The 144,179-nt window shown below is 39.0% G+C and overlaps 2 protein-coding genes across 3 annotated transcripts in view; one reads left to right on the top strand and one right to left on the bottom strand.

Moving 5' to 3' along the window:
• Positions 1 to 55,647: 55,647 nt before the first annotated feature.
• On the bottom strand, positions 55,648 to 107,802 carry LOC126351562 (probable ATP-dependent DNA helicase HFM1). Its single transcript, XM_050002619.1, has 7 exons — positions 107,701 to 107,802; positions 103,887 to 103,955; positions 101,502 to 101,520; positions 101,157 to 101,240; positions 78,825 to 78,950; positions 78,462 to 78,694; positions 55,648 to 58,722 (listed from the first exon to the last, which is right to left on the bottom strand). The coding sequence occupies exons 1-7, from the start codon at positions 107,800 to 107,802 to the stop codon at positions 55,648 to 55,650; spliced, it is 3,708 nt and encodes a 1,235-aa protein (XP_049858576.1).
• Positions 107,803 to 140,925: 33,123 nt separating this feature from the next.
• LOC126350104 (rotatin) overlaps positions 140,926 to 144,179 on the top strand; it is a 372,299-nt gene continuing 369,045 nt past the window's right edge. For both annotated transcript variants that reach the window (XM_050002488.1, XM_050002487.1), the window contains exon 1: positions 140,926 to 141,125. In XM_050002488.1, coding sequence (XP_049858445.1) covers positions 141,083 to 141,125 — 43 coding nt within the window. In that variant the 5' untranslated portion in view covers positions 140,926 to 141,082. The remainder of the gene's footprint in view (positions 141,126 to 144,179) is intronic.

Below are 144,179 nucleotides of genomic sequence, written 5' to 3'. Positions count from 1 at the left end.
ACATCAAAAAAAAGTTTTGCATCACCTTGGTTCTGTGAATTATGGAACCTGGACAGAAAATGGGAATATAGATCAACAGAAACATCATTTCCGCCCTGTTTACTGCTCATGAAAACCGCACATTGCTTGCTGTACTACCATACAGCGAGACCTTCAGATGTGGTGGCCCAGATTGCTGAACACACTGGTACCTCTAATACCCAGTAGCATGTCCTCTTGCATTGATGAATGCCTTTATTCATCATGACATACTATCCACAACTTCATCAATTGGTCCAGATTGTTTCAGTCCTCAATGGCGATTCGGTGTAGATCCCTCAGAGTGCTTGGTGGGTCACATCGTCCATAAACATCCCTTTTCAATCTATCCAAGGCATCATTGATAGGGTCCATGATTGGAGAAAATGCTGGCCATTCTAGCCGAGCAGTGTTGTTATCCTGAAGGAAGTCATTCAAAAGAAGTGCATGATGGGGACATGAATTGTCCTCCATAAAGATGAATGCCTTGCCAATATGCTGCTGATAAGGTTGCACTATCGGTCGGAGGATGGCATTCATGCATCGTACAGCCATTATGGCACCTTCCGTGATGACTAGCGGTATACATCAGCCTCACAAATGTCACCCCAAAACAGCAGGGAACCTGCATCTTGCTGGGCAGTGTGTCTAAGGCATTCAGGCTGACAGGGTTTGCTTCCAAACACATCTCCAACAATTGTCTGGTTGAAGGCATATGCGACACTCAACAGTGAAGAGAACGTGATGCCAGTCCTGAGCGTTCTATTTGGCATGTTGTTGGGGCCCATCTGCACCATGCTGCATGGTGCCGTGGTTGCGAAGATGGACTTCGCCATGGATGTCGGGAGTGATGTTGCACATCATGCAGCCTATTGCTCATAGTTTGAGCTGTAACACAATGTCCTGTGGCTGCATAAAAAGCACTATTCAACATGGTGGCGTTGCTGTCAGGGTACCTCCGAGCCATGACATAGTGGTAATCCACTCCAGTAGTACCCCTTTGGCGGCCTGAGCGAGGTATGTCATTGACAGTTCCTGTCTCTCTGTATCTCCTCTATGTCCGAACAACATCGCTTTGGTTCACTCCAAGATGCCTGGACACTTCCCTTGTTGATAGCCCTTCCTGGCACGAAGTAACAATGCGGACACGATTGACCACGGTATTGACCGTCTAGGCATGGTTGAACTACAAGGTGCACCGTGTACCTTCTTCTTTGTGCAATGATTGATGCTGATTGGCTGTCAGACCCCGAGGGTTGACAATCCTGACTGGTATGGGCATAGCCTTTATTTTCGGTGATAGGAGGTGTCCTTTATGGTTACCCATTTATATGGACACGTCAGATTCTTTTAAAACATTCATACATACATTTTCTTTCCTAAAAAATGTGCTTGCTGTAACCATATAGTCCCATTGTTATCATTTTGCCTTCACGGTGTTTGGCTTGCAAAGCACAACATCCGTTACTGTACCAGATCCTGCTCACATGTTTAGTACAAATCCAGAGTGTCCTGTAACGCTTTTACACTAGCTTTCACTACACATATTTGTGAAGCTCGCATTTAGTGGTGTGATCCTTTGTGAAATCTTCAATGCAGTGACAACTGGTTATCATATCAGCAGACTGAGGAATTGATTTCACCTTGTCGCTCTGACTTATTCTGTTGGAACACCAGCCGTACATATGACATCCTTTGACAAGCTAGGTGTCTTGCAGCTTTGACTACATTGCTGAGCACAGAAATTTCATGTTATACAAAGTATTGCCATCTTTAATTTATCACACAGACACCCATGTATATCACATGCACACTTACCACTTTGCAGCTGGGTTTTGTATGTTGCTGCATGGGGTAGCCACGCGGTCTGTGGCGACGTGTCACAGTTCCCACACCTCTCTCCTCAGAGGCTCAAGTCTTCCCTTGGGCATGAGTGTGTGCATTGTCCTCAGCATAAGTTAGTTTTAAGTCAGAGTAAGTAGTGTGTAAGTCTAGGGACTGATGACCTCAGCTGTTTGGTCCCAAAGAAACTTACCACAAATTTTAAAAAAAAGTATATTTTTGCTCTTTGTTTTTGAGCATCATTCATACAGTTGCAATACATAAAGTTTCTATAGTGACATTTCCACATATTATACACATAACATTAAAAAACTACAAATACAATTACAAAATACACATTTCCTATTCATTTGCTGATATGTCATTCTCTTCGGTTATATAAATTATTTCTTGTTGCTTTCTTTTAGTACATTTTCTTAAATTACGATATTACACACCACTCAGATAATTACACATGGCATCACCTCTCTAGCTTTCTTCAGGAAGGATCTACACACTACAGGGTTGAGGAAACTTCATGGAAAAGCATTTATGTGCTGTTACATCCTGTTACTAGACTTAACTGTGATTCCAAGAACAAAATAGTTTGTTGTTTATAAACGCAACTCAAATCTGATGATACCAATTGTATCAAATACTTATTCTGTGTTTAAAAGTGCAGCTCAGTATTTACTTGTTATGTTCATTGTATGAAGTATAATCATTTCATACGCTGAGGTATACAGAGTTGTATCACCAATATGACATGTTACGTACAATGAGCATAAAAGAGTGTTTACATAACTAACAATTTCAATGTAAATGAGGCGTTTGACACTTTCATGGGTAGTTGACACTCACAGTAGTTATGTTTCAACCCCTTGATTATTTGGTAGTGCTCAAACTTAGTTTAGCATCGTGGTATGTGGCACAGTACATCTATTTTCTTCTTCACATACTTACACACTATCACATTCATGCCTATCATAAACTTATAACTATATTTATCTTGTGGTGCAGTTCTTTCTTATTTTCATATAGTACCTAACATTGTACAAGCATTTGTCTTTTTTAACTTTAGGGTGTCTTGATGCATTGTTTCCTGGAAGGAAAACTTAATATTAACTTAAAAATAAATCTTCATAGATGAGTGTATAGTGGCTTGATGGCTACAAATGCCTTTTTCATATTTTCAATCATTTATTCATTTATTCATTCCATACCAACCATTTGTTCATTCACTTCAGTGTGCAGTAGTGTTATCACAAAACTTATGTCATGTTTGTGTCTCTACTTACTTTATAAATCTGAAAGATAGAGACTATTATAGGTGTGGTGTGACCTCTTCTTCAATTTGCCACTTATTCTGTACTTGCTTGTTTCTCTTCACCAAGAATTTTCTGGTCCATCAAATATGATCAGTGCACGTACTTTTAATACTTAAATTTCTCTCTCTCTCTCTCTCTCTCTCTCTCTCTCTCTCTCTCTCTCTCTCTCTCTCTCTCTCTATATATATATATATATATATATATATATATATATATTAAAAACAAAGATTCCAAGACTTACCAAGCGGGAAAGCGCCGGCAGACAGGCACATGAACAAAACACACAAACACACACACAGAATTACGAGCTTTCGCAACTGGCAGTTGCTTCGTCAGGAAGGAAGGAAGGAGAGGGAAAAATGAAAGGATGTGGGTTTTAAGGGAGAGGGTAAGGAGTCATTCCAATCCCGGGAGCGGAAAGACTTCCCTTAGGGGAAAAAAAGGACAGGTGTACACTCGCACACACACACACACACACACATATCCATCCGCACATACACAGACACAAATATGTCTGCTTGTGTCTGTGTATGTGCGGATGGATATGTGTATGTGTGTGTGTGTGTGTGTGTGTGAGTGTACACCTGTCCTTTTTTTCCCCTAAGGGAAGTCTTTCCGCTCCCGGGATTGGAATGACTCCTTACCCTCTCCCTTAAAACCCACATCCTTTCATTTTTCCCTCTCCTTCCTTCCTTCCTGACGAAGCAACTGCCAGTTGCGAAAGCTCGTAATTCTGTGTGTGTGTTTGTGTGTTTTGTTCATGTGCCTGTCTGCCGGCGCTTTCCCGCTTGGTAAGTCTTGGAATCTTTGTTTTTAATATATTTTTCCCATGTGGAAGTTTCTTTCTGTGAACAAAACACACACAAAGAATTACGAGCTTTCGCAACTGGCAGTTGCTTCATCAGGAAAGAGGGAAGGAGAGGGAAAAATGAAAGGATGTGGGTTTTAAGGGAGAGGGTAAGGAGTCATTCCAATCCTGGGAGCGGAAAGACTTCCCTTAGGGGAAAAAAAGGACAGGTGTACACTCGCACACACACACCCACACACATATCCATCCGCACATACACAGACACAAGCAGTTTTGCTATTTGGGGAGCAAAATAACTGATGATGGTCAAAGTAGAGAGGATATAAAATGTAGACTGGCAATGGCAAGAAAAAGCGTTTATGAAGAAGAGAAATTTGTTAACATCGAATATAGATTTAAGTGCCAGGAAGTCGTTTCTGAAAGTATTTGTATGGAGTGAAGCCATGTATGGAAGTGAAACATGGACGATAACTAGTTTGGACAAGAAGAGAATAGAAGCTTTCGAAATGTGGAGCTACAGAAGAATGCTGAAGATTAGATGGGTAGATCACATAACTAATGAGGAGGTGTTGAATAGAATTGGGGAGAAGAGAAGTTTGTGGCTCAACTTGACTAGAAGAAGGGATCGGTTGGTAGGACATGTCCTGAGGCATCAGGGGATCACCAATTTAGTATTGGAGGGCAGCGTGGATGGTAAAAATCATAGAGGGAGACCAAGAGATGAATACAGTAAGCAGATTCAGAAGGATGTAGGTTGCAGTAGGTACTGGGAGATGAAGAGGCTTGCACAGGATAGAGTGGCATGGAGAGCTGCATCAAACCAGTCTCAGGACTGAAGACAACATGGGAAAAATATATTAAAACAAAGATACCAAGACTTACTAAGCGGGAAAGACAGGCACATTAAAATAACACACAAACACACACACACAAAATTTCGAGCTTTCGCAACCGGTGGCTGCTTCGTCAGGAAAGAGGGAGGGAAAAGGAAAGATAAAAGGATGTGGGTTTTAAGGGAGAGGGTAAGGAGTCATTCCAATCGCGGGAGTGGAAAGACTTAAGTCCGGGATTGGAATGACTCATTACCCTCTCCCTTAAAACCCACATCCTTTTATCTTTCCTTTTCCTTCCCTCTTTCCTGACAAAGCATCCGCCGGTTGCGAAAGCTCAAAATTTTGTGTCTGTGTATATAGATTCAATGTATACAGCAGCAGCTGGCCTGTGTGGCCAAGCAGTTCTAGGCGCTTCAGTCTGGAACCGCGCGACCACTATGGTCGCAGGTTCGGATCCTGCCTCGGGCATGGATGTCTGTGTTGTCCTTAGGTTAGTTAGGTTTAAGTATTTCTAAGTTCTAGGGGACTGATGACCTCAGATGTTAAATCTCATAGTGCTCAGAGCCATTTGAACCATATACAGTAGCATAACTTAAGTAAATATATTGTAGTTTAGGGTCTCTTTCCATGTATATAATCCCTTAGCTTTTCTTTGTATGTGTGTATTGTGTAGATATTGTAGTATAGATGTTTCCTTAATTTTCTGTGTCCCTATTTAAGCAACAGGCTTTACAAATGCCAGTGCAGGCTGTAGCTCATAGGGTTAGTTTGTTTTGGGTGCTCCAACACTCCCAGTTTTGTCTGTCTGGCACACATGCGGCTGCAGTTTGACTAGCTTGCTCCCCAATGCACATGCACTATGCCACTCTTGATGCCACTTACATTGTGGTGAGTTGTGTATTGCATTGCATACTACTGTGCGTTTCACAGGTTCGTTTTTTGTTTACAACTGGGCCACACGCAAGGCAAAGTGCTGTATTTAGAGTATCATCATCTCTAGACATATAAAAGTAGAATTCTTCTTTGTTACATCCACTATATCTTACCGTTTACTCATTTGACATATAAGTAAAAACACACACACACACACACACACACACACACACACACACACAATAAACAACTAACAGCATAAATTCTAGAATATGATTTTCCAGCATCCTAAATCTAATATTATTATACACATATGCAACTTAGAGGATATACCACTCTTCTTCAATATATAAATGTTCTAAAGTCTTTGTGTGGTTAAGGCCATTGTCTTTACCAATGTTCGTGTGTACAATCTGTATGCTCCCGGGTAGGGGATTTTAGTAATTATGTATGGTCCGGTGTATAGTAGCTGCCACTTATGCCTCAGTTTTCCAATTTTTGTGATTTTGGCTGTGTGCTAAGTGACACCTTTTGTCCTATATAGAACTGTATTGTACATTCCAGCTTTCTGTCATAAATTCCTTTAGCCCAGGTTTCAAAGTTGATTACTGCTTGTCGTAATTTATCATCCAGTGATAATTTCGGTATTGGTATCTTGGACAAAGGTTTTTCCCGCTCGTCTACTTGTTTGCACTTGAACATCAGCTAATTTGGTGTAAATACAGCTGATGTATGGGGAAGGTTGTTAACTACCTGTAAGAAGGGAGAGAGATATTCAATCCACTTGGTATGTTTACGAGGTATAAAGGTCCTCACAAACCTGTTGAATACCTTAAACACCCTCTCTGTAGGGGATGCTTCTGATGAAATTTGAAAACTGGAATGTGTTTGATTTGGTTGGAATCTACAAATTCTTTCCATTTACATCCAACAAAATATGAGACATTATTTGTCAATATGACTTCTGGTTTTCCTACTCTTGCAAAATAATCCTCTTTGATTTGTCTTATAATTGAACTGGCTGTGATATTCTGTGCAGCATGCAATATTATGTACTTGATGAAAATATCATAACAGTAAATTTTATTACCCCCTTCCCTCTGGGATAGGGTCCAGCCACATCTAACAATACCTTTTCTTGGCGTTTTTTTTTTTTTTTTTTTTTTTTTTAGCCACAATGGGATGTAGTTCTGTCTGTTTGGAGATATTGGAATGTTTTAATTTCTGGCAAACAATACACTTTCTTACCACCTGTAGCACTCTTCACCTGAGGTTGGGGAAATAACAGTATTTACCTATTATGTCAGTGCATTTTGCAGTGCCATAATGGCTCCAAGAATAGTGTGTGTAAAAGATAAAATTGTCCAATATTCCTATGGCAAACACAAGTGCCATTGTTCTTGTTCAGGATGGTCCTCATGGAACAGAATGCTTTTTCAAACAGTGATAAACCATTTTAACTTTTCATCACTGTCTTGCATAAGTTTCGCTCTTACTTTACTCTAGCGTGTGCCTTCCTGCTGTAATTGTTCCATGTTTTTACACATGTGACTAGTATGGTCGGAGTGTTTTGTCCTCCATCAACATAGCTCTTATTTCACTTTACTGCTCTAAAAGATCGTTGAATTCCTCTAAGCCTTGTAGTAATCGAGAAAGAGCATAGGCTATTATGTTTTGATGTCTTTTTTATGTACACTATTTCAAAACCGAATTCTTGAAGGTACATACATGACCTGGCTATCCATTGGTGCAGTAATACACATGTGAACAAAAAGGTAGGGACTGATGGTCACAGTATACTTTTGTGTGTAATATATTCAAACTTTTGAAAGGACCAAATTACAGGCAAACTCTCCAGCCTCATAACTGAATAAAAAATGTTCAGCTTTGGATAAGATGCATCTGGTGAAGCTAATTACTTTAGGGATGAGATTTCCCTCTTATACCATTTGAGTAGACATGTTGGTGCATAAACAAAAATCCTTCTTCATGTTTGATTGAGGCAAAATATTAGCATTTAATAAGGCATGCTTGATGTTCTCCAAATCAGTTTGACATTGCTTGTCCCATAAACCAGGTCTGTTTTTCCAGAGAAGATTGAGTAAAGCATCACTGTTCATAAACTGGTTAGGGATGAATTTCCTGAAAAATGAGACTAGGCCAAGTATGCCTTTACTTATCTCTTGTTTTAGGAACAGGGTAATTCCTAATGGCATCGAGTATTTTAGGATCATGCAGTATGGTTTATGAAGAGATTATGTGTTCTAAAAATTTAACCTTTTCTTGTACAAAATAAGATTTCTTGAGATGTGCTGTTACTCCACATTTTGAAAAGTGGCTCAATATTTATCCAATTAATCGTAAGTGGGTGTAGTGACTAAAAGGTTATCCACGTATACTGTTCCTTACTCAAAAGTTCGGGCACTAGCACTCTGTCCAGTGCAAAGATAAACTCACCTGCACTTACATTTAATCCAAATGGTAATACTTGAAATTTGAAGCTCCTGCCCCCACATACAAAGGCAGTATAGTTCCAACTTTCTTCATGCAGTTTTATTTGCCAATATGAAGACCGGAGTTTGATTATAGTAAGAAATGTAGCATCATGGAATTTCATAAGCTGTTCCTCTATATTGTCTGGATGTCTTTGGACTGGTAGAATAATCTTATTAATGTTATGTGCATTGAGGACCAAGCACACTTTACCATCTGGCTTACCCACAGCCAAAATAGGACTACAATAAGGGGAAAATGATGGTTGTATTATGACCCATTCAAGCATCCTGTTAATGACTTTGCTTACTTCTTCCCTCTTTGTTCATGATATAGGGTATGAGATAGGACAAGAAGTTTCATGAGGTTGTACGTCAATCTTGTACACAAAATCCTCAATGATAGCTGGTCTTTTTGATTCACTTACCTTTGTGCTTATTGTGTCAAAATTTACTTCTTCTGCTGCCAGTTGTTCGTTATTGTATGTGTTGGCAAACAAAACTATTGGATTTACCAACTGAACTTCAAAGTCATGAGTAACTTCAGTTTTATGTCTATTAGTACTTCCCCTGATTAAGTCTATTACAAATAATTGGTTATTCACAGTGAAATGATACTGGCCTTTTCCTATATCAATTTATACTTGATATGTCCTAAATGTACCCATACTAATTAAACAATCAACTTTTAATTTCTCTACTATCAACATATGGTATCATGCAGAAAACTGTTCTAATTGTACAGAAATTAAGACTTGTATTTTGCCTCCTTTCAATTTCTGACCAATGGCACTTTGTACCTTGCAATTTTGCACTGGCAGTATGTGTATACGTTCACATTTCTTCAGCTCTTGAAAGAATCCCTGTGACATCAAATTAGTCATAGCACCTGTGTGAAGCACCAGGGATACCTCAAGATCAAATATTTTGGCTTTAATTGTAGCTTGTACCTTGCTCTCTGTCAAGCTTTTCTGTGTACCCTCATTACTTTGATACAGATCATCTTTCACATCACTACCATGATCATATCTGATAAAGCAACTGTCAACCAAGCTTGTGCCCCTACTCTCATCCACAGTCACAGAATGTGGGCTGACTGTGAATGGTTCAAGTTTTCCAGTATTACAGTGGCATTGGTCTATGGCTTAGGTGCAACTTCTACTATATTGATTATGTCACTGCCTGTGTGGCTCTTAGCTGAAATTCTCTTTGTCTTTGCGCAGTATTCAGCATATGTGTGTTATTTTGCTCTCTGAATCCTGTTTCTGTGGGTTCCTTGGCTGTCTGCTATTGTTTTGTGTTTGCCAAGCGATCGGCTGATTATTGGCAGTAGCTTGTGTCTGTACATATTGTACAGGGTGGTCATACACTACTTGCCCGTTGTAGATGTTATTGTTAAATTTTTACCCATTTCTTTTATATCCACCCATGAATTTGTGGCTTTGTCCATTGCCATTGTGATTATCATTACCATTACCATAGGTCTGTGTAGGGTAAGGTTGCCATCCATGTTGTACTACGAATACATTGTCTACTTGTTGGTCCATAAATCTATGTGGCACTATCTGTGTATTAATAGGCATGGGTTGTACTGGCCTCTCTTTGTATATAAGATCTATTGAATCCAATACAGATACAAAGTATTCAGTGCATGTTCTGGAAGGGTATTTAATTTTTCCCCTTATGTGGGCAGGAAGACGACTTTAAAATTTTCAACACATCTACTTGAGATACCAGGTTGGTCCAGTATCTGGTTTTATTCAAATATGTTTCAAAATAGCCCCTTAAGCTTCCATATTTGCTATTGAATGGAGCTGGGTTGAATTCTTCATGTCTTAGCCTCTCATGTATGGCATCAGACTAATAATTATCAAGAAAGGCTATCTCAAACTATTCATAGCAGTGGCAATGTTCCGCCATGTCCATAGCCCATAGCAGAAGTCACCTTGGGTGCATCTAACCACAAATCTAATTTTGTGGGCTTCAGTCCAGGTATGAGGTAAAACATTTCGAAATGCTCTGATAAAGACAATGGGATTTGTTCTTTTCCCTTCAGAGGTCAATACAAAAAATTGTTGATGCCTAAGTAATCCCTCATCTGCAAGTAATGTTGACAAATATGCCAAGATGTCAGTGACAGGCATGTTTGTGTTTGCTTGTGGCATAGCCCATGGCAATTATGCTTGCTCGACAGGTATAGCTGCTGGCAAGTGCATTCTGCAACCTTCGCTATTTTCCTTTGATGGCTAGCCCCGTGTTGTGGGTAACCAGTGAAAGTATCTAACCTCTCTAAAAGCATGGATTTGTTTTCTGTCAAATGTTGTTATGGAATGTCAGTAGTTTTAGCAATACTGCCTCATAACATTTCCTCTACTTCCTTTAAACCTGAATGTATCACGGCTTCAACTTGTTCAGTTATATTTTCTTTATATTTGCACATATATTACCTCTTGGTTTTTTGGCAAATTTATGACTCTAACTTAACTGGTCTACTCTTAGACTTAACTTTTGTACTTCTCCAGGTAAGTTTTTGCATATGTCTTGCAGCTCTCTGACTGTGTCCATCACAGTTTTTACCAACGCATCCACTTGGGATTGTGTCTCCTGAGTTTGAGAATATGCTTCACTAGAGTTTTGTAACTCACCTGCAAATTGTTTCTGTTTACTGTCTATGGATGATACATTTTCTGTGAACGTATTTATATTGCAGGATATGTTGGTAATTATTTCCTGTTTTAGTTGTTTACCTAGCTCAGACAACTTTCCAGATAGTTCGTCAGATAATTCAGTGCATATAGTTTAGCTCACCTCTCTGAACCGTTTACTAATACTATTCTTGAAATTGTTAAATGCCAGCTTTTGCTGTGTAAGCTTTTTTCCTATATTTTCCTGATGTTTTGTGAACTGCTGTGTCACACCATTTAGTTGTTGTGTTACACTTTCTTGAAATTCCTGTTGTTCTGTAAACTGTTGTGTTATTAGTTACATGAGTTGTGTCAAATTGTGTGTCTCACTAATATTTACATTGCTTTTATGAACTGTTTCCTGTTTTTGCTTTTGCAACATTGTGAGCAAATAATCAAAGAAAGTTTTGCTGTTGCGCACTTTAGTTTCACTATATGAAAAAATGTTTCCTGGTGAGAAATGAGAAATTGTCTCATCAAGCATCATAAAAGTGACATGATAAGTTATATTACCAGTGTCATCATTTTTTGATAATGGGACACCAACCTCTTTGTTTTGGTAGCTATCAGTCAGTTCATGAGTTGGCGCATTACCTTCAACTGTTGCTATGCTCCGATTTCCATCATGACATATTGCATTTTGTAATGAATTTTCAACTATGGCCATTTCATTTGACTCCATTGTGAATAGTGTTTAACAAAATTATTAAAAAATATTAAAAATTGAAATTTTGTCTGTATCGGTACTTTTCAACTAAAGTATATTTATCTGCATACTCTCTTATTATCTGACATTTCATTACTTACCTTGCACTTTAATTATGACTTTCCACAAGTTTTCATCTTTTCTGTAGAAATGCACTTTCCATATAGGATATTATTTGGAAGGAAAAGAGATTACCTACTGCCAGAAAGATGGCGCCAAGGGTGGCCATATAAGCATACAGAATAGCAGCTATTCCATAGAAACCAGCATTCCCAGCGCATCTCAATGAAGGGTGGAATTTAATTTTAATTTGCTCCTTCAATGTTTTTCTTATTCCGAATCTCACAGAAATGCAACAAATACCCCAAAAGTTTCATTAGTTTCTTGCGACAATAAAATGAATCATTTATCTCAAATTTTTTTATCTCAACAATTGAAAGGTTTGTTCATATTCTGATCACTGCCGTCCTTTTAGCGGTCACCATTGAAATTGAATAGTGGGGACATATGACGGGGGGAGGGGGGGGGGGGGGGGATAATAACTGCTGCTTGAATAACTAAAAAAAAGAATTGGAAGGAATAATTGAAAGAAGTTGTAAGGTAATTTATAAATCTGTACACACATCCTGGGTGAACTTTAACTGGTACTACCAACAGACCTTCAATGTCACTACATTTAAGATCAATATTCAGATTTTCAATTACCTACTGCTTCAAATTAGTTCCATTGTGTGTAGTGCTGATTATGACAATACAGATACAGGATGACTCCGCTGCTTGTGCCAGTTCCTCTTGTCTGCTTTGAACCTGCCAATGTGTGGGATTCTCAGCATGGACGAAATGGTGTACAGATGGGTATCATTGATGTAAATACCGGAATAAACTTGGCCTTCCCAATAACTTTTATAACACTTTTTAATATAGAGTTGGAATACATATTTGTAAACAATGCTGGTACAATGGAGCTAGTCATATGTCTGCCCTCTACCACTTATAGAAACAAACACATGAAGATACTGGAATTAATCAGTTGAAGAGCGTATCTCTTCTCTTTTTCATATCAAAACATCATCTTTGCCACTAAATAACTTGTTACTTTACTGTTGAAAATTGGTAAGCATGCTGTCGTGTCACTGGTCAGCATTGTAAAAAACTGGTAAAACTGCTAAAATTGATTGCACTATCAACTGTGATCCTTGTTACTGTACATCGGTGGGTTTTTTTCCATCCCATCTTTCTGCTGGTATGCTGTTGATTAGCACATAGTGATTGACTGACATCGCTTGTTTGAGACAGAGAAAGAGTCTTGGTGGAGTTGGTCACATCTGCTTCTTCCCATTATTATTTGGTTGAGAGATGGCCAGAAGAGATGTTTGCTGGTCCTCTAGACATGAGAAACACCTTAGTTGACTTTGTAAAATAGAAGGATGATTTTGAATCTGTCGCCAGCGGAACTTCCAGTTGCCTCCATTTCTTCGAGTTTTCACTTAAAGATCTCAACACATGAGGTAAGTTTCTAGTTACTCAGTGGTGAGCAGCACATTCCACTTCCCTGCACTTTGCTAAAGTTTCAGGTTTCTAGAGAAATAGTGTCCACTCTTTATCTTCGGAATTATACTGTGCAAGCGATACTGCTATATGGTTCATATCAAGAACTATCACAGAAATGGTATGATATTCTGGCAAACTGTGTGAAAATATGTCTTCCTGTAATCCCAGAGTACAGAAATGGGTGTGATCAGCAGGCAGTAAGCAAGCATGCAAGCAGGTCAGTGCACTGTGCTGAGGGGAACCAGCCCAACATTTTGGAGGGTGATCACTGTCCATGGAGGGTGCTCTGACCATATGTTTGGTGAGCTTGTGTAGAGGCAGTTGACTCGGGACTGTTCACTGCAGTGTATGACTGACTGACTTCATAGGGAATAACCACTGCTGCAAGGACTATATACGGTGCATGTGCTTATGCTTTTATTTTTGGGATCTGTCTGCCTTCATGGAGTAGGTATGAGTGTCTGGTGGTTGATAGCTATATACAGGATGCACAAGTGATGATTTCATATGGTGCAGGATATGATACGATATGGTATGTAATGATAGAGGCTGGTTGGAGACTGGTTTCACATTGAAAAGAATTCAAGCTTTCCTCGAAAGTAGCAGAGCAGTGTAACTGAGGAAGTATCTTTCCATATTTCATGATCTGTAGACCACCAGGGTTTAACTGTTAGGGCAATATGACTGCTGTATGTTTTGTCAATGAAAATCTCATCTGCAGAAAATGGTGGACAGTGCTCCCACAATGGCAGCAGCAGCAGATTTGTGGGTAGATTCAGTAAGTCAGTAAGAGCTAATCAGAATGTTCCATTCACAAGACATCCTTTGTGCAGGGCATAGGAGCCTCTACAGACTGGTTTGAAAAAGACAGGGAAAGATATTATGGAAAGTTCTGTGACATCTGAGAGTGATGTAATGTTTTCTTTGCTTGATGGTTCAGAGAAAGGTCCAAGCAGACTACCCATCTCTGGTAGGATGCTGTCCCTCATCTGCCACTGTGTCTTTAGAGCGTCTCCAGACCAGCAGCTGTAGGACATCAAAAATTCACCGAAAATTCCAGCCATTTTTCTCGTCAGTAGGACAGTCCTTCGAAATCTGTTTGTGTAATTGTTCTGATTTTCCTGTCTGTGCTTAGACTCTAGTGTGTGCTTTGAGAAATGTGAAAAATAATGTCCTGGCTCCAACAGAAGGAGATATAAAACTAAGCCCAACCCCTGTTTAAAAAAAGTGATGAACACTGCAGCAGCTGTAGGACTCAGAAGTTGTTCTCTCTCTCTGGCGGTGCCTTCAAACAAGCAGATAAAACTCGAAAAGTGGCGAGCGACCTGTTTAGAGTTCCAGAGATATTTATTTAGACTGCCAAATATCATTGTTTTGGTGTGTAAAACAAGATATTGCAGCTGATATAGGTTTCAGGATCTGTTTCTCACAAAAGTATTGAAATGTCTCAGGGAGGTTTCACAAGCGTGCCACTTTCTTTTTTTAGAATCTATGTTAAAGTGTGGAGGTATAAATGCAAAACTGAAGCAAACTGTTGTGTAGTGATCTTTCTGAAAGTGCGTTTAGCGGCATATTCAGTTAGATTTAGAAACTCCTAAAACAACCCATGCTCAAAGTCAAGGGTATTTCCCACAAAACTGCACAAAAGGCGTGTGTGAATTTCTAAGGGACCAAACTGCTGAGATCACTGGACCATAGACTTATGTACTACTTAAACTAACCTAAACTAACTTATGCTAAGAACAACACACACACCCATGCCCAAGGGAGGTCTCGAACCTCTGGCGAGGGGCATGAAGTCTGTGACATGGCACCTCAAACTGCATGGCCACTCTGCATGGCCACGCATAATGCCTCAGTGGCGGTTTCACAAGTGAGTAGCGATCTTTCTAGAGTCTGCGTTCAAGTGTGGCGGTGGTGGTATTCCTAAAAAGAAAAAAACGTGTAATTGTGTAAATTTTCTTGCAACATCTCCAAGGCTGTCTCTCTCTCTCTCTCTCTCTCTCTCTCTCTCTCTCTCTCTCTCTCTCTCTCTCTCTCTCTCTGTGTGTGTGTGTGTGTGTGTGTGTGTGTGTGTGTGTGTGTGTGTGTGTGTATGTGTGTGTTGATACATTTAGTTCCTGTGATACCTTAAACTTATGTCTGTGACAATATTCTGTAACACCAGATGTAATAACTCCGGAAGCAGTTCATGTTCAACAAAAAGGATATCTGTGTGCTGGGGATGAGGAGGGGGAGGAGGACCATGAGTATTTCCAATGTGACAGATGAACTCTGGGTGACCGTCTCGCTTTTTGCAATTTGTAAGACTGACTGGATTTAGGACAAGCATTTATTAATATGATTTGTGAAGTGTAACTCAGCCCATCTTCATTATTTCAAAAAGAGTATTCGTCTTCACCAAATATCATTGCTATTGACACATGGGTGTAACATGTGCAAAATAAAGACCTATGTCCATCCTATTCAGCAGTCCATCACAGACTTGAGTCCTTTACCAATGATTTCGGGATTGGGGAGGGGTGTGTAGGAGAGGGGAGGGGGGGGGGGGGGGGGAGTGGAGGGGGTTTAGTTTAGTGGAGGTAGCTCAATTGACCCATTTTGTTATGAAAATTTGAACTTCCCGCCATGATGTCACTGTGATGTTGCCACATTTATAGCCGCCATTTTGAATAAATTTATCAACAATGAAACATGCAGTGATGTGCAGGTCACCCCACCACTAATCTCATCTTTTTTCAGCATCTGGTTTCGTCAAAGCAAATTAAGACTTATTAAGTAAATGTTCTGTAAGCTTTTCAAAACAGTTCTGTGTTCTGATTTCTACTGTTTTATATTTTGTTTAATTTTTTGCTGTTTGATTCACAATTAACTTTTTCCATCCTTTGATGCCCATAAAATTTTGCCGTCCTAGGCAGCCATCTAGTCTTAGTTAATGGTAGAAACGGCCCTGATATTTATCAAGTAGGTCAGACAGTCCAGAGGCTGCATAGTCATGAGCAGGATAGTTGGGAATCCACTGTACTTTGACTACTGTATATTAAATATGACAGAATCAAATTACATACTCAAATTACTCAAATTGCCACATTACAAATCACTCAAATTACATACTTTATTCTTAAGATAAGAACCATGTAAAACGTTGTGTTGTGTATGACGGTAACCCATGAATGGATGAAGAATTGAACAACATGCCACGCGCAAGAACTTGTAGGCTACATAATTGTGTGGAGCATAAAGCTGTGTGACCTCCTCAACATAGACCAGCAATGATTCTGAAAGCAATGATTGTGTTAAACTCAACTCACACTTTTCTCATAACTCATGAGCTCAGAAAGGTCTGTTAACCGGCATTGTTGCCTGTTGTCAAACAGAGTGCAGGCACTACGCAGTGATACAGTTGCAAAATGGCGCTCATTGGGAGCCAGACAGCTAATGTGAGCAACAGTTCTCACAATGAACAACTGTTGCCTATACTTGCACTAGTTTCGTGGAAATGTAGAAAGAGGGAAATATGAAATTAACACTAAATGACAAGATGACGGGAAATTTCACTGTTTTTGCAAGGAACTGTGGTCGTGTGAAGACAGTTTTTTCACTTATTTTTGGGCGTCTCACAAACAGTTAGATATGTTACACAAGATCATTTAACCCAAAATCTCAAAAACTAGAGACAGCTCATAGGTTTAGAGGAAGGACATTCCAATTTGTTTGAGGTAAGCACATGATGCTAACTGAAGCTGATGTCACTGCTTGGTAGAACATTGTTTATGGTAGAACCATTTAATTTAGTTTGTTATTTACTGTAACTATATATTTTTAAAAACAGTAATAATTGTAAAACTTGGAACTATGCAAGTAAAATACAAACAGAAAGACATTGTCAACAATGTGCACAGACGAGTGTAAGCAACAGGTTAATTTTCTGTGATGTACACTGAAACTTTGGCTATCTCATACATTTCTCTGGTAGTAGAAAAGTCATTGGAAGTTTTTCCTGGCTCCAAAATTGCAATGGTGATTTCGTTTTATGATACAGTATCAGCACTACATTGTGACACCACTGAGCTAGGTGATGCAAAGTCTGTGGGGGATAGATATGGTTGTTTTCCATCATTTAATATCACAAATTCAGTCTCTTCAAATAATATGCCAGCTGCATTTTGAATGAATTTGTGTTTGAGCTATGAATGTCTTGAAAGAGTGTGCATAACTAAAAAATAAGTTTCCATATGGTCGAGCTCGCGATCTCTTTCTCTCTCATTGTCTGTAGTGTGTCGATAATTTGTGACTGCAGCTACATCTTCAGTTTTTTTGGCTTTTTTGCTGGATGAATTGACATTACAGATTCAATTATGCTTCTTCCTTCAATCCCCATTCTCAGGAAATGGTTCTTCTGACTCTTCAATGTTTCATGGTGCTTGAAGCGGCGACAGTGTGTCAGGAAGAAACTCCAAATGTCCTGCCCATGGCCATTTATGATACTTCTTGGCTGAACCTGTGCTTTGCTTTATGAGTATTAAGTATTTGCCTTATGAGTCTCTTAGGTTCTTCCATTTTACTCAATCAGTGTCACATGTTAGTCAAACTGTATGCAAATTATTTTATATCATATGATGCATTTATTACAAACAAATAGCACATTATGTTCCAAATATTTTGCCATTGGTGTTTCACACCATTCCATCACTTTTTAATTCCACATGGGAAGGACAGCTGCCTCCAGCTTAGTCAAATATGTGTGTCAACCACTGGGTTTACCTCAACCATAAGAGGAACTCTGGCAGAAAGTTGACATGGGATTGATGGAATGGTGGTAGTTTCATAACTGCACTGGCAGATAGATGGAAAGCATGTTAGAATGAAGTCTCCTAAAAACAGTGGCTCAAATTATTTTTATTACAAAAACTTATTTTTGATTGTTCTGCTAACAGTTACTGATCATGATTATAACTCTGTGATTATTCATGTGGCCAGCTATGGTATACACCATTACAGCCCAATTTTTGAAAAATCTGCATCTTTCTGCGAATTCAGACAAGGAAAATGTATTCTGCCTGAATAAATGGGTCTGTCACTCATGAGCTGAAAGGTGTTGAAGGGTTTAAATTACAAACATAACTGGTACCCCTTTCTTGGAAGAGCCTTCAAAAGCAGTTTTCAAATATGGAGGTGTCTTCTTGTGGTGTAAAATGCCTTTGGTATACTCAGTCTCTTTGTGCCCTAACATGATATTACAACTGATACTGCAGAGGCTACTATCAAAGTGGTGTATTTGTAGCTTAAATTGTACTACAATGGCACCACTAGTTTGAGTGAGCATATTATTATTTCAATTGATGGGTGTTGTACATTAAAATATTCATCTGGTACTATATCATGTAACTGCTAATTTCTTTATAAACAATGGAAACCAGCTGGATGAATACACATGCATCAACTTTCTTTTTGTAATAACAATGTCATATATTGTACAAAAATACTATTGCATGCCCCCATAGGAAACCCCAACCTGCCAGTTGCAAGCCACAGGAAAGGGCAGTGTACTACAGGTACCCACTTTCTGTTTGATGAGGATGATGCGATAGCATGGAACACAGAGACCATGGCAGATGCCTCTGCAAGTTGCATGCTCCCTGTTTGAGAGAGCCTTAATGCACTTGTTCATGGAAGACACTATACAGGTGGACTAGTTGTAAAACATGAGTTCAATGAGAGGTATAAATACTCCTCAGCACTTTACAAATAAGTTATTGAATGCCTGAATGTTGATGCAGTGAACATTAAAATTATATTTAAACTTTTTTCTTTAATGACAAAATGTTTCCACTCCAAAAAGTTTTCCATCCTGTGCAGTTGCACATTGTGCACTTGCCTAAATACAGCTTTGACATCATCTAGGTCTCAGAGAATGTCACCAAGTCAAAATCACTTATAATCACCAAAGAAATTCACTTATAATCACCAAACAAATTCATTTCTTATGCAATTTGACTTTCGACGACAATGTTTATGTAATATGCCCAAAGCCAAGGCTTATTATGCCATCACTTCAGATGTCTATGAATGTTTTTTTATATTAGAATACCTTACACTCAAAGTGAGATCCTTGCAGTGTGCTCTCTTCCAGAATTTTACCTCTCTCCTAACTCTTAGAATCTATATCATTATACGGCCTTACTTTTCCCTGACTTTTTATGTTACTCTGGATTCGTCCAACTGTTTCAAAAGAAGGGGTCCACTCTCTCAAACTACCCATTATTTTGGGTTTTGAAACCAATTTGTATCCATCCACCCACATTCAAAACTTGCAGTAGTGTTGGCTATGTCTGCGCACCAGTGATGACTTGTATTTTTCAGCCAACATGTGACATTCACCTGCATTATTTTTTCGTTAATGTTCCTCGGTGTCGACGTGCTACATTGTTATACTGGGTGAGAAATGGGGGGTGGAAGTTCTACACTGATACTGTAACTGATGTAACCAACAGTTGCACAGTTGCTTTTTACAGTCCTTTACTTTCACTGTTTACAACCCCCCCCCCCTCCCCCATATTAGTTATACAGCTAGTTCACTATTGATAAATGTAGATAAGCCTCATTAATAGGTTGCAGGCAAATATCAGCATACTGCTACAATGTTTGCTGTTGAACATCTATGAGCTGTAGAAACCTAACTACACAGTTCTTTCAGAATAATAAGGTATGTGTGGCACTATTCCTTAAATGAATTGAACATGCACTGTCATTGTTTTAACCCATGGCCTATTTGTGTTACACTAATTCTACTGTTAAGTTGATGCATTGGTGTTACTTGAGACAGTTCATAATATCCCTCTGAAAATCAGGCGCAGACTGACTGCATAAACACCAAAATTTGGTTCTTTATACATCCTCTCAAGAATAGGTAATGAAACTATGCATTGTTTGATGTTTAAGTTACAGAAATTACAATTAAAACATAACTCATTCAGTTATCTGATTACATCAAAAAATGCTTTCTTTTTTTTAACAGTTTCTTCTACAACAAAAGTTAGGCTGAATTATTTGTTTAAATAATGATATTACAGATATATCTATACAAACAATATTTTTGACAAACCTAGTAATTATTTTGGAATTAATTAAGAGCTGGATTTGTTAATATGTTTTCGAATGGAGCTAAATAAATACTTTAAGAATCCTAGTAGTCCTTCTTCCAACTATTTATAATGGGTACACAATTTACATTTGTTTATAAGTCAACAATTGAATCTAAGTCACGAAACAATTACTGATTTCAGCATATAACAAAAGATTTTAACTGGGAATAGTCAAAATAAATTAGGAAATTAATTACACACACAAAACTAAGTTCAAAATTAGACCTGGTGCTATATTCTTTTCTCTTTTATGGAAGTACAGATTATATGCATGCATGTTAATGATAAGTTAGGCAAAAAAGTGAAAAGGACAAAACGAGAGGAGATGTAAAGAGATCCCAGCTTGCTTTGTCACAAACACTGTCTCACACCAAGCCACTACCTCCATTAATATAATTATACTCTCTATGCAACTATGTATGCTATTACTTACATATTCTTCAATTATTTTAATTTACACAATTGTGGATGAAGAGTACAGTGAGTGTGGAAAACAGACACCAATATCACTGCCAAGTCTCGAACTGATGACGCTGGATAAGCAGCTAGCCCTGCATATTAAGTGTAAAATCTTAACAGGTGTTGCAGTATGCCATGTTACCTTTTCTCTCTCAAGCAGTTTTAGCTTTTTTACCCAGTCTTACTTATTTCCTTACCTATCATTTTTGCACTGGGACCATAGACAAATGTCGGAACTGAGTTATGATCTTCTTTGTTAAAGCAATTTTGAAAGACAGAATTTGTTCTTTTGGTCTTCATTTTATCATCTTCACGGTCAGTGTTTTCATAATGAACGAGCACTTGAACAGACAACTTCATTCCATTAACTGATTTTGTGTAGGATCTTTCTTTTTTTTTCTTATTTTGAGAATTTGCAAATAAACTCTTGCTTTCACATTAATTGAATGCTTCTCACACAGCTGTCACTATGCTTGTTCTGACTTTTTCCAGCTTTTGTTTTGTCAGCAAGAATTAGGCTTTGTTTTGATCTGCATTTTCCTTCCCATCCCTCACTGTCTTTCATAGTACCATCTTGTCCACCACGTGGAATATGTCTGAATTCTGCCAGATATCCTCTACATTTTCTTGCCTAGATCTGACTTTTTTCAGCTGATTGCTTGTGTAGTTTCTAGAAACTAATTTTTATTAAAATTAGTGATCAACAATGTTATAATAGGTCTGTGATCACTGAATCCTCTCTCTACATTCATTGATCCAGTAAGTTCAAGTCTGTTCATTGACAGCAAATTCTGAGCTTACTCCTATTTGAATTTGGTGTCTGTTATTTCATTAACATGCTGACTGAAATGAGGCTACTGTTGGACACAACAGAATTTCATTTATTTCCCCCAACTTTATGGACCATCTGAATCTGAACAGAGTGCAATGTTTGGTTACTGGCAGCCACATGGTGTCAGGTGTCAGATGTAAATCTCAGCTGTGACTTCATAACAGTCAACATGTTGACAAGCTGTTCCAATAAGCCAATTAAAGCTCAGTGTACAGTCCTGCATGGCTTAGCAAATGTTATGCCTGTCCACACAGTACTAATCACTGAGGTCTAGCTGGACATGGAGTATGGCCTTCATGAACCCTCTGATTCCATGTTCGCTTTGTGATAGTGGGATCACAAACAAAACACATGCAGCAATGTTACTGAACAATAAACTGCAGTCTTGATGTGAGATGATCCTGCTGCTTTTTCATTCTAAAATGTGCCGGTATACATTACTTATTCTTATGTGAGGCATATTGTGAATTTCTCATTTACAAACAATATCCAAAAGCAATTTCTCAATGAGGAACTGCTGCACTCTCTGTCCTTATATAGAAAATTTACATAATTCTATTCCTACTTTAGGTAATTGCACTGGAATACTAATCATTGACTTATCCAAGTATATAAGTAAACTTCTTGTCAATTTGACATTTGTTGTGTGCCAATTTCTTGATGTTGACATTTTAATAGGCAACATTGTCGTCTTACTTGCACATCACTTTGGAGAAGTGCATTGGTAGTGGAAAACAAGCAGTGGCTAGAAGTACCTGTGCTTTTGGGGTGTGAGTGTGTGTTCTTGTAGTGCAGTTTGTGTTACACCATGTTTTATACTGCTGGTTTTGAATACTACTGCACTGACCTTCCATTTGAGGTAGAAAAAAGTGAACATGTAAAAATTTGTTTGAAATGAAATGAAAAGTAAAGCAATCATTAATTGAATGAACAAGTATTAAAACCTGTTACACATGAAAAATTAGAGGCTGCTTAGCATGTTGTCTGCCTCTTGGCTACTGGTAGCCACAGCAGAACATTATGGCTAATACTGTGTGCCCATCTGTGGCCTGGCCTGGCAGTGAAACATCCATCACTATGCTGTGGCAGTCAACATGTAGTTTTATTTCAGTAACTGTTGAAATGATTCTCTTAATTTTAGTGAGACAGTAGTTCTGTGTAAACTCAGGAATTTTGTATGGAGGAGAAGTGTGAGTTATGAACAGTACAGGTAAGATGAGAATAGAAACTTTTGAAATATGGTGCTGTAGAAGAATACTGAAGATTATCTGAGTGGATCAAATAACTAATGAGGAGGTACTGAATCAGATGGGGGACAAAATAAATTTAACACTCTGACTGCCATGAGGTCCCCTGTGGTCACAGAAGAACTTCACATCAGACACTCTGTGGCTGCTGATGGTTGCAGCAGAGCCTCACACCTAAAGCCATGTTCTTCACCAGGCCTCAATGTTTGTGCAGCAGTCAACATCAACTAAGAGATATTATTACTTCATAGGACACATTATGAGGCCTCAAAGAAGAGTTAATTTTGTAATTGAGGGAAGTGTGGCAATTAGCAATCACAGAGGAAGACTAATACTTGAACGCAATATGCAGATTCAAATGGATGTAGAGTGGAGAAAGTTGTGGAGATATGAAAAGACTTGCACAGAACAGTTTGGACGGCTACATCAAACCTGTTCTTCAGAGTGGCAACTACAAAATTATAACTCTGGGGTGAATGAGAGGAAGCTGGAAAGATCAGACTACATTTTAACATTTAATGCATTGACTGCCAGAGGCATCGTCAGCCACAGACTACTGATTGGTGCAGCAGTACCTCATGGCTAATACTGTGTCTTTGGCATTGAAGTCTCTATCACTATATCTACAGCAGTCAATATGTTTATCCAGAAGTGCTCCATCAGGATATGCAGTCAGAATTTTGTCATTGAGGGCTAACATGTGATGCATATTGTAGAAAACCTCGTTTCAGCTATTCTCTCTCTCTCTCTTGAGAGGCATAACGAAAAAAAAAAAAAAAAAAAAAAAAAAAAAATGTGTTATGAATTATGAATTTATCAAAATAAACAAATTTCATCAATGTGTGTATGAGTAGGGATATGAAAGTAAACTACACTCCTGGAAATTGAAATAAGAACACCGTGAATTCATTGTCCCAGGAAGGGGAAACTTTATTGACACATTCCTGGGGTCAGATACATCACATGATCACACTGACAGAACCACAGGCACATAGACACAGGCAACAGAGCATGCACAATGTCGGCACTAGTACAGCGTATATCCACCTTTCGCAGCAATGCAGGCTGCTATTCTCCCATGGATACGATCGTAGAGATGCTGGATGTAGTCCTGTGGAACGGCTTGCCATGCCATTTCCACCTGGCGCCTCAGTTGGACCAGCGTTCGTGCTGGACGTGCAGACCGCGTGAGACGACGCTTCATCCAGTCCCAAACATGCTCAATGGGGGACAGATCCGGAGATCTTGCTGGCCAGGGTAGTTGACTTACACCTTCTAGAGCACGTTGGGTGGCACGGGATACATGCGGACGTGCATTGTCCTGTTGGAACAGCAAGTTCCCTTGCCGGTCTAGGAATGGTAGAACGATGGGTTCGATGACGGTTTGGATGTACCGTGCACTATTCAGTGTTGCCTCGACAATCACCAGAGGTGTACGGCCAGTGTAGCAGATCACTCCCCACACCATGATGCCGGGTGTTGGCCCTGTGTGCCTCGGTCGTATGCAGTCCTGATTGTGGCCCTCACCCGCAGAGCGCCAAACACGCATACGACCATCATTGGCACCAAGGCAGAAGCGACTCTCATTGCTGAAGACGACACATCTCCATTCATCCCTCCATTCATGCCTGTCGCGACACCACTGGAGGCGGGCTGCACAATGTTGGGGCGTGAGCAGAAGACGGCCTAACGGTGTGCGGGACCGTAGCCCAGCTTCATGGAGACGGTTGCGAATGCTCCTTGCCGATATCCCAGGAGCAACAGTGTCCCTAATTTGCTGGGAAGTGGTAGTGCGGTCTCCTACGGCACTGCGTAGGATCCTACGGTCTTGGCGTGCATCCGTGCGTTGCTGCGGTCCGGTCCCAGGTCGACGGGCACGTGCACCTTCCACCGACCACTGGCGACAACATCGATGTACTGTGGATACCTCACGCCCCACGTGTTGAGCAATTCGGCGGTACGTCCACCCGGCCCCCCGCATGCCCACTATATGCCCTCGCTCAAAGTCCGTCAACTGCACATACGGTTCACGTCCATGCTGTCGCGGCATGCTACCAGTGTTAAAGACTGCGATGGAGCTCTGTATGCCACGGTAAACTGGCTGACACTGACAGCGGCGGTGCACAAATGCTGCGCAGCTAGCGCCATTCGACGGCCAACACCGCGGTTCCTGGTGTGTCCGCTGTGCCGTGCGTGTGATCATTGCTTGTACAGCTCTCTCACAGTGTCCGGAGCAAGTATGGTGGGTCTGACACACCGGTGTCAATGTGTTCTTTTTTCCATTTCCAGGAGTGTATATGCAAAAAGTGGTTATTATTTGGATGTGTTAGGTAGCTAGAGAACTGTAATCTTCTAATTACCAGCAGCTGTATTGTTCATTCTTCCACTTAGCTTTAGAAAAACAGTAATATGCTTCCAGCCATTTGTGGACATGTCTATTCACATGATGACTACTCAAATATATATCCCTTCCAGGGAAAGACACTCTTAATATACAGGTGGTCATGATGTCAAAGGATAGGTTTGTTATAAAAATTATCTATAAGACTTCATGTATGGATTAATGTTTCTAGAAACTGCCAGAATTATATTCCCCAGATTATAATAGTGCCCTTATCCCTCATTTTCTCAGGCATGACTGCAAAGTATCACTATAATCTTAAATACTTCTTTGGTCAATAATTAAAGACTTCTTATCGTCGGATTGTAGATTATTCAAACTTATTTGTTCATAGACTTTCCATTTGGCGTTTGTTTACTTTCAGGTAACGATTGTTTAAATTCATGTAGCTCGTTAGATTACATCCATTGTAGGTTCATTATCTTACTGATTTAAGAATATAGTTTGTTGTATTAACAGATCATTGTTTAAATTTTATTACTGTACATTGCCATGAGTACTAAGTGTGGAAGCTGCCGTAGGAAGATAGAATCGAGTGTGGTATGTGGGGGATGTGGGGGTGTTTTTCATTGGGGCTCATGTAGCGGGAAATTTGACGATATTATGCTTTTGGCTCTCCCATGGAACTGTAGGTTTTGTAGTATAGAAAAAAGATTCGTAAACAGGAGGAAAAGATGTGTGCCCTTCAGGCTGAACTAGATTCGGTAAAAACTGAATTAGCTAAGTTAAAGGGGGAAAAAGACTGCGGGAAATGGGAATTGGTAACAAGGAAATCGTGAAAAGGGACCAGCCATGTAGATGTTGTCGAAGTTCCAGTTATGAATAAATTCTCCTTGTTACCTGAAGTAGGAAGGGAGGAGCCAAAAACAGGAGTAGTTGAAAGTAGGGTGCATCAGACTACTAAAATTGGTAACAGCATAAGGTCGGGAAAATCTAGTAATAGGAAAAAAAAAAGTCTTGCTGCTAGGTAGCAGTCATGGGAGGGGTGTAGGCCAACTAGTGCAGGAGAAATTAGGAGCAGATTACCAGGTCACGAGTTTGTTTAAGCCAAGTGCTAGGCTTAGCCAGATGATAGAAGACATAGGACCACTCTGTAGGGACTTTGACAAGAATGATGAGGTGATAGTAATAGGTGGGGCAGGAAACAACCTGGCTAAGGATAGGAATTATGATATTAAGAGTGACCTGGATAAAATAGGAGCTGCAACAGGATGTACGAATGTGGGTTTTGTTGAGGTATTGCAGCGTTACGATCAGCCCTCGGTTAACCCTTCTGTGTGGCGAGTTAAAAGAGAGTTGAGCGAGCAGCTGCTGGACGGTGCAAAAACACACATTTATACAGTGCCTGTTGGTAGCATTGGGAGATGGGGATACACTCGACATGGCCTGCACCTAAATAGTCTAGGGAAGGATAGATTAGCTGATTTAATTGTAGGTCGTCTAAAGGGGGCCACTAGCACTCAAGGCAAAACCCCTGCGACCCAAAAGGGCATAGGGGCACCTTTTTTAGGTTGAACAAGATGTCCAGACAGGCAGCTCTTAAAGGTAAAAAAATAAATGGTTTGAATAAAGGTAGAGGAAACAGTTGTGTTAATATATTTCACCAAAATATCAGGGGATTAAGGAACAAAATAGACGAACTAATAATTTGTTTTGAGAATATTAAAAATACAACAGAAGTTGATGTACTGTGCCTGTCTGAACATCATATAACTACACAAATGGAAAATGTAAATATTAATGGGTATAAACTAGCAACTTATTTTTGTAGAGATAATATGGAGAAAGGAGGAGCTGCCATTTATGTTAAGGGGGAACATAGTTTTAAAAACATAGAAACCGCAAAATTCTGTGTAGAACAGCACATTGATGTATGCGCTTGTGAGCTTAAATTGGACAGTGGTAAATTCGTAATTGTGACTGTGTATAGGTCCCCACTATGAAATTTTCAAATGTTTCTTAAAACCCTAGATCTTTTGCTGCGTTATCTGTCAGAAAAGGGAAAACACATTATCATTTGTGGAGATTTCAACGTAAATTTTCTTAAACACTCAAGCAAGAAGAACGACCTTGAACTATTACTTTGCTCTTACAATCTGACATCAGTCATTGATTTTCCTACTCGTATTGTACAAGACAGTAGCACCCTGATAGATAACATTTTCATAGACCAAGATAAATTAAAAGAAGTAAGCACCTATCCTATTAAGAACGGGCTTTCTGATCACGATGCACAGCTACTTTCAATTCATGACTTTGCTCCTTACAGTAATGTGAAAAAAATAAACAAAATAATACGCCCAATTAACCATATAACAATTCAACAATTTAAGGAAAGCTTGAAAAGGGTAGACTGGGAGGATGTTTATCGGGAACCTGATGCAAATGTTAAATTTAACTTATTCCATGATAAACTTGTGGGTATATTTGAAAACAGTTTTCCTAAGAAATTAGTGAATCATAATTCAAATAAACTTGATAAAAAACCATGCTTGACTAAAGGGATTAAAATTTCTTGTAGCCGGAAATGGGAACTATACCAAGACACTAGAATAAGTCGAGATGAAGAAAAGCTCAACCATTATAAGAAATATTGTAATATATTAAGGAAAGTTATAAAAAAATCCAGAAGTATGTGTATCAAGTCTGAGATTAGCACCTCTGATGACAAAGTTAAAACAATATGGAATATAGTTAAAAGGGAAACAGGGCAGCCAAGGTCACAGGACAACAGTATTACTGTTAAGCACAATGAAAAGCTTATAAATGAAAAATCACAGGTTGAAAATATTTTTAATAATCATTTTATAAATGTAGTGGAAAATATAGGCACCAGCTGCTCACCAGATAGGGCAGAACTCTATATGAAAGAGGCATTCCCGGTGCAAACAAATGAAATTGAAATCCTAGCCACCTCACCATCTGAAATTAAGAAAATAATAAATTCACTTAAGAATAAAAACTCACATGGAACTGATGGTATCTCCAATAGAATACTAAAATCTTGTCCACGCCTGATAAGGCGAGTTCTTAGCCACATATGTAATAGCTCATTGAATCAGGGAATATTTCCTGACAGATTGAAGTATGCCATAGTTAAACCCTTGTATAAAAAAGGTGACAAGACAGACGTCAACAATTATCATCCTATTTCACTTCTGACATCCTTCTCAAAAGTGTTTGGAAAAGTAATGTACTCAAGAGTAACTTTACACATTAGTGGGAATAATGTTTTAACAAAATGTCAGTTCGGTTTTCAGAAAGGTGTTTCAACAGATAGTGCTATACACGCTTTCACTGATCAAATTTTAAATGCTCTGGATAGTAGAACATCACCAATTGGGATTTTCTGTGATCTCTCTAAGGCTTTTGATTGTGTGGATCATGTAATCCTCTTAGATAAGCTGAAGTACTATGGAATGAATGGTTCAGTACACAGATGGTTCACTTCATATTTAACTGGTAGAATGCAGAAGGTTGAAACAGTAAATCCACATAGTACACAAAGAGCATCAGATTATTCAGACTGGGGATGTATCAAGAATGGGGTACCACAGGGTTCTGTCTTGGGGCCTTTATTGTTTTTAATATATGTTAATGACTTGCCTAATTATATTCATGAAGATGCAAATCTGGTTCTCTTTGCAGATGACACAAGTATTGTAATCAAGCCTAAAAAGCAAGAATCAGCTGAGGAAAATGCAAATAATGTTTTTCAAAGAGTTATCAGGTGGTTTTCCGCAAATGGACTTTCATTGAACTTTGAAAAAACACTGTACATACAGTTCAGTACAGGGAAAGGCATAACACCGGAAATAAATATAGAGTGTGGGGGAAAATCTTTAGCTAAAGCAGATTGTTCAAAATTTCTGGGTGTCTGTACTGATCAGAATTTAAACTGGAACACACATTGACAATCTACTGAAACGATTGAGCTCAGCTACCTATGCTATTAGTGTCATTGCAAATTTTGGAGACAAGCACATCAGTAAGTTAGCTTACCATGCATATTTTCATTCATTGCTTTCTTACGGAATCATCTTTTGGGGCAATTCATCACTAAGAAAGAAGGTATTTATTGCACAAAAACGTGTTATCAGTATAATGTCTGAGGCTCATCCAAGATCATCTTGTAGACAATTATTTAAAGAATTAGGGATATTGCCAGTAGCTTCACAATATATATACAGCCTAATGAAATTTGTTGTTAGCAACCCAGATCACTTCAGAATTAATAGCACAGTCCACAGCTACAATACTAGGAGACAGGGTGACCTTCACTACCGTTCATTGAATTTGACATTGGCACAAAAGGGGGTGAATTATACTGCCACAGAGATTTTTGGTCAATTGCCAAACAATATCAAAAGTCTGACAGACAACCAATCGACATTCAAAAGTAAGTTAAGGGAATTCCTGAATGACAACTCCTTCTACTCCATAGATGAATTTTTAGACATAGGCAAAACAAATACAGTAAGCATTAACAATTGTACCGTATATAAGACTAACAATGATTATTTGGGATAAATGAATCTTGTGTACTTTGACATGTTCCACATCATTACGAAAGAATCGTGTTCATGATCCATGGAACAAGTAATATAACTAACTAACTAACTAACTAACTTATGTTTCTTCAGGTGCATTGGCCTCTATCTGTTTTGTGAAGCAGAAAACATGACTGATATTTGGCTACATGGTGACTCCCAGATATGGCAAAGTTAAAATTTATTAAAAAAAAAAAAAATAACAATTGACCATAAACATTGGCAAAGACATAATTCACTTTTCTTTACACATGATTTTGTTTCTTTCTTTCATAAGTAGAAGGATGGTTAAGATGTATTGCTCAATGTAGGATGGGCTACGAGTGTTATGTATTATACATGATTCTCAATAAGAGAATACTTAACAATAGTATTAAGTATTATTATTGAAGTGAAATGGAGATAAGTTGGGAAGATTTTCTTCATTTTTGAGTTGGTACTGGTGTCCTTGGAGTGGGCATCTTCAATTGAAATGTAAGAGAGGAAGTCTGAATAGCACAACTTCCTACACATGGAACATTTACTAATAATGCAATTATACTTTACTTCAAATTTTTTTTTCCACGACTTCAGAGCACCGGTTATAAGTACGGTTTGTTAACTGTTGTTATAGTAAGAAATTTCTATGTCATTGTTGTTAGTCATAAAAACTAATTGTGTGTATTTGCTGTTTGCATGAATCATAATGGGGAACAAATAAAGCAAAAAGGCAAAAATTGAGAAGAAATTTCGGAAAGAATTAAGAATTGGGCGCAGTTTACGTAAAATTTGTTTGGTGCAGCAAAGGCAGGACAGCTATGCAAATTGCTTGCATGGTTATGCTTGGTAGCACCTCTTTCGACGTAGATAGAAACCTTTTCCTCATTATTCCCTTCCTTGAATTTTATGGTGGAAAATTTACAGAAATTTTTCACTGAGATATGTGATATGCATTGTCAGCGAAACATCAAGGACTGCGACACTTAAGTTTGCATATCCTTATAGACAGAAAACAGGCTTTGACATCACGTAAATTACAATTATAGAGTGTAATAATTAGCATATGGAATTTTACCATTTTTTATGAAATTTTTATTTTTGCATATTCATGCAACATGGCAGAGGGATATATATGTCCATTGTCGATAGCAATAATGAAAATGCAATCAGCCAAGATGGCATAGAATTGTGTGATTGAACAATTGAAGTTCAGGTGCCATGCATGCCTATTGCAGAAAGTTTAAGTAGGTCAGAGATGAGTGTTGTAGGTGTGACAACTGACAGTGATGCTTCACACCACAATAGCCTTGAAGACACAATGTTAACAATTGATGAGACAATGTCATGCATCTCCCAGAGTGATATACCGCTCATGAATGAAATAATATAGAGTGATACAAATATGAATCTTGATGAGACACTTGTTCAGAACACAAACGTTAACTTCGGAAGTTCTGCTGACAGCAGCCACAGTAGTACAACTGACCCACTGCTTTGATAGTTATTATCTACTATAAACACGAAATTAGATAGCATCAACACAAATTTCAGTGATATGAAACAAAATATGAATACCAAAATTGATAATTTGACACAAGATATGAACATGGTAAAACAGCAACAAAACACTGTTACACAAGATCTAAATACAATGAAACAAGAACAAAAACAAGTATTCAAGGGTTAGCAAACAAGGCCTCACAGAAATTCAATGACTTAGCCAAAAATTTTCACACTGAAATCGACAAAAAATTGAGTGATATGAAAAAGACAAGTTAACATGAAGTGCTTTCTGAAGTTAACATAACATTATGGAGTTAAAACAGAAGATAGATTCTTCTAACAACCATCATTATTTAGTAGAGAAACAGATAAACAAAATCACAGATGAGGGGAACACAAATATTGAAGCTACACAAAACCAGTTGTGTTTGACAGTAAAAAAAGGTAACTGTTGTGCCTCGCCGATCTTTCAAAGTGCCGCCGCGCAGTTACGCGTGTCCTCAACATGCAGCACAGTCTGCCAGCCATGCAGCAGCAGCGCCACCTAAGCAGCCAGCCAGCCAGCGGCTGCTAGACTCAGACTCAGTTATGATTTGACTGTTAAAATGTACACACGCCGTACTCTGTTTACTTGATCTGTGACTTTCATGTATTGCATCTTCCTTGAGAGATATTTGTTCAACTTGAAGTTATAACAATGGGCAACAAGGATGGCATTTTTCTTTTCCATCGTTGACCCACATGTTTCCATGGCTACTTTAGAGCAACTATTGCAAGGTCTCATAGAACAGCAAACGCTTCTCACAAATGCGATTCGTGATTTCGTTGTGGCATCAAATGCGGGGGCATCTCTCATCATTGTCTCTACCTCCTTTTCCTCCTTACGATGAGACGGTGGAAGACTGGTCTGATTACGAAAATTGTCTTCGACAGCACTCCTTGGCATTTCATGTCGCGGATGAACAAACATGTAAGTCTCTGTTCCTTTCATGGATTTCACTTCAAATGTATCGGTTGTTGTTGCAATTGGCTCCTTTGAAAGATCCTGTGTGTTTGTCCTTTGCTGAAATGTGCTCACTTCTGTCCGTCTATTTTCAAAAGCAAATGCATTTGGTAGCCTCTTGTGTTGCCTTTTATTGTTGTCAAAAACAACTGAATCAATCCTAATGTGGTTTGGCTGCTGAACTTCACGGCCTCAGTAGAAAGTGTCAATTTCTTACTGAAGTTCACAAAGAATCCTACGCCGATTCCATGGTACGGGATGCTATTATCCTATCGGTGCCTGACAAAGAAGTTAGGCAACGTGCCCTTCAGTTGGCAAATTCGACTCTAGATGAAGTCCTATCCATAGCTCAGTCTTTTGAAATTTCTCGCACTGCTGGAGTGCAAATAGGGGCATGGGGCGACGTCGGGGAAATAAAACCTCTGTGCGATGTTGATGAAGCGTGTGGTTGTGTCCCCGCCAGCTGACATGGCCTCAGTACACTCCCAAGGGCAACCTCGGCCTAACCGTAAACAAAACTCTAAGAAACTGCAGCAAAACCCACGCCATCTTCCTTCATGTCCGCAGTGTTTTACGAAACATTCATGAGAAGATTGTCCGCAACATTGGGTCGTGTGTCACAAATGCAAAAAACAGGGTCATGTGTCATCCATTTGCAAATACATGATGTTCATGAACATGATGCTGATTCTGATTCTGTGTTGTCTGTCAATTGTACTTCTTGGTCGAGATGTTCACATGCAGGTGGATACTGGTTCTGCTGTCACTATTATCAATTCTCAGACGTATCTTCAGTTGGGTTCTCCAATCCTGTCACCTGTCACTAGGCAATTACAGACCTACAATAAACAGAAGATTTCTCTCTTGGGACAATTTGATGCTGAGGTATCTTACAAATCTGTCATTCGCACTGTTCCCATATTTGTGGTCAACCATAGTAACATGAAGAATCTTTTTGGTTTTGATGCCTTTCATATTTTTGGGTTCTCCATAGATGACTCTGTCAATATCGTGTCTGATGCTATTCCCTATGCTCAATTGGATTCCTTGTTGACGACATTTTCGACCCTTTTTTCTCCTGGGTTGAGGCATGCAAATGACTTTGAAGCTCATACCATGCTCAAACCCACTGCTCGGCCTAAGTTTTTTCGGTCTTGGCCCATTCCTGTGGCCCTTTGTGATCAAGTCAAATGAGAACTGGATTGTCTCACTGCTTCAGGGGTCTCGCTTCCTGTCACTTCCAGTGAGTGGTCCTGTCCTGTCGTTGGCGTTGCTAAGTCAAATGGTGATATTCATCTCTGTGGTGATTTCAAAGCCACTGTAAATGCTCAATGCCTTATCGATACTTAACCTAAGCCTCGACCTGAAGAATTGTTCACTAAACTTGCTGGCGGCCAGTATTTTTCTAAACTTGACCTGTCAGAAGCTTATCATCAACTTCCTCTCGATGCTGCTTCCTGGCAGTTTCTGGTCCTTAACACGCCTTTCGGCCACTATCAGTACCAACGATTGCCATTCGGGGTTGCCAGCACCCCTGCTCTCCTTCAGCGATTCTTGGAACAATTTTTGCTCACTGTCCCTGGGTGTATAAATTACCAGGATAACATTGTTGTCACTGGCTCCACCGCTGACGAACATCTTCAAAATCTCTGCACACTTTTTCATGTCTTACAGACTGCCGGTCTTAAGTGTAATCTTCAGAAATCAAAATTTTTTTCAGGCATGTATCACATACTTGGGGTTTCAACTGTCTCGGGATGGTATTCGACCACTTCAGCAAACTGTCGCTGTGATCAATGCCCTTTCTCGCCCTACATCTTTTCAGGAACTGCAGGCCTTCTTGGGGAAAATAGCATACTATCTATCACAAGTTTTACCGTCTGCTGCTTCGATGGCTCAGCCGTTGCATCACCTGTTACATAAAAACGCACCACCATGGCAACCACCAATGCTCTAGCTCGCACTTTCTCTTTGGAAGGCCTTCTCTCTACTCTTGTTACTGATAATGGTCTGCAATTTGCCTCTTCCGATTTTGAGGATTTTTGTGCCCATCACGGCATCATGCATGTCACTACCCCTCCATTCCATCCACAGTCAAACGGTGAGGCTAAACGACTGGTCTGCACATTTAAGGCTCAGATGAGGAAACTCCTGACTTCTTCTGCTGCTGATGATGTGCTTCTCCAATTTCTGGCTTCTTACCGTTTCACCCCCATAGGCGACCACAGCCACGCATGCTACTTCATCTTCTGCGGCCTTCCACCCCATGGCCGCGGGTGCCTTTGCTTGGCCGTTTCACTGCCAACGACCTTGTAGGAGTACAGGGATATGGCAGGTGGCCAAAATGGAGTCCTGGCCACATCTTGCGACACTGTGGCCAATGCCTGTATGAAATCCAGATGGACACAGGTGTTGCAGTACGTCATTCGGACCAGCTTCGGCCTCGTGTGCCGGCAATGCCTGTTCTGGATGCCGCTACACCACCTTCAGCCCTACCTGACACTCGGGGTACTGGAATCTCTCATTACTCACAATGCAGTCCTCTTACCATCATATTGGTGCCAGCACATGAACTTATGCCACCAGGAGATGTACCCATGCAGGAGCCGGATGACCATCATCTGTCGGAGCAGCTCTACTCGCCTCCTTCTCCTACGGACGTGGACACATCGCCCATGTCTCCTGCTATAACAACCGGACTCACCGCAGTGGGCAGATTGGTGCACGGGGCCCCAGAGATTCGACCCCCATGTCTCCTGTCATCTCGACCCGTTATCATCGGGGACACTTCCGTCTGTACGGGCAGCCTCCTCCTCGAGACTTTACGGCCAGTCAAACAACACCTATGGACATTAGCAATCTACAGACCACCTCCATCAAGACCTGTGCAAAAACTTCAAAGGGGGGAAAAGTGTTGTGACTCACCAATGTTTCAAAGCGCTGCTGCGCAATTACGCGCGTCCTCTACATGCAGCGCTATCTGCCAGCCATGCAGCAGCAGGGGCACCTAAGCGGCCAGCCAGCCAGTGGCCACTAGACTCGGATTCAGTTATGATTTGACTGTTAAAATGTACACACATCTTACTCTGTTTACTTGATCTGTGACTTTCATGTATTGCGTCTTCCTTGAAAGATATTTGTTCAACTTGAAGTTATAACAGTAACCACTGTCGTTAAACTAAAGACTATGAAGGTGAACCTCTAGCTGTAGAAGAGTTTACTTTAAGGGTAGCAACATGAGAAGTTGATTCAGCATGTGCTAAGAAGGAGTGAGAGAAGATCAATGGAAATCTAAGTTATATCATTAGTCAAGCTGAAGCAGGTACATTAGATAAGAGTAATACCATTGCAGAGAAGTTAGTAACCGATTGTAAGTTATACACAGTTGTAGCAGAAAAGGCTATTCAGAAAAAAGAAAATGAAACAGTGAAGAAGATAAACATTAATCTACAAGCCGCGGAAGATAGGATCCGCAATCTTTTAGAAGAAAATATTACCGGATCTTGAAATATGCGTATAAATAATACACAGGCTACAGTGAACAAACCACAACTGTTGGTATGTATCCACAAATTGTTACAAGTCCTACAGCATGTACCAGTGACAGTTGCAGAGTGGAAAATGTAAACTTACTGACAACACCAACACCTGAGCAATTGCCAATCAGGATTACAGGTAACTACAGTAACAACATAAATATGACCAAAAAAGCTATGTGTCTATCAAATATTTTTGCAGACAAAGGTTTGCTGTGACATCAGCAGTTTACTACATTAATTACTGAAGGTAAAAGAGTGAACCCAGTAGTATTTATCAGTGCTCTTCAGCATGTATTTCCACACAACTGGATGGAAGCACAGAAAACAGATTTGTTGTGGGATATATGCAAGGTGACATTCATTTATGGGCAATTGAAGTGGCCAAATGTTGCAGCAATTATATCCACTTTCCTCAACAAATACTGGCCTGAGATAGTACAAGAAAGACTCAGGAGCAAGGTTTTCAACTCAGCACCATTCAATGGCAAATACAGTAGTCTATGCAGATACTTTGAAAAATAACTGAACAAAACACGTTACTGGAAGAACCCAATTTTACAGGTAGAACTGTTAAAAATTTTGAAAAGTCGTTTACCATTGCACATTAGAGAAAAATTAGTCATAACACCAGAGCATGACACTCAATATTTTCTGTCAGTGCTTGATCCTATTGACTTAATCTATGAGAAAGACCAGTGCCGAATAGAACAACAGAAAATCAGGCATAACAACAACATAGTTATGTAAATCAGTCAGTGAAAAGTGATCTAAACACACAGCAGGGATGGTACACACAAAAACAAAGTTACATACCCAGAGGTAATGAGTATGGCAACAGGAATGGAAAAAACAAATGATTCAAAAGAAATTTTTGAAACAACAGGAGTAATTTCTATACACAATCAAATTACAATCCAGCATCACACTGCCAAATGCCAAATATAAACAGAGACAGTCAGGTGCAGCAGCAGCAGCCAACGCATGACAACAATGTCATGCCTTACACTATACTGCAGCCAACCTTTGGGCAGCAAAATAACAGCACAGCAGCCAACAATACAAATTTGTAAAAAAAAAACCACACTGTGCAACTAACTGAAATTACTCCAGGTAATGAATTGAGTCACATTACGCCATCAGAAAACACCAACTGGTTGTAGCTAACCCCCAGGCTATTGACCTCTCTGGGATTGGGGACAAGGGGACAAAGCAAAACTACAAATATGTTTCATAAGATTTGACAAACAAGATGACATCAAGGATGATCTGTATCAGCATGAATTAGATACAACAAATGATATCCAGGAAGAACAAGTATGAGCAAACATTAAAGTGAAAATAGTTAATATTGACACACAGTTAATTTTAGATACAGGTTCCTCTACCAGCCTAATGTCAAGTGCATTTTCTGTTAATTGAAGAAGAGAGGAAAATTTCCAACATTTCCTGTCCAAAAATTCAAGGTGCAAACTGCTACAGGCAGTAAGACTAAACTAGTTTGACATCAGGGACTTATTCCTTTGCAAATTGAACTTTTCTTAGTGATGTGTAATTTTATTATAATTGACAATCTCATGGTTAATTGTCTTATTGGCATAGACACATTTAGAATATACAAAACACAGGTTGACATAGGTAATGATAAATGCCACTTTTGTGTAAAGGATCAGATTTTGTCTATTGATTTAACCAAAACACCTGATGAAAGTAACAAATACATACCAGAGTCAACTGTAATAGTACAATCTTCCTTTCCAACTGTATATTTTACAAACAAATTTGATACTGAACATGAAGAAAAGACGGGTTAGTTACAAAATGGTAGAACAGAAACTAAGTGAATCATAGATATTAAATGATATGCAATTACAAGAACTTTCTATCTTGTTATTTAAGTATGCAAATGTTTTCAGTAAGGAACCAGTAGTAATCAAAGATTATGAATATAATTTTGAAGTTTATCCACATGAAACATTTTGTGTAATGTCATATCCTATTCAATGGAAAAAATGAGAGACAGTAAGGGAAGATATCAATCATATGATTAAAAGGGGAATTATACGACCTTAAATTTTCCCTGTTGTAGTCCTTTATTACCAGTAAGTAAACCAGACAGTTCTGTAAGATTAGTTCTCAATGCTAGAGGTGTTAATAAGATATTGGTACCAGTATGCAAAAGACCAGACAACTTGGATGAACAGCTTTTAAAGTTTTACAATACAAAAAAATGGTTCAAATGGCTCTGAGCACTATGGGACTCAACTTCTGTGGTCATTAGTCCCCTAGAACTTAGAACTACTTAAACCTAACTAACCTAAGGACATCACACACATCCATGCCCGAGGCAGGATTCGAACCTGCGACCGTAGCAGTCGCATGGTTCCAGACTGCGCGCCTAGAACCGAGAGACCACCGCGGCCGGCTTTACAATACAAATTACTTCAGTATACTCGATCTTAAGGCATCCTACTGGCAAATAAAGCTCCATGAAGAGAGTTGAAAATATATTACATTTGTTTGTGATGGCAGAAGTTATGAACTCCATTTTTTACCCTTTGGACTGAACATTAGTGCACTGCACTGGACAAGGTCTTAGGACCAGAATTGCTTAGCAAAGTCACTGTTTATGTAAACGACTGAACTACATGCTAATAGCCACACCCACTTCGTTAGAACACATCATGCTGATTGAACAGGTACTTTAATGATTTGCAGATTACAGAGTAACAGCTAATGTAAAATATAATAAATAACTAAGTAAACCTATAGAAATTTACAATTAGTTAAAATTGAGGTGACTGTTGTCCCATTCCTTTTTTGCATCATTTTTGGACAGAGCAGCGCCCTCTTATCTTTTGTGGTAGGGAGCCCGTCGCCATGGGCGATAGTATATATCAAGCACCCTCTAGCCTGTGTGGTTGGGATGCTGTCGTCATGGTAGCTGCCTTGTATAAGTCGTCTGCTTTATTAGTTCATGACGATACTGCTTATCCTTCTCAGTTATATTAATAGTGTATGATGATGTATATGGATACTACTTTTTACTATAGTGTTTTAATTTTATAATGAAGACCTACAAAGTTTTAAAGATTTCCTTACATAAGTCCTAATTCAGAAACAACTTTTTGGATGAGTATCCATAATACAACTTATGTCGCTCGACAGCAGCATGATGAAGGGAGGATTGTGGTACACCGATGCTACGATATAGAATGCCGTGCTACAGCAGACATGTATGAGGAGGCTACTATGATGACAGAATCCTAGCCAAATAGTCTAAGAGGCACTTGATATACTTCTTTTTCTAATATTAATAATTATTATTAATTAATTATTAATTAATAATTAATAATTAGTTTTATAATGGAGAATACACTGACTTTGAAGTGTTTTACTAATTACTAGGAACAACTTTTATGGATAGCAGCCAGAACACACCACGACAACACAAGCTGTACACAGATACCGCTGCAGCACAAGACCGCATGGATTGACAACAACATGGCGGAAGAATAGTTATGGTATGCCATTACCATAACAACGAACACCACACGAAGATGGTATTACAGCAGACAACTTATACAAAGCGGCTATCATGACAACGACGTCCCAACCTCACAGGCTAGAGGGTGCTTGATGTATACTATTGCCCATGGCAACAGCGTCCCTACCACAAAAGATAGAGGGCTCTGCTCTATCCACAAATGATGTGAAAAATGAATGGAACAACAATCACCTCGATTTTACATAATTGTAAATTTCTCGAGGTTTAATTAGTTATTTGTTATATTTTACATTACAACAGGAACAAACTTTAAAGTTTACGATTTCTTGCTTAAGCATGTAACTACCATTGGCCACCATGGAGGGTGTTACCATCTGCCCACAAGTTATTGGCCATTATTTAAGCTCATGCAGAGAGCCAACCATGTGTAGTTACCAACTTTGCACAGGCAAGGTGATAACTCCAGCGAGCGATCAAATGGGTATAAAAATCTATTTATTTATGTAACTTTGACTAATTGCTTGTAGATTATGTACATGATTACTTACTGATATTATAACTTTACAGTGTTAAATGTCCTGAAGATGACCCCATCGTGGATTGAAACCGGTTGTTGGCAAAATAAACTAATGCAATTTTGACTCTCATTTTGAATAATTGAAAATAGTCCAATGTGTCAAAATATATAAGTACATAACTCCTTTAATGCAAGTTGTCCATAACATTCCACATTCTTCAACAGGTTTCACACCTAATGAATTGATGTTCCAGACAAAACGAATGAGTGGGAGTCGCCCATGCCAAAAGTACACATTACCGAAATGGCACTACAAGAAAAAAATCAAGCAAGCCATAATTACACTAGAAAACAGGGCTGAGTATAGGAAGAAAATTAAAAATAAGAAACTGAAACATGTTACACAATTTTTTGAAGGGCAACAAGTCCTCTTAGGGATGCTCCCTAAACTGACAAACTTTGGCAAACTGAATAAGAAGTAGCAATTACTCTTTCAGGATCATATATAACTTTCAAAATACTATATCCTGGGATGTACTGATTAGCCTTTGAGAAAACAGGGAGAGGGAAGGGTCTCCAACCTCACAAAGATATAACAGCTTTTATAGAAAGATGGAGTTAGGTAGCATTTTTTCTTTCTATCACAAAATAAATGTACATAGTGTACATAACTCTAAGTGTAATTTTTTTCTTCTGGAGGGCATTTTAAGATAAAGTAATGTGTATATGTGTATGTAATTCTTTTGATTTGTAAATGTAAGTATAAAATCAACAGGAATGGGAAGTAATACACTGCTTCATGTGAAGCAAAAGTATAAACAAAATTAACTTATGGTTCAGCTGCGTGTGCTCAACAATATGCGCTGATGTCAGTAGGAGAAGAGGAGGCATTGACCTGTGTATAAGAACTAACGAACCTATTGATATATGTACACAGAGATTTAATTAAATACTTATATTAAAAACAAAGATTCCAAGACTTACCAAGCGGGAAAGCGCCGGCAGACAGGCACATGAACAAAACACACAAACACACACACAGAATTGCTAGCTTTCACAACCGATGGTTGCTTCTTCAGGAAGAAGAGGGAAAGACGAAAGGATGTGGGTTTTAAGGGAGAGGGTAAGGAGTCATTCCAATCCCGGGAGCCGAAAGACTTCCCTTGGGGGAAAAAAAGGACAGATGTACACTCGCACACACACATACACAGATGTATGTGCGGATGGATATGTGTGTGTGTGTGTGTGTGTGCGAGTGTACATCTGTCCTTTTTTTCCTCCAAGGGAAGTCTTTCGGCTCCCGGGATTGGAATGAGTCCTTACCCTCTCCCTTAAAACCCACATCCTTTCGTCTTTCCCTCTCCTTCCTGAAGAAGCAACCATCGGTTGCGAAAGCTAGAAATTCTGTGTGTGTGTTTTGTTCATGTGCCTGTCTGCTGGCGCTTTCCTGCTTGGTAAGTCTTGGAATCTTTGTTTTTAATATATTTTTCCCATCTGGAAGTTTCTTTCTATATTATTTACATCATCATTAATTAAATACTTAGCTATATACAACATATTTACAAGCAAAAGGAAGCATTATAAAAAATATATGTGATGTGTAAGCTAAGAAATAATGACAAAATACCATAAGAAATATCAAATAATTTTCTTTTCAGGGTAAGTAATCATGAGGGTAACAGAATAAATGAATGTCTATAAATTTAAACAGAATATAGAAATATCTGCAGGTGAATGTAAAGACCAGATGTATCAGTGGCCACTGAGCTATGCAATGCAATTAGTTTTAAGTTAGTTTTAAGTTTTTTTCTTTTATAGACCAGTGCATTGTCACTGCACAGAAAAAGAAAATTATGTCAACAGTAGCACATACCAAATAAAGAAATGGCCGTACCTTGAATAAACAATTTAGTTATAAGGATATTTATACAAAGGTCATGAGGCAACTGAAAAATGAAAATATGAACTGTTGCAGTGTATCTCTTTGACATTTACCAGCACCTATTCACTGCGGAGTACACATAAATGTGTGATTTTACAAAAGCCAGTTAATTTTTATCGTGTCACATGAAACCTTAGATAATGACATTTCCAGGTATTTGAGAAAGATAAGTCTACGATGGCTGAAACTTCTTCATACTTAACACTAAGCTACCAGTAACTGAATAAACAGCACTAGCACAGGAAGAAACAACATGAAAGTACATGAATGGTAAGTCAGTGGACATCATGTCCATGAAATAAAAGTTCCTTAGCAACTAGCCCATGATTGTAGGAGTAGCATTTCCTCATAAATCCTTGAACCAGCAGATGAGTACTTCCTTCCTTCCCTCCCTCCCAAACAAAGGAGGCGGTGCCAAGCATAGTTAGGCCACCAATACGTAATGTTTTAGTCCTACTTTGAATGTTTTTTCCCCTCCTCTACCTAAGGAAGAAATGAGCTCCAATAAGTGATAAAAGCCTGTCTATAAAATGAAACAATGGAAAATACAGTATGGAATGTAACAATACCAGAGACGGAAAGTTGCTACCTACCATATAGTGGAGATACTGTGTAGCGATAGGCACAACAAAAAGATTCTATAAAATGAAGTATAAATGTATCATATGCTTGCATTGTATCACAATAGTGTGTTATGTAATTAATTTGTGTATGTGATATGAACAAAGATAAGTTAAAAAAACTAACAAACAAACAGTAGTAACAGAACGCAGCTAATGAAAAATTTATTGTGTTTTAAAATTTAAGAAATTTATGTTAGTAATGTAAGCAATGGATGGAATATAAGCCATAGGTATATAAGTTTTCATGTTATGTATATTGTTGTAATTCAATACTTATATGAATTTTCATTGGAAACCAAACTCCATGTAAAGGGATGAACTTTAAGACAAGCAATTTATACAGTATTTAGATGGCTATATGTGTCTTTCAGCAAAGTGAACGGTGAAGTGTGGTGACGTTAACATACATGTGCAGCAAAGTAATCTCTGAATATTGTGTTTCACAATGCTTGATACATTAATAAGTGAATTACAGTTGTTTGAGACAACACTTACCTCGTCAATGGATGATGTTGGCCATGATTCTCTCTGCTAAAATGCAAGTATGAGGGGTAATAAAGACACCTGGGCTGTAAGAAGGGAGATCTTCTGTCAAAGCATCAGATTTTGAACAATAAACACCCACCCACTGCGCCCAGAATGAAGACAAATGCCATGGCAATTCTTTAACATGCAATACTCAGGTGAAGGTGTGACACTCAATATGAAAACAACATTACAAAACAAGTGCACAGACATGCATCGGTAGCAACTAGAATGTTGACTGTTAGCGACTCATGCTTAGCCATCAAAGCTACTACTCCACAAGTGCAAAATCTGGCAGCAAGGCTGAATTAAACTGAACATTATTGTCAGCATGCTAAATTAAAATATGTAAAGAACTATCATATTATGTATATAATCTTCCAATTTCTTGTAGAACTTTAGCATACATAGGATAAGCTGACATACCCATTCCATTAAATAAAGGAGAAGCCAACAAATAAAGGGCATAGACCCCTATCAGCAAATGCAAATATAAATAGGTACAAGCAAAAACACTGTACGTCTCCATACCATGGTGAAAGACCCCCCCCCCCCCCCCTCTCAAAGATTTGGCAAAGCTAAAATTTATTTTTTTAAAAAAGTTAAGTATCTAGAGAATTTCAATCTTCTAGTTACCTGCAGCAGCTATATTGTATGCATTCATCCCCTTAGCTTTAAAAAAGCAGTAATACACTTCAAGCCATTTGGGGAAATCTCTACTCACATGACAACAACTCAAATATATATCCCTTCCAGGGAAAGACACTCTTAATGTACAGTTGGTCATGTTGTCAGAGGATAGATTTCTAATGAAAATCTATAATACCTCCTGTATGGATTAATGTTTCTATAAACTGCCAGAAGAATATTTCCCAGATTATAATACTGCCCTTATTATGCATGTTCTCAGGCAGTGATTGCAAAGTATCATTTATGTTTCTTGAGATCCATTGACATCTATCTGTTTTTTGAAGCAGAATACATGACTGACTGGAGGAGACAACCCAACATCAATCATCAGCAGCCAACTTTGATATTAATGTACAAATCCAGGTATTTTTCTGCAAAGCCCTGTTTTTAGGATGGGTCATGGCTAAGAAACCATGAATTTCCTGAAGTTCAATCTCTAATAAGGTTCTTTGAACTGTTGTCATTGACATAAGGCTGATATTTTTTTGCATCTTTTGGACAGTGAGCTTGTTCTGTTGTAGCAGTCTGGTTTGCCATTGTAATGCAGCATTGAGAATAACTGAAGTTCTGTGTACCAATAAAACCTGAGACAAAAGTTAATTACAGTGGCAAATCAGACTGCTACAACAGAACAAGCTCACTGTCCAAAAGATGCAGGAGCTATCAGCCTCATGTCTACCGCAACAGTTCAAAGAAGCTTGTTACATATGGAACTTCAGCAAATTCATGGTTTCTTGGATTTGTAGATTAATATCAAAGTTGACTGCTGATGACTGATTCTGGGTTGTTTCCTCCAGTCAGACAATGAAGACACACTAAATGGTTCACAGACTTTGAAAAATTATTCTCCTTTGCAATGACAGTGACCAGTTAATGCATACAGGTAAAAAGAAAGTAATGAACCCATCATCAACTGGAGGGTTGGTCTGAACACCACAGTGCCTTATTAGGCGTTGTCTTGCTGGAGGTGGTACATGCAACATTTTACTTGCTTCCAGTTCACTTAGAAAATACAAAATTATAACTCTGTATGCTCTCCTTTTGCCTAATCAATACAGAGCATATAATGCTGTAAATGAAGTACAGCAGCAGTTAAGTTAGAATAATAAGTAATAACACTTCCCTTTCATCTGTTGTTCAGATATCAACAATAGTGGCGAGTAACTTTTCATGACAGAATAGTATTTTCAGGTTTTTTTTTATGTGAGATGTTTTTTGCAAGAAACTAATGGAATGATAAGCATAGCAATTTAATGTTCACTTGCATTTTAATGAATATTTGGTAATTTTTCCAATACAAAACATACAGTGTTAAATTTAGTCTGAAATAGACTACTTCTGTTGACTTATTTGCTTGACTATTTATATAGTTTTGACAATTATAATTAATACAAACATTGTTGAAGTTATTGTCTTGTCGTTGATGTGGTCTTCAGTCCTGAGACTGGTTTGATGCAGCTCGCCATCCTACTCTATCCTGTGCGAGCTGCTTCATCTTCCAGTATGTACTGCAGCCTACATCCTTCTGAATCCCCCTCTGCAGGTCCAGGGGTTGGAATAGGCCCGAGGTATTCCTGCCTGTCATAAGAGGCGACTAAAAGGAGTCCCTCTTCCTCAAGGGGGTAGTTAGTGCCTGCGTCCGGAGACGGATGGTTCCACAACCTATATTTGCGGTCATTTTGGTTTTTCACTTTTTCTGGTTTCTTCCTTCCTTTGGTTGGTTCCTTTCTTTATTCTTCTCCATCTCACTGTCTTACTTACTCTTTCCCTCGCCTTCTTCTCCTTGCTTTCTCTGGTCTCCGCCTCGGCGTTTGAGACAGTCTGTCCTTTCTTTCCCTCTCTCCTTTCTTTTTCCTCTTTTTCCTTCCTCCCAGTGTGTTCCTGAACACCGACCCATGCATTCGCATGAGTAGCCAGTGATGGGGTAACATGTACAGGTAATTCCGCGCCCTGGGTAGACAAGTAAGGCACGCACGTACCCCTGGTAAAGGCCAGGCCCAGGGAAAGGTCATTGCCTGAGCTGACACCTTCCGATCATGGCGATTGGCCCCTCCGTCCGTTTCTCGGGAGGTGTAACCTGAGGTGTGAACAATCACCTAAGGCGGGAGTGTCCTCTGAGAGGGTCCCCACAAGGAAGGAGCGCGCCATTGGAGATGCTGGCAATCATGGGGGATTCCTCCTCAATCGATTTCTCTTCTTCTTCTCTCTCGACTTCTGCCCACAAATGGAAACTTGACCAGCCACCAGTGACAAAAGTAGTACCACCTGCCCCACAGTTCCTCGTAGTTTCTCGATCTGAGGACGGAAAGGATTTTTCCTCTGTCAACCCTTTCGTTATCCAGAAGGGCGTAGATGCCATAGCCGGATCTGTCAAGTCTTGTACCAGGTTGCGTAACGGTACTTTGTTACTAGAAACTGAGAGCGCCTTTCAGGCACAAAAACTGCTTCAGGCCACACTCCTGTACACGTTCCCTGTCCGGGTGGAGGCTCACCGCACTTTGAATTCGTCTCGCGGTGTGATATATACTAGATCACTTGACGGATCGACTGACGAGGAGATTCAGTCTTTCCTCACTGAGCAGGGCACGACGGCTGTCCATAGGGTCATGAATAAGGTCAACAATGACCTTGTACCGACCCGGACACTTTTCTTGACCTTTGATAGTGTTCAGCTGCCGTTGCACGTCAAAGCAGGCTACGAGGCTATTTCTGTTCGCCCCTATGTCCCGACACCTATGTGCTGCTACCAGTGTCAGCATTTTAATCGCACTTGCCAGTCTTGTTCCAATGCGGCTAAATGTGTCACTTGTGGCAGGGATGCCCATGAGGGTGACTGTCCACCTCCCTCTGCTCATTGTGTGAACTGTCAGGGTGACCATGCAGCGTCCTCCCGCGACTTTCCCATCTACAAGGAAGAACGATGTATACAGGAAATTAGGGTCAAAGAGAAATTTCCACCTCGGCTGCTCACAAGCTATTTGCAAGTAGGAAGCCCACGCTGCTCCCAGCGGGGAAATACAGTACTGTCCTCGCCTCTCCTTGGACTACCATGGAGGTGGTGACGCAGACATGCGATCTGACCTTCAGCACTACGGTCTTCTGTTCGGCCAGTGCTAAGATCACCCGGTTGATATCTCCTCTTCCTCCCGTCACCCCTAAGACACAAGCACCTTCATCAGCTTCAGTCAAGACGAAGACCCAGAAGTCAGATGCACGGGCCTTCAAGAAGGAACTGTCCCATGCAGACTTCCTACATACCTTGAACTTCCAGCCATCAACCAATACTTCCACAAAACGACCTTCCAAGAAGGCTCATAGGAAGCATAGTTCTCCTTCTCTGCAATGGCGCATTTCTTCTCCTGTGCCACCCAGCGGTTGCCGCCCCAGGCCGTCATCCATTTCGCCTGGCCACATTGCTGGTAGCCGAACATCTGACCATTCACCAGCGGAGTAAGCTCCTCCTCCCGGCCTTCTTAACAAGATGGCCGATGAACCTATACAACCAATGGACAATGACTGTCCGCCTACTGCTAGCGGCGGCAGTGCTCGCTCGAAGCCAGGCCCTCAGCGGCCTTCGAGGTGACCCCTTCTTGCATCTTCTTCTTCTCACGATGGCACTTATTCACTGGAATATTCACAGCATTCGATCCAACTGAGAGGACTTAAAGCTGCTGCTCTGCTTGCACCGTCCGCTCGTCGTTGCCCTCCAGGAAACGAAGCTACGCCCATGCGATCAAATTGCCTTGGCACACTACACCTCTGTGCGTTTTGACCTACCACCTATGGCAGGTATTCCGGTTCATGGAGGGGTTATGTTGTTCGTCCGGGATGATATTTACTATGTTCCCATCACATAGCACACAGGCCTGGAGGCAGTTGCCGTCCGCATTACTCTCCCCACTTTTACATTTTCCATTTGTATCGTTTACACTCCATCGTCGTCTCCCATTACCAGGGCAGACATGATGCAAATTATTGCTCAGCTACCTGCACCATTTTTGTTAACTGGAGACTTCAATGCCCACTATCCCCTTTGGGGCTCTCCAGCATCCTGTCCGAGGGGCTCCCTGTTAGCAGACCTTTTCAACCAGCTCAATCTTGTCTGCCTCAATACTGGCGCCCCCACTTTCCTTTCGGACACATCTCACACCTATTCCCATTTAGACCTCTCTATATGTACTACCCAACTTGCACGCCGGTTTGAGTGGTATGCACTTTCTGATACATATTCAAGCGACCATTTCCCGTGTGTTATCCATCTCCTGCATCATACCCCCTCTCTGTGCTCAACTAGTTGGAACATCTCCAAAGCAGACTGGGGGCTCTTCTCTTCCAGGGCGACCTTTCAGGATCCAACCTTCACAAGCTGTGATAGTCAGGTCGCACACCTTATGGAAGTCATTCTTACTGCTGCTGAATATTCCATCCCTCACACTACTTCTTCTCCACGTCACGTACCGGTCCCCTGGTGGACCGCAGCATCTAGAGATGCTTTACATGCTCGTCGATGTGCTTTACGCACCTTTAAACACCACTCTACAGTGGCGAATTGTATAATTTATAAACAATTACGTGCACAGTGTCATCGTATTATTAAAGAAAGCAAGAAAGCCAGCTGGGATGCTTTCACCAGCACATTCAACAGTTTTACTCCTTCTTCTGTTGTCTGGGGTAGCCTGCGCCGGCTATCTGGCACTAAGGTCCACTCACCAGTTTCTGGCTTGATGGTCGCGAATGACGTCCTTGTGGCCCCTGAGGATGTCTCCAATGCCTTCGGCCGCTTTTTCACAGAGGTTTCGAGCTCCGCTCATTACCACCCTGCCTTCCTCCCCCGAAAACAGGCAGAGGAGGCTAGGCCACCTAACTTCCGCTCCTCGAATCGTGAAAGTTACAATGCCCCATTCACCATGCGGGAACTCGAAAATGCACTTGCCTGGTCATGGTCCTCCGCTCCAGGGCCTGATTCTATTGATATTCCGATACTGAAGAACCTTTCTCCTGTGGGTAAAGGTTTCCTTCTTCATACTTATAATCACATCTGGATTGAGGGACATGTTCCCGCATGCTGGGGTGAGTCTATTGTTGTACCGATTCCTAAGCCAGGGAAGGACAAGCACTTGCCTTCCAGTTTTCGACCCATCCCGCTTACCAGCTGTGTCTGTAAGGTGGTGGAGTGAATGGTTAACTCTCGTTTAGTTTGGCTGCTCAAATCTCGATGCCTACTTACCAATGTACAATGTGGATTTCGTAGACGCCGCTCTGCTGTTGACCATCTGGTTACCTTTTGACCTACATTATGAATAAATTCTTGTGGAAGCACCCGACCACAGCTGTGTTCTTTGATTTGGAGAAGGCTTACGACACCTGTTGGAGGGCAAGCATTCTCCGCAACATGCATACATGGGGCCTTCGCGGTCGCCTCCCTCTTTTTATTCGTTCCTTTTTAATGGATCGACAGTTCAGAGTACGTGTGGGTTCTGTCCTGTCAGACACCTTTCGCCAGGAGAATGGGGTGCCACAGGGCTCAGTTTTGAGTGTCGCTCTCTTCGCCATAGCGATCAATCCAATAATGGATTGCCTCCCAGCTGATGTATCAAGCTCCCTTTTCGTGGACGATTTTACCATCTATTGCAGCGCGCAGCGTACATGTTTCCTGGAGCACCGTCTTTAGCGTTCTCTTGACCGTCTTTACTCCTGGGCTGTCGCCAATGGCTGTGTTTCTGCCGAGAAGACAGTCTGTATTAACTTCTGGCGCTACAAAGAGTTTCTCCCGCCGTCCTTACGACACGGTCCCGTTGCTCTCCCATTCGTGGAGACAACAAAATTTTGAGGTCTTACATTTGACAGGAAACTTAGCTGGTCTCCACATGTGTCATATTTGGCAGCCCGTTGTACCCGTTCTCTAAATGTTCTCCGTGTTCTCAGTGATATGTCGAACCGTCCTACTTTGCCTATATCGGTTTATCGTCTGCTCCAAGCTGGATTATGGGAGCTTCGTATATCCCTCTGCACAACTGTCCATGTTACGCCGCCTCAACTCCATACAACATTGGGGTGTACGTCTTGCGATCGGAGCGTTTTATACTAGCCCCTTCGAGAGTCTTCATGCTGAAGCCGATGAATTGCCACTCACCTACCACCGCGATATACTGCTTTGTCGTTATGCCTGTCTGCTACTGTCAATGCCCAACCACCCGTCGTATCGTTCCTTTTTTGACAAGTCTCTCGACCGTCAGTATGGGTTGTATGTCTCTGCACTGCTACCCCCTGGAGTTTGCTTTCGTTGCCTCCTTCAACACCTTGATTTTTCACTCCCTGCAACCTTTAGAGTGGGAGAGAGTCACACGCCACCTAGGCTCCAGGCTCAGGTTCACGTTCACCTTGACCTCAGCTCGCTCCCAAAGGATGTTACCCCCGGTTCGGTATACCACTCCCTTTTTGTCGAACTTCGTTCGAAGTTCATTAAAATGACCTTCATCTATACAGATGGCTCTAAGACCAATGACGGGGTTGGGTGTTCTTTTATTGTAGGGGCACAAAGTTTCTAATACCGGCTACATGGCCATTGTTTGGTCTTCACAGCTGAGCTCTTTGCCTCTACCAGGCTATTCTTTACGTCTGCCGCCACTGACATTCTGCTTATGTCATCTGCTCCAATTCCCTGAACGAAGCTGCAGATGCTGCGGCAAAGGCTGCGGTTCTCCAGCCTCGGACAGTTTCTTGTTGTGTCCCTTCATCAGATTGTAGCAGGGTCATTTGAGGCGCATTTTATCGCTGTGGCATGCCGATTGGGCTGCACTTATGGACAACAAGCTTCGGGCCTTGAAACCTCTTCCCGCAGCTTAGACGTCCTCTTCATGCCCTTCTCGGCAGGAGAAGGTCGTTTTGGCCCGGCTACGAATTGGACACTGCTGGTTCAGCTATCGCCATCTTTCGCAGCAATGCAGGCTGCTATTCTCCCATGGAGACGATCGTAGAGATGCTGGATGTAGTCCTGTGGAACGGCCTGCCATGCCATTTCCACCTGGCGCCTCAGTTGGACCAGCGTTCGTGCTGGACGTGCAGACCGCGTGAGACGATGCTTCATCCAGTCCCAAACATGCTCAATGGGGGACAGATCCGGAGATCTTGCTGGCCAGGGTAGTTGACTTACACCTTCTAGAGCACGTTTGGTGGCACGGGATACATGTGGACGTGCATTGTCCTGTTGGAACAGCAAGTTCCCTTGCCGGTCTAGGAATGGTAGAACGATGGGTTCGATGATGGTTTGGATGTACCGTGCGCTATTCAGTGTCCCCTCGACGATCACCAGAGGTGTACGGCCAGTGTAGGAGATCGCTCCCCACACCATGATGCCGGGTGTTGGCCCTGTGTGAATCGGTCGTATGCAGTCCTGATTGTGGCGTTAACCTGCACGGCGCCAAACATGCATACGACCATCATTGGCACCAAGGCAGAAGCGACTCTCATTGCTGAAGACGACACGTCTCCATTTGTCCCTCCATTCACGCCTGTCGCGACACCACTGGAGGCGGGCTGCACGATGTTGGGGCATGAGCGGAAGACGGCCTAATGGTGTGCGGGACCATAGCCCAGCTTCATGGAGATGGTTGCAAATGGTCCTCGCCGATAGCCCAGGAGCAACAGTGTCCCTAATTTGCTGGAAAGTGGCGGTGCGGTCCCCTACGGCACTGCGTAGGATCCTACGGTCTTGGCGTGCATCCGTGCGTCGCTGCGGTCCAGTCCCAGGTCGACGGGCACGTGCACCTTCCACCGACCACTGGCGACAACATCGATGTACTGTGGAGACCTCACGTCCCAAGTGTTGAGCAATTTGGCAGTACGTCCACCCGGCCTCCCGAATGCCCACTATATGCCCTCGCTCAAAGTCCGTCAACTGCACATACGGTTCACGTCCACGCTGCCAGTGTTAAAGACTGCGATGGAGCTCCGTATGCCATGGCAAACTGGCTGACACTGACGGCGGTGGTGCACAAATGCTGCGTAGCTAGCGCCATTCGAAGGCCAACACCGCGGTTCCTGGTGTGTCCGCTGTGCCGTGCGTGTGATCATTGCTTGTACAGCCCTCTCGCAGTGTCCGGAGCAAGTATGTTGGGTCTGACACACAGGTGTCAATGTGTTCTTTTTTCCATTTCCAGGAGTGTATATTCGATGTTAACAAATTTCTCTTCTTCAGAAACACTTTCCTTGCCATTGCCAGTCTACATTTTATATCCTCTCTACTTCGACCATCATCAGTTATTTTACTTCCTAAATAGCAAAACTCCTTTACTACTTTAAGTGTCTCATTTCCTAATCTAATTCCCTCAGCATCACACGATTTAATTTGATTACATTCCATTATCCTCGTTTTGCTTTTGTTGATGTTCATCTTATATCCTCCTTTCAAGAGACTGTCCATTCCGTTCAACTGCTCTTCCAGGTCCTTTGCTGTCTCTGACAAAATTACAATGTCATCGGCGAACCTCAAAGTTCTTACTTCTTCTCCATGAATTTTAATACCTACTCCGAATTTTTCTTTTGTTTCCTTTACTGCTTGCTCAACATACAGATTGAATAACATCGGGGAGAGGCTACAACCCTGTCTCACTCCTTTCCCAACCACTGCTTCCCTTTCATGCCCCTCGATTCTTATGACTGCCATCTGGTTTCTGTACAAATTGTAAATAGCCTTTCGCTCCCTGTATTTTACCCCTGCCATCTTCAGAATTTGAGAGTATTCCAGTCAACATTGTCAAAAGCTTTCTCCAAGTCTACAAATGCTAGAAACGTAGGTTTGCCTTTTCTTAATCTTTCTTCTAAGATAAGTCGTAAGGTCAGTATTGCCTCACGTGTTCCGACATTTCTACGGAATCCAAACTGATATTTCCCGAGGTCTGCATCTACCAGTTTTTCCATTCGTCTGTAAAGAATTCGCATTAGTATTTTGCAGCTGTGACTTATTAAACTGATAGTTCGGTAATTTTCACATCTGTCAGCACCTGCTTTCTTTGGAATTGGAATTATTATATTCTTCTTGAAGTCTGAGGGTATTTTGCTTGTCTCATACATCTAGCTCACCAGCTGGTACAGTTTTGTCATGACTGGCTCTCCCAAGGCCGTCACTAGTTCTAATGGAATGTTGTCTACTCCAGGGGCCTTGTTTAGACTCAGGTCTTTCAGTGCTTTGTCAAACTCTTCATGCAGTATCTTATCTCCCATTTCGTCTTCATCTACATCCTCCTCCATTTCCATAACATTGTCCTCAAGTACATCGCCCTTGTATAATCCCTCTATATACTCCTTCCACCTTTCTGGTTTCCCTTGTTTGCTTAGAACTGGGTTTCCATCTGAGCTCTTGATATTCATACAAATGGTTCTCTTTTCTCCAAAGGTCTCGTTAATTTTCCTGTAGGCAGTATCTATCTTAACCCTAGTGAGATAAGCCTCTACATCTTTACATTTGTCCTCTAGCGATTCCTGCTTAGCCATTTTGCACTTCCTGTTAATCTCATTTTTGAGACATTTGTATTCCTTTTTGCCTGCTTCATTTTCTGCATTTTTGTATTTTCTCCTTTCATCAATTAAATTCAATATTTCTTCTGTTACCCGAGGATTTCTACTAGCCATCATCTTTCTACCTACTTGATCCTCTGCTGCCTTCACTACTTCATCCCTCAAAGCTACCCATTCTTTTTCTACTGTATTTCTTCCCCCCATTCCTGTCAGTTGTTACCTTATGCTCTTCCTGAAACTCTGTTATTATCTTAACAAATTTGTAATCACACAAAAATTAATTCTGTTTCAATTAGGTCACATTGTGGCACACATGATATAATGCTAACAGTTTGAACCCTAAAAAATAACAAAGCATTTGATAATTATGTCTGAAACTTATAAAATAAGCAGTTTTAACATTGTGTAGACTATAAGTGTTAGTTAATAAAATAAATAATCCATTTCTAGTTTTACTAACATTTACAAGGTGTTACAGCAGTGGCCATTTTTAAGTTGTCTGTCTGTTTTTGTCTGAGATAATGTTTGAACGACAAATATAGTAACATTACACGTCTGATTAAATGAGCTTTTACACATCTGACAAAAGAATTAACTTAGAGAACAGCAAATGGTGATAGGTTTGCTTGTAATCAACAGAAATGAATCAACAAAGTCATGAGTTTGAACAAACATGTTAAGATACAAAATGTGAATTGGGTGGTTTACTGAATATGGTATCCATCACTTCAGTAGTCTTTCTTAGTGTGCCACATTATATTGTCTTCCTTCCAACCTTTGACCTGACTTACCTTGCCAGTTATAGGGGTACATACAGTTCAATGTGGTCTCCAAGCCGTGGTGCAACTAGCTATTTTTTCACATTTACAAACATTCTAGGTCTGACTGAAGATTGAACTTTAGACCTTTGGATTCACCACTGATCCACTAAAGCATACAGATAACGACTTAATTATCTTTGGGAACTACTTCTCCAGATACATGCTGCTAATGAGCTGGTTACTGTAGAGATAACATCTAATAGATAGCCATAAAAAGGTGACTTGATAGTGTGTTTTCCATTCAAATTGTATGGAAAGTATAATAATAGATTACTGTTTCACTCTTTGGAGTTTCTAAAGAACATGTGATGTATGAGAGTGGCACAGACCCAATAACACAGTGAAAGAAGCTTTGCAAAATTACCGCTTGATAAAAATAGTGAGATGTTGATAGAAATGAGTAATTGAATTTGAATTTGGATAGTTTCAGTTTAGGAGAGTGCTCACTGAATTTATCTGGATTATATGTATATATTTTTATATATTTCTGCAGCTTGGAATGTTACCACTGGTATTCATTGCTAGATAGTATGTAAACAGTGCACCAATGCAGTGAATGTGACCTGCAGTGGCATGTTTGTAATTACCTTCACCTTTAAATCATCTCTTTCTTCACTGATGCCTCTCCTTTAACTTGTGGTCCTGCTATGCAGTGCCACTCACAGCTATATTTAATTTATTCACCACCTGCAGGAAAGCACTGTGATAATGAAATCACATAACCATTTCTTTTCAAAATCCTTCTGTATTTAACAGTCCCCATAACACATCAAGTAAACATTCACATTTATGCTCTTAATAAGCAAACTTGTCAACAGACTGCTTGTTAGTTTCCCAAATTTAATAAGTAAGTAAGTAATTAATTCAGTAATTCCATAGCTTCTTTTGTTTAAAGAAACAATCTTTCAGGGCTCAAAAATTTCTGTTATTCTGTTAAGTACAAATTTTACACCAACAAAAGAAGCTACAATATTTCCTAATAAAAGATTTGAAGTATAGCATAGAATATATGTAACTCTTCTATTGGCAGAAGTAAAAATGGCAGTGTTGCCAAAAAATCTGTTTTTAAAATTAATATTATCATTTTTATTTAAAAGAACTGTACAGATGAATCTGTGATAATAGTATTTAATAGGATTCTATTACATTAAATACATACACAACTACTATAAATATGACATCTGTTGGCACATGGAAAGCAGAAACTTGATTTAGTTTCAAAAGATTCTGTAATGAACGAATACTGAAAATGTTTCATATTACTATCATCTGCTTAACTCCCCTGATAATTCAGGTAAAGTATTTTCATAACTGCTCTTTCTACATTGGTGATCTTCAGATGTGCTGTAAAGTAATTCAGAACATCTTGGAAACACCTAGAGTATTCACATTTTCAATTGATTATGTAATGGAACTCTAATCATTTAATAAGTTGCTCTTAATAATCATTCTTGTCAACTTATTCTACATACCTAATTTTTCCCAATGGTTTGCGTAGCTGATGACATTTGTTCATCAATTGATTCTGTACTGTCTGATAAGAAGTACCCTTTTCTGATTTGCTTGGGCATGACTAATTTGCATACAACATGTGTTTCTCTGAGTTTCTTCCTTATATATTCTTGTGATGCACAGGTTTCCAATGCAAACATTATGTAATTCTACCCAGTAGAAAGTGTATTGCTCTTACTCATTGCTAGTTTACATAGGGATATAAGTTAATGCATGTGATTTTATTAATTTTCATTATTGGCAATTGTTTCAGCCATCAAAATTTCAAAATTACTGTCTAGAATCTGTTCAATACCTAAATCAAAAGAAATTTGAAGTGAGCTGTCCACTGAAGAGCAGTATTTGCTAGAATTGCAGTTGTTATTTTTTATTTTGAGAGACTGGTTGTAGACTTCATTCAGGGCAGTTATTTCTTTTGCATCATCTTTTGGTGCTGCTGCAGTTACTTTCTCCTGCAATGACTTTTCATGAGTGTTAATTTGGTTTTGATGTATAATGCAGTGTGAATGTTCTCTTTCTGGTAACTGAAATATTTTTTCCGCTGTTTTGTTTGGTGTATCATCAGTTGAACCACTCCCTCTGTAAAAGCAATTTAGCAATTTAACGTTACTTGTTACAGCAGAAACAATGCTGGAGTCTTCCTTGCAGCTATCTTGACTCACTGAAGAACCTTCGGACATGTTACTGTTTATCAACTGATTACCATACTTCTTGGGATTGATTTTGACTATCATGGGTTCTTGCTGTGCCGTGGAAGAGCAACTGTCTATGGAATGTTGTTGTCCTTGATCAGAAGCATGTAAATATGTATTGTTGTTAAAAAGTATTTCATGGACCATGCGAGCCTTTTTGCTGTAATTAAGTGCAGGTTTCCTGAACGGCTTCTGCAATTGTAAAAATGTTTGATTACAAATTGTTTGACTCAATTTTATTGGTCTACAATATGGCTTATCAGTGTCATAAATCTGTATTGTTTTCTCTGGCTCTTTCTTAGAGTTAGTTGGAAATAGTTGTTTCTCTTTCAGAGGAGTATGAAGAAACAGTTCTAGAGAACAGTTAGGCTTGTCATATTCGAGCCGAAATCTTTTGCCCCCAGTTGTCTGCAAAAAATGATCTGTAGCTGCTTTGAAATCTAAGAATGAAGGATGTCGTTTCTTACTTTCTTGTGCCATGTTTTCTTGTACTGTCTCAGGAATATTTTTAGTGCACTTATAATCACTATTTCTTTCTTTATTAACTGTCAGATCTGGTTCAGCTGATGGAGTTTCTGAAATCTTTAACAGTTGTATGGTTGTACGTACATCTATACCCACCCAGTATTCACTAATAACATGTACAAACACATCTTTAACTTTTTCTTCTATCTTTAACGTCCATCTTTGTTCACTGTCAATGATATGCACATCTTTGAGTCTCCTAAAAATGTGAAGTTTGTTGTTTGAATCGCCTATTATCACACAAGGACCATGATTAGGGCCTGCTGTATTTGCAGTCCTTATTGCTTCACTGTTACAAATTGAAAGCTCTATTTCAATATAATAAGTGTAGTTGAAGACAGTTGATTTTATTTTTATTTGATATTCTGGTAAATGCATTGCAGATTCCTGAAGTTTGTTTCCCATTGGTGGTGGCCGATTTAATATTCTCTCCAAATCTCTTGGATTGGAATCAGCAATATCTTTGAAAGATTTTTTCCCAGTCACCACCAGTAATTCTGATAAAACAGGACCAATTCGATCTAACTGCCTAGAGACATAAGGGGAGTTTTCCCATAAGCGACAGTGGAAACATTTTGCTAAAACTATAGAATTTAGAACACCTCTGTAGCAAGATTTTAACAACATACAATGTACCAGGCATTTAGTTATACGTTGACCAATTCGTATAATATGAATCATTTCTTGGTGCAGAGATGGGTCTTCTACCGTGAGACATCCAAAAGCTGCCTGTACAAGACAATTTACTTTCATTTCTTTTGTCTTTATACGGCCTTTTAGAGGATAGCGTAAACCCACTTTATTGAGGGAATTCAAACATTTTTTGTCACTTGTCCGCAACTGGAACACAGAAAATTCTGAACAGCTTGTCACATGCTGAAGCATCTGTGATAAGTTTTCTTCTCCTGTCATTGTGCTAAAGATCTTCATTGTTTCAAATGCTATGTAATAACGTGCCATTAGGCGTCCTGTTTCTGTTGGTTGTACATCAAAAACATCCATTTTCACCAAGTGATTTGTTGCGAGTGCATTAAGTTCTCGCAGACACATTTCCTGCAGTTTGTTTTCTATGCCTTTTTTTGTAAAGTGTGTAGGGATTCCATAATACTGTGGGTTTCTTATTGCACGTACATAAAGGAAAGTGGAACGCATCCAATTCATAGCAACAGCTGTCTCTGTAATTGTACGAAGAACTACTTCTGAATTAATATGTTCTTTTAAATGTCGGTGTAGGTTGCTTTCTATTAAATCCTTGCCTTCAATAAGTTTTTCATATTTCTGTTTTTCATTTTCTTTTGTCATTATTATTGCTGTTGCTTCTGTATCATACTGAGGCCTTCCAGCACGGCCAATCATTTGAAGTACTTGGCTGTCTGAATAATTTGCATACACTCCTCCCATATAATGCTGTGTTGACTTGACAATCACTAGATGGGCTGGTAAGTTTACGCCAAGTGCTAATGTTGATGTAGCAACTAGTACAGGAAGGTAACCACTTCGAAATAGTGTTTCTATGACATAACGATCATTAAGATCCATGCCTGCATGATGGAAGCCCACTCCACAGTTAACACATTCTTTTAATTTATTTTCTCTTATATTTGAAATTGCTTTAATTATATGCTCTCTTTGACTAACATTAAAATGAAATGTTAACTGCTGACAAAGTGTGTCTGTTGTCTGAATGACTCCTTTCCTTGTGCTACAAAAGATGAGTGTAGGCTTACCATCTGAGTACTGGAGCAGAAGTGGCTTTAACTTGTAGCTTAGTGATATATCGAATCGAAACTGGGACATATTCTGAGGACAGTTATAGCCTAGCACAATTTTATGTAATTTTACTGGACGATGTTCTTCACTTATTTTGAAATATTTTGCAGGATTTTCAAACTTGCCAAGCCATGTAGCAATGTCTTCAATATTAGGGAGCGTAGCAGATACTGCTATGAAACGAACAGAAAATGGGAGACGTTTGTGACTGATCTCAGGTTTCTTATAATTAAGTGTTTCTTCTATTATTTTCATACGGCTTATCACTGCTTCTATGATGGGTCCTCTTCTTTCTTCACTTAGAACATGGACCTAAAATTTGAATTATATACTTTTAGATAAAATTAACATAATCATTACTGTTGATGAATAATGCAAATAGCCACAGTAACAGAATAACAATTTGTGACTCATTGTATATTTCACGAACAATCATTAAGGGGTATGGGGTTCACAATGTCCTCCATGGGTAAAATGATCATTAGTAACTTGAGATATGCACTGACAGTCGAAAAAATTTTAGAGCACAGTCTTGCTGGACAGATTTATCAGTATTGTAAAAACAGTTGTATTTCCTTCTTTTGTTGATAGTATTATACAGCTTCTATAATTTGTAGAAATGACATGAAATAGCACCTTAAACTGCTGTTCAATTTATTTGTCATTCTGTGACCGGTTTTGGCCAAAGAGCTTTACCTAGCACAGATTTTTCTTAACTGAACAATGTCAAAAATATAATATTTAGTATCCCTCCACATATCTACATCTACATATCTTACCATTATTTATAAATATTTTATTTTTGACATTGTATACATAACTCTTGATGTTAACAAAAATCTTTTTTTGATAATGGTCTTTGACCAAAACCATTCGCTCAATAAAGAATAAACTGAGCAGTAGTGTCAAACGATGTCATTTCTAAAAGTTGCATTGTGATTAGATAATAGTGAAAATTCAATAAACAATATAACAACCTTTGCAAAGGTCCCGAGTTCAAGTCTTGGTCTGGCACACAGTTTGAATCTGCCAGGAAGTTTCAACAGCAATATTGTTTATTGAATTTTCACTATTATCTAAAGACAATGCAACTTTGCAAAGGTCCCGAGTTCGAGTCTCGGTCCGGCACACAGTTTTAATCTGCCATGAATTTTCAACAGCAATATTGTTTATTGAATTTTCACTATTATCTAATGACAATGCAACTTTGCAAAGGTCCCGAGTTCGAGTCTCGGTCCAGCACACAGTTTTAATCTGCCAGGAAGTTTCATATCAGCACACACTCCGCTGCAGAGTGAAAATCTCATTCTGGAATATTTCTGTTTTTACAATAATTTTACTATTTTGAATATATGTAAAATGTCTTTATGAGAAGTATTTAAAGGCAGAATAGAATGGCACTTTTAAATTCAATAGTGGTGTCGTTACATTTAGAACTCTGATGTATGTTCAATAATTCAAGGAAGAAAGCATAAAATAATTTAATGGTACTTATTACTAAAAAGATAAGTTAAAAATTGGAAAAGATAGAAACTTTTGTGAGATTTAATTCTGTAGTTCTGCTTGAATATCCTAATTTTGAATCAATCTGTTTTCTGTACCTAGATTTATGCAACATTGTCAGTTATAGCCATTCAACTCCAATGTCATGTAAAGATAAAATGTTTTGTGGAGGGAATGATAAGGCTGGAACTGCATGTTAATCTCCAGATCTCATCTGAAAAACCTTCTGGAAGGAATTAAGAATTTTGTGTCTTCGTAGAGCATGATAATGTGTTGTATATGGGATATCAGAAGCTGAAGGGAAAATAGTCTCTCAAAGCACAACAGTTCAGAACTTTATTTGTTTCTTCTGTTTACGCATCTTTCAAAATGCAATACCTCAAGTAAACTGCACTTTCCTTTATTCTTATACCAGCAATGATAAGTGATAATTCTCATCAGGCCATAAATTACCCACTGAACGGTTTTTCTTTATCCATCCCCTCCTTTTCTGGTCCTTTTTTCACATAAATAAGTACTCATTCAGTAAAAAAATGCAAGTAAGTCATTGAATTCATAATTTGGTATTCCTGTTTTTGACTGATCTGTTGCAAAGTCTGATTATTTCTGCCTGACAGAGAAGCAGTTCCCTTAACTTGTTCATCAGCTGTTCTGGACTTCCTGTAGGTGTAGGAAATTATGGATAAGGAAAACCTGTTTTTAGTTCAGAACATAAATAACTTCATGGTGCACCCAGGGGGGTCTAAATCTCATAATATGAGGGGGGAAGGAGTGCTCTTAATTTATATTTGTTCCAGTGTCACATTTTAAACATTGTGACATCCATTATGAGAAGTTATTTATGCTACAGAGGATATATAATAATGAGAGTTAATTAGGTGAAAGTGTAGGGATAATTGAACTAAAAACATTTAAGTAAACATTGGTCTACAGATGAGCCATTTGCAAGATAATTGCTAATGTGCCATTGCAAGCTCCTACAGACTTAAGTATAAATTTTGCACTAGTTAGTGAAATGTATTTGAAATGTAAATGTTTTGATTAGGTCCCCACCTAATTAGGTACAAATTTCACCCATGACTTACTTTACAAGAAATACAATACTTCTTCAGCACATGATATGTTGCAGTTTACTGTAGACTTGCATCTGTTTAAGAAAGTGTTCCACATGTCCTCCTCACATTTTGATGCAATACTACACTTCTCTATCAGTGAGTTACAGATTCTTTTAAATGGCCTTGGATTATCTCATAAATATTGACAAGACTGTAAAATTCACTGCTCCATTTCTTCAACAGTATCAGCTTGAGTACTGTATCTTTCACTTGTGAGATGACTCCAAGCACAGAACTCTAGTGAATTGTGGTCATGTTACCTTGGAGGCTGAGGTACAGATCCTGCTCACCCTATCAATTTTTGACCATATTGCCATGTTACATGTCATTGTATATCAGCAACAAAATGTGCTGGTGCCCCATCATTAATGAACCTCATACCCACATCTTGGACCATGAGTGAAATTCAATGCTAATTTGATGGGGACTCAACCAAACAATACACATTTCAAATATGTGACTACAAATTATAAATTAAAGTCCCTGCCTTGTCTGTCTGTTTATGAAGGTTAATCCCAGGAACTACTGTAGGGATTTTGATATGATCTTCACTAACAGCTAAACTGTTTCGTTAGAAAGGTTTGTGTATATCACTTATTAATATTTCATGCAAGTTGGCTGAACTATGATGATGATTGTCAATTAAATTATGCTTCCTGAGAACTTTCCTGGCATGTGCTGCTTGAATTATGTAAGCTATACTAAAATTTGGAGTTAATATTCAATAACTTAACATTTTTTTTCTGAACTTTAATCATATGCAGTATCCCACAAACTAATTTAGCACTGTGTGAGCCAAGTTGCCAACACGTAGATATGTGGGGCTACAATGCAAAGTTAGGGGTGTTGCTAGTTTGTTTAGTTAAGACAAGACTTAATACTGCAACGTACCAACCATATATATGCATACTGGCATGAGCCTGAGTGATGAATTGCAGCACCACTGACAACAGGTGAGAGGAGGATGTTCTCATTGTAATAACTCAGAAAGGCCGACACAATGTTTGCAAGGCAGGCTAGCTAGTGCTGCACAGACTTGTGCAGCAAGTGGCAAGGCAGATTCCTCACTAACAGTGGCAGTGATGATTTAGGATACAACATGAATAGTGGTGCTTATACACAACAGGTGCCGACTGAAAGTACTGGATGTTTTGTAATGAAATTATTCTCAGTCTCACAGCCTAACCAGGATGATGGGTTTGTACTGGATGAGGCTGTCACATGGACCTGCCAGCAGAAGTCACAAGTTCAAGGCCATGGCAGGATAACAGCACAACACACTATGTTCCCCCCAGACTTAGTGCTATGATGCAACTGGCCATCCCAGAATGACTACAGCAATGTGGCTGCCTCCTGCCCAGGGGGCAGCAGTTCACTACCTGGGCACCCCAGTCGTCATTCACTATCACAGGATGGATGTCTTATCATGATGGGCATCCACTACTGTGGAGTAGATACACCATCATTTGGTACACACACAGTTGGCATTGGGACCATGCTGCTGAGTTGAGTAACAAGGCGGCCAGTGCTCAGCGGAGAACCTGTGTCAGCATTGAGCGGCATGCAAGCAGCCAGCTTAGTAGATTTCAGTGGGTAGCTGGCCAATGACCTGCTGCACTATGTAGCACAGATGCTTCAATAAAGAACTTGTTCTATTTGTAGCTGTTTTCTCTGGAGCCTCCTGCACTTCCATCTCTTCTCCATCACCCACTCACACCATCCTGGCTCATAGCCACCCCTCCCTGCACTGGGATACCATAATCTGGTTTTAGAATTTTTGTCATCATCTTCACTCAGCACAATGTCTGGGCCACAACCTAAAGTACCAACACAATATGGTAAGTGAGAAAACATTTGGTAGTGTTTTGGAGGTTGTTACAGACATGGAAGGGAGGCATGACTGTCTTCATAATTTAAAGATTACACTTTTTTAGGATTGCCTTATCTGACATTGATGGAAATACAATGAAACTTTGTGCACCTCATGTCTCTTAGATTTATATGTGAATATTTACCAATAACAAGCAAAATGCTTGAAGGTGAATAAATTCTAAATTTTAAGGGTAATTGTAGAGAGCAGTATTTAGTGTCTATAAGGCGTACACACTGTAACTTGTTTGGGCATACTGAGCCATACTGAATCAGTGCCTCTAACCTGTTGTACAGGTCATTTTTATGGTCGTATTGAACGGCACTGTAGAGAGTCTATGTGTTTCAAGAAACAACATACAGAGTAATTTATCATGATTTTTTGGAGTTGTGATTCCTTGTTGTATTATTTTGTGTAATGGAAACTAAGGGTGTTGCATTGGCAGAGTGAGAGACACAAGATGTCCCAGAGCCAGAAGCAGCACAGAAGAATTACATTAGTACAGATATTGTTAGTAAAGGTAGGCAACTGACATCAGATAATATGCAGGAACATGAGCAGTTGACAGCTCAGGATGAATAGTTAGCATTGCTTCAAGTACCACACCATGAGGTGTATCCAGCTTATGCAGGATTAGTTGTTTCCTTTACTGGAACATCATCTGAGGAAGTGTGGCCATTCTTAGAGTTCCTTAAAACATTGTCAGAAATGGGTGATTGGACCAAAAGTCAGTTGTAACAGGTGGGAGAAGTGAAAATGTATGTGAGGCTTACAGACGCATTAAAGAATGCAGCAAACTTGGAATCACTGGAGAAGGGCTTTATAAAGTTGCAAGAAACAGAACAGTTGAACATTACTACGAAAAGGCATGGGGAAATTGTGAAAGATTTTGCAAACAGGGTAAGGAAATGAAATGAACACATGAACAAGTTGGGGCAGAGTAATTCAGCAAATGCAATTTTATTGCAAGAAGCTGAGCAGAGGGTGCTCAATGCTCTTATGAAGGTGCTGCCATTGGACATATCAAGGGTGCACACAGTGCACCAAAAGATCTGCATTCTGCTATTAGGTTAGTGATGGAAAGCAATGAAACTTTTATCCATTATGGCTGGGGAACACTGCAACTGCGATGAATAAAGGTTTCTTGATGACTGTTTGCAGTAATTTCAAGAAGCCTGGAATGCAATGAAATTGACATATCAACATGGATATGAGATAGACGTGGGATATTTTTGGTGAAAATTAAGTGTTACAAGCATGGGTGGAAGGGGCAATTATAGAGGCAGCGTCGCCAGCCACAGGAAAACAGAGGGAATTGAAGGTATCACTAACAGAATTTTGGTAATGAGTGTAGGGGTGGATGAGGAGGTGATGATGAGGTGATACGCAGTCATTAAACAGAAGGGGAAACACAAAGACCATCTACAGGCATTCCATTTACTTAGAGGCAACAAATACTTGAGGTGAGGTGGAGCATGCAGTAACAGCTGTTGTAAGAGGTAAAGAGTACAAGCTTTTATGGGACACAGGGATGTGTGTGTGGGTTGTCAGGAGAGACTTGGTGGGTCAGAGGCAGTGGCACCTGTCATGGGGATAATGATGTGACACTGCTAGGGTTGATGGACGTTGGTCAGTATGTCAGTATGTGCATTAAGCTCGCTCTTTACTCATGAGAATGGCAGCTGCTTGGGAATGGGACAGCAAGTAACTCATGGATCGAGCACAGATACTCATGAGTGAGGCAACTGAGTCATATTGATAGTGGTTGGGGAAATCGGCCAGGTGTGGTAATCAAAGGTCTGCAATGAGAACTGCATGTATGATGTGTACAGATTTGATGAATTCATTATTTCATCTTCATAATATTTTGAGCTTTGCATTTCCATGCTGCCTTGTTCAGAAACATTGCAGAAGCAGGGAATAGTCTTATGAGTTGAGCAAGTGCCAAGAAGTAAAAATTTTGTCTGCTATAATCAAACTCAATTTATGAAGTTATTTCATGGCTGTTTAATGGAAGAAATAACATTGTTTATACTTAGATGAAAAATAAGATTAAACTACTTGAGTAGTAAATGATGAAATGGAATCAGTAAATGAAGTGTAGGTTGAAGATAATGTAATACAGAATACAATATATCTATATGTCTAAAAGCAAAAATCTATTGGTAACAGAAACTTCTGAATACAAACCTGTATGTTATATTTATAGTATACAAGTGGAGATCGTTTACACATATTAGGTGTGTTCCATCTCCTATAATCTGACTGTTTTTATTAAACAGTTTCCTTGTCCCTCTTATTGTTATGAATTAATAAAATGTCCTTGATACATTCTGGATTGATACGAGCAATGCTTGTTTCATACAATTAAGTCTGTACTGCTAAAATTTCTTTTGCTTGCAACACTACTAGTGGGAATGCATAGGATTATTACCCTCTCCCTTAAAACCCACATCCTTTCATCTTTCCTTTTCCTTCCCTCTTTCCTGATGAAGACAGGCACAATAAAATAACACACAAACACACACACAAAATTTCTAGCTTTCGCAACCAACGGTTGCTTCTTCAGGAAGAGGGAAGGAGAGGGAAAGATGAAAGGATGTGGGTTTTAAGGGAGAGAGTAAGGAGTCATTCCAATCCCGGGAGCGGACAGACTTACCTTAGGGGGGGAAAAGGATAGTTATATACTCGCGCACACACACACACACACACACACACACACACATTCATCCATACATATAATATACATATACTTCTTTCCTCTTCTCATCTGTCCCCTGCACTCCATCTAATCTCCCAACTGCACATAGCAGCTCTACCCTCTCTCCAACTTGTCCCTGCACACTCACCAGCAGCACTTCACTGTCAGTCACTACTACCCTACTATTCCTCCCCCTCCCTGCCCAGCCTCCTCCTTACCCCCAACCAGTTGCTACTCCATCATGTACTGGTGCTGCTGCTCACAGTGTGGCTTCAGTTGCCAGAGTCTGCAGTCACGTGTGTGTGAACTGCATTTGCATGTGTGTTTGTGTGTGTATGTCATCTAGTTTTGACGAAGGCCTTACTGACCGAAAGCTTATTTGTGACAGTCCTTTTGTTGTGTCTCTCTATGACTCAGCATCTCCCCATATGATGAGTAGCAACTTTACTTTTTATAAATTTTGGATTGTAATTTTATAATGTGACACTGACAAGAATGAAATTTGGTGCCTGTAATTGTGTTGTATTATTTCATGTGGCATGGCAGTGACCTCACAGGTTAGTTCTTGTGGAGAGTTGTTATGGAGCTAGGCCTTGTGGAAAATTGTTAGAGTTAAGCTGCATTTAGTACAGCAGGATATGTTAAAATCAATATACTTTATTGGATTTTGTCAATATAATGGAAATGATTTTCAAAGTTGTTAGTACACATTGTTAGTATTTAGAGTGGCACTTTTCCTGTTCCTACTTGCATAATGAACCCAATTAAATAATTACATTGCAGTGAAGCAAGATCATCAATACTCATCCCTACAACAATGACAAACATCTAAGATATCAAAAATGTAGGAAAAGATAGACTGCTACTTACCATAAAGGAGACATGTCAAGTTCGAGACAGGCATGATTAAAAGACACTCACATATAGCTTTTGGCCATGGCCTTCATCAGTAAACAGAGACACATACACAACATTCCCACACATACATGACATGCACACAACCACCAACTTCAGAATCTTCTTGGGCCGGTTTCAATCATGCCTGTCTGCATCTTGACATGTCTTCTTTATGGTAAGAAGCAATCTATCTTTTCCTACATTGAGGATCTTCCTATCTGGAGTTTCCTTGTTTGATTAACATCTAAGATAAGCAGCATTCTACTACAAACAGTTATACCGCTGTGCAATACTCTTCAAAGGGCTATTAAAGTCATAAGTCAGAAAGGTATGTTATTTTTTGTAAAATTTAGTTTTAGATGAGTTGTTATTGCACAGAAAATAAAAGTGATGTTTCGTGAAGAACTGAAATAAATTTCTAGACTTTATTAAAATATTTTTGGTTTTGTTGTTTAGCTGATTAATTATTGTGCTCTATTTTTATTATTTCATATGTTTTGCTTGTTGTCTAGTACAATTATATGTTGAGCTTCTGTCTCCTGAATGCTTGTTGCCTTACTTAATATTCAATACTGGAAATATGATTTGAAGTTGCAGAATGCCTTTGACATTACACTGTGTAGTGATTAATGTCATAATTAGGTTGTGTTATGATGATTTTATAATTTAAAAACCAGGCTATGTGACATATTTAGCTAGAATTTGGTATTAACTATTTTGTGTTTTATTCACAGGTTACACTTTTGTGCTAACTGCCAGAGGGACATACGTTCTTTGTATGTCATACGCAGTAGCCTGCACAGAGTCTTGAGGTTTTGTAGTACTGTTTCCACTTTTGTCTTTCGTGCTGCATCCTCTTTTCTTCTGTCAACCTGTTAAAATTATCTTCTACTATCATTCCAGCCATCTGTTCTTAGTTATCAGCCTTGAGTAACTATTCTTCTGATCATATGATTAATATTAATGTGTCCAGACATGAGTTAAAGATGTTTTCAGAACATTGTTTTACTGTTACTCAGGATGCCATTTTGGATGTTCTTTGTGAAATGTGAGGCTAATTACCTGAAGGCTTTGCAGGCAATTTTTCCTGATCTGTGACTATTTCGGAGTTTTCAGACCAACAAGTTGTCAAGAAAGACATACTATGTCTTGTTGAGAAAAGTCTCTTTACTGCTCTGCAGCGTAACATTTACATTTGTATACTGTGAATGCTAATGATTTATTACTAATTTATGCTTTACTGGTTTTCAGTATTTTGTGATGCAAGTAAAGTTGAGATATAAACATTGAGTGCCATGCACTTTTGTTTTACTTGTAAATTATGCTGAGAAAGGTGTAGGATTTTATGTTAGAGAGTATTTTAGATATGCAGTCTGAAAAATTTATTCTTTTAATGTACTTAGTGATTATGGTAGGTGACAGGTAGAGTAAGGGACTCTTTAATGTACATATTGTTGACTTGTTGATTTACTATGATATTAAATTGGTATTAATATTATGATTTGTACAAGACTGTGATACTTGTTACGGTAACATATAGGTGATGATTTTTGCTGCAATTGTTAGTGTTAGGGATTTTATAGCATTATATTGTCACAGTGATGACTTCAGCTATGTGATGATTGACATTTAGGAAAGTGTACTACTATTCACTGATAGTGTCATTGATCAATCAAACTTCCACTAAATCAAGACCAAGTGAAACTTACATTAAAGAAAAATGAAAACGCCAAATTCATTAAAGATAATGACTGTGAAAAGCAAGCTAATGTTACCTGCAGAGGATGTGGATCTGAAGTTAGGAAAGCTTTACACTATTTGTAAATAATTTTCATACTTACAATCATATTTTGTATTTTTATTATTATAATTTATTTGCTGAGTTGATTAGGATATCTGGTTGCTTAAGGAATAGAATAAATCAGAGGAAGGAATAAAATGTGAAAAGCACAAACTAAAATACATCAACAAAATCTTTCCATTTTATGTATTAAGTACATTTGTGTTTTTGTAAATAACTGCCCATACATTGGATATTATACTACATTTTCTGTCACTGAGAAGGGAATGTGTCTTGTGGCAATTATATTGATTTCATATTTAATTTGGGATTCTTTTGAAATTTAATTTGTCATTAACAGTAAAGCTATAATTAATGGTACATGGAAGGATGAACAAGAGGGATGAATATGAAAGCTTCCACTGGTTTGTCTCTAACTGCAACAGCAATTCATTGGTCATATTTCTTACGAATCATATATGTCACTGCCCATAATGCACTTTTTCTTTGCATCTTGTGTTTAAATATTTCACTTTGTCTTTGAAAAAGTTATTGTATATGAAAGAAAGAAGTATGTTCATGTTAATAAAGTTGAAACATTATGAAAGTGTAAAGTTGTTAAGAGCTAATTAGCTTATCAAAAGAACTATTGTGTTAATTTAGTGGAGCTATGATATAATGAATATTCATACTGCTTCCTTTCTATTCCAATTGGGTGAGAGATGATTAAGATGAAATACTGTTACTAATTAGAAAGTAGAGAGGATGCTTTGTGAGTGTGCATTTTGCATAGAAGGAGTCACAGAATTTACTGCAGTATATCTAAAATGGGACAGAGAATATATAGCAATTATTGACGTGTACAGGTCACCTGATGTATGGATACCTTTTTTTAAAATCTGCCAAACTCTTGCTGATTTTATAAATTTTCTGGGTTAAATGGCTATGTAAATATTATAATAAATTGGAATATAAATACAGACTTATTAACCAATGACGCCTACCCCAAAAAGCTACACCACCTACTCGATGAATTCAGTCTGACCCCACTCATCCATGACCCATCTAGAGAAATTGGAAACAGCAAAACATATCTGGACAACAAAATAACAAACATTACCCATCTTTCCTACAGTACAACAAGCCATCTCTAATCACCGTGCACTACAACTTCAGCAGGAGGAGGCAAATGAGATACCCTCTGTCCCTAAAAAGAAACTGTATGTAAGCAGATGAATGATGTATAATGATAACATAAACAAATTGAGAACTGCATCATAGCACACATACCATGGCCTGAGAATGATAGAAACTGTATGTAAGCAGATGAATGCTGTATAATGATAACATCAACAAATTGAGAACTGCATCTTAGCACACATACCATGGCCTGAGAATGATAGTTTTTCCTGTGATAGTGTACTGTTTTTATGTCACACGCCCAGATGTAGCCACAAAAGTTAAACAAACAACAAGTATAAACAAAATTATCTGGAAAAATAATGGTGTCATTGAAGCAAGGTAAAAATTAAAATTACTCCATAGTGCATCTACATCTACATTTATACTCCACAAGCCACCCAATGGTGTGTAGCAGAGGGCACATTACATGCCACTGTCGTTACATCCCTTTCCTTTTCCAATCGCGTATAGTTCATGGGAAGGACTGCCGGAAAGCCTCTGTGTGCACTCGAATCTCTCTAATTTTACGTTGTTGATCTCCTTGGGAGGTATAAGTAGGGGAAAGCAATATATTCGATACCTCATCCAGAAACGCACCTTCTCAAAAGGACAGCAAGCTACAGCACAATGCAGAGCGCCTCTCTTGCAGAGTTTGCCAGCTGAGTTCGCTAAACATCTCCATAACGCTATTATGCTTACCAAATAACCCTGCGACAAAACTTTCCGCTCTTCTTTGGATCTTATCTATCTCCTCTGTCAACCCGACCTGGTATGGATCCCACACTGATGAGCAATACTCAAGTATAAGTCGAACAAGTGTTCTGTAAGCCACCTCCTTCGTTGATGGACTACATTTTCTAAGGACTCTCCCAATGAATCTCAACCTGGCACCCGCCTTACTAACAAATAATTTTATGTGATCATTCCACTTCAAATAGTTCCGCACGCATATTCCCAGATATTTTACAGAAGTAACTGCTACCAGTGTTTGTTCTGATATCATATAATCGTACAATAAAGGATCCTTCTTTCTATGTATTGGCAATGTATTACATATGTCTATGTTAAGGGTCAGTTGCCATTCCCTGCACTAAGTGCCTATCCGCTGCAGATCTTCCTGTATTTTGCTGCAGTTTTCTAATGCTGCAACTTCTCTGTATTCTACAGCATCATCCGTGATAAGCCGCATGGAACTTCTGACACTATCTACTATGTCATTCATATATATTGTGAAAAGCTATGGTCTCATAACACTTCCCTATGGCACACCGGAGGTTACTTTAATGTCTATAGATGTCTCTCCATTGAGAACAACATGCTGTGTTCTGTTTGCTTCAATCCAGCCACACAGCTGGTCTGATATTCCATAGGCTCTTACTTTGTTTATCAGGCAACAGTGCGAAACTGTATCGAATGCCATCCAGAAGTCAAGGAAAATGGCATCTACCTTAGAGCCTGTATCTAATATTTTCTGGGTCTCATGAACAAATAAAGCGAGTTGGGTCTCACACGATCGATGTTTCTGGAATCAATGTAGATTCCTACAGAGTAGGTTCTGGGTTTCCAGAAATGACATGATACATGAGCAAAAAAACATGTTCTAAAATTCAACAACAGATCGATGTCAGAGATATAGGCCTATAGTTTTATGCATCTGCTCGACGACCCTTCTTGAAAACTGGAACTGCCTCTGCTCTTTTCAAATCATTTGGAACCTTCCATTCCTCTAGAGACTTGCGGTACACGGCTGTTAGAAGGGGGAAAGTTCTTTCGTGTACTCTGTGTAGAATTGAAGTGGTATCCCATCAGGTCCAGTGGACTTTCCTGTGTTGAGTGATTTCAGCTGCTTTTCTATTTCTTGGACACTTATTTCAATGTCAGCCATTTTTCTATTTGTGCAAGGATATAGAGAAGGAACAACAGTGTGGTCTTCCTCTGTGAAACAGCAATCTTGAGTAACAAAGACAATATCAAGCTAAAGGAGGCATTCAACATTTTTCAAGAATACTATAAAGATATATTAATATAGACCACAAGCTACTATGTTTCAAACAAGCTTCAGCCTTCACACAATGTAACAACTGGTGTTTGGGAAATAATAAACAATTGTAGAACAGGAAAATACAAATCCCGTATGGACTCTTTTATTGCCCACAGTGGGATTGTCGTAAAAGACCCACTTGAAATTGCAAATATTTTCAATGATCATTTTTCTTCGGCTGTCAGTGACAAACATAATAACTTGCAGCACAATTTTAAAGGCAATCCATCTGAGCATAGCACCTATCTAACCCCTACAAAAAATGAAAAGAAATAATGAACATCATTCACTCTTTGATCTTCCAGTTATTGTATTAAAAGTGTATAGACAAAATGTGTCTGTACTTCTATCTGTAGCAATAAATAAAAAAACAGAATCAGACTGATTCCCAGACAGATTAAAACTAACTCAAGTAACATCGATCTTTAAAAAATGTGACAAATGGAAAATTGAAAAGTAAAGGCCAATCTCAATACTTCTTGTCTTCTCCAAAATAGTTAAAAAAATTACATCAAACAGAATTATAAATTTTCTCAACAAGGACAACTTAATGTTTGAAAATAAAAATGGATTCTAAAATATAAATCAACTAGCACAGCAGCTGCTCAATTAATTGAAGAGGTAATAAGTGGCATCAAGAACAAACAACATGTTGCAGGTATATACTCCTACCTTGAGAAAGCTTTTGACTATGTGAATGCTGTTATCATATTAGATAAGCTGGGGATCATTGACATCAGAGGCACTGCTTATGGCATAATAAAGTCTTACATGAGGGGCTGGAAACAGTTTGAACTGCTTAAATCTGAAAGTGGTATTCATACATCCAAAATCACTAATATAAAATATCAAATGCCCCAATTTTTTTAATTTTTTTATTAATGATATAAAATATTGAACTCAAAGTTCCTAAGTAGTCTTGTATGCAGATGATATAGTCATAATATGGAAAAAGGAATCATATAACAAACTAAAGACTGACTTTAATAGTGTGACAAATGAAACTGTTCAAAGGTTTGATGAAGCTAGCTAAATGTAAACACCAGTAAAACATCTATCAAGGAGTTCCACAACAATAGTTTTAATGATAAAATTGAACTATACATAAGCAATGAATCATTAAACAAAGAGTTTAGTATAAAATTCCTTGGTCTAACAATTCAAAGCAATCTAAAATGGGGCACACATGTTGACACTATTCCATGTAAGTCATATTTGCAGTTAATACAGTTAGTAAATTCTGCAAACACACTGTTGTCCTAAAGACAGCATACCATACTTTATCTTCCACTCATATGAATTACAGAATAGAAATTTGGGGAGCAACAACCAAAGGAAAGCGTCTTTCTGGGGTGCTAACTATAATAAATGTGTAGCTGTATTACTCATTAAAAGACTGCAGCCCAATATTTGTTATGATTTGCCCCAGTAAAATACAAGAAATAAAGCAAAATTTTGCACAGCAGCCACAGAATAGCACTCTGTTGAAAGAGTCTACAATATTCAGATTTAAAATTAGTTAATGCAGTGCCCAGTACAGTTATGATAATTCCCACAATAGAAGCTTAAATAAGCTAAAGAAAGTTCTGTTACAAAATCCCTTTTAGACATTAGAAGAATATCATACTTACATGCAGAACAAGAAGAGCTTTAAAAAAATATGTAAATTGTGTTAAGCAAATCATTTTACTTGTACTCTGACCATTTTGTTAATCAATGACATATTCAGAAGAATGTATTATTGTGTTATGCAGCAAGAATTGTAACCTGTTGTTTTACATATGCAGTGTATCATTTGGTATTGAATAAAATGTTATTATTGTATTATTATTGTAATAATAATATGTTAAGGTTTATTTGTGAATTTATTGTTTTAATACTGAAGTTAATGATGTAAAATGTGATGATGATGTGTTAGCAACAATTTTGTAAGAAGTACTACTATTTTATGAGATATGAGAGGATGAAATTATAGAAATAGCAATGCTGTCTTGAACTGTAGTAAGGTATATTCACGAAATCATTTGGGATTAATAAAGTGTTAAAACTTGATAAAAATGGGAATTACCTGCCATTGAACAAAGTAATTAGCTTCTTATACTGTTAATTTTGAGCAAGGACAAGTGAAATGAAGTTTTTTTAGTCCTCTTTATTGCTTATGGTACAGTAATTAATTGTCAGCAACATGTGCATCAGAGAAAATGTCACATTATGAAGATGCATATTATTGCAGATATAGTTTGTAGTTGCTATTGGGAGAAGAAGTAAGAGACTGCAATTGACAGTCCTGATTCAAAGTGTGTGGCTGAAAGACATGATTTGGAGCCTCATGTTGATTTGATACATACTTGTAATTTATTGTAACAAAAAGTTTTCAAAAATACTTTATATTTTCAAAAAATGATAATTTTTTCGATGTGCTAGTAGCGGAGTTGTTTAGCTTTCAGGATAAATTATACATGAATCTCCTGGTTTTTTTTATTAATTCTTTCAGTATTGAGATCCAGAGAGTGAAGGTGACATTCATACAAATGTACATTTATTGTATAGGAGGTGCCATCCAAAATTTTTCAGACTGGTGCTGCCCTCAGTTGAAAACCTTACCTTTGGTCTAATGGTCACTATCACCCTCGAAGTAGCTCCAATCCGTACCGATCCCAGCACTACTGCCACTCGTCAAACGTTGTCTTTAAGTCCTGTTCTTTGAGGGTGTTTATCACCGCCAGTGATACTTCTTGAACCCCTTCTAGAGTGTTGAACCGACGGCCTTTTAACTTGAGTTTCAGTTTTGGGAATAGTATGATGTCACAAGGTGCCAAATCTGGCTAGTAGCGTGGGTGGGGTACATCAGCCATGTTGTTTTTTGCCAAAAAGGTTCTGGTCAGCAAGAACGTGTGATAGGCTGTGCTGTCGTGATACAGCAGTCAGTTCCCTTGATGCCAAAGTCTGGGCCATTGTCACCGCATGTTTTCACAGAGCTGTCACCAAACATCACAGTAGTACATGGAATTCACTGTTTTGTTGGGTGGGACGAATTCTTTGTAGACAATTCCCTTGGTATCAATTGTGAGTTTTAAATGATCGATGTTTTCAAAATCCATGCTGGCCGGCTTTGAGGAGGTCAAATTGTGCTAGGTACATCATTATGTTTCAGCCGTTTATAAGATTCTACAACAAATTGATGTCAACAATATTGGACAGTAATTTGGGGATCACTTCTACTACCATTCCTGCAGAGAGGTGTGATCTATGCCTTTTTCAAGAACTGGTCATGGTGTTTTGTCTGGGGGTTCAACAACAGATTATAGTTAGAAGAGGGGCTACCTTATCCGCAAATTCAGAATAGAATCTGATAGGGATTCCACTGGGGCCTGGAACTTTGTTCAGTTTTAACAATTTTAGCTGTTTCTCAATACCACTGACACTAATACTTATTTGGTTCATATTTTCAGTGGTTTGAGGATTAAATTGGTGCAATTCCATTGTTTTTCCTTTGAAAAGGAACATTTGAACATGGAGTGGAGCATTTCTACTTTTGCTTTGGTGCCCTTAGTTTCAGTTCTTGTCTCTTTTGCTAAGGACTGGACACTAACTTCGGAGCCAATAATAGCGTTTACATATTAGCAGAATTTCTTTGGGATCTGTGAAAGATCAGTTGATAGTATTCTGCTAAGGTAGTCATTGATAGCATCTTGCATTGCTCTCTTGACAGCCAAATGTGTTCACAAACAAAAGCGCCGTTCAATGTCTCTTGGTTTCAGCTCACGTGGGACCCAAGTTCCTTCTTTCTGAATCATACCCATAGCCTTGAGACATTTTGAAATGGCTTGCTGTATCACTCGCACTAATGATGCCAATTCTTCATGAGTTTGATGTGAGTCTTCACTCAGCAATGTCTCTAATTTTGCATCTTTGAAAACATCCTCTCTTCCTTCGCTATGCCGGTCTACGACATTCAAGCACTGAAACCACCCACAACACATTCTTTCACTAGTAGCATCCTTACCGTATGTACTTAAGAGCATCTGATGTGATTCAACTGCTGTTTTCTTCATATTGAATCAAAACAGTAACACCTCCCACAAATGACAAGAATTAGGCTAGTAAACTGCCATTTTCAATCAAGAACAGCATTACGATGGAGACACAAATCAACCAATGTTTGAGTGAGGTTATGTTGACTGAGGTCCAAACTAACTGCCTGACAACTGCAATCTGTTTTTTTCGACCTCTACTTACCATTCGTTGTCGCCACCTATGGGCAAATGGCAGGAGCAAATGGCAGGAGCAAATGTGAATGGTTTAGATATGAGAAATGGTGACACAAAACTATGCCAATCTACAGATGATATCAGCATATTAATTAAGGAAAGTACCAAACAAATCACACAGAATATAGTAGAGTACTTTGATGCAAACACTTTGATTATAAATCTGGGATGAACTGGTGCAGTGGTCTTGTTGACCACCCAGAGTAGGACACCAACTAATCTTCATACTGAAACAAATGGACAAACATTGGAGAAACAAAGAATACTAAACTACTCAGTATATGGTTCAACAGAAAATAAAAGAGTATACACATGTAGACTGGTGTAATACACATTACACAATGTTTGTGATTCGGGTTCCCTTTGGATTTGGTCAGAGATCATGCATATAAGCATAAGACCTTGAAGGGTGAATTATGAATTTCTGTCATGTTTGGACATGACTTGCTGGTCTCAGAAAAGTATTACAAAAGTGTGTATGGCCATCTTAAATTCTCATTTTACTTCTGTTGTTGGGGAAAGGTACAAGTATGTTCAAAGTAATAAATCATAATTGTGTTAAAAGTTATATGTGCATACTGCATTCTCATACTCTTCCACACTGTGTAACATTTATCAAACAAAGCAAAAGAGTTTGAATATCAAATAACTAAAAATACGTTAAACTATTTATAGTGTGCTTTGTATTGACTTTTATCTGGATTGGCACCTACTTGAGATGATAAATGCTCAGATTGATCACAGTGGAAAAAAATGAATGTGTAGCCTTCAGTTAAGTTATTATCTTTTTTTCAAAAATTTACAAAAGAATTATTTTCCCTGTTTGCTCTGTACCATCAGATAGGGCAGGCATTCATAACATCTGTTGGTTTGCTTTTGTTAAATACATACGCACACTATACTAAATAAACAGAAAACTGAACAAAACATGTTTCATAACACAACTATCAAGTAGTAGTAGTGTATCACATAATAATCTCAGGACCATTGTTTGCATTTTCTTAATATTAAAATTTGGTGGTGTATTTTGGTGAAACCTAGGCAAACTGAAAGGACCAGAGGTTGTAGAGAATTTCATAGAGACATTAGGGAACAACTGACAAGTACAGAAGAAAGAAATACAGTAGAAGAAGAATGGGTAGCTTAGAGACATGAAACAGTGAATGCAGCAGAGGATCAAGTAGGTAAAAAGATGAGGGCTAGTAGAAATCCTTGGGTAACAGAAGAGATATTAAATTTAATTGATGCAAGAAGAGAATAAAAAAAAGCACAACACGGAAATCAAAATTTTTGATCACTTACCCAGTGACATATGTGACAGACAGTGATGTAAAATTTGAAAACAAACTGAAAAGTTTCTCCTAGACGGTACTCTTTATTCCACAGAAGGATTTTATTATTTTAATGTGTAAAAGGTAGTGGGTGGGAATTACTAACTCATATCTGTATGTCTTTTCTATATAAAAAGAACACTTCTAAATGATTAGCATGTAGCCACATTAACAAAATGATTTGTGATATGAATATAAAATGATTTGTTCCACATTATTACAATTTTTAATGCAAGTGGTTCACAAAACATGTAACCAACTAACTAGCAGAGTAAAGTTTATATGCTGATCATATTCATAAATATGCAAAAGTCTTTGATACCATTATTCCCAGTAAATTACTTAGAGAGAGAAAAAATTAACATATTAGTATTACATTGCTCCTTTATGAAAGAAAACATATCATAAAGTTTAAGCAAGCAGAAACCAGAACAGTCAATATCCATCAGTTAGCTTTATTCGTTGTTAAATTTGAGGTCTTTGAAGTTTCCATATTGAGCCAAGTAATGTTTTTATTGTAGGTAAATGAGTTAAACATACATAACAGTAATAGTGAAATGTATCAGCCTGCATGTGATGCTAATGTTTTAGTAGCAGCAAGACGCAAATAAATATTTATGTTCTCACTAAGTAAATAGTAGAGTGCTTTCACACAAACAACTTAATTAAAAATCTATCCATATGAAGTTTGAGAAAGTATTGGCACAACTGAGGGCGCAACTTTTACCTGTATTTGGATACAACTAAATGTGAACTGGGATACACATATAGACTAAATATACAATACATTGAGGACAGCAAGTTTCATAATCAGAATACTAATGAACTGTATCTCATATAATAATATCAGGGCTCATATTTTGCATGTGGTCAGTCTTAATTGAAATGTGATGTAATATTTTATGAGAATTGTGAAGTAAATTATAAATCATTTAGATTGTATAACAAGGTAATCATACTAATTGAAGAAGTAAGTTAAATAACATTGCACAGACATCTATTTAGAGAAAATAAAATTTCACCACATCCACTTTTATGCATGTTAAAATATTTTCTTATTGGAAAACAGAAATTCATGAACAATAATCACTGCACCTTCCATAATGTATCTCTACACAGCGGTATACAAACAAATAATGTACAACAGAGCAGACTAAGGCAGCATTGTTTCTGAAAGGGATACTCCATCTTAGCACCATACCAAATAAAGCACTAATTAGATATAAGAAATAGTAATGTATGAGAACCATTTTAAGACATTGGTTGTTGAATTGGGGACTTAAAGCCACAAATCTGATTTATAAACATGTTTTCTGTCGCTCTATAGTTTGCTAAATTGAAATGAAAATTAAATACCTACCTCATCGATCAAAAATAGTTTAACAACTTCTACAAGCATGTGATTATCTCTCCATTTTCTTGTCAGTGAATCCCATTTCTCTGGTGTTGTAAATAATATATGATAATCTAATAAATGGTATAAATCAGTGGCATCTGAGTCCCCAGTGACTTCTTGACACTTCAGGCCCAGGTAGGAAAACTTTGAGGTCCAGTCTTGAACCCTTTCTCTACATAATGCCTTAATAGGAGCCACTAGAATATGAGATTAAAATTATAGTAAATGATCTTATGAAGAGCGAGTATTAGGAAATAAACTACAATTCTTACATTGTTACACTTTTCTACAGTAATTAAAGGTGAGAATTTTATGAAACATACTTACTGTACACTATCTTGAAATTTGCGTCAAGTGTCTGTTCTTTTATCTTCATTAATAACCATATTATACCTAGCTCAAATATAACTGTTTTTCCAGAGCCAGTAGGAGCTGCAACTACAATAGATCTGTCTGGAAAAAAAAAGTTTGTTATGGTCTTCCTGATGTTGGCATGAGCTATTTTAATGGAACTGTTGACATAGTAACCCACGGAAACACGAGTATGAACCTAATGTGGATAGGATTTGTTCATTTAATTTTAATTCAACTGTTCATGACACAACACTTTGAACACATCATAACATTCAGAGAACTTACTGAAAGAAAACAAAACAGAGTACTGGAATCTGGAAGTATAATTTTAAGGAATGAAACTGAAAACAACAACAACAATAAACACGCAATGTAAGAATTTATTTCATTTAAGAAAACTTAAAGATGATCAAGAAAAGTAGAAATTGTTAGCCATGACCACTTAGCATGGAATTAGTCCACCTCCATAGTAGAGTGATTATAACAACTAACTGCCTTGTGGGAGTGAGGGGTTCAATTCCCAGTGTTAACAAGGATTTTTACTTGCTACAAGGACTGGTATGGGATGCACTAGGTCTCTTGAGGCCAGCTGGGAAGCTAGTTGACTGGTCAGTAAGGATTTCACAGTCAAGAACCCCAACAATAACTAGGATTGTGGTGTGCTTCTCACATGGCCCTGCATACTACACCTAATGATGCCACTGGTAGAAGATGACATGGCAGGCAGTCAGGTCTGATTGGCAGATCGAGGGGTAGAATGTGAACTTTATCTTTCAGTATCTTGAAATTCACTCATAATGATTTGAGGAAAACATGTAAAATCAAATTAAAAGACATCAGGTCAAGTAAACCGATAAGTTTCCATGAACAGCTTTTGTTCATTCCTGTGCAGTTTAAGGACTAACAGGTACCACTGTTGATTAAAGACCTTAAGCACTCATGTGTGAACATTTTTGTCAACTATCCTTCCTTCCTTCCTTCCTTTCTGGTGCCATTTATCTGGCCAAAGCCAGGTTTGGACTGGCATGGTACTGTTCCAGTTTCACAGAGAACTAACTATGCCATATATGGGCTACTATTACAATTGGTTCTCCACTTGCAAAGGCATTTTAAAGCTACTGCCACCTCTCCTCCCACCCCCTCCCCCACCTGCCTTTTGTTTATATCTAGCATAAAATGTCATATCATTTTTTAGACTGTTTCTACATCATATATCTAAAGTAGGACATGGGAACCTGTTGAGTATTTATCTAGATGTATGTGGAAAACCACCTGAAGCCACATCTAAGCTGGCCAGCACACAGGCTCCCAGTATTAATTCACGATGAGTATTTGATCTGTCAGCATTCCTCCCTATGTTTCAGAAATGGGTACTTTAATGTGGTCAGATATTTTATTTGGGCAGGTTGTTGTCAATCATATTATTCATTAACTGTGTGAAAAGTATTCATCCAGACTGGAGTTTTCCAAGAGGAAGGGCTTCAACTCTTCTGGATGCCTGTTAAAAATGTATGTTGCAGAGTGCTATAAACACTTCTACCTACTCTCTCCTATACCTCTTTGAGCACAATAAAATTATTACTCACCATGTGGTAGAGATACTGGGTCACAGATAGGCACATCAAAAAGACAATCAAAAAGTGAGCTTTCAGCCAACAAGGCCTTTGTCTAAACAGATAACACATGCACACATACACATGCAAATGCAACTCACATGCACACAATCACAGTCTCTGGAAGCTGGAGCCAAACTGCAAGCAGCAGTGCATGATGAGAGAGGCAACCTGGGTGATGGTGGTAAGGAGAAGGCTGGGGCATGGAGGGGGAGGGATAGAAGGGTTGGGGTGGGGGACAGTAAAGTGCTGCTTCTGGGAGCATACAGGGATGGGAAGGAGACAGCATAGAGCAGTTGGTGCACTCAGGAGGTTTGACGGAGAGTGAAGTGCAGGGAGGGGTGGGGGGTTGGGGGGGCGGGGGAGGTAGTGGGGAAAAGGAGAGAAGTAAAAGACAGAGGGTGCATTGGTGGAATACAGGGCTGTACAGTGTGGGAATGGGACCATGGAAGAGAATAGGTGGGTAACGGAGGATGAGGCCAGGAGGGTTACAGGAATGTAGGATGTATTATAGGGAGACTTCCCACCTGCGCAGATCAAAAAAGCTGGTGTTGATGGGAAGGATCCACATGGCACAGGCTGTGGACCAGCCATTGAATTGAAGAACTTTGTGTTGGGCAGTGTGCTCAGCAATGGGGTGGTCCAGCTGTTTTGCTTGCCACAGTTTGTCAATGGCTATTCATGTGGACAGACAGCTTGTTGTTTTTCAATGCCACAGAGACTGCAGCTTAGCTTGTAGATCACATGATGGGTTTCACAGGTAGCCCTGCTTTTGATTGCATATATGATGTTTGTGACCAGACTGGTGTATGATTTTCCATTATTTAACTATATTTCTTTGAGCAATGGTTAAGGATGTGTTTGTGACATAAAGATTATTTCTCTCTCTTACGTTCAGTGTAGGGATTCTGTTGTTGCTATAAAACATATTATTATCAGTCACATTCTGTCTGTGCTGACTTATGCCAGACATTACCCCAAATGACACTACAGAATGAAAGTATTTGAAGTGAACTACTTTCAAAATGTACTTACTTTGTGCTGTAACTCATATTATATAGTTACTCACAAGAAACTGGTGTTTCATGTTTCATTAGCTGTACCACCTTTGTATGAAAAATAGAAGCAAGTACAAATACAACTGTGTAAGAAACTGGTTCTTTTGTGTTTCATTTGCAGTAGAGAGGCAGTGTATAAGGTGTAAAACAAGAGCTTAGAAGTGGTTTAAGTAAATAACTTAAATAAATCATTTAAGTAATGTATCAGCATTGCTCATTAGAGGAACGCATCTAAGAAAAACATGTGGTTGTTGGGAGGTATGGTGAAAAATTAATCAATGACAATTGGATTGAGCCAGTACTACTCACTGCACATTGTAAATGGCTTCTGTGAAAATCAGTACATCTAAAAACAGAATACATGGAGCAAGCTGGAAAGATGACTTAAGTCCTTTGTGTATTACATAGTCTTGAGTCTTACATAATTAGAATGGATAATGTTTAAGTTTACTGAAGAAGCAAATGAGGGATAGGCATTTCCAGCTTCAGACAGATTGTTCCTTTTTTACAGAAGGAGATTGTACAAGGAAAAGTTGGTTCACAGCTTAACAGATACCACTGTTGTAAAACTGTCATTTTGAAATGATGACTTTATGCATCTCTCGCACATCAGTCAAGATTACAGGTAAACTTTTTATCAAACATTGATTATTCTGTTCCAGAATAGTATTTGTGACTGAAGAGATGCATGAAGGATATAGCCCATTACTGTTTTGGGCAAAAAGACAAGCACATGCCTAGAGCCTTCATTGATGATATGCCTGAAGAAATGTAGGTGTGTGTCACTCTGGAGGAAAAAGCCCAAGAACAAGTTATTTGCTAGATTTAGTCAAAAAATCTCAAACAGATTCACTGCCCTGGAGACTCTGAAGAAAAATGTGCAGATAACCCAAGGAATTCATACACACTCTAGCAATACAGGCAGTAGGTTCAAAGGTAATTCTAATATTAATCAGAGTGTTAAAAAGCCAAGAAGATTCTTCTGTTAGGGAATAGTCATTGGAGGGGAATGCTTGAACAAATACAGAATTCTATAGCTAGGTAATAAATGGGAACTAATATTTTTAAGCCAAGTGGAGGACTCAATGATGTCAATAGTGATATAAGCTTCTTGGTAAAGACATCATATGGCGATGGGAACAGCTTGGACCACTGTGCAATTGAGGGTTGACATCAGACACATTTTCTGGGAATGCTAATGACACAAATGTGATGATAGTGTCATCTTTGAATGATATGACAAACACTGGATGAAGTTTTCTATTGAACATGTAAATGCAGAGCTTCAGGAGTCACTCAATAGAGAGAGACAACCACACTTGGGTGTGTTTAATGTGTTGATCCTTATACAGTAACATCACACACTCATAGCCTACTGCTGAATGTTTGTAGTAAGACCACAACAAATTTACAGAAACATTCAGTGAAACAGATTACTGTCTGCCCAGTCACTGTTATTTCAAAGATATTCACTAGGACCTTGTTTAGGGTAAATACTTCCAAAAGACAGAGATCCCTAATAACTATGGATATAATTACAATTGGCAATGGAGAAACAAAAATGTCAGCTTGGATAATAAGAAAGGTAACAGTCGTAACGACTTTGGAAATTTCCATCAAAATATAAAAAGCTAGTTAAATAAGAAAGATGGGCTTCTTTTGTCAGTAGAGGCCACAGAAAAACCTAAAGTTATTTCTGCAGATGGCAAACATCTCTTGGAAGCCACAGATATTGAGTAAATGCTCCTAAATGGATAAAGCTAGCACCACATGATAGCCATAACAACAGGATAGGGAGAGTGGCACTGTACATAAAAAGTAGGACAAAGGGTAAGGTCATAGACTTCAGTGGGTACTCCATTGATAGTTCTTTGATTGCTGCACATCATTAAAGGACTGGTAAATACACAAGATAGCAGTTCTGACAGTATACATGCATTCAACAGGAAATTTTATAAACCTCATTAAGGCTCTTAATAACATGTAAAATAAATAACTAAGAACAGACTGTATGTGGAGATTTCAGTACTGATTTCATTACTAAAAGTTATTGTTGAGGCCATCCACAGTTACTGATGTCCATCATTGATTAATTCCCCACAGTAGCATTGAAAGGCAATCTATTCGACCTACTTAGACAGGCATTCCACATTCTGCCACTAGATATCATTTTTGACAAATCATCATAAAAATCATTAGGTAAGTAAACACGAGAAAATCTTTTGGTTATGATGGTATTTCAATCAAAGTACCTAAATCTTGTGCTACTAGGTAGTTCCTCCTTTTAATGCCTTTGTATACAGTTGATGAGTCAAAGTGTATCTCCTGAAATAATGAAGTGTGCAGTTGTAACACCCTTTTACAGAAGTTGTGATAAGCAAATGACCTGTAATTGTAGACTCATCTTTCTCTATACATTATTCTCAAAAAGGTTTGAGGAGGTAACATACAATAAAATTTTGTATCGCATTTATGGGAATAACATTTTAACGGAAGCTGAAGTTGACTTCAGTAAAGATTTTTTAATGATTACAGGACATGGTTCTTTTAGAACTGAAAGAAAAATTACCCTATTGACATCTACTGTTATTTTTCCAAGGTCTTCAGTTGTGTGGATTATTCCCATTGAATGGATGGAAACTTATCTTAGCAGCAGAAAACAGAGGGTCACATTAGCAAATGTTGTGACAGGAAGAAGTGCAAATCGTATATGGGGAAACATTAAATTAGATATTCCACAAGTTTCAATGCTTGGCTTACTCCTGTTCTTGAGCTATATAAATGATTTATCTGGGACTTTGGAGGTTGCTTAAAAAGAAAACTGCAATGTTTGCTGTGACATGTAAATTCATAAACAGTTCCATTATTCTCCTAGCAATGTCTAGTATGGATGTGTTGGGGCTCTTTATGAATTTAAGTCTATCAGAGAATCAGCAGAATATTTTTACTAAACACGTGCACGTAAAAGTTAACTGCTTGCACGTGCATGTGTTTAGTAAAAATATTCTGCTGATTCTATGATAGACATAAATTCATGGTATTAACTGAGTTTTTACATCTGAGCTCCAGTCAGTGCCTTTGGTTCTGTTCTCACCAGATTGCAGAACAGTGATTAGTTTGTAATTACAAGCTCTAAAAATGTAATAACCATACTGCAATTTTTACTCACACACACACAGTAAGCCAGCAACTGTTCTTAAATAATTTGCAGTCTAAAATTTTGGCAGATTTAGCTTATTTATTCCAAATTTCACTAACTATTTCCTATTTTTACATTGTTTTTATAGATATTTCTTTCAATTGTTATTGTGTGAAAGTAGTTATGCAATAACAATTTGGTTATAACTGTACCTGCACTTTTCTGCATATGCATTATTCTTCAGAATAGGGAACTTTCCCAAACAGCAGGCAATATTAGGTACATATGTCATTTAAAAATCTTAATTAATCAGAAGTATAGATCTCTTATAGTATCAGTATAGAAATAAGTCAACCAAAAACCTGAACTCTGACTATTTTGTAATTAACAATCTTTTTAATTGTGTTGGCTTACAGTACTGCCCTATGGCATAATCCTTGGGTACAATGCAGCTAAGTCAAAAAAAGATTTAATTTACAGAAGTCTAAAGTAAGAATTATTTGTGAAGTTGTTAGTTAGTTACATGTTCCATTAACCAAAATCATGGTAACCATTATGATTGGAACATGTCAAGTCATAAGAAATGCACACATGGTTTTTTCTTTTTTAAAGCTTAAAATTTTTATTACCTACCCTATTCCCTTAAATGGCACAAAATTCATATATTTTACCTACAGATTTATTTATTCCTATTGAAGAATTCATCTATGGTATAGAAGGAGTTGTCAAGGACACATGATTTCAGTTTATTTTGAATCTATTACTACTGTCTGTCAGATATTTTATTTCTTATGGTAATTTATCAAAAAGTTTTACATCAGAAAATTTTACCCCCTTTTGGAGCCAAAGATAGGTTAAGTAGAGGATAGTGTAAGCCTTTCTTTCATCTGGTATTGTAATCATGAATGTCACTTTTGTTTTTAAACTGGTCCATGTTGTTGAGGACAAATTTCTTTACTGAGTAAATGTACTGTGTACTGTCGTAAGAATTCCTAATCTTTTAAACAAATGCCTACAAGATGTGGGACTATGAGCCCCACACATTATTCTAACCACTTTATTTTGAGCAGTGAATACTTTTCGCTTAAGAGTTGAGTTACTGCAAAATATTATTCCATATTACATCAGAGAGTGAAAGTATGCAAAGTATGTTAGCTTGGTAATTTCTATATCCTCAAAATTACCAATTATTCTGATTGCAAAAGCTGCTGAACCTAGTCACTTTAGGAGATTCAAAATATGAAATTTCCATTTAAGATTCTCATCTATACATACACCCTAAAACCTAGTATGCTCTACCTAGGCTACTGACTTCTGTTGATGTTTTATATTTATTGAAGGAACTGTAATCCTATCGCTAGAAAATTAGTGATGCATTACAGACGTGACTCAGAACATCTACTGTAACTGCTCCACATTGTTTTAATATCTTGTTATAGATGTCTTGCATTTGTAATCTTACCCTACCACACATCACCATTAAATTTATCTTATTGTCTTCATTAATTTCAAAAGCTTTGAGAGGCATAAGATATACAAAAGAAAAACTTTTTACTTATCTTCATTTTCTCTTGTTGTTGGCTCCAAGACTTAAGTCTAGAGGTACATTCTTGTGGCTGAAATTTTTATTTAAAGTTGTGGATTCCTGATGACTAAATAACTGATGAATGTTTTTTTTGTATATTTCTTGAATTTTGTTCTTTGTTACATTATTAAATATCACACTGACTTCACAATCACCATTTTCATAAAGTCATCAGATACATCGCTGTAGACAAAATTAAAAAATACATGCATTTCCATCAAGGGCATGCCCACTAGTAATAGATTCCGTGGTGATAACAGTATTCCATAGAGTTTTACATAGAAACAGAGTTTACATACATTCTTCACAAAAGAAGAATCTTTATTAAGCCACATCATTATTTTATAAATGAATGCAGAAATATATTTAATAATTAGTGTTAGACTGTGCAATGAATAAGATGAATTTTAAGTATGCCAAAATTTCTAATTCCAAATATTTCTAAAACAAGAATAATTCTAAACATTAGTACACATAGAGTGTAACAAATTAATTTCTTTTTATACATTTTAGCCTGAAATATAATGCATCATATACAAAATCAAATGATATTCTTTCAGTGGAACAGACAAGAATGTTCACCTAAACAAGAATCGACGGTATAAATGGTATTGGTTATTTCTATATAAAAAAAAGGGTACTGGTGAGGAGGGTTTCCCATTTTAATATCCTGATCACAAAATTTGGAAACAGGGTGTTTACAATATTTTGTGTCAGACTATAAGGTTTGCCAAACAGTGAATGAAAGGATGCCCAGGATTGCATATGGATGTATAGAAGTATCTGATACATACCATATTAAAGAAAATATAAGAAAAATATCTACTATACAAATCATAATCTACACATATATCAGGATATGGCATTCACATTTTCAGATCTGTGGAACATACTGTCAAAAGAAAATACTACAAAATCAAAACTACAACATTACACCCCTAAACTATAGAAATAATTACAGACACATGGTTAATTACTAGAATTATAAATTTTAAGTTTAATCCATACAATAAAACCTTCAAAATATCACAACATCAGGTACAAACTAGAAGAACATACTAAACCACGAGTAGGAATCAATCAGCCACATAAACCAGAGTATTCGAGGATATGTTGAATCATGAAAGAACAAAATAATGGAAAAATTTTAGGGCCTAAGTTTATCATGTACGGATCAACCCCTGAACCCAAACCACACCAAGAGCTGCAAAAAAGTTTCGATACAAAAAATGAATAAAGTTCATAATCATATTATAAGGTAATACACACAGATATGCTCACATACTATTCCTAACATTTGCAGTACATATTATGAACATTGTCCACTTCAAACTGCAAAAAGCACTAATTTATTCCCATGACAAATATGTATGAAATTCTAAAGCACAAATCTATTACAGAACACAACTATATTGTGTATCATAGATTTTAATTCAGTCAACAGATAAGACAAAGCTTTATAAATCAATTCATCTTACATACTAAATTCCTCCCCCCATGAACCATGGACCTTGCTGTTGGTGGGGAGGCTTACGTGCCTCAGCGATTCAGAAAGCCGGACCGTAGGTGCAACCACAACGGAGGGGTATCTGTTGAGAGGCCAGACAAACGTGTAGTTCCTGAAGAGGGGCAGCAGCCTTTTCAGTAGTTGCAGGGGCAACAGTCTGGATTATTGACTTATCTGGCCTTGTAACAATAACAAAAACGGCTTTGCTGTGCTGGTACTGCGAACGGGGTAAACTACAGTCGTAATTTTTCCCGAAGGCATGACGCTTTACTGTATGATTAAATGATGATGGCGTCCTCTTGGGTAAAATATTCTGGAGGTAAAATAGTCCCCCATTCGGATCTCCAGGCGGGGACTACTCAAAAGGATGTCGTTATCAGGAGAAATAAAACTGGTGTTCTGTGGATCGGAGTGTGGAATGTCACATCCCTTAATTGGGCATGTAGGTTAGAAAATTTGAAAAGGGAAATGGATAGGGCAAAGTTAGATATAATGGGAATTAGTGAAGTTTGGTGGCAGGAGGAACAAGACTTCTGGTCAGGTGACTACAGGGTTATAAACACAAAATCAAATAGGGGTAATGCAGGAGTAGGTTTAATAATGAATAGGAAAATAGGAATGCGGGTAAGCTACTACAAACAGCATAGTGAACGCATTATTGTGGGCAAGATCGATACGAAGCCCACACCTACTACAGTAGTAGAAGTTTATATGCCAACTAGCTCTGCAGATGATGAAGAAATTGAAGAAATGTATGATGAAATAAATAAAAGAAATTATTCAGATAGTGAAGGGCGATGAAAATTTAATAGTCATGGGTGACTGGAATTCGGTAGTAGAAAAACGGAGAGAAGAAAATGTAGTAGGCGAATAAGGATTGGGGCAAAGAAATGAAAGAGGAAGCCGCCTGGTAGAATTTTGCACAGAGCACAACTTAATCGTAGCTAACACTTGGTTCAAGAATCATAAAAGAAGGCTGTATACATGGAAGAAGCCTGGAGATACTGACAGGTTTCAGATAGATTATATAATGGTAAGACAGAGATTTAGGAACCAGGTTTTAAATTGTAAGACATTTCCAGGGGCAGATGTGGCCTCTGACCACAATCTATTGGTTATGACCTGTAGATTAAAAGTGAAGAAACTGCAAAAAGGTGAGAATTTAAGCAGATGGGACTTGGATAAACTAAAAGAAGCAGAGGTTGTACAAAGTTTCAGGAAGAGCATAAGGAAGCAATTGACAGGAATGGGGGAAAGAAATACAATAGAAGAAGAATGGGTAGCTTTGAGGGATGAAGTAGCGAAGGCAGCAGAGGATCAAGTAGGTAAAAAGACGAGGGCTAGTAGAAATCCTTGGGTTGTTGTTGTTGTTGTTGTTGTGGTCTTCAGTCCTGACACTGGTTTGATGAAGCTCTCCTTGCTACTCTATCCTGTGCAAGTTTCTTCATCTCCCAGTACCTACTGCAACCTACATCCTTCTGAATCTGCTTACTGTATTCATCTCCTGGTCTCCCTCTACGTTTTTTACCCTCCACGCTGCCCTCCAATACTAAACTGGTGATCCCTTGATGCCTCAGAACATGTCCTACCAACCGATCCCTTCTTCTGGTCAAGTTGTGCCACAAACTTCTCTTCTCTCCAATCCTATTCAATACTTCCTCATTAGTTATGTGATCTACCCATTTAATCTTCAGCATTCTTCTGTAGCACCACATTTAGAAAGCTTCTATTCTCTTCTTGTCCAAACTAGTTATTGTCCATGTTTCACTTCCATACATGGCTACACTCCATACAAATACTTTCAGAAATGACTTCCTGACACTTAAATCTATATTTGATGTTAACAAATTTCTCTTCTTCAGAAACACTTTCCTTGCCATTGCCAGTCTACATTTTATATCCTCTCTACTTTGACCATCATCAGTTATTTTGCTCCCCAAATAGCAAAACTCCTTTACTACTTTAAGTGTCTCATTTCCTAATCTAATTACCTCAGCATCACACGATTTAATTTGACTACATTCCATTATCCTCGTTTTGCTTTTGTTGATGTTCATCATATATCCTCCTTTCAAGACACTGTCCATTCCGTTCAACTGCTCTTCCAAGTCCTTTGCTGTCTCTGACAGAATTACGATGTCATCGGTGAACCTCAAAGTTTTTATTTCTTCTCCATGAATTTTAATACCTACTCCAAACTTTTCTTTTGTTTCCTTTACTGCCTGCTCAATATACAGATTGAATAGCATCGGGGAGAGGCTACAACCCTGTCTCACTCCCTTCCCAACCACTGCTTCCCTTTCATGCCCCTCGACTCTTATGACTGCCATCTGGTTTCTGTACAAATTGTAAATAGCCTTTCGCTCCCTGTATTTTACCCCTGCCACCTTCAGAATTTGAAAGAGAGTATTCCAGTCAACATTGTCAAAAGCTTTCTCTAAGTCTACAACTGCTAGAAACGTAGGTTTGCCTTTCCTTAATCTTTCTTCTAAGATAAGTCGTAGAGTCAGTATTGCCTCACGTGTTCCAACATTTCTATGGAATCCAAACTGATCTTCCCCGAGGTCGGCTTCTACTAGTTTTTCGATTTGTCTGTAAAGAATTCGTGTTAGTATTTTGCAGCTGTGACTTATTAAACTGATAGTTCGGTAATTTTCACATCTGTCAACACCTGCTTTCTTTGGGATTGGAATTATTATATTCTTCTTGAAGTCTGAGGGTATTTCGCCTGTCTCATACATCTTGCTCACCAGATGGTAGAGTTTTGTAAGGACCGGCTCTCCCGAGGCCGTCAGTAGTTCCAATGGAATGTTGTCTACTCCGGGGGCCTTGTTGACTCAGGTCTTTCAGTGTTCTGTCAAACTCTTCACGCAGTATCGTATCTCCTATTTCATCTTCATCTACATCCTGTTCCAATTTCATAATATGGTGAAAAACTCACTAAGAATGTTGTAAGGTGTTCATAATATCCTCAAAGTCACCGACATAATCTATCCAACTGATGTGATATTTTCTACAGCCTGTTCTAAACAGTCTTCTAATCTGTCTCATATATCTTTCTGTAGGTTTACTTGAAGGATGGTATGCCAATGTTAGAATATGCCTTATTTTTGTGTGATCAACAAAATATTTCCAAACTTGTGATGTAAACTGAGGATCATTATCAGATAAAGTTGTTTTCTGAATACCTACCCAATGAAAATATGCGTTTTCAAACTTAGAGATGATTTGCTTACTGGTAGCTTTCTTAAAAGGAAACAGCTTCACAAACTCCAAAAATACATCAACCACCACAAAAGCATAACAAAATCCGTTCTTAGACCTAGGTGAAGGTTCATAAACCTCCACAGACACTAGATCAAGGTTACTATTAGGCCGTATGTTTTACATTTGGTATCTCCTTGTTTGGTGACTTACCATCACCTTTAGACATACATCACAGCTGGCAATCTTCTTCTTGACTCTCCTACCTGTGTTATAAAAATAGGTGTTTTCCTGAATCTTTTGTGAGCATTTGGTTGATAAACAATGACCAAAACTCTCATGTGAATAAGTAACTAAAGAATCAATACACTGTTTTGGCTAACATAGTTTGCAATCCTCTGAGTCAGTCTTATATCTCCTAAATAAAATACCCTTGTGTACCTTATAATACTGTTCTGTCTTTTCTCCTCCATTCTTACCCAACACGCTCTTAACCAATTTCCAATTTTTATCATGATTTTGATACCTACAGATGTCTTTTCAAATTTTCAAGATCTCTTTTTTCTCTTTCACACTACTCAAGTACATAATTTTAAATTCTTTTTCACTTCCTAAAGATAGCCTAGACAAAGCATTAGCAACTACATTATCTGTGCCCTTAATGTACTGGGTTTCAAAACTGAATAAATTTTTAATGTTGTTTTTCAGGTGATTAAATGGTTATCTGAAAGTGGACTCTCCCTTAATTTTGAGAAAACAGATTGTATTCAGCTCTGAACAACACATAGGTTCATACCAACAATTGATGTATCACATGAACAGGAGTCAATAATAGGGTAGAATGCTCTAAATTTTTCAGTGTACTCATTGATGAAAACTTGAGCTTCTCAAAGCTACTTTTGCTCTTCATAGAATTGCTGCCTTGGAAAAAAACAAATCAATATCCTGACATATTCTACACATTCCCAGTCAATAATATCTTGTGAAATAATTTTCCAGGGTACTTCATCACTTAGAAAAAGAGCATCGATTGCACAGAAGAAACGAGTAAGAATAATATGTGTAGTTTATCTGCAGTCATCATGTAGGTAACGCTTCGAGGCATATTGACTGCAGCAGCACATTACATGTATTTGGTAGTGAAATTTTTCATAAAGAATCCATCACAATTTATGAAGAATGCGATGTCCGCATCCACAACACTAGAGGAAAAATGACCTTTGTTACCTATTGTTAAAGCTGTTAGTGGCTCAGAAAGTAGTTCGGTATGTGGTGGCAAAAATTTTTGATTGTGTACCCAATAACATAAAATGTCTGACAGGTAGCAAAGCACATTTTAAATCTAAGCCCATAATCACTGTCCCCAGACAACTCCTCCTATTCAGGGGGTGAATTTCTATTTAACTGGTACCCTTTTCCCTTTTTTAAGTAGATTTTTAGTATAGTTGCATGATTAGGACTTAATAAATAATGTGTTCATTAATTTTTTACAGACAACATATAGACATATACTGTAAACTGATTCATTCCTCATCACTGTGATATATGGATCATTCAGATGATTTCACTATGTAACTACTGTTACCAGGGAGGAGGCGCATTGTCTGTATTAAATAGACATTAACATATTTTCATGAGATAGTCTGTCCAACTCTAGTTTGAGGCCATTTTTAAGAGTCAAGGGAACCAGACGGGCTTTGAAAAAAATGTGGAGTCTTCATTCCTTTAAGAATTACATGAATACTAAAATCAATTCTCTTCCCTAGTCCAGGTGAGAAAATTTGGGCATTTTTATCACAGAGATTAATTAAAATTAAAAGAAAATTATACATAAAACATCAGACAGTTAAATCATGATGACCAGTTTTGGTTCCGTACAACAACCCTCTTCACATTTATAAGAAAGCAGAAAAAGACATCACCACAGAAAAATTCTTACCATAATAATATTTAGTTTAAAAATGTTACAGCCTACACAGTGTATGGAGGGAGAGCCTACACCTTTAGTAAAATGAACATACAACACAATTTGATAAAATTGTCTTGAGCTACCAGCCATGACAAATGATTTAAAGTGAATGAGCTTTCGACAGGGTACTCCTCGACCATTATCAAGTGGTGACGTCTTTTTTTTGCTGCTATCACCCTTACGTAGCTGCCCTTCCTTACATGGCGTCACTGGTGCTGGAGCAAGCAGCTATGAAATCACAGACGTCAGTGCGGCTATATAAGGATAGTAACAGCAATCAAAAGACAGTCACCATTTGACAATAACCAGGGAGTACTCCAGCAAAAGCTTAAGGATTTTAAACCATTTGATGCAGCTGGAAGCTCAAGTGAATTTTATCACTGCATATCAAAACCATGCACTCTTATAATATATCTCAATTGACTTTATAGCACTCTATGAAAAACAATTTACATCTTTCAAAGTAATGTACTTATAACTCCACAGTAACAAACAACAACTATCTTAGCAACAAAAATGTTGCACATTAATCTAGATAATAATGAAATTTTAAAATAACAGGAGGAAACACAATTATATGACTCATAACCTATCCTTTACAACAACATACCATGTATAAAAAATATATCCTATGTATCTGTCAAATGACATGAAAGCATTAAAATTTTAGTGTAATGTATAAAATATAAATGCATACCATAATCCTGAGAGACACAGATAAAAAAAGAGCAGGGTTAGTTGCATAAGTAAAGTTGCATTAATCATAAGCATTAGTAAAACAGTTAATACAATGAGAAAGATTTGTGCAATGGCAGAAAGAGTTACAAAATGTTCCACACCTGTAAAATGGTATGTAGTAATAGTGATAGTTGAAGCTATGTTAACAACAGTAACCAAAAAAAGGAGAAAACAATGCACTGGTTGAGATGGGAGCAATCCATAATAACATACAAAATAGCCATATGTACTTGTTACTGACAGAAATCACACAAAATCAGCGCTACCAGATTGGCAAGTCATACACACTTTAACTGTATTATGCAAGGAATTGCATACTTGATTTATAAGAATAAAGTTAATTTCAATAGGAAAAAATAAAAATTAATTTTTTTCTTATTAATCACTCATTATCCTGCAATGTGTAACTGCAGAACATGCATTAAAATTCTTTATTCATTCATCTCAATCTATGTAAATGTGTGTACTCGTATGCCATTTGTTGATTACTGTTATCAGGCCAGTGTGATTACTTGAGTAGTTCAGTCATTCTTAAAATGGAAACGTCTTGCCAGTCTGGCTGGTCTGGTTTTATTTAATTTCTGTAAACAATAAGTACATATAATGTAACGATGACTATTTTATATGTTGCGATGGATTACTCTTGTGTCATTTACGGTATGGTTTTCTCTCTACTTTTATTAATGGTGTTAACATATGTTTATATTTTAATATTGTTGTGTATTGTTTTACAAGTGTGGAACAGTCTGTAATTCTTGTTTCCATTGCATTATGCTTTCCAATTGTATTACCTGTTTTACAATTGTGTATAATGGATGAGTGATGCAGTTTCACCTATGCAACTGTCTCACCTATTTCTTAACTGTGTCACAAAATTGTAATATGTGTCCATATTTTTGGCGTTACACTAGAATTTTAATGCATTCACGTCATTTGGCAGTTACATAGGATATGTCTTTTATAAAGATAAAAGATAGATTCCCACTCTTAATTATATTTCCTTCTGTTATTTTGAAATTTCAAGATTATTTGGGTTCATGTACAATATTTTTGTTGGTAAGATAATTGCTGTTTATTTCTGCAGGGTAATGACCTGGCTCACCTTCATGAAGATTTTAATATTAAAATTGTGTTAGTGTAGTTGTTTTTTAGTACAAATGCTTTTTTTGCATGATGTTCACTCGTGATACTGCACAGTGCATATTCATCTGCATTTACAATTTGAGCCATATGTTACTTTGAAAGAAGTAAATTGTTATTCATAAAATGCTATAAAGATAGTTTTGATGTCTATTAATTTTACTAATGGAGTAGGCTCTCCGTGTATGTATTGCGTCAGCTTAACATTTTTAGACTTGTGGTCGTTATCGACTGCAAGAGTCAACTGCCTCATCTTTGAGAATGAACTTCTTTTAAAGCTGTTGATCTCAGTGTGTTCCGAACTCTGTATTCAAGCAGATGTGTTTGTTCCGACATGATCAAACTAAAGTTAATTCATTATAAACGAGCAAATACTTAATGTTCGGTTCAATATTACCACACATAACATCTCGATCCCCACGCTGGTGACCCCAATGCTCATGAACGATGCTAATTACACCCGAAATGTGTACTGGAACATCGCCATAGACAAACAATGCAGCAACCCTTTGTCGGATTTCTATGTCCATCAACTTCGCATCTGGATGCAGCATACAGGAAGTGTAATTAGTGTGTAAATTCCCGACTCTTGTGTGAATTGTGCTTTTTGGTAACTTTCGTCACTTTCTCACACATCGACAATGTGACCGAGGCACACACATCATCCATCGAAACCCGCTCAATGCATCGATAATTTCACTTCCTTACAGTGCAGTGCTCCTTCGCTGATTAATTTGGACAATTTTGACTTGCTTTTGTGCAATGAGTTAACATTGTGCAGTGCTTCGACATCAGACAATCATGCCAGACAATTGACTGCAACAAACAGGGACTATGTTGCAAGTCCCAGTTCGCACGAACACCAAACTACGGCTAAATTGCAGGCCTGGTCGAATTCACAGAAACAGTTTCATCAAGTACATCCTACCGATCAACAACAATGCACCAATTACACTGACGACAATGCCAGCTGTTTCTCAGTGCAACACTGGATGTGCCACACCTCCCTCTACACAGCACCTGAGCCGCACCGACTTTGCTTGACTTAGACATCAAGGCCGCCACCTGCTGGCTCACCTTGACCCAGTAAAACAAACAGCTACATGACATATAATCCTGCCATGGTTACCGCACCTACATCTTGTCAACAACTCGCTGAGACTATGCACGCTTACCGCCCAGCTGTTCACTACTGGATCACGCCCGCAACTTGTTCACCCACCCCAGAAGATGATTTCAGCCGTATCAGTGCTACATACAGCAGTGAACATGCTCTGACTCCGCTGCCACTGAGTACTGAGTTTCACATTCGTGATCGCGCACAAGATCTCTTGTACTCGAACTGTTACGTCAATACTGTGCCGCCGACCTTGTCTTATGCACCAGGTTACCTTTGATAGAGACAGATTCTGATTTTTCTGATTTTGACTCCATCTTATTCAGTGATACACAGCAGACTGTTTCATGACATACATTTTCGCCTGAACAACTGCAACAGCTACGTGAGCAAATTGTGACATACAACTTGTTAGTATAAGATCAGTTACACATGCTGCAGCCGACACCGACCAAGCACGACATGCAATGAGATGCTCCTGTCATTGTTCTGCCTCTGACTGCTGGCAATCCTTTGCCATTGCTATCAGCTACAACTAAAACCCTGACAATCACGCTACATGGATCTATGTCCAAGATGTCACACCTGCCATCATCATGCCGCCTCAAGTGGAAATTCTATGTTACTGATGTGATGCAAGCAACTTATTTACACTGCTGCCACTTTTCCTTGGTAGTTCCAGACACTTCATTTCTCTGCTATGGCACAACCAGCTGCATTCCAGTGCCGCTTCCTTTGCTGCCCTCTTCACTACCTCCGCAATGTACGACCAACACATCTGCCGTTTCTGCTTCGAGAGCGAGCATCTTTCCGCTCCGACACATGACTGTGCAGCAGTTTCACGCGAGCAGCTTGCAGCCTTATGACTCAACCACAGTGCCAACAGCAACAGCACACACGCAGCTCCAGTTCCATCAAACTGTGTTGCCTCTCTGCCACAGACCAGTAGTTCATCCGCCGATTCGACGTCTTCATGTTCACATTACGTCTCATCACCTTCCTGCTCCGACCATGGTTTCGCCGACCATGTCCGCCTTCCACCACCGCTCGCCGTCACCATGCCTCATGCACAGGGCTCATGACCACACCCCCCAATCTTCGTTCACGGCTGTTTCGCACATCAAAACACCAACACTGTCAACTCCGCTTGGAGCATCCTGCCATCTACCGCTGTAACACACTCACCATCCATGGACTGTGAGGTGACACTTCTGTCTACACCGAAGTCATCCGCCACCAAGGTCGGTCATGTGCAGCTTGCTGTTTTCTCCCCTGCTGCAACATCAAGTGCCTCTATAACTCCGTCATTACTGCGAGTGTTGCTGATCCGGCATCTCTTACGCAACCTGTTAAGCCACAGGGTGCTTGCTCCGACACGTTGCACTTACCGTGGCACTCGCTGGCAAATGCTTTAGCAATACATCACATCGCATCTTTGATGCACTCCGTGCCTTTGATCAGATCAAAACCCTGCTGTGCCATATGGCCTCAGCATGATGATGTTCTCCCCACCGACACACCGCCGCTTTTTGCTTCCACCGTGCCATCAGCAGCATGGCACGGTCAACCTGTGGACACCTTCTATACCTCCTTCTCTCCGCTGGTTGTGCCTACCAAGACATCGAGAAATGGTCCGATTGCGCCTCACATTAGCGCCTGCTACGACACGATCGGTCACGCGCACCTGTGCCATCAGCCGGCCAGGTGCACACACGCCTCTCATCATTCTTACTGTGCTTCACACTACCAGTGGGGGCTCTGTGGTGGTTATCGACTACAAGAGTCGACTGCCTCATCTTTGAGAACTTTGAAAACTGTTGATCTCAGTATGTTCCGAACTCTGTATTCGAGCGGATGTGTTTGTTCCGACGTGATCAAAATAAAGTTAATTCATTATAAACGAGTGAATACTTAATGTTGGGTTCAATATTACTGCACGTAACATCTTAATCCCCACAGACTATATATTAGAATTTTAAGAATTTCTCTAAAGCAATTTCTTTTTTTGACTGTTTACAGATATGAATGTAGCTATACAGAACCAAAAATAGTTATCATATTTTAGTTGTCTAATATAAAATGTGGTCTAGACACTAAAGGATTTTTGTACAACTTTTTTTTTGTATTTTAATGAATTACTGTAAGACTACTGTCTCTGATAATATCAGGTTTCACAAATTAGCATAGAATCTTTTGAAAGAAACCTTGTATTACTACAGGTATTAAAGTGTCTTCAGAAAGAAAAAGAAAACTGTTTGAGACAGCAAGAACTAGTAAAGATCCAGAAGTAGTTTTACACTATAAAGAATATTGTAACATACTGAGAAAAGTTGTAAGGAAATCAAGAAATATGTACGTTAGAAAAGAAATTAACAACTCCAGCCATAAAACTAAATCAATATGAAATGTTTTTAGAAGGGAGACAGGAAAAGTAACCACTGGGGTAAGTAGTATTACTGTTAAAGTGAATGAGACCATCTTCACCAACAGTACACAGGTAGCCAATGTATTTAACCATCACTTCTTAAGTGTAAGAGAAAAAATTGGTGAGAATAGTTCAAAAGAAAAAGGCAGGCAGTACATGGAAGAGGAAGTTTTGAAAAATTTTAGTCAGATTAAGTTTCATCTAACAACCTCTTGCGAAATAAGGAAAATTATTTAATCTTTGAAAAATAAATGCTCTGTTGGAGTAGATGATATCTCTACCAATTTATTAAAACAATGTGGAGCAGTTACAGCTGATGTTTTGAGTCACATATGTAATGCATCACTGACTCAGGGTATTTATCCAGACAGGTTAAAATCTGCCATTGTCAGGCCTCTCTACAAAAATGGGGAAGCACAGATGTCAGAAATTACTGGCCAGTATCCTTGCTTACAGCATTTTCAAAAATCTTTGAGAAAGTAATGTACTCAAGAGTGCTTAGCTATCTCAACAGTAATGGGATACTTAATAAATCACAGTTTGGATATCAGAAATACTGTTCCACTGAGACAGTAATATACAATTTCACTGTCCACATAATAGAGTCTTTAAATAATAAAATGTCACCAGTAGGAATATTCTGTGACTTATCCAAAGCATTTGATTGTGTGAACCATGACATTATGTTAGAGAAATTACAATCTATGGTATAAATCGAACAGCATATGAGTGGTTTAAGTCATATCTACAGAACATGAAGCAATAAGTCTCTTTATATGCTTCAAGTGACTCAAAGGAATTTGCCACTTCATCTAACTGGGGTGAAATTACATTAAGTGTTCCACAAGGTCCGATCATGGGTCCCCTCCTGTTTTTGATATATGTGAATGACCTCCCTTCTTATGTGAAACAAAATGCTGAACTGACAATGTTTGCTGATGATACAAGTATAATTATTAATCCAGTAAAAGAAAGTCTGATAGAAAATGATAGAAATAAGGTCTTTGGAAAAGTTATTAATTAGTTTTCTGCAAATGGGCTTGCTCTGAACTTTGAAAAAACACAGTACATCCAATTTTCGGCTGCAAAAAGTATAATTCTTTCAATAAACATAACACATCAAAAGAAGTCAATAGCCAGGTTAGAGCATACTAAGTTTTTGGGTGTACATATAGATGAGAATCTTAATTGAAAAAGTCATATTTTGGATCTCCTAAAGCGACAAGGTTCAGCAACTTTGCAATCAGAATAATTGCCAATTTTGAAGATGTAGAAATTAGTAAGCTAACATACTTTGCATATTTCCACTCTCTGATGTCATACGGAATAATATTCTTGGGCAACTCAACACTTAGGCAAAAGGTACTCACTGCTCAAAAGAAAGTAGTTAGAATAATGTGTGGGGTTCATAGTCGCAAATCTTGCAGGCATCTGTTTAAAAGGTTAGGAATTCTTACAACTGCTTCACAGTGCATTTACTCGGTAATGAAATTATTTCTCAACAACATGGACCAGTTTAAAATCAACAGTGACATTCATGATTACAATACCATAAAAAAGAAAGACCTACACTATCCTTTACTTAACTTGTCTTTGGCACAGAAAGGGGTAAAATATGCTGCTATAAAACTTTTTGATAAAATGGCAGATGAAATAAAATGCCTGACAGAAAGTAGTAACAGTTTCAAAAATAAATTGAAATCATACCTCCTTGCCAACTCCTTCTACACCATAGATGAATTCTTGAATATGAGTAAATAAATCTGGAGTTATAATACATGCATTTTGTGCCATTTAAGGAAATGGGATAGATAATAGAAATATTTAGATATAACACTATAATGTAAAAAAGAAAGGAAAAAACTTGTTTCCTGTGTGCCTTTCTTGTGCATTTGACATGTTCCACATCATAAAGTTTTTCCATGCTATTGATCAATAGAAAACGTAACTAACTAACTAGCTTAAGGTAGTACAAGACCCTTGATATTGCGCAGCATGTGCTATCTCATGAACTGTAAATTCAAAGGTCTTGAAAGAGTTTATCCCAAGAACATTGTCCACTTTGGGGTCAGATAGATAAGGGACTAATACTGGAAACTTTCCCCACAAAGGCACATGGTTGCATCCATAAGCCAAAAGATTTGTCTTGGCTGCCTGCAATGGTGGTGAACCTAAACTTTCGTAAGAAGATTGTTTAGCAATCATGCAGAAACACTGGTGTCCAAAAGGAACCTCAATGGGTGTTTGCTAGTGAATGTCTTCAAGTAAATTTTCTGGGTTGTGGCTTGAGAAGTCAGAAATTCCATAAACTGCTCATTAACTTCTGCAGCTTGGGATGTGTTTGCTGCAGAACCACTAAAACATACCTCTTTGCAAGTATCTCTTTTTGCTGCCCTGTGGGAAACTGCACATGAGTGGGACTTTATGCTGTGTATGTGGTGAAGGCAGCAATATTTACAGTGAGGCAATGTAATTATTCCTAGTGTTGCTAATCATCACTGGTGTAATTCTTAATGGGACTGCCCTAACTGGGGAGCAGATGAAGGCCTTGCCAAAGATGACATGAAGCCCATGTGGCTGGTGCCAAAGATCTGACTGCCACTTCATCTTCTTATGTTGTAAACACACTTCAGGTTGTGTGAGCAGTTTAATTGGCTTGAGCTATTCACCTTAGTTCTATCTTTCCTCAATATGTGATTTCTCACTTCCAAATGAGGTATGTGTCACATAATAACATCCTTGATAACAGAATTTGCCAAGCAAATATATGAAATTTAATTTGGATTTTCAGAGCATTTTAAATTACTTACCTGTATATAGGACATCTTCCAGGAGCTTTGATTGCATTACATTGAAGGAAGGGTATGATGAAAATATTTGTTGATATTGTTCAGCTGAATATTGTTAAGGAATTGATTATATAATTGGTTAATTTCAAACAGACTTCCTACAGAGTATCTTATCATGGCATTTATTTACACATCTCAATGAACAAAAAAAAAAAAATATACTAACCAGCTAACAAGAGACAGAAATATGGTAAAAAATTATTGATTTTGGAAAGAGAGGCTTTCACAACCAGAAAACAGATGGAAAAAGTTAAAAAAAATGAAACTTTTCATCAGTTGTGAGGATATTACACTCCAGTTGCTTACAATTCTTTCCTCTATTTTGCTAGAAACAGGGAGACTTTGGCTCTAAAATTTATGATTTTTTCCTTTTTTATGTCCATTTCATAAATTTATCCTCTTCTTCCTGCAGGCTATGTGACATGTTTCTGTACACCTTATGGTGGAGTCATGGAGGTTACTGTTAGTGTCTGATCAGATGGTGAATGCTCACTGATAACAAAACACAAGCTCTTTGATGCATAGATAACAATGGATGTGTGACAACCATAGATCACCATTGATGATAGAATGAGCAGTGCTCTATCTTCAAATTTGGTGAACTTTTGATCTTATTGTGAACTATGTTTTGTATCTGCTCAATATGTGTTGTTTGCTAGTTGCTATGCATAATAAAGACTTCGTAATCGTAACTGGAAGCTTGGCAGTGTTGATATAATACTGACAGATGTATTGTTGTTATTGATGCCCTATTGCTTTTTAACCATTTTCATTGACTCACTGATTTTTGTTTTGGCCTCTTTTACTCCATTATCCACCCTGTGAATGCATGAAATATATGAGACATTACTCTATATGAATAAATAAAATCATAAAGTTTTGTTACCACTTACAAAAAATGAAGTTGCATAATTAACTCTGAGCATGTTTTCATTCATTGTCTGCATTCAAGATGCACACTAAAATCCCTGCACCACAACAAGTCACTGCACGGACCTCCCATGCTTCAATGACCTCCGACCGACTGTGACTTCACCCCACCTACTGCAAGATGCATTATGACTGAGGGGTGCAATGCCATTAACACAGACTTACTTCCTGCATCACCCATGCTGCACACTGCGTTTCGTTACAACAACACTGCAACAACTGCCACCCCGCGATGCGACTAACAAAACAGTGTGCACAGTGGACACACCGACAAACACTGCCAGAAAACTGTGATATCCAACAGAATTATACTTCTCCTCAGTCTCCTGATGTCTCTATACATCACACAGATGACATCACAGAGATATCAGCCACACTGCAACACTTGTCACTCCACAGGCGTGACATCACCACCCGGCCAGCTACGGCGCATGCTGGACCACAGCTCCAATTGGAATATCACACCACACCATGCCAACAAGTACAGCAAACAGTGGCCGTACCTCAGCAGGTCACCACAGTCAGTCTGAGCAGTGCCATGCAATTACAGCACTTTGACAACTCAGTGGGACCAACACAAAATTACCACTACAGAAACCACCCACCATCTATCAAACTCCACCTGGCACCCATTCACACAGACTCACTAGAAGTGCAGTTTTCTCTATGCAAAATTATGATAAGGAGAGCAGGGATTGAGGACAACCAGAGCAAGCTGTTAATACTTTTCAATCATCTCAGTGAACAAGTGGATCTACTACTACTCTGACTGCACACAAGTATGAGCTGGTGAGGCCACTAATATTGCAACAATTATCATGCACACCGAAGCAACAACTGCACCTCGCCATAACTGAGATGACACTGGGCAATGACACACCATTGGCATTATGGCACAAACTGTGCTTGAAAATTGATAACAACCTACTACCAGATGGGCTTTATGGTCATTATTGTTACTCAAGCTCCCAGAGCAAATACAGACAGCATTTCTAGTACATGTGGACACACCATTGGAAATGCACTTACAACTGGCCGACAGGATGCTAGTCCTTGCACATCACTGGACACTAATCAGTGCTAGGACACCTATCTACTACTACCATGCCAGCGATGGATATGGTACACAACAGACAAGGATGACAGCAGTGGCAGACACAGCGCAAAAGACTCCTCCTCCTTGCAACTGAACCCCAGCTGCCTTGCAGGCCACAACTGCTGCAGTGCTGCAACAATCATGGCACAGGCACCCAGCTCCTGCAGGAAATAAACAAACAATGGAGATGGCCAACGCCTGTGCAGCGCCACAACACAGCACAGCCAAAATGAAAACGACAAGTGGCTACTGCTGGTTCCATGTGCGTTTCAGCACTAACAAATGCTACTGCCAATAGCCGTGTGGCTACCCAAACTACACCAGTGGACTGGCCCAAGGCACACCAGCCTACCTCCCTACAACAAGCCGCCTTTCTACCAGAGATACCAAAGCACATGACAACCACACAAATGGGCAGACAGTGCACGACTGTTTGTTTACGACACCTGGATACACCAGTACCTGCTGGTCAATAAGGGTATGAACATCAGCATGCTACCCCCACATCTCACCACAGGAGATCACAAGTGTTCAATCATACAACTCTGAGTGGCAAATGATTCAATATACCAGTAATGGGGACAACCTCCACGATGCTCAGAGTGGACTACTTCTATCATTACTGCCTCATCCCAGATCTCAGCAGGGTATTATCACGACGTGACAGACTTCACTCTATAGGGGACCTCTGCAATGACAGTCTGCCATCCAACATAGACCCTCCTCCTCCACCACTAGACATGGAGACTGCAGTGGAGCTTGTATTACAGCATGCAACAGTTTGTGATGAACTCCATGAAAAGATCATGGCCTATGTGAACAACAAAACATGTACACAGAACGAGCAGCTATACAGCTGCATCACGAACTGGACAGCCAACTGCAATGATTCCGGCAGCAGCTACAGACAGCCCAGTGCACCTGAGAGCTAAGGGATAACTGTACAACCACTACCACAGATATACAGATTAGTACATTGCCTGTTATACTTGAAGATGCAGCTCTCGCAAGTGGGTTGAACAGTGAGTGGGTTACCCACTGACAAGGCTACCATACCTGTGAACAGATCAGACAACAGGATTTTGCTACCTGGACCACCCCTACCAAACAAAACAGTCTGCATAGTTACAAACTACTCGTCCACAGAATTAGTACGACTCTGGGACTGCCTGTATGCTGCCGCCCCCGCTGTCTAGCCCCCCCCCCCCCCCCCTTCCCCCACAAACTCAGGACAGCCATTGAATAATTTCTCCAGGACAGCAGGACAGTATAATCAGGCCTTTGGACAATGCATAAGCATCAACTGTCACTATGTGGCCAAAGAATGACGGTATATGGTGCCTCAGCAGCGACTGCTGGTACCCCAATGCCAGAACTATTATACAAGGGTTGGAACTTAAATTGTGGCAACTATTTATTCACAACCGATACAAAAGAGTGACATGTTTACACCTGTTACTGTCCTTTAAAGTAGACACCAGCATTGTGTAGGACTCATTGCCAGTGATGTGGAAGGCATAGTATACTGTTACCAGAGCCTGTTCTGTTAATGGTGCGAATGGAGAGGTCTACTGCCTGTCGAATCTCTGGAACAGTTCTGAAGCAAATGCCACGAAGTGGTTCCTTCATCTTCAGAATCAAATCAAAGTCACAAGAACTTAAGTCTGGGGAGTATGGTGGATGGTACAGTACTTCCCAGTCCCACCGACTGAACAGAACAGCACAGCTTGCGCTGTATGAGCCCGTGCATTGTCAAGCAAAATGGTGGGTGGATTGCATAGAAAGTGTTGCTGCTTCTTTGACAAAGCTGATCACAGGTGATGCTCCAAAAATGAACAGTAATACTGTGTATTTGATTCCAAAGATGAAGGTACCACTTCGTGGAATTTGCTTCAGAATTGTTCCAGAGATTCAACAGGCAGTAGGCCGCTCCATTCGCACCATCAACGGAACAGGCACTGCTAACAGTATACTATTACTTCCACGTAGCTGGCAATGGGCTCTACACAACACTGGTGACTACTTTGAAGGACAGTAACAGGTGCAAACATGTAACTCTTTTGTATCAGTTGTGAATAAGTAGTTGCCACTATTTAAGCTCCAACCCTCGTAGATAGCTACCCAGTCACGAATACCCAAGATTTTGCACACGAGTTGGCATACTGGACTGTAAAAGAGCATACTCCCAAATACCTGTGGCCTGGAGGACGTTCACAAAACGGCAATTATCACTCCATTTGGTTTAGATGAATACTTATTTATGTCATTTACATTGAAAAACGCCACACAGATGTGGCAAAGATTCATTGATGCGTCGTTTTTCAACGTGCCATACTGTTACTGCTATTTAGATGATTTAATTGTATTCTCAAAATCCACAGAGGAACATGAACAACACCTGTGTGGAGTATACGACAAGCTGTCACAACACGGGGTGGAAATTAATACTGACAAATGCCAACTGCAACAGCCTTGTGTCACGTTCGTTGGCCATTTAGTCAATTCAATAGGCATATGGCCCAAACAGGACAAAATTGAGTAGATTATTAACTGGTGTCCTCCCACACATTACTAAGAACTACATAGAACTACGTAAATTTCTCAGCGTTGTCAATTTCTACTGATGACACTTACCCCATGAAACTCTGCTTCACACCACAGAAGCTCTACAGGGGAAAATACAGTGGGAAAGAGGAAGCTAACATGGACAGCTTAGATGTAAACTCCATTGGACAACATTAAAGCTCAACTAGCCCACATCATCACACTTGCACTACCTTCACCGGATTCTCATCTTATCATTACATCAGACACGAGAGACCAAGTGATAGGTACTGTATCACAGCAGGAAGTGCCATGAATGACATAGCCTCACTGTTTTTTCTCAAGGAAACTGAGAGAATCTCAAAGGAAGTGGTCAACCTTAGACCACGAACTACTGCCTGTGTACAAAGTGGTGTGCTATACCGCAGCGATATTGAAGGGATACCACTTACACTTACTATCTATACAGACTATCGCCCATTAGCTGATGCAGTAAAGAATCCATGTACCACAACCACACCATGCAAATTTAGGCTCTTAGACCACATCTCACAGTTCACAACAGATATTTACCACGTGCGTGGAGCAGACAATATGGTTGCGGACTACGTGTCCCACTTAGCGGTGGTGATCACTCAACTGGATTTTGGTAACCTTGCATATGCACAGGCAACAGATGTGGACCTGGAATGATTTTTGCCAGGCAGCGACACGGGATTACATCTATGAAAATTCCCAGTGCCCGGAACCAACAAACTAGTTTGGTGTGACATATCAACGGGGAGGCAATTACCTTTCTAACCTGCTGTCACTGAACAATATTTTACTTGCTCCATAACTTAGCTCACCATGGAGTATGCCCCATGATTAAACAAGTTTCAGAGCATTATGGGTGGCTGAATATAAAGAGGGATTGTGTCACTTGGACATGAGCATGTATACCTTCCCAGAGGTTGAAGACAGCATGACACAACCAGCCACTGTTAGGGAGTTTCCCTTTCCTGAAGGGCCATTTTTGCCATGCACATATAGATTTAGTGGGGCCACTACATGAACCTAGCAGATTTTGTAATACCCTTTTGGTCATTGACAGAACGACTCGGGTTGATGCTGCTCCGCTCAGGGACATAGCAGAGAAATTTGTGAGAGAGTTCATCAACCTAAGGGTAGCAAGATTTGGCTGACCTGAGTCGCTAACAACCGATCAGGGAAGACAATTCAAATTGACCCTGTTTATGGAACTGTGCCACCTCTGCAGCTGCCACTGATTCAATATCACAGCCTACCACCCACAATCAAATGTTGAACAGTGGCACCGCACACTGGAAACAGCACTGGTGTGCCACCATAACGAATGGTCAGAGACTGTACCCTGGGTGCTGCTGGCTATCAGAATGGCCCAAAAATAGGACTTCGATGCCTCAGTAGCAGTTATACTCTAATATGTAGCGATTTGCTTCCTGGCAAAATTTGTCACACAGACAACAGACAAAAGCAATAAGGACCTCCCAGACCTCTTATGACAGATTAGAAAACAGAAATGCTGCATCAGAGTCCCACTGTTGTCGCACCACACAACACCTCATGTATTTGTGCACAAAAACCTACAGACTTGCACTCACATAATGCTATGCACAGATGCCATCAAGCCAGCACAGCACCCAGCATACAGTGGACCATATAAAGTACTAAGACAGGGAACCAACACATTTGAAATCATGATAGTCGGCAAAACCACTACTGTGTCTGTTGATAGACTGAAGCTTGCATGGACTTTTATGGAGATGATGGGGAACAATATTGCCGCTTTGACCTCATGCCACAACACAATCCCCTTTTCAGTTGTAGTCGATGTCAAGCACTACCTTCCAGAAGATATCACAGTGTCTCTACATGACACGATGATCACGGTATCTGCCATGTACGAAAACTGACAGTCAGCAACAGGACAGTGTCACGATCATTGTACCACTCCACATTGATACCACAGTCAGTTGATACAGCTGCACTGTTAGCTATGCTATCCAGGCATGGCATCCTAGATGTGTCAGCCCCAGGTGACAACATGGAAAACCAGACACGGGATCAGCCTATCAGCCTACAGCCCCACTACAGGATGATGTACAACCACCAGTGGGTGACCTAACAATGGCACCTCCAGTACCACCTTCTCAGCCAGTACCGACGTCACAAAAAGGCAGGCCGCTGCGCCGACCAAGACATCTAGATGAGTACGTGCTTGACAGCATCTCCAGAGATGAACTGCACCACACCACAACACAACTTCAGCACTCCATGCCTTTGGGGGGTGGGGGGCTATTGGGATACAAGCTCTATGGACTTCCATCCCCAAGACTATCCCTGGAAAAACAGTATCTCTGGGGATTAGGCAGTATGTTCTAAGACTTCAAGTGTTTAAGTTGTATCTGTCCACATAATGTGTACTTTGTGTATGTAAATCAGTAACATTGACAGTCATTACACACCATGAAGATAATGTTTGTTACCCAAATCCTATAGCTACCATAGTCAAATGCTTGTGTATAGTCACTCGATTACTATAGTTATGTCATAACATATACCAGTTGTTTCATTATATAATGAGATTCACTTCCAAGTTCTTGTAGTAATAAAAAGTCCTCAAATAGGTTCAGAAAGGTCCCACTTGTAATGTGCTGTAAATGCTTCACACCCGTTTTTAAGTGACCAACTGATTATAATGAGCTTTTTCTAAGAACATTAACCTGTGTAGTATGTGATTATGACCTATTTGAACCATGTTAGCAGCATGAAACTTCAGTCTGGGGCGACACCAGTAGCAGTAATACAGAACTAATTTTTATTTTCAGAAATGGTATTAAAATGATTATAAACAAAACACAAAGTCGCATGTAAAAGTCTTCCAACATCTAAAAACATTGACTTTCCATCTATGTACATACAGAATGAGGCAGCAAAGAGAGGAAAATACACCTGGAAGAAGCATATATGTATATTGTGGTGTAGTTTTTGCTATGTTACAGCAGAAAATATGGTAAATTTTCAGAAAAATTCTAGTAATTTTAAACATTAAAAAGTGTGCAAGTACTTTTTAACTTAGTATTAGTAATTTTGAACATTAAGAGGCATGAATATTAAAAATAACTTTCATGTGTTAGAAAATTCATCATATATATGCACACACACAAACAGTGTTCATTTTAACTGATAACATTGAAATATGTCAAAAATTATACATCAGATCAAAAAAAGTTATGATTCCAATTTGTTTGTCTTGAAGGGGGACATACAATGATACCACACTCGGGTGCCCTTCTCACCCCATGTGTGGGTGTTGAGGACAACTTTGAAATCTTCAGTGAGAACCCCATTTTTATTGCAGATTATGATTCTGTGGCAAAATCTACATATGTTTTGTCTGCAGCATTTTCTTTGTTCCATCACAGATGATGCTGTAATCAGAGGAATAGAAATGGGCACACTGTTGTAATTTATGACATGCTATTGAATTGCCCTTCAATAACCAATGGTATGTGGGACCCTTCCGCCATTCTGCAAGGCTAGGACAGGCCAGTATTTCAAAAATTTTAATTGGAAAACCCATTCACAACACTGTATTCCTCCAAAATTTCAAACAAGGGGCTACTCGATGCACAACTGGGACTGTGACATGAGGCAAATGCTACTCTACTTTTCCACTTAGACTAAGTGTTCAAACATTGTAGTGCCAACTACAATACACTTAGTGATCCACTTTTTAAATGACCATGCACAAGACAGTAACATATCTGTGTGAATGTCAGCACAGGTGTTTCTGATGTGGTTGAGCATGTCTTCATGGTTTGTTGGCAACTGCTGGTACACATTGCCTTTCAAATATTCCTCCAAAAGAAATTTGGCAACCTAGCAGGACAATTAATAGGTCCACCACTGCCAATCCACAGACAAGTGAAACACAGTCTAATACCTCCCGTGCTTCAATTGTCTAGGGCAACCATCATGCAGAAACCACATATGTTGCTGAACATCCAGGGCAACTTCCTGCAGCAGTGCTGGTAGTTTCTCTCCAAAAAAACATTCAATATTTGCATCTATTCAAAGTGCTGTCAATTAAATATGGACCAATGAGTTTGTTCCCTATGATACCACATTATACGTTAACTGACCAATGATGTTGACGGTCAACTTCCCGCAACCAGTGGGGATTGTCTAGACTCCTGTAATGTGTGTTATGTTAGTTAACACTACCATGGTTTGTGAGTGTAGACTCATTGGAAAACAGTACCTCAGAAAAAAATGTGGTGCCATTTGTATTTACTGATGTGCTCATGCACAAAACACAACTTAATTATGGAAACTGGCGCAGTGAAGTTCTCGTTGTAGTGACATGTGATATGGATGATACATATGATGATGGAGTATTGTGACAATACTACCTATGGGCATATTGGAATGCTGAGAAATTAATTGTGGGTTGTGGTGCACTGTATGCTGCCATCAGACATAAAGGCATTCACACTGTAAAAGAACAAACAAGAGTATCTTTGATGACATCTCGTGGAAATCGGGTTTTCTGCCGGATATCAGCGTCTTCCAAACACGATACTTCGACGTCATTACTTGACGTCTTCATCAGGTCTCCCGTGAAACTTTCTCTGAAAAATGCACATCATACAAGGCAACTGTAGCCTCAAAATTTCCCCTACATTCTCAGTAAATCAGGATCATTTCAATTTTTTCTTCTGTGGTTCCAGCATTCATCAACCACTTACACATCTGCTCTCCAAATGATAGGTAGATATGCACTGTGCAAGTATTGTGATGTTTAGAGCCACCATCTGTTCTATGTCTGAACAGTATGTGAGCTCCAGTTGCAGCGTACTGCCTGTTAAGGTACAATGTATCTACATGGCCATGGTGGCACATTGATTAGTCCCCTTTTCAGTATGCTGGAGGAATACAATGTTGGGAAAGGGCTTTCCAATCAGAAGTTCCAATTAGCAGTTATGAAATACTGGCCCCTCCTACCCTTGCAGCATGGAGGCAGGGTCCCATGTGCCATTGGATATTCAAGGGCCATTGAGTAACACGTTGTAAATTACTATTGTGTACTCATTTCTATTTCTCTGATTGCATCACCATCTGCGGTGAAATGAAGAAAATGCTTCAGACGAAACATATGTAGATATTGCTGAAGAATCATTATCTGCAATAAAAAGTGGTGTTCCCATTGAAGATTTCAAAGTCCCCCTGCCCTGCCAATACTCATGCATGGGGATGGGGTGGTGGGTTGAGTGTGGTATTGGGGGATGTCCCACTCTGAGACAAACAAGTTGAGATTACAACTTCTTTGTACCTTCTTCCACACACTATAATGTGACTTGTTAAGAATAGCTGTAGATGTAGAGGAAAAACAGATATCCCATGTTTTGTCTCACTGTCTACCATCCTCACATAACTACTGCTCTTCTCACGAGCACCTAGGATTGGAGTAACTGAATGACATTCTCCACCAGGGTTTCAACTGTCCTGAAATGATAAATATCCTCCTCAGCCCTTTCATAGTGGTATTCCTCCACCCAAACAACCTACATAGTATCCTTGTCCTGCCCTCTTCCGCCCTTGCTACCAACTCCTTGCACCAATGGTTCTCGCATATCTCTGCAATAGATCTCTAGATCTATGTACCTTCCCATACACCCTCCAAGAGCCACCTAATCTAGTCCTGTCATAGGCATCTCCTACACTATCAAAGGCAGGGACACATACGAAAACAGCCATATAGACTACCAACTTAGATGCAAACACTGTGTGGCATTCTACAAAGGCTTCACCGCTAATAAGCTGTATGACAATATGACTGGCCAGTGTCAAACTGTGGGCAAGAGACAGCCAGACTACTCAGATGCTGAGCATGTCCACCAACATGGTATGCTTGACTTCAACAACTGCTTCATAGCCAAAGCCATCAGGGTGCTATCTTCTAATACCGGCTTTTGTGAACTGCACAGATGGGAACTCAGTCTTCAGCATATTCTCCATTCTCGCAACACCCTGGGGTGAATGTTCACTACGCCCTGTATCCATCTGCCTCTATCCCCTTCTCTGCTCCCACTTAAGCCTCATACATGCATGCTATCCTCTCAGCACACCTGAAAGTCCTTCAACCTTCTCTGTTCCTCTCCTCTCCCCTTCTCCTTCCGAGCCAGTGTCTCGATGCTGAACCCAACAGCCCACCACCTTGTCCCTGCCACAGGTAGCACAACAGCATCTTTTTCCGTCTCTGCTGCCCATACCCCTTTTTTCCTCTTGTTTTTTCTGTACCTCTATTACCCCTGTCAGCTGAGATCATTTCTCACTGTAGTTTGGTCATAGTAGCTGGAGAAAACAGTGGTCATGTTTGTGTGAATTGTGCACATTATGAATTAGTGTGTGTGTGTGTGTATGTTGTATTTTCTAAATCTGAAGAAGAACTTTGTCCCATAGCTCAGACTACTTTTAACTGCACTTTAAATGTGCCTGTGCCTGCCTGCTGCCAAATGTCTCTTCTAAGATAGTTCCCTATGGCATGCCATACTTAATAACTCCAATTTCTGATATGCATCCAATCTCCACTTGATGTTGGCAACATATGATATCCTCATACAGTTTCGATTTACATTTTTTTATTATAGCTGCATAAGTGATTGTTTCAAAAGCTTTTGATGGATCGAGAAACATACTAGATTCTGAATTATTGACCACCAAATTCTAATGAATAAGACAGAATAACTAAGAATAAGAATATAAATGGTTCCACTCATATCTGGAAAACAGAATATAGAGAGTACATCTCTGCAAGAAGGAATAGTCCGCGACAGGCTAAAACTAGCTGTAGTGATACCACTCTTCAAAAAAGGTGAGAAAAACAATGTTACAAACTATTGCCCAATCTCCCTCTTAACCTCCTTTTCAAAAATTCTTGAAAAACTCATGCACTGGTTGATTGTCAATAATCTTACCTTTCACAATATCCTAAACAAGAGTTAATTTGTATTTTGTGCTGGTCTTTCTACAAAACAAGCAGTATTCTGTTTCCTCAACCAAGTTCTGTAAGCCATGAACAAAACAATGTCTCTGGTAGATATTTTTTGTGACCTCTCAAAAGCCTTTGATTGTGTATACCATCTAATCCTTCTGAAAAAGGCAGAATATTATGGTTTGGTTGGTACCATTGGTTCGTGGCTCCAATCATACCTAAAGGACCAAAAGCAGACTGTAATGCTGAATAGCTCATCCAGAGAATCTGCCTCATCTGAGTGGGGCTCAGTAATTTGTGCCCCATAGTGCTCAGAGCTATTTGAACCAGTAAATTGTGGTGCGCCACAAGGCTCTGTTTTTGGTCCACTGCTACGTCTCATCTTCATTAATGATCTCCCACTTTGTTCTCATACAAACAGTAAATTTACCCATTTTGCAGATGACACTACAATTCTAATTGATGATTTTACACACAACAATTGTGAACAAACTATGAATAAAGTTTTCAATGATATTGTAAACTGGTTTTCTTTAAATGGTCTCTCACTCAATACAGATAAAACCCTTTATACGTGATTTCATACTCCACAAAGAAATACGGAAGAAATTAACATTAACTGCAGAGATCAGGAAATACAAAAAGCTGAGGTTACAAAATTCCTGGGTGCTTATATAGACAGTAAATGTAGCTGGTCACACCACACATTCTTCATCTTTATAAAACACTTAGCTCAGCAATATTTGCACTACGGGCTATTGCTTCAGTGGCTGAAGCAGACACCATTAAGGCTTCACCCTTTAGTTATTTTCATTGATTAATGGCATATGCTACTATATTCTGGGGTAACCAACCTCTCACAAAGAAAATTTTCTCTGCACAAAAAAATCAATTAGAATAGTGAGTGGTGTCCATCAAAGGTACTCTTGCAGGCACTTGTTTTGAAAGATGGGGATCCTTACCACCTCCTCACAATATATCAACTGTGTACAATCTGACACCTTCCAGATCATAAATATATTACTCATCCTTAACATGTGAAACACAATTTTCTGTTAATTGATTGTGCTGTTGTGTAGTTGATTTTTGTTTACGTTGTATCTTTTTATTGAATTTATAAAAGTTATATTTGAACTATGTAGAATCTGAGACGTTCCATATCCTTGTGATTCATTCACTACCAGATTCTATACAACATGCAAAGGAAATAAAAGAAATGAATGAATAAATACAAGGGGTGAAATGTAGAAGACAATTCTATATAAACTGTATGACAAACTCAAAAATTTTAGTGACAAATGTTGATTGTTGGTTGAAGTAGAATCAGCAATCAAAAATACTGGTAAATAGAGTGCTATACACTTAGAATCTTGGTGCAAGTATACTACATAGAAGTAACAATACCAGAGAAGGAAAGTTGCTACTCACCATATGGCAGAGATGCTAAGTCGCAATACACACAACAAAAAGATTCACACAATTATAGCTTTCGGGCCTTTGTCAGCAGTAGACACAAGTAAACACATGCACACACACAACACACACACACACACACACACACACACACACACACACACACACACACACACACACACACAACTTGCACACACGACTGCAGTCTCAGAGAGCTGAAACTACACTGTGAGCAGTAGCACCTTTGCATGATGGGAATGGCGACTGTGTGGGGGTAAGGATGAGGCTAGGGCGGGAAAGGGGGGGGGGTGTATAGTATTGTGGGAGTGGCAGACAGTGAAGTGTTGGAGTTTAGAAGGAGGGCAGGAGATAAGGTGCAGAGGGGGGAGGGGGTAAGTAGCGGAAAGGAGAGAAATAAAAAGAAATTAAATAACTGGGTGTGGCAGTGTAATGACAGCTGTGTAGTGCTGGAAAGGGAACAGGGAGAGGGCTGGATGTGTGAGGAAAGTGACTAACGAATGTTGAGGACATTAGGGTTACGGGAACGTAGGATGTATTGGAGGGAAATTTCTCACCTACATCAATTCAGAAAAGCTGGTGTTGGTGAGAAGGATCCATATGGCACAGGCTGCAAAGCAGTCATTGAGATGAGGGATATGTTTGGCAGTGTGTTCAGCAACAGGGTGGTCCATTTGCTTTTTGGCCACAGTTTGTTGGTAGCCTTCCATGCGGACAGACAGCTTGTTAGTTGTCATGCCTACATAGAATGCAGCACAGTGGTTGCAGCTTAGCTTGTAAATCACATGACTGGTTTCACAGGCAGCCCTGCCTTTGATGGGATAGGTGACGTTAGTGACTGGACTGGAGTAGGTGGTGGTAGGAGAATTTGTGGGATAGGTTTTGCATCTAGGTCTATTACAGGGGTATGAGCCATCAGGGATTGGGAGCAGGGGTTATGTGAGGATGAATGAGTATATTGCAGAGGTTCGGTGGACGGTGGAATAGCACGGTAGGAGGGCTTTGATGGATAGTGGGCACGACATTTCTCATTTCAGGGCACAATGAGAGGTAATCGAAACCCTGGTGGAGAATGTAATTCAGTTGCTCCAGTCGCGGATGGTACTGAGTTATGAGGAGAATGCTTCTCTGTGGCCGGTCTGTGGGACTTTGGGAAGTGGTGGGAGACTGGAAAGATAAGGCATGGGAGATTTGTATTTTTACAAGGTTGGGAGGATAATTATGGTCAATGAAGGATTCAGTGAGACCCTTAGTATATTTTGAGAGGGACTGTTTGTCACTGCAGATGTGACGACTATGGGTGGCTAGGCTGTATGGAAGGGACTTCTTGGATTGGAATGGGTGGCAGCTGTCGAGTGGAGGTATTACTGGTGGTTAGTAGGTTTGATATGGACAGAGATACTGATGTAGCCATCTCTAAGGTGAAGGTCAACATCTAGAAAGGTGGCTTGTTGGGTTGAGTAGGACCAGATGAAGGAAATGGGGGATAAGTTGTTGAGATTCTGGAGGAATGTGAAAAAGGTGTCCTCACCTTCAATCCAAATAGAAAAGATGTCATCAATGAATCTGAACCAGGTGAGGAGTTTAGGATTCTGGGTTTTTAGGAAGGATTTCTCTAGATGGCCCATGAATAGGTTAGCATAAGTTGGTGCCATGTGGGTGCCCATAGCTGTACCGAGGATTTGTTTGTAGGTAATGCCTTTGAAGGAGAAGTAATTGTGGATGAGGATATGATTGGTCATGAAGAACAGGAAGGAAGTTGTTGGTTTGGAATCCATAGGGCATCTGGAAAGGTATGTTCGATAACAGTAAGGCCATGGGCATTAGGAATGTTAGTGTACAGGGAGGTGGCATCAATAGTGACGAGCAGGGCACCGTGTGTTTAAGGGATAGGAGCTGTGGAGAGTTGGTCAAGGAAATGGTTGGTAGCTTTTATATAGGAGGATGGGTTCTGGGTAATAGGTTGAAAGTGTTGGTCTATGAGAGCAGAGATTCTCTTAGTGGGGGCACAGTAACCGGACACAATGGGGTGTCCTGGGTGATTGGGTTTATGGACCTTAGGAAGCATGTAGAAGGTGGGAGTGTGGGGAGTGGTAGGGGTAAATAGAGAAATGGACTCTGGGGAGAGGTTCTGGGATGGGCCTAAGGATTTGAGTAGTGACTGGAGATCCTGCTGGATTACTGGAATGGGATCACTGTGGCATGGTTTGTAGGTGGAAGTACCTGATAGCTGACAGAGTCCTTCTGCCACATAATCCTTGCGGTTCAAAACAACAGTGGTGGAGTTTTTGTCAGCAGGTAGGATTTTAAGGTCGGGATCAGTTTTTACATGGTGGACTGCAGTTCTTTCAGCGGATGTAAGGTTAGTTTGCATGTTGAGGGTTTTGGGGAATGATGTTGAGGCAAGGTTCAAGGTTAAGAAATTCTGGAAAGTTAACAAGGGGTGGTTTGGAGGCAGTGGGGGTGGATCACAGTTGGATGGAGGAGTGAACTGAGTTAGGCAAGGTTCAATATTGGTCTTAGGTTGAGTCTGACTGGTCGGTTTGCTGGCAAAAAAGTGTTTCCACTGTAGGGACCAGGAGAAGGTGAGAAGGTCTTTAACTAGTCCTGCATGGTTGAATTTGGGAATGGGGCAAAAGGTGAGGCCTCTGGAAAGGACAGATATTTCTGTGGGACTAAGGCTTCTGGAGGAAAGTTTCATAACTGTGTTGTGGGTCTGTTTAGGTTCTGGGTTGTGTGTGGTGGTGGTACAGAGTTTTGTAGTGTGGGGTAAGTGTAGTAGGTCTGCAAGACAGGGTTTGTCAGCTGTGAGGGGGTGTGGGGGAGGTTTGGACGTTGTTGTAGAAGTGATGGACAGTGGTATTCTGAGGGGGGAGTAGGAAGTAAGTAGGATGGAGAGCTTTTTGACGTGGCGTTGTGCATGTTGCTCAAGTTCCTGCAGGGCAAGAGTTTCGATGTGTGTTATGGGTTCCAGGAATTTGGGATTACATAGCAGGAGAATTTTGCAGATGGAGAGAAGGTACTGCAAGGAGGATTGGGCTTGGTTGATATGGTTCTGCAGGACTATGTTGGTGAGGGCTAAGGATTTGCGGAATCTGAACAGGTGGAGGTCATTGTGGAAGAAGGTGTGGCAACCAGAGATGGGTAATTTGATGGTAAGGCCATTAGGGGGGATTTTATGAGCCAAGCAACAACGCAGGAACAGTATGTGGGACTGGGATCTGGATAGGGATAAGGAAACTTTTCTGTATTGATGCAGATGGGAGGAGCAAGGATCCATGGTGGTGCAAAAACTGCAAAAAATTACGTAAGAAAGTAGAATTACGTCTGAAAAATTACGCAAAAATACACCCAAATAGGTGTGAAAAGGACGAAATGAATGCAGAAGAACGAGATGAATTCTGAGGAAGACGATGATAGTGAAAGGCAAAGAGTCACTAAAATTGGCTAGGAGTCGCAAGGGTCAAAGTAGAGAATAACTAATCAATAGTATATATACATATTTTACTGTGGGTAGCAGGTTCGATGGCGGATAAGCATAAGGGGGGCAACAGATGTGAGTGGATGAGGTGGCTGTAGTGGATGCAAACAGGAATAGAATGGTGAAAGTGAGAGGTGGGGGGGGGGGGGGGGGGGGGGGATGTTATTAGTTAGTAGTAAGATTGAGTGGCACCGGAAAAGTGCAGGAGATAACACGCAAAAATACAGATATTGACACAGGGAGCATAATCAGTTTCAAGGTATAGGCTTCATTCCATCAGCAGGAGTAATGTGGGTCCTAAGATGCTGCACTAACAATCAGCGTGGTCTTGAGGCTGTCTGTTGTGCCGAGACAGTGTGGGCGTAAGTAAAGCGTGCAGTGTGGTTCGTAAGGTAACAAGAGAAACACAGGAAAATAAAGAAAGAAGGATGGACATTGAGTATAGCGGATGCAAAAGAATATAGTTACAAAGGAAAACAGCACAGGATTAGGATCGAAGAAAAGCCATTAGGCAAAAATCAAACAATGGAAAATTCCATGATGGAATGTAAAAATACCAGAGAAGGAAAGTTGTTACTCACCATATAGGGGAAATGCTGAGTCGCACTAGGCACAACAAAAAGATTCACACAATTATAGCTTTCGGCCATAAGGCCTTCGTCAGCAGTAGACACACATACACATATGCGCACACACACACACACACACACACACACACACACACACACACAAACACACACACACACACACACACACACACACACACACACACACACACAAATGCAACTTGCACACACGTCTGCAGTCTCAGAGAGCTGAAACTACATTGCGAGCAGCAGCATCAGTGCATTATGGGAGTAGTGACTGGGTGGGGGTAAGTGCCTCATAGTTACAGTGTATTATTACATAGGTTACTTTCAGTCCTTAACTGTGGCATTGTTTTTTGGGGAACATGTACACAAAAAGTAGCTACAATATTCAAACTTCAAAAAAGGGTCATAAGAATAATAACTAGACCTCAGACTTTTAGGTTCTAAAAATCTTAAATTAGTTGCCTAAAATAGGTTCTATCACTTACCAAAACAGGTTATAAAAATCAGAAAATAGGTGACCAAAATCTGACATTTTATTGTCTAGAAAGATAAATATATTGACAAAACACCACATTATATTATGGTCTGTGTCCATTATTACAGTGACAGTAAATCTTATATGCCGAGGATAAATGTTCCATGTCAACAGATGTCAGCGGAACATATTTAAATGATGCTATTACGCGCAATGGGACTGCGCACTCATGTTTTGTTGATTTACCTGATGAGAAGTCAGCCAGTGTGTGGTCAGTCCTTGTTTTTTTTCTTTTTTTCTTTTTTAGCACTGTCTTTAGTTTCTCTTTAACTTTCATGCCGATAGACCTTTGGGCCAAGTTGATTTTTTCTGTTGCCTCTTCTATCAATCACAGTTGCATGTAGACTGGTTTCCCTAGATTAGATTAGATTAATACTTGTTCCATAGATCATGAATACAACACTTCGTAATGATGTGGAATGTGTCAGGTTAATGAAAGATGTCTGTACAAGATATTACATTACACAAAATATTGCATGACACTAGTGCTTAAGTTAGTTTTTTCCCTCCCTTAATTTATATCTAAAAATTCAGCCAATGAGTAGGAGTTGTCATCTAGAAATTCTTTTAATTTATTTTTAAATGTTGGTTGACTATCTGTCAGGCTTTTGATGCTGTTTGGTAGGTGACCAAAGACTTTTGTGGCAGCATAATTTACCCCCTTCTGTGGCAAAGTCAGATTTAACCCTGCATAGTGAAGATCATCGTTTCTCCTGGTTTTATAGCTATGCACACTGCTATTACTTTTGAACTGGGCTGGATTATTAACAACAAATTTCATAAGTGAATATATATACTGTGAGGTTACTAGAGCTTTAATAATAGGGACCAAAAATGCATAATGAGATTTTATGTATGCAGTGTCATTGGGAATTGTTGGATCCTTTAGATGATAACTAGCTGAAATAATGCTTACTGACCCCTCCCACAATTTAAGAATGTCTTTCAAGTGCTTGCTGTAATATTCTATGGCCTCTAGCTACATTCCCCAGTGAGTAACTATGGGTTCTGGTGGAAGTGGTACTTTGGGAAGGTCCTCTCGAAATAGCTGGATTCTTGTACGTGCTTTAATAAAAAACTTTTTGATGGTTGAAACTAACTTATTTACATGTGGAAATTTGAGACATATAATCTCAGCTACATGACTCATGGATGGGAAAGACATGATAGGGGCAAGGATGGGTAAAATACTTTCAACAATTAAACACCAGCACTCATGTAAGTGGCTGCATCAGTGCAGATTACAAGTGCTTTATTTTCATCTAGACTGTTGGGGAAAAGTGATCAATTTATTCCTGGTTAGTCTTCTTTAGCTCATTCCTGCAGAGTAGATGAGGTACATAGCAAGTGTCAGGATCTAACTTTCCAATAATTAAATTGACCAAATATCAACCATGGCTGTCAGTTGTCTCATCGACGGAGATCCACATGTATGAACCTCCTATATCTTCCCTTTCATGGTTGATGTATTTTCATATAAAGTATCTAAATAGTTCTTTCTCAATGTGGATTCTGATGGAATGCTGCGCTGACATTATTTCTCTAGAAAACTTTGTATGACAGCAGGAGCACTCTAATGGTTATCCTATTTACTGTGACTGCAAAATCAGTTTGATGGTTCAACCTGCTGTGCTGTCATTTGTGAACAGCATTCCAGTGGCTGTTTTCCAACAAGATAACACCAGATCTGTCTTCGATCAAGCACTTAAAGGACATCATCAGATGACAACTCTAGCGTCATCTGCAACACTGTATTGACTGACCAAATGCAACAGTCATGGAACTCCATCCCATAAACTGACATCCAGCACCTGTGCAACACAATGCGTACACATTTGCATGCTGCATTTGCATTCAACATTCTGGTAGTTACACCAGTTATTCATGTACCAGCATTTCACATTTGCAATGGCTCATTTTGCACTTACTTTAATCTGTGATCTTTCAGTGTTAATCAGTCAATTATGATACCTACACAAATGTATTTTCAAAATTTCATTACTCTACATTAATTATTTTTTGGTGTTGTGATTTTTTTCCCATCAGTGTACATTGCCAACTGGCTGTGAGTGCAATATATGTTGCTTGACCAAGGACTTCAGTTTGATCTTAGCATCCATGTTGCACAGTTGTGTGTCTTTACTTGTGTAGGCATTCATTTGATAATGTGTAAGTCTATTGTAACATGTCATACCTCTCTTATATTGTTCCCGCACCATACCTGACTTCCACCAGATTTTACCTTTACTGTGCATGCAAAACTGTAGTTGGTACTAAGTTTCAATTTATCTTTATGTATTAGATTATATTTTCTTTACCTGATCTGTTTCATTGTTTTGTCAATCATCTATAACACAAAATATTTTGTCCTGTGTAAGTGCTCTTGTTGTGGGGGAGGTTCATTTTGTATGTAGTTTTTCCAGGACTGAATTACACATGATTTTGTAAAGGATATTATTATTCACTGTAATGCAAGAAAAGATACTGCGCAAAAGAGTAATCAGACTATAAACAGTTAAAACCTTGGACAGTTAAAATACATTTTTCTGTACAGAATTCCTGAAATACACTCATGCTCATAAATTAAGGAAAATGCTGATATACGGTGAAACAATGCTCTGATGGGTGGTTTGTGGGTTTAAATCACCTTGGGGTATGACCATGCAGTGCATTCGACCTGTGGTCGTCGCACAGTGACACTGGCAGCAGACGGCATATGCAGAGGTGTGTTGGTGCATGTCAGAGTACAGTGCAGCAAGTAAGTGTGCAGAGGTTTTCAGACATGCTAATGGTGACTGTGTGTTGAAAATGGCTCAAAGAAGACATACTGATGACGTTATGAGGGGTAGAATACTAGGGCGACTGGAGGCTGGTCAAACACAGCAGGTCGTAGCACGGGCCCTCCGTGTTCACAAAGTGTGATCTCAAGATTATGGAAACAATTCCAGCAGAGAGGAAACATGTCCAAGCACTACAGTATGGGACATCCACAGTGTACAACAGCAAAAGAAGACCGATATCTCACCATCAGTGCCCGCAGACGGCCACGGAGTACTGCAGGTAGCCTTGCTCGGGACCTTACCGCAGCCACTGGAGCTGTTGTCTCCAGACACACAGTTTACAGACGACTGAACAGACATGATTTATTCGCCCAGAGACCTGCAAGGTGCATTCCACTGACGCCTAGTCACAGGAGAGCCCATAAAGCCTGGTGTCAAGAACACAGTACATGGCCATTAGAACAGTGGTCCCAGGTTATGTTCACAGACAAGTCCAGGTATAGTCTGATTAGTGATTCTTGCTGGATTTTCATCTGGCATGAACCAGGAACCTGATACCAACCCCTTAATGTCCTTGAAAGGGGTCGTGGTTTGATGGTGTGGGTTGGGATTATTATTGGTGCATATAGACCCCTGCATGTCTTTGACAGAGGAACTGTAACACGTCAGGTGTATCGGGATGTCATTTTTCACCAGCATGTCCGCCTTTTCAGGGGTGCAGTGGGTCCCACCTTCCTCCTGATGGATAACACATGGCCCCACTGAGCTGCCATCATGGAGGAGTACTTTGAAATAGAAGATATCAGGCGAATGGAAGGGATGTTCTCAGTCGACATATCGCTGCATGTCTTCAAACCCCTAGGACACTTCAGGAGCTCTGATAGGTACTGGTGCAAGAATGGGAGGCTATATCCCAGCAGCTGCTCGACTACCTGATTTGGAGTATGCCAAACCATTCTGCGGCCTGTGTACATGTTCATGGTGATCATATCCCCTGTTGATGTCAGGGTACATGTGCAGGAAACAGTGGCGTTTTGTAACACATGTGTTTGTGGACACACAGATCTGTGTTGTGTGTGTTCCCTGTGTGCCTATGCTATTAGCGCCAGTTTTGTGTAGTACCACGTTGTGTGGCACCACATTCTGCAATTATCCTTGATGTCCATTACTAAGTAACTATGTAATACATTTCACTTAACAGCTTTTGTATTTACTTATATTTAAAAAATTATGATGTTTACCTTTATATTTGTACTATTAGTAGTTCTCTGTCATGTGGGTTGTCTGGAAGAGAGTTGCATATTCTTATGAGGTGAAATACTCTTTGGGGGTATCGATATGTACCAGACCAGTTTAGGAAGTATATTGTATTGACTCTTAGTTCTTTAAAGGTAAGTGATCACTCAGATTCCAATTAGAAAGATAATTACAATGTCAGTACTAATAATGTTGATGTTTTATAATCATTTACATTTTATACCTAAAGTTATGAAACATCAACACATTTTATACCTACAATGTAAATGATTATGAAATATCAACACATCAAACCTATAGAACTCACAAGGGAATGGGCCAATAAGACATGGTGGAATCTATCCTGAAATGTTTTACACAGGAAGAAGACAATGAAAGAAATGCACTGTCAAAAATTTAGTAGCTAAGAGGCACTGCAACTATTTAAAAAAAAAACCACACTGAAAATTGTCAAGTTCATAGTGCACAAGGCAGTGGTAGAAATGTACTTCTACTGGCACTGTAGCAACTGCGCATGCACAATTAGGCACACACACAGCCAAGGTTGGAGGCACATTTGTAAACAGGAAGCACGACAGAACCCAATCGTAATTTGTAAAGGACGTTTCGGGTTACCGTTTGCTGATAGTTGCTCTGACACTACAGTACACAGTTACTATTCTCTTGAATTAGCCACTCAAGTAATGTCTATTACAAATTATTGGCTGCTTTTTGCAGTATTGGTAAGTACTGACAATACAGATAAAGACATGTTAATATTTATTGTGCTTTTGTAAGCATGCCTGCTAATAGCACCCTTTTTTCTTCAAGTTTCACAGTAATGTGGAATCCAATCAATGTTCTCAATTTAGCAATGATGAAATATGAAGGACGTAAAGACATGGTTTCCAGCCAAAATCACCTACTTCTCCTGAGGATGCACATATGCGTCATTTGTTAATTGATTTCCTTGACATTCATTCAAGTGATATTGACATTTTGTTTGAAATTGTGGACACAGTAGAAGAAATAGGGAATAACTGTGACAATTCAATGAATTGTGCCAGTAACAATTCTTAAGAAGAATGTCTTCCAAGCCATCTTAAAATAAATAAATAAATAAATAAAAATAAATAAAGAAAGAAAAGGCAGTTAAACGAAGGAAGGAAAAAATGCTTGAAGTTGCACAGTGTGTAAAGGCATTTTCATTTTGTAAAATCAGAGCTTGAACTGTACAAATGAAAGAATGGATTTCATGAAGTAAGAAGTATGTGCCAAACAGAAATCAGAAACCATCTGAATGAAAAACTGTTCGAAAGATTTAGAAATACTCATGAGAGGCTATGCACTGTTACCAATGGAGATCTGCAAGACTGGGTTCTAAAAATTGCATCTGACATGAATATTGCTAATTTCTAGCCTTCATCAACCTACACAGTTTCAAGAAATTGTACACAATAGGAAGTCACAAAATTACCAAAGTTACGTCACATAAACTTGTAGAGCAGCTGTTAGTGATAGACAATGCCGTAAAGAAATTCATAGTTGTCGTAAAGATGAAGCTTGCTGTTATCCCTGCAACAGATGTTTATAATGTTGATCAGTCAGGTTTAATGAAAGAACTACATGCTCACTGCACTTTATCATTTCAGGTTGAAAAAAAGTCAGAGTTGGTTGCCCAATCAGTGAATCCAATGACACATTCATATATGATAATGCCAATGATAAATATAAGTGGTTTAATGTTTCTGCAGCTGTGTATCTGTCTTCAAGAACTGCAAAGCAAATTAGGACCAAAAATGAAAATTGACTATTTAGTTGTAAAAATCATGTAATCGATGTATGAAAATCTGGAAAAATGGGAAAGAATAATTTTCAACATTTCATTTGAAATGTATTCCTGCCAGCTGCAGAAATTAATTTGTTGCTTTTGTTGGATTCATGGTCTACATATAATGATGCCTCCATTTTTGTGGAGGATGACAAAAAAATCTGTAGATGTAATGTGGATTCTGCCTGGAACTACTAGTGTAATTCAACCTCTTGATAAGTAATTTTTTTTTTTACAAGTGAAAATATTTTTCACAAAATTATTAGACAACATAATTTCTGGTATCTCTCTCTCATTTCAGGTTTATCAACAGAACAGTATTCTTAAGTTCCAGTCATTTGTGCATTACCAGTTTTCTTCGCCAAGCTTTACTAATTTGATCAAGTATGCCTGGTATGCAGAACAATGTCCGAGACCATTTCTGACTCCATCCCAGTTGTCTAAATAAAACTAGTGGTTACTGCAAAGTGTCTGACTGCTTCAATTTTTCCTTTGTACAGTGTGCCTGATGCAAGAAAAATGTTTGTTTTTGTCATTTAATAGACACTTTGCATTTTTTAGATGACTGCAGGGAATAAACAAATAACTGTTTCGCTGAAAATAAAAAGTACAACATTCAAACATTATCATAATGAATGGCCTACAGGAATTGTTATAAAATGTAGTACTGTAGGACACATTTCATTTCAACAAATTACAAGTCCTCATTAAAGGAAGTCATCTGTTACATCAAATACTGCCATGATGTTATTTCTTCTGCTAGCCACTTTTATTACAATTACATGTGCAAGAATTGAACCTAGGTCAAGGATTCTAATAAACCAGTGTTATACAATTGGTTGGTTGATTCCTTCATCTTTTCCAGCGGTATCTGCTTACAGTTGCTGTTTACTGCCATCTTCGCAATTTTGAAATATTCAGAATACTTTGTTAGAACATTCAGTGGCTCACTAATAAAGTGTAATTTATAAGTAGCTTTAAATAATTTTGCTGATATCTCTCATGTTTATTTACTGAACAGTGGCATAAAATTAGTGAAATAGGACTTATAAATATTAAACAATGGAAACTCCAGGTAGGAAAAGATAGGTTACTAATTACCATAAAGAAGAATGCATTCTGGCCTGAGTTGCTGGAGTTGGTGGTCATCTCTGAGCGAGGTATGCATCTTTGTGTATATGAATGGTGTATGTTTAACTTTTGCTGATGAAGGCTGTGGCTGAAAGATTTGTGTGTCTTTTAATTGTCCCTATCTGTAACTTAACATTTGTTCTTCACGGTAAGCAACTGTCTATCTTTTCTTACACCGTTGATATACTAATAAATATAAAAAAATTTAAATTAGTGTAACATTACTGCTGTAACATTACTGCTGTAACATTTAAAAAATTGTAGAGTATGTACTTACTCAAGAGTAGGACTGTAATTCAAAGAAAAAAAAATATATATAATGTTTAGAATGAAGTGCCAGAGACATAAAAAGTAAGTGTAAGAGTAAAAATCTATTATCTCAGTAATTTATAGATTTTCACTGGTTGATAAAAACATTTCTTTTTTTATTATTGGATGCAGTGCTAAAAACTTTTTGCTATAATAAAGCGAAAGTGTTAATATGTGGGAATTTTTAATGTGAACCAGTTAATTGCAGATGAAGAAAGAAAATAGTTTTTGAAAAATTCAGGATGGACTAATGAAACTGTTATGAAAAAGATACCTACATACTCACCTTATAGTGGAAATGTTGAGTCTCAGACAGGCACAACAAAAAGATGCAAAAGTAAACTTTCAGTCAATGGCCTTCTTCTGAATTAGACATCACACACACACACACACACACACACACACATATACACACACACAAGGGGAACCTTCAACATTGCAGCGCGTCAGCAATCGTTTGTTAATATATTAATGGACTGAGATCCGCCTCGATTGCGAAAAAACACCTAGTGTTTACCTAGGTTTCGGTGTAGATAACTACACCTTCTTCAGAACAATAAACTCAAAAGTGTCTATAAAGACCTTTGTCAATAATTAAAAGCTCAGCATAGCTATATATTTATAAAAGAAAAAGATGACACATAAAAGTACATGTGAACAAAGTCAAAAGAATAACTTAACTTAATGGTGTACACTCCACCTCACATCAGCATGTGTTCGATGGGCCGTGTCCCGTCGCAAACTGCGGCAACCAAACGGTAGCTCGCTTACCAGCTAGACACGCTATCTATGCACATGCGCAAGAAATAGGAAGTTACTTAATGCGCATGCGCATAAAAATACGAGAAAGCCCGTATATTCCCAAACGTGGATCAACGTATACCAAAATTAAAATGGACATAACCCGAGACGAGCTAAATATAAGATAAAACCTAAAGATCAGCACACAGGGTTACTGTATCTCGGAAGAGTAACATACATGATTGTTGATTATGACAATTTTTTTTTATTTTTTTATTTTTTTATTTTTTTTTTTTTATTTTTAGAAGCTGTATAAAAAGTCAGTAGTTAGTCAAATGAGGGGGGGGGGGTTGGGGGGGTTGAGGGGACGTAGTCTAAAGACGTAGTGGAGATAAGGATATAGGGATAAAACGTGAGATGTTCACCGGGCTAAAAACACCTACATCGTAAAAAGAATAAAAAGATAAAAAGTAGATGAACTAGTTTACGCGAGGTATCTTGTTCTGAAGAGTCTAAACTAGTATCATTTGACGTAACAAGTTTGTACACTAATGTACCGGTAGACCAGACACTGCAAATATTAGAGTGCAATTTACGTCACCATAAAAAACTGTTGGATAATGAGATCGATGAGTTGATGATGCTGCTACGGATCGGTTTGAAACACAACTACTTCACATTTAATGGGAGATTTTACTTACAACCAGCAGGTTTGGCTATGGGAAGCCCCCTAGCTGGGATTTTATCAGAAATTTTTATGAACTACTTAGAGTCCAGTTTTTTTGCCAGCGACAGAGAGATTCTTAGGAGAATAAAATTTTACAAGAGATATGTTGATGACATTTTACTAATCATTGATGGTTCTCGAAGTGACATAGATCGTATTTTTTCGATTTTTAATGAGCTTCACCCTAATGTCAGTTTTACAATTGAGCGAGAATCCGATACTAGGTCCTTAAATTTTCTGGACCTCACATTAACAGTAGTTGACAACCACATTGAATTTAGTATTTTTCGGAAAAACACGTTTTCCGACAATATTATACCTGCAGACTCGGCCCATCCGTACGCCCATAAGATGGCCTTTTTTCATTCTAGTATTCATAGAGTTACAGCTATCCCTCTTGCACCAGATGCGGTAGAAACTGAACTTGTCACACTTGAGAATATTGCTATAAATAATGGCTATAGACCTCAGTTGGTAAGACAGATGTATAATAAGAAAGTAAGGGGAAAAAATATTACGTCTTCCACCCTAGGGGATGCGGTAGATGACAAACAGGTGGCAACAATATCTATCCCTTACATAGGCAATATAAGTTACAAATTGGGGCGTTTACTCAGAGCCCATAATTTCAGAATCGCCTATTCTACTAACAACAGTCTACATAGGTATTTAATTCACTCCTTGCAGAGTAAGAGCGATAAACTTTCCAAATCAGGAGTATATAAAATTACATGCGGGGATTGTCCAAAATTTTACATCGGGCAAACTGGGCGAGCTCTGGGTCTCAGATATAAAGAGCATATTCCCACGCGAAGCGGTGACGGTACTAAAGGCTCTACTTATGCGGAACATCTTGTGCAAGCGGCTCATGCGCCGAGCCCTCCAGTTAACATTGAGCTACTTCATGCTGAGGTCAAGGGCTTAAAATTAGATATCTTAGAAGAAATGCAGATCTTTAAGCATCTGCAACATGATAGAGACAATATCCTCAATGACCAACTGCTACTAAGAAATAAAAAGTTTTTTGATGGTTTTGCGCCGTTACTTCGTTCTTTTCACTCGTAGTTTTGATGATATGGCGAGCGCGGTTGGTCAAGCTGTTCATCTACTTTTTATCTTTTTATTCTTTTTACGATGTAGGTGTTTTTAGCCCGGTGAAAATCTCACGTTTTATCCCTATATCCTTATCTCCACGACGTCTTTAGACTACGTCCCCTCAACCCCCCCAACCCCCCCCCCCCCCTTCATTTGACTAACTACTGACTTTTTATACAGCTTATAAAAATAAAAAATAAAAATTAAAAAAAAGAAAAAATAAAATAAAAAATAAATAATTTGTCATAATCAACAATCACGTATGTTACTCTTCTGAGATACAGTAACCCTGTGTGCTGATCTTTAGGTTTTATCTTGTATTTAGCTCGTCTCGGGTTATGTCCATTTTAATTTTGGTATACGTTGATCCACATTTGGGAATATACGGGCTTTCTCGTATTTTTATGCGCATGCGCATTAAGTAACTTCCTATTTCTTGCGCATGTGCATAGATAGCGTGTCTAGCTGGTAAGCGAGCTACCGTTTGGTTGCCGCAGTTTGCGACGGGACACGGCCCATCGAACACATGCTGATGTGAGGTGGAGTGTACACCATTAAGTTAAGTTATTCTTTTGACTTTGTTTACATGTACTTTTATGTGTCATCTTTTTCTTTTATAAATATATAGCTATGCTGAGCTTTTAATTATTGACAAAGGTCTTTATAGACACTTTTGAGTTTATTGTTCTGAAGAAGGTGTAGTTATCTACACCGAAACCTAGGTAAACACTAGGTGTTTTTTCGCAATCGAGGCGGATCTCAGTCCATTAATACACACAAGGGGCTTTAGATTAGGGATCTCTCCATCCAATCCAGATAATGATAGCTGTAGGAAACCCAGAAGTATCAGTGTAAGATCAAAGTATTAAAATCCTAATGGTAAACTGCCAAAACATTCACAACAAAGGGTCAGAGTTGGAAGCGCTCATGAAAAGCAATGAATCTCACATAATACTAGGTACAGAAAGCTGATTGAAACCTGAAATTGATAGCAGTGAGACTTTTGGGGAAAATTTAAGTGTATATTGAAGGGATAGGCAAAAGGGAAGTGGAGGTGGTGTATTTGTCACAGTATACAAGAAACTCAAATTCACCAAGATAGAAATTGAAGATGCATGTGAGATTTTTTGGGCAAGAGTCAGTATCAAGGGTGGGCATAAAATGATAATTGGACCCTTCTATCACGAGCCAGTCTCATCTCCTGACGTAATCAAAAGTGTTTGAGGAAATCTCAGTTTGGTTGTATGTAAGTAACCCAATCATGCTTTAATCATTGGTGGATTGGTGGAGACTTTAATCACCCAACAATTAATTGAGAAAATTTCAGTTTTGTCAGTTATGAGTGTGATAAGCCATCCTGTGAAACTTTACTAAATGCCTTCACTGAAAACTACTTAGAACAGACAGTTAGGAACCCCCTCTTGATGGAAATATATTGGATCTAATGGCAACAAATAGACCTGACCTCTTTGAGGGTGTCCACATTGAAACTGGTATCATTGACCATGATGCAGTTGTGACAACAATGATTACAAAGTACAAAGAATACCTAAAACAAGCAGAAAGGTACATATGTTCAGTAGATAAAAAAATCAGTAGTGTCATATCTCAATTAGGAACCTGAGACTTTCAGGATAGGGCAGGAGCATGTAGAGGAACTCTGCCTCGCGTTCAAAAGAATCGTTGACCATGCACTAGATAGATGGGTAGGCTTCCAGCAAAACAATTCATTATGGGAGGGAATCTCCATGGTACACAATCATTATGAAAAAATCTTCTAAAGAATCAGAGATTACTGTATAATAAGTGTAAAACAGAGTGTAGGGCTCTAGATAGAGAGATGCTGAATGAAATGGATTTGGCTGTCAAGAGAGCAATGTATGATGCCTTCAGTTACCACCATAACAGAATATTGTCAAGTGATCTTTCACAGAACCCAAAGAAGTTCTGGTCATATGTAAAGGGTGATAGTTACACAAAATTAGTGTTCAGTCCCTAGTGAATGGGACAATAACTGAAGTGGAAGGTAGGAAAGCAAAAGCTGAAATGTTTAACTCCACTTTAAATGTTCCTTTACAAAGGAAAAACCAGAGAATTGCCCCAATTTAATCCTTGTACAATTGAAAAGATGAATGAAATAAGTATTACTGTTAGTGGAGTTGAGAAACAGCTGAAACTGTTAAAATTGAACAAAACTCCAGGGCCGAATGGAATCCCTGTCAGATTATATATTGAATTTGTGGCTGAGTCAGCTCTTCTTCTAACTATAATCGGTCATAAATACCTCAAACAAAAAACCATGCCCAGTTCTTGAAAAAGGCACTGGTCACACCTGTCTACAAGAAGGGTAGTGGAAGTGATCCTTGAAACAACTGTCCAGCACCCTTGACAACAATTTGTTGTAGAATTTTAGAACATTTTCTGAGTTCAAACATAATGAGGTATCTTGAACAGAATGACCTCCCAATGACAATCAGAATTTCATTAACACTTTTCTCACACAACATACTGACAGATTTGGATTAGGGGAATCAGGTAAACACTATATTTCTTGATTTACAAAGAGCATTGGATTCAGAACCCCACCTATGCTTATTGTCAAAAGTATGATCATATGAGGTGTCAAGTAAAATTTATGAGTGGATTGAGGACTTTTTGGTGGGGAGGACACAGAATGTTGTCTTGGATGGAGAGTCATCATCAGATGTAGAAGTAACTTTGAGAGTTCCACAGGGAAGTGTGTTGGGACCCTTGCTGTCCATGTTCTATACTAATGATCTTACAGACACTATTACTAGTAAAATCAGGCTTTGGGAGGTGGTGGGTAACTGGAGAGATAAGGGGGGTAATTATGGTCTGTGAAGTTTTCAGTGGGGCCCTTGGCATATTTTGAAAGGAACTGCTTGTCACTGCAGATGTGACAGCCACAGGTGTCTAGGATGTATGGGAGGCAGCTGTTGAAGAGGATATATTGCTGGTGGTTGGTATGTTTGATACGGATCAAAATACTAATGTAGCCATCTTTGAGTTTGCAGGTCAACATCAAGGAAGGTGGCTTGTTTGGTTGAGGAGGGCCAGGTGGAGAAAATGGGGAGAAGGGTTTAGGTTTTGAGGTTCTGGAGGAATGTGGATAGAGCAACACCAACAAACAAATCCACGGTACATCAATGGGCACCTACATGGCACCACCCATTGGCAACCTATTCATGGGCCAAATAAAAAAATCCTTCCTAACCACCCAGAGTCCCAAACCCTTCATCTGTTTCAGATTTATTGATGACATCCTTATGATCTGGATCAAGGGTGAGGATACAATATCCACACTCCTCCAGAACCTCAGCACCTTCCCCCATTTGCTTCACATGCTCGCCTCAAACCAGCAAGTAAGCTTCCTTGATGTTGATCTCCACCCCAAAGATGCTAAATCATTACCTCTGTCCACTTTAAACCTACCATCCACCACAATCCCTCCATTTTGACAGCTGCCACCCAATCCGTACCTAGAAGTCTCTTCCATACAGACTATCTGTCACATCTTTAGTGACAAGCAATTCCTTTCAAAATTTGCCAACAGTCTCACAGAGGCCTTCACAGACTTATTACACGCCCAACCTCCTACAGAAACAGATCTCTTTTGCCTTATCTCCCCAGTCACACACCACATCCCAAAGTCCCACTGTTCAGCAACAGAGGAGTTTTCCTCTCATGACTCAGTACCACCCAGGATTGGAGAAACTGAAGTACATTTTATGCCACAGTTTTGACTACCTCTCATCATACCCTACATACTATCCTTCCTACCCCTTTCATAGTGGTATTCCACCACCCACTGAACCTACACAATATCCTCACCCATCCCCACACAATACCTGCTGCCAACCCCTTGCCTCATGACTCTATTCCTGTAGTAGACCTACATGCAAGACCTGGCCCATACATCCTCTCACCACCACCTACTCCAGTCTGGTCACAAACATCACCAATCCCATCAAAGGCAGGGCTACCTGTGAAATCAGTCATGTGCTCTACCAGCACTAAGCTGCAACCCCTGTACTTTGTTTTATGTGGGTATGACAACTAATGAGATGTCAATCCACATGAATGGCTGCTGACAAACTGTGGCCAAGAAACAGCTGGACCACCCAATTGCTGAGCACACTGCCCAAGACTAAATTCTTTATTTCAGTGACTGGTTCACCACCTGTGCCTTCTGGATCCTTCCTACCAACACCAGCTTTTCTGAATTTCGCAGGTGGGATCTCTTCCTGCGATATATCCTAGGCTCCTGTAACCCTCAAACTTCGTTAGTCATTGTCCCTGATCCACATATCTACTTCCTTGCTCTTTTTAATCATTTCCTTTCCCGCTCTCCCCTGCTACCCCCCCCCCCCCCCCCCCCGCACTCCTCCTGCCCTCTGTCTAGCCTCCTACCTGCACCTAGCTGCCCTACCCTCTCCCCACCTCGTCCTATATGTTCCCACAAGCAGAACTTTACCGTCCCCCGGCTCTATCCTGCTATCCCTCTCCCTCTATGCCTGCACCTCCTCCTATTTTCCCCCATCTCCCCCAACCAGACTGCTTCTCCCATCATGCGATGTTTCTTGCAGTTTGGTCTCAGCACTCACACCCAGTGGTCATGTCAGTGTGAGTTGCATTCACATTAATGTGTGTGTGTGTGTGTTTTGTGTAGTTCAGAGGAAGACCTTTTGGCTGGGAGGTTACTTGCTTAGTGTCTTTTTGTTGTGCCTGTCTGCAACTCTCAGCATCTTCACAATATGATGAGAAGCAATCTACCCTTTTCATAATATTGTGAACATAGTTATTGAATATGCTAAACAGTTTTCACATGAATCCACTCTTTTTGGACTCCACAGCAAACAGAGTTGTCATCATCTGTATTAGGCAATATGTTCACAAATATCAAAAATGGCATCACTGAGGCTATAATGTCAAGACATATGTTTCATATCACAATATGCTAGTAACATCTATGAATTCTTCCATACCCAAAGTAATAAAAACTTATTGTGAATATAAAAGACACATCTACACAAAAGATATGAATATTTTCTATCAAATGTTAAAAAATTTGTGAACATGTGTTTTCAAAAAGAACAGCCAATGAAATATTCAATGCATTTTCTGATAATGTCATGTCCCTATAGGAGAGGGTTCCCCCCCCCCCCCTCAAAAAAAAAAAAAACCTCACAAAAATGTCATACCAAGGAACAACAGCTCTTGCTATTAGTTTGTTTAGTTAAACTCTAAAACATCTCTGTCAACTAAAAAGGGACAAAAAAGATCAACATGTCTCAGAATATGCTAATATATACAAGGAAATCACATGCTGTTAGAGTGTCTCATCAAACTCTAAAATATCTTACTCAATTCAAAAATGACAAAAAAATCAACATTTTACAGAATATGTTAATGTATACATGAAAATTTATAGGGAAGCAATTAAAAAAGTTAAAACAATGTGCAATGTCAAAGCAGTTATGGGGACAGCTAACAAACAAAAATCAGTGTGGAATGTAGGGAAAAATGAAATAAACAAAAATGTTAAAAATCAAGTTGACATTGTTGTAAAAGGTCAGAAATCTAACTCTAGCAAACTACATAAATACATACCTCAGAAAAACTTAAATCAACCAGAGCAATAAAAGCATTACGTAAAATAATGGAATGGCAACCACTCACCTATAGCAGACTGATGTGAGGAACGGTAAAACATAAAAAAACAGCATTCACACTTAACTTTCAAGCACTAGCTCTTTTTCTAGCAATAGTACACACATTCACTGAAACAACCACACAGACACCCAGAAGCACACTCTTGTGACCACAGCAAGACTAATTATTGATACTTGATTATTGAAAGCAGCTCCCTACACCCAGAAGCACACTCTTGTGACCACAGCAAGACTAATTATTGATACTTGATTATTGAAAGCAGCTGCCTGTGCTGATTGAGGGCATAAGGAGGGATACAATAAGGGAGTAACAAGTAAGAGGCAGATCATTGAACAGGTGACTCCATGGCCACACAATGAGACAAAAAGAGTACAGAGGGTAAAGCAAAAAGAAATCTAGGAAGAGGGAGGAGGGGAGAAAAAAAGGGAGAAGGGAGAAAAAAAGGGAGAAGGGAGAAAAAAAGGGAGAAGGGAGAAAAAAAGGGAGAAGGGAAAAAGAGGGAAAGGTGAAGTTGAAGAGAGACAAAGGGAGTGGAGAGAGAAAGAAGAGGGACTGAAAAAGTAGGAGAAGAGAGTGGAAGAGAGGAAGACAGAGAGAGAGAGAGAGGGGTAGGGGGAGGGAGGGAGGGAGGATGATGGGTGGGAAAGGGGGGAGGGAGAGAGGGAGGTAGAGGGAGAGAGAGAGGGAGGGAGGGGGAGAGAGAAGGAGGGAAAGAGAGAGAGAGTGTTCACATCAGAAGGGGTGGGGGAGTGATGGGGCAAGACAGTGCATGATCTGGATGGAGAAGGAGTGATGTGGACAGAAGAGAGAAGGGAAAAGGTAAGATGAGGCATTGAGAACAGATTAGTGGAGGTTTAGGTCAGCTCATCCATAAATAAGTCTCCCATGCCATATGCCATCTGTAAAATTGTTAACTAGTCATGGGCCAGCACTTCGCTGGTCACCTAAATTCACCCCGGCCTTGAAAAGCTCAACCACACCCTCCACCAGGACTTTGATTACCTCACTTCATGCGCTGAGATGAGGGATATCCTTCCCACAGTCCCCAAAATAGTGTTTCACTCCGCATCCAACCCACAAAATATCCTTTTCTATCACTGTTCCAATCCTACTCCCAGTTCTGCACCTCATGGTTCATTCACTTGTGGTAGGCTAAGGTGCAAGACCTGTCCCATACACCCAATCTCTACTTCCTACCATGATCCAGTCAGAGACATTTCCTACCCAGTAAAAGGTAAGACCACATGTGAAAGCAGCCATGTCATATATCAGCTACGCAACTGCTGTGCAGCATTTTATGTGGGCATGATATGAAATCAACTGTCTACTTGCATGGATGGCCACCACCAAACTGTGACAAACAACAAACTTGACCATCCAGTTGCCCAACATGCTGCACACCAGAATACAAATGATTTCAACAGCTGCTTTACAACATCGCTATTGGGATACTACCCTCCAGCACAAGTTTCTATGAAATACGCAGAGGGGAATTGTTTACCCAGCACATGCTGCACTCTCCCAAACTCTTTGCTGTAAATCTCCGCTAACCATTGCCTCAACTTACCTTTTCCCTTCTCTCATCTGTCCATACCACTCATTCTCCATCCAGATCATGCACTTCACTCTTCCTCCCCTCCCCCCCATCCCCTTCATCCCTGCAGACATTCTCCCTCCCTCTCTCCACTCCGACATTTTCAACCACTCTCCCTTCTCTTTCCCCTCCCTTTCTCCCTCTTCATGTTCACCTTTCTCTCCTTTTTCCCCCTCACCCTTTTTACTCCCCTCAGTTCCATTCCTCGCCCTCTTCTTGCATCTTCCTTTGTTTTACCCTCTGCAAACTTTTCATCTTTTTATGTGGCCATGATGTCATGTGTCGAAAGGCCTGCCTCTTTTCTGCTACCCCATCCTTCCCTTCCCCCTCCCTACTTCCATCAGCTCAGACAACTACTTTCAATAATTGTGTATCAATAATTAGTCTTGCTGTGGCCATGGGAGTGTGTATTTGGGTATCTGTGTAGTTGCATATGTGAATGTTTGCACTACTGCTAAAAAAAAGAGGTAGTGCTTGAAAGCTAGTGTGAATGCTGTTTTCTGTTATGTGTTACTGTGCACCACACATCAATCTGCTGTTGATGAGTGGTTGCCTTTCCCTTGTTTTATGTATTGTTCCATCCAGTAGCTTTCATTATTGATATACAGTAAGTGATTTGGAAATAGTAAAACTTCAGTTCCAACAGCACAAAATGTTAATTCAATGTTGCTAAATTCAATAAATGATTTAATAGTTCTTGAAATAATAAAAACAATGAAAAATAAAATTTCTTCATGGATCAGTGAAGTACCTGATCAAATCATAATTAAATGTGCAGGTGTCATATCTCACACATCATTGTCTGAAGGAGAGTTTCAACAAAGGCTAAAAATTTCAAAAGTTAAGTCACTATATAAAAAGGGCTAATGTTATCTGTACTTTCAAAAGTCATAGACACAGTCACAAAACAAGCAGTAAGAAATCATATCAAAAGTTTCTATCTATTGTCTGTATATCAACATGGATTTTTCAGAGGTGCAAAATCAACTATTACTCATTTCATGAAAATATTGTAATGGGACTAGACAGAAACAACAGTATAATAGGAACAGCTTTGATGTATCCAAGGCCAACATGATATCTTGCTAGATATATTAGAAGCTATTGGCATAGGAATAGTACTGAAGAAATGATGTCAGTGATATCTCAAAAATGGGAGATAGGTAGCAAAAAATACTTTAACAAACAGTAAAAACCAAACCACTGTTCCCAGATCTGATATTCACACTGTACCAAAACGGGTACTACAGGACACAGCTAGGGCTTCTCTTACTTATTATTTCAATAAATAACATTCAGACTCTAATCAATGGTATGATACTCACATAACTCTGTTTGCTGCTGACACAAATGTTGCTGCAGCTAGTATAGGCTAATAGCACATTTTGCCAAGATCTCCAGCCAGAGTTGTAAATATATAGAAAATTGACACACAATGAACAAGTTAACAGAATTGATACTGTTGGCCTTAAATTCATTTAGATGAGTTGAAAGCAATGGGGATAAAATGGCTGTAAAACATGTCATTGCAATCATACTTGCAAAAAGATCACAGCTTGCGGAACTCAAATCAACTTATTCTAATCATACTGGACTCGCATTCGGGAGGACGATGGTTCAATCCCATCTCCGGCCATCCTGATTTGGGTTTTTCATGATTTCCCTAAATCGCTTCAGGCAAATGCCGGGATGGTTCCTTTGAAAGGGCAACGCCGATTTCCTTCCCCATCCTTCCCTTACCCGAGCTTGCTCTCTGTCTCTAATGACCTCGTTGTCGACGGGACGTTAAACACTAATCTCCTCCTCCTCCTCTATTCTAATCATAAAATCAGATTAGTGTCTGGTGCAAGGAAACTCGAAATAGGTGTACCACAGGGACATGTGTTAGGCCCCCTGTCTATTATTTATTGATATAAATGACATACAGATTTAAGAAACTGCAGCTAAGATCACATTGTTTGCAGTTGACACTAGTGCAATAGTGAGTGATGTTAAGGAATCTCTGTCTTCAATACCAACAAGCTGATACAATGGAAAAAAAGAGGCCAACTAAATTCACTTTGGAAAAATCAGTCAAAACCAAATATCTCCAACTGGTACTGGGTGGTAATGACTTAGAAAGAATGTTGATCAAGACTTACACTGAAAAAGAGCATGTAATAAAACTTTACCAGAGACAAATTTCCACATCTTTTGCTCTAGAATAATTTCAAAAGCAGGCTTCTCAGACAATGTTAGAACGGCTTATTTCAGTTCTGTCCAGTATTCTGTAGTCTGTGAAATATTTTTTTTGGATAAAACTTAAATACAGCTGTGGGTCTTTCCACACAGAATGAGCAAGAACAACTTGTATTCAAGGACATGTTAGTCACTTTAGCTTAATTCTATATAAACCACAGCCAACACACAGAGGGTGGACAAAAATATGGAAACACCACAAGAAATGAATGCTCAAACATAACTGCAGATACTAGCCAGACCTGCAGGTTGCACTGTTGTACTTAACCACAAAGGACACCTGTGTGGTGTCTTCGCTATGTTGCAAGTGTTAGTCTTAGTCAGAACAGTGATCCGTGCAGCTGTGAGTATATCATGTAGGAGCTAACTAAGTCTTTGGCATCACAAGAGGCACCATATTGAAGATTTATACCACATATAAGGGAAGCAGAAAAATTTCATCTGCTAAATAACAAGCCACCAACAAAAGTATGTGATGAATGATCATGTCAGACAGTCATTGTAGAGGAAAGTGATGAAAATAAGAAGATGACAACTGCAAAAGTCACTTCAGAACTGAATGTCACACATCAAATGCTGTCAGCATCCTAACCACATGAAGGGAGCTCCATAATCAGGGAAGGAACTGCAGTGACTCTAAAACCACTCATCTTTGATGCAAATCCCTGTGACTGGAAAAAGTGGCACTGATGTCACAAAAAAGCGTTATGGAACAATGGAAGAAAGGCATTTGGTTGCAACAGTCTTGTTGCAAACTGTTTTCAACCCCTGGATGAGTTTACATCCCAAGAGCGAAACATATCAGTAGTTCAGAGATGATTTGAGCAGGCATATTGTGGTATTCCTTGGGCCCCATGGGTGCTCTGCAAAATATTATGTGACCATTTTTGCTGATCTCCATCCAACGATACCATGTTTGTTCCTCAATGGTGATGGTACATTCCAAGAAGATAGAGTCCCTTTTTACATACCTTGTATCACCCAGAACTGGTTTTGTGAGCACGAGGATGAATTTTCACATCTCACCTGACCACTCTAGTCCCCAGATCTCAGAATTACTGAGCCTTTGTGGCCTACTTTGAAGAGAAAGGTGCTTGATCACTAACCATCTCCATCATTGTTATGGTACCTGACCTTGCCACTACTTTGCAAGAAGGACATGAGCTTATGTATTTCAAGATGACTGGGAGCCATCTTGAATGCCAATGGTTTTCCTATGAAGTACTAGGTATGTTGATATGTTGTGTTTTAGTTTTATACATGTTTTTGTCTACCCCTGTGCATAAAGAGATTGGAGAAAGACATTTCTAGTTGAAAAGTGTTTGTATGTTTTAACAGAATATGTTAGCTTGTACAAATAGAAGGCCCTCATTTATTGTTGATCACTTTTTTATTTGTTCGCAAATGTACCATCTATTCCACATGTATCTTTGCACATGAAAAATTCTGATGTTGCTTTCCCTCTTTCAGATGTGGTGTAGCACACCATCTCAGAGAAGGGAATAATTGCAAGAATAGTTGTGATGGATGTAGTGTTGGCAGGTGTTTGCACGTTTATATTTTTCAGAAGTGTAATACATATGTTTGTATGTCTACATTTTTCAGAAGTGAAATGTAACAAATGTTCATGTTCTAGTTACCTTACTGGTTACCCTTGTTACGCATGATGTAAGTTCCTCGTAGACTAGGTATTTTTTCCCCCAAATCATGAACGAAACGAGATGGTTATGGAAGTGTCAATGTACTGGACTACCATTCAGTAGGAGTTAGGGATGCATGCACTCAGTCCAACCACCCTGACACGGGTTTTGCTATGTTGCCAGGGTGAATGCTGGGATGATTCTATTGATAAAGTCATGGCTGACTTTCTATGCCACCTATCCTATTGCATTATTATTTTTGTAATATATCTGACACCCCCTATACTGTTGTTCCAAATGATCAAAGAATAAATAAAAGTAATAGTAACACACAGTGCTGGGCATAGTACAAGAATAGATTAGTTAGAAAAACATCAGACACTGTTCTACAAAAGGTCTATGAGCCCATATGAAATAGAAATCAATGTTTAACAATTATTTCTCAGGTTTGGTATTCAGCAAAAAAGATACGTATTTCTTGCACAGTGCGCAAATAAATTCTCTGTTCACTTTGGCGTATCGTATGAGGAAATTCATTGTCGGTAGACCAATATCTTGGAGACAGCTCTCCAAGTGTTTCTGCTGACATTGGGCTGGAAGCACAGCTGGATGAAAGGTTTCCAGTTTCTTCAGCTTCCTCTCCAATCTGTATGCCTGGTACAAATAAACTTTTTTCCACGTCATTTTTATCAAATAATTCATTCATTGTGGCGTAAACTTATTTGGTTAGCTCGAGATGATTACTTATGTATTTTTCATGCACATAAATGTTCTGTTTTTGGTAAGTATTTATGATCACGAAGTAACGAACGTTTGAATTGCCGCCAAAGTCGAAGGAACATAATCGACTTAATGACAGACGGCGTTGATGCGATAATTTTACTTACATCGTTGACTTTTGGTGTTGTTATGAAATTCATCTAACAAGATCTAAATAAACCTCATCACTGACGAGATTACATTTTTATTTCAGTCCCCGTTTTTTTGTAAATAAACTTATAAATCATTATCACTGAGAAATTTTACGAGGAAAAATAAATTACAAGAAACTAAGTTTCATTCCATCTTTGACCGAACAACGTACATCTCTGATACGCAGTACATTTGAAATTAATTTCATGTGTTGTTGTGTTGTTTACTGTTTTGTTGTCATTTGTGGATTAGACGAAAAGTTATTTGTAGTGTTTGAGGGATACTGTGTTTTGTTGACATTATGTGATATCTAATTCCAAAATTATCCGACATGAGCGACAGTTCCGTCATCTCCACACTTATAGCTAAATTAGGTTCGTGCACGTCATGTTATTGAAATTGTTTTTCATAGTTTCTGATGCAGTTTGTGCCTTTTCGTGTAACTACCATAAGATTTTGATTTTGGATGTTTATTGTGAGCCGATTATTTAAGGTAGTAAACGATCAAATTACCGAATGTACCATATTTTATGACTAAGAAGTTGCCGGAGTAGATGACCAGTGAAATGAATAGAAGTTAAATTGACGTGACGATGACACACGGGATTGACAGCTATTAAGTTATTCCAGGGAACATAGAGAAATACTGCTACAATTTTATTTAGTAAGTAGTTTCTAGATATATATGTAACAGCTTTATATTGCACAGAGCATAGTGTAACAACAGTATAAAGATGCTTTATATAAAGTAGCAATATTTGTATCAGGATTGAGAAAAACTTGGGTATTAAAAAACACGAACCCAGTGGGTAGATTTTGATTTTTATCGGTTATGTTTTTTTAATTGTTTTCTATTGACGATTAAATGATTCAGTTTAAATTCCTATGTCTAATTTATTAGAAACTTTAACCCATTGTTACAACTACCAACTATGTTAGCACGTCTTTTTTCCCCATGACAGCACTTCATCCATTCAGATAATCTTTTTCACCTACAGGCATGGTTTTATGAAAATTAAGAAATAATTTAGGAGAGAAAAGATCTGAGAAATTTGTGAAGATCTATAAATTTCGACATTCTTCCGAAAAGTAGTATATCACGCTTGACAGTCATTATGATTCTACATCATGTTGTTTTGGTTTTCTGGAACTGCAAACGTTATTTAATTGTGTTTCTTATATTGCAATCGAAGTTGAAACACAATATTAATAAAATAAATTCTATGATGGCTGTTTTTAATTTGTGTAAGGCTAACTATGAAACATTTTTGTGTGTTATTTAAATTTTCATATTTAAATGTAGTCAAGTTTCCTCTATTTTTTTTAAACCTGCATGGTTTTTAAGCATTTTTTGTTTATTTTGGGTGAGGTTAAATCTACAACCACCTTAATGTGTGTAGGTGTTTTGATGCAAAATTATGGAATTAAATAGGCAGATATGAATTTAGAAGCTTTTTGCTATATCAAACACAGACTATACGTAATGACTAATACCAACATCAAACTTTTTGCAAGGTATATATATATATAGAAGCCATGGAAGGCATTTTGTTTAAATAAAATATCAGTGGAACATGTGCAAGGCCAATCCTCGCATCTGTCAAATAACAAAGCTAGCGTCTCCTATCTTGCTGGTGAGATGCCTTCCTCTTCATCTATCTCTATTAGCCACGCAGCCTCCTTTTCCTTTATATTTTCCTTAATTATGTTTCATCATGTCTCTCTATTCTTCTCCTCCCTTCACCATGAGTCTACCTCATACTCCCTGCTGCCAGCACTCCTATCTTAAATCTTTCTCTTCAATAATGTATTTTTCGAGGTGTACCTTTCTAATTGTTTATCTCACTTTTTGTATTAGATGTAGTTTAACATGCCTACTGAAACATATGACTGTAAAATAAGTAGAATGCCTGGTTAGATGTAAGAGAGGGCCTGATGACCCTAATCTTGCCAGGTTAAATAAATAAATAAATAAAATAAAATAATGCTACAATGGCAACCAAAAATTCAGCATCATTTTAGAGCATGTCAGCAGTAGAAATTAAAGTGCCTTTATAAAAGATCTAGTACTTTTAAGGCCACATAAATAAGACTAGAAACAGGCTTGCAAACTCTCACAAAACTGCAGGCCTGTCAATCATTCTTCTGTAAATCTTACATAGGTACTTTTTCAAGAATATTACTAACCCAAACACAAAATGAAGTGTATACAGATAATGGGTGGTCAGAAAAGTCTTAAATTTTGCAGTGTTCAAACTAATTTTTCAGGAGACATTTCTGAAAGAGATGACTACAGCAGGAGAAAAAGATTTAAAAACTGTGTATGTTAGAAAGCTCTCTGGGAAACTTAAATACCTCAGTTCTGTACAAAAGCCGTGTAATGATTGAGGGATAATAAATTGGTGTGTATCATAACAGACACAAGAACAATAAAACACAAATCAGAGATAACTGTATAATAGTAGAAAATCCACAGAAACTAGAGAATTATTTAAGTGACTACTTTTCAGTTATTGCAGAGAATGTGCAGCAAAATTTTCCTGAGACAGGTGTAGCGCTCAAAATAAATTACGTTACCAGAATAATGATGCTGGATCCTAAGAAGACAATACAAATATTAAAAAATAACAACATGGCGTGCCTGGATGAGGTGCCCATCTCTGTTCTGAAGGCATTCTCAGAGAGGATGCAAACTACATACAGAAGCATAATACATGTCCACTTTAGTTCAAGTGTTATCCATAGAATGTAGTATGTTCATGAATTGTGTTTCTAAAACGAAGCATAGAGCTAGAGACATGTTGAATGAAATGCATGTGGCTGTCAAATTGTCAGTGTGTGAAGACTTCAGTGACTAACGTAGCAAAATATTATTGAAAGATCTCTCAGGGAACACAGAGATTCTTATGTAAATGCTTTTAGTGGCACCAGAATCAGTATCCAAATCCTGATGGATGACAGGATGTGAAACTGAGGGTAGTAAAGTAAAAGCCGGCCGCGGTGGCCTTGCGGTTCTGGCGCTGCAGTCCAGAACCGCGAGACTGCTACGGTCGCAGGTTCGAATCCTGCCTCGGGCATGGGTGTGTGTGATGTCCTTAGGTTAGTTAGGTTTAAGTAGTTCTAAGTTCTAGGGGACTGATGACCTCAGATGTTAAGTCCCATAGTGCTCCGAGCCATTCGAACCATTCGAGTAAAGTAAAAAGAGTTATATTGAACTTAATTTTCAAATGTTCTTTTAAAATGAAAAATTCATGAGAATCACAGAAGTTTTACTCTTGCACCATTGCCGTGATGAGTGATATGGATCTTAGGGCTACAACACCCTCACAATGATCAAACAATGGAAAATCCAAGTTGGAATGTAGCGATATTATGAAAAGTAAAGTTGTTACTCACCATATAATGGAGATGTTGAGGCACAGATGGGC

Source organism: Schistocerca gregaria, chromosome 1 (genome assembly GCF_023897955.1).
Source record: "Schistocerca gregaria isolate iqSchGreg1 chromosome 1, iqSchGreg1.2, whole genome shotgun sequence".
Lineage (NCBI taxonomy): Eukaryota > Metazoa > Arthropoda > Insecta > Orthoptera > Acrididae > Schistocerca > Schistocerca gregaria.
The sequence above is the reverse complement of the archived record's forward strand: the minus strand, read 5'-3'. Positions and strand labels throughout refer to the sequence as shown.

What these genes read in the sequence shown, in the direction of transcription:
- LOC126351562 (XM_050002619.1), bottom strand. Translation starts at nt 107,802, where the DNA reads ATGCCATGCCTGGATAGCATAGCTAACAGTGCAGCTGTATCAACTGAC. An exon ending in ACACTGTCCTGTTGCTGACT is followed by an intron (nt 103,956 to 107,700) that starts GTCAGTTTTCGT and finishes CTCCATGTCTAG; the next exon opens with TGGTGGAGGAGGAGGGTCTA. An exon ending in AAATTTCAAGATAGTGTACA is followed by an intron (nt 78,695 to 78,824) that starts GTAAGTATGTTT and finishes CTCATATTCTAG; the next exon opens with TGGCTCCTATTAAGGCATTA.